The sequence below is a fragment of the Pelophylax lessonae genome (genome assembly GCF_965119305.1).
Source record: "Pelophylax lessonae genome assembly, chromosome: 10".
In the NCBI taxonomy this organism is placed as follows: Eukaryota; Metazoa; Chordata; class Amphibia; order Anura; family Ranidae; genus Pelophylax; species Pelophylax lessonae.
Genome location: NC_138777.1, coordinates 202,966,848 through 203,111,026, shown reverse-complemented (window position 1 = coordinate 203,111,026; position 144,179 = coordinate 202,966,848). Strand labels below are relative to the sequence as shown.

The following is a 144,179-nucleotide window of genomic DNA, read 5'->3' as shown; positions in this document are numbered from 1 at the left end:
TATGATGTGGTCTTAGGCCACTATCTGGCACATATTGCTATAGCATCCGTCTGACGTGCAACCTTTTTGGGGCTCAAAGGAGCTGGGCTGACATGCAGAATCTCAGGGTTGTGGATGAGCAGGTCTCGGAGGGATCGGCTTAGTGACGGACACAGGCAGATACAGCGGGATGTTTAGATAAATGAGTCTGAAAACAGGAAAAGTTTAAGAATAGAGGAGGCCAAGTAGAGGACAGGAAGGTCTCCCCTCCCCCACCGATTATTCCTGGGTCACAAGTTGACAGGAAATTGTATGGAATAATTTAGAGTGATATATTCCTGACTGCCGTCACTCCCCTATTTACATGTGTGTATCGCCAACACATTCTACAGCAACGTACAAAGACTGTTCATATGACTCGACTGTGTGGGAAGAAACAGAGATCTGGTGGGAAATGAGTAGAGGACCCCAGTGCTGCAAGGCTACAGTTCTAACCACTTTGCCAACATGCAGCCCTGCATTCTCCTTTCTGCTCCCCATTCACTAGTTTCTATGCTAGCTTTACTCTCCTCTGGTCCCTATAGTAACTCCCTACCCCCCTGTCCCTGCTCCTCCTTTTGCCCCTCTCTGGTCCCTGATCTCTCTGGTCTCAGCTTTCTGCTCCCCTCTTGCCCCAAACTGGTCCCTGCTTGCTCCCCTCAATCTCTCTAGTCCCTGCTCACTCCCCTCCCTTCTCTGGTCCTTGCTCCCCCTCTCAGGGTTCCTGCTTGCTTTCTGCTCCCCTCCTGCCCCTTTTGGGTCCCTGCTCTCTCCCCTTTCCTTCTCCAGTCTCTGCTTGCTCCCCTCTCTCTATGGCCCATGCTCCCCCCTTTGTACTTTACCCCCCTTTGTACCTCACCCTTTAGTCCCTGTTGTGCTTTTGTCCAGCTCTCTCTAATCCTGCATACTCTCTGTCCAGCTACTGGCGCTTCAATGAGGACAGCCGCTCGGTTGATCCAGGTTACCCCAAATCCATTAAAGTTTGGGCCGGTATCCCAGACACTCCGAAAGGCGCCTTCCTGAGCTCCGATACATGTGAGTATGGACGGGGCCCCTCCACAGGAGTTATGTATGGTGTCTGCTGTGTGGGGGTACTCTGAAATGGCACTTCACAATGCAATTATTTAAATTATAAATACTAGGTCCCCAAATGTTTTTTGTGTGGGGGGAGGGGGTTATAGAAGAGGACAGAACAAGGGAGAAGGTAAAGAGGGTGTATACTGGGATAAATACGGTGAAAGGCAGAAGAGGGTGTATAGAGGGAGCACAGAGTGCAGTTGGGTGTGGAGGGGTCGCGGAGTGCGGTTGGGTGTGGAGGGGTCGCGGTTGGGGGTGGAGGGGTCGCGGTTGGGGGTGGAGGGGTTGCGGAGCGCGGTTGGGTGTGGAGGGGTTGCGGAGCGCGGTTGGGTGTGGAGGGGTCGCGGAGCGTGGTTGGGTGTGGAGGGGTTGCGGAGCGCGGTAGGGTGTGGAGGGGTAGCGGAGCGCGGTTGGGTGTGGAGGGGTCGCGGAGTGCGGTAGGGTGTGGAGGGGTCGCGGTTGGGTGTGGAGGGGTCGCGGTTGGGTGTGGAGGGGTCGCGGAGTGCGGTAGGGTGTTGAGGGGTCGCGAACCGCGGTTGGGTGTGGAGGGGTTGCAAAGCGCGGTTGGGTGTGGAGGGGTCACGGAGCGCGGTTGGGTGTGGAGGGAGTGGAGAGCAAGGAGGTCTAATATAGAAGGAGTGGAGAGGGGTGGGCATGGAGGTCGGAGAGGAGTCTGCTCACACAGACCATAGCATTGTCCTTGTCCTCTGCAGACTCCATCATTAAGGATTCACTCTCCTTTCTATAAATGGCGAGGTCTGCTTGGTCATCTCCATCATTGTCGGGAGGACAGTGAAGGGGGATAGAAAAAGAGGATAGTGATGGAGGACAATGGGGGGGGGGGGGGTAGGAGAGCACTGAGGGGGATGGGATAGGAAGACAGGGGAGGAGGAGGGGTGGGCGGGCAATGGAATAGAAGGGCAGATGTTCTCCAGCAGTGGTTGAGCTCTTTCCAATGCCCTCTGCAGCTCTATTGAGTTAAAGAAGTTCTTCACCTCCAGTGTAATGAAGCGGAATAAGGGGTGAAGCTGAGCGGTGACGTCTGATTGGATAACGGAGCGTTTCTCTGTTTCAGCATACACCTACTTCTATAAAGGAGCAAAATACTGGAAGTTTGACAATCAGCGTCTGAAGACGGAGCCGGGGTACCCCAAGTCTATCCTGCGAGACTTCATGGGGTGTCAGGAGGAAGTGTACAAGGACCCGGAAACTGCCCCCCAGTGGCCTGACCTGGACCGACATCCATTTAACCCGGATGGTGAACCAGATGAGGTTGATGAGAACAGGGAGCCAGGGGGCGGGGAGGACACTGGACGAGACGTGGATGTCGTCGTCCACATTGACGAGTACACTCGTGCGGTCAGCGTTGCAATGGTAATTGTGCCGTTACTACTGCTGCTGTGCATCCTGGGACTTATCTATGTCATTGTGCAGATGCACAGGAAGGGCCCTCCCAAGGCACTGCGATACTGTAAGCGTTCCCTCCAGGAATGGGTATGACCCTCCCCCACTAACGTCCTTTATTTTCCTTTAACAAACTGTTTTTTGTGGTGCTAACCCAGGGAATTGTGGGAGCGGAGCGCCCCTCCTCCACTCCGAGGAAAGATATGAAGGAATATTGCATCCTCTGATACATAACAATGCCAAAACCTCTGACCTGCTTGTGCCCCATGTGGAAGCTGCGCCCCCTGCTAGCTGTTGTGAATGCTGCAGGGCCGTGGACGCCACCTTGTGGCAGCTCTGTGAATTGCACTTGATGGTGGAAGGTACACGAATTGCACTCTCTGCCCCGATTCTGCATCCTGAGCACTGTGAGGACAGAAAGAGAATGTTCCTAGAAATCTGCATTTTGCACTGAAAAAAAAACTCCTGAAGTGGCGCCTGGACAGACACCAGAAACACGATAACCTCAGCCACTAGGTTCTTGGGGAACAGAATTGGGTCCCCCCCAACCCTCCATAGTCAGTCCTCCTGGGTCCTTGGGGGATAAAGTAATGTCCGGTGACCCTCTATCCCACCCCCCTCTGAGGTCACTGCTGGGCATGTGACACCTGTTGAGCCATCCATGGTCAGTCCTGGGTCACTGGAGAATAGAAAGTGGGCCTTTGACCCCTGCCAAGCTCACTGAAATCATTGTTTGGTCACGGGTGAATAGAATGGGTTCCTTCAACCCTTGCTGAGCACTCCCAGGTCACAGGATAATAGAACCAGGTCCTGTAAACTCCTCTGAGCCCATCAAGGTCAGTGCTGGGCATGTGACCTCTGTTGAGCCATCCATGATTAGGCATGGATCAGTGGGAAATAGAATGGGGTCCTGTGACCCCCCCCACTGAGCTATCCAAAGACAAGGCTGGGTTCCTGGGGAATAGAATGCGGTCCTGTGACTTCTGCTAGTTCACTTGGAGATAGAAATGGGTTCTGTGCCTTCACCGAGCCCTAAGAGGTTAGGGCTGGATCTCTGGGGAATACAAGGGGGTCCTGTGATGAGCCCTACAAGGTCAGTGCTGGGCATTTGAGCCCTCTGAGGTTAGTACTGGATCACTAGGGGTTAGAATTGGGGTCTTCTGATCACTGTTGAGTCCTCCAAGGTTAAGGCCAGGTCCTTGGTGAATGAAATGGGGTCCTGTGATCACTACTTTTTGGTCAGTGCTGGTCACATGACCTCTGTTGAGTCCTCCAAGGCCAGGACTTCGTCTCTGGGGATACAATGTGGTCCTGCGACCCCCCCCCTGCTTAGCCATTTGAGTTCAGTGCTCGGGACACGTCCTCTGCTGAGTCCTTCGAGGCCAGGGCCGGATCCCCAGGGAATAGAATGTGGTCCCTAGACCCTTGCAAAGTGCTCAGAGGCCAGGGCTGGGTTCCTGAGGGATTGAATGTGGTCCTGTGACTCCAGTTGGCAAATGACCGCACTGAGGCCAAGGCCGTGTCCCTGGGGGATAGAATGTGGTCCTGTGATCCCCGCAAAGTCCTTTAAGGTCAGTGCTGGGCACATGACCCCCAGCTGAGTCCTCGGAGGCCAGGGTTGGGTCCCCGGGGGATAGAATATGGCCCTGTGATCCAGGCTAAGTCCTTTGATGTCAGTGCTGGGCACGTGACCCCCTTCTCTGTCCCCAGGAGATAGAATGTGGTCCTGTGATCCCGGCTAAGTCCTTTGAGGTCAGTGCTGGGCACAGGACCCCCGCTGAGCCCTCCGAAGCCAGGGCTGGTCCCCAGGGGATAAAATGTGGTCCTGTGATCCCGGCTAAGTCCTTTAAAGGTCAGTGCTGTGCACTGGACCCACGCTAAGCCCTCCAAGGCCAGAGCTGGCCCCCGGGGGATAGAATGTGGTCCTGGCTAAGTCCTTTGAGGTCAGTGCTGGGCACGGGACCCCCGCTGAGCCCTCCGAGGCCAGGGCTGGTCCCCAGGGGATGGAATGTGGTCCTGGCTAAGTCCTTTGAGGTCAGTGCTGGGCACAGGACCCCCGCTGAGCCCTCCGAGGCCAGAGCTGGTCCCCGGGGGATAGAATGTGGTCCTGGCTAAGTCCTTTGAGGTCAGTGCTGGGCACGGGACCCCCCCGCTGAGCCCTCGGAGGCTAGAGCTGGTCCCCGGGGGATAGAATGTGGTTCTGGCTAAGTCCTTTGAGGTCAGTGCTGGGCACAGGACCCCCGTTGAGCCCTCCGAGGTCAGTGCTGGTCCCCGGGGGATAGCATGGGGTCCTTTTGTCGTCTTCTGGTTTCTGTGGCAGGCTCCATTGTTCCTGTGGAGTTTTACTTTATTAGGAAGGGAAAAGGCCGATAATTTATAGAAATCTGAATGTCTCGGTCCTGTACGATTTTCTTCACGCGAATGTTTGTTTGTTTTGTTTTTTTTCTTTTATTTTTTAATTAAATAATTTTTTTTTTAACCGTGTTTTTATTTCCTGTGCCATCTGTCACATCCGCCTCAGACAGGAGAGCCAGGGCCAATGGAAGCTTTGAACTCTGATAATCTGGGGGCGGAGTCTTATTGCTGTGATTTTCCAGCAGTAGTTTGTCTCTCTACTCATTGTGGGAGGGGCGGAGACACAAACTACCATGAAGAAATAGACATTCACTGCCTCATTAAAGTCTTTGTCTAGGAATTGCATTGGATGTTTTCTTCCTTTTAAATTGCTGCAAGTACAGAATAACATCTGATGATCTCTCAGAAATCCGGTGATCTACTAACTTCCTGTAGTGAGCTGACAACACTCCACCTCCTGTTGTTGCATCCCAAGCAGTGGTGTCAGCCCTGCCCAGTTCTTCTATGTGGACTGCAGAAGCAGGGCCTAGACAAAGGGTGGGCAGGAGGGGGCGGCTGCCCTGGGCACTGTGAAAGCATTTGAGGTGTGGAGGCACCACATGGAGATTGGGGGGAGGGAATTTGTGTTGGGAAGGGGAATTCTGGGGGCCACATGAGTTAACAATAGTTCTAAGAGGGGACGTTTGGGGAGGTGTGCTGATTGGGGGGGGGGGGGGTATTTGTGTTGAGAAGAGGATTTGTGCTGGGGGGGGGATTTGTGCTGGGGGCAGTTATTTTTTCTGTGGGAGGGGGATTTGTACTAGCAGGAATGTTTGGGAATTTTTTTTGGGGGGGGGTTTGTGTTAGGAGGGGATTTTTTTTTTGGTGGGCGGGGATTGTGCTAGGATGGAGAATTGGGGGGAGGGGAGTTTGTGCTCGGAGGGTAATTTGAGGGGTGGGTGACTTTTGCTAGGAAGAGGGAATTTTTTTTGAGGGGGGGTAAGAATTGTGCTGGGAGCATATGCGAAATGAGAGTATTTGTACTGGGAGGTGGGATTACATCAGGGGGCGGATTTGTACTGGGAGGAGGGATTACATCAGGGGGCGGATTTGTACTGGGAGGATGGATTAAATCAGGGGTGGATTTGTACTGGGAGGTGGGATTACATCAGGGGACGGATTTGTACTGGGAGGAGGGATTACATCAGGGGGCGGATTTGTACTGGGAGGAGGGATTACATCAGGGGGCGGATTTGTACTGGGAGGTGGGATTACATCAGGGGGCGGATTTGTACTGGGAGGAGGGATTACATCAGAGGGCGGATTTGTACTTGGAGGAGGGATTACATCAGGGGGCGGATTTGTACTGGGAGGAGGGATTACATCAGGGGGCGGATTTGTACTGGGAGGTGGGATTACATCAGGGGGCGGATTTGTACTTGGAGGAGGGATTACATCAGGGGGCGGATTTGTACTTGGAGGAGGGATTACATCAGGGGGCGGAATTTTTTTGGGGGGGGGTTTGTGTTAGGAGGGGATTTTTTTTTTTTTTGGTGGGCGGGGATTGTGCTAGGATGGAGAATTGGGGGGAGGGGAGTTTGTGCTCGGAGGGTAATTTGAGGGGTGGGTGACTTTTGCTAGGAAGAGGGAATTTTTTTTGGGGGGGGGGGTAAGAATTGTGCTGGGAGCATATGCGAAATGAGAGTATTTGTACTGGGAGGTGGGATTACATCAGGGGGCGGATTTGTACTGGGAGGAGGGATTAAATCAGGGGGTGGATTTGTACTGGGAGGTGGGATTACATCAGGGGACGGATTTGTACTGGGAGGAGGGATTACATCAGGGGGCGGATTTGTACTTGGAGGAGGGATTACATCAGGGGGCGGAATTTTTTTTGGGGGGGGTTTGTGTTAGGAGGGGATTTTTTTTTTTTTTTGGTGGGCGGGGATTGTGCTAGGATGGAGAATTGGGGGGAGGGGAGTTTGTGCTCGGAGGGTAATTTGAGGGGTGGGTGACTTTTGCTAGGAAGAGGGAATTTTTTTTTGGGGGGGGGGGGTAAGAATTGTGCTGGGAGCATATGCGAAATGAGAGTATTTGTACTGGGAGGTGAGATTACATCAGGGGGCGGATTTGTACTGGGAGGAGGGATTAAATCAAGGGGTGGATTTGTACTGGGAGGTGGGATTACATCAGGGGACGGATTTGTACTGGGAGGAGGGATTACATCAGGGGGCGGATTTGTACTTGGAGGTGGGATTACATCAGGGGGCGGATTTGTACTGGGAGGAGGGATTACATCAGGGGGCGGAATTGTACTTGGAGGAGGGATTACATCAGGGGGCGGAATTATACTGGGGGGTGGGATTACATCAGGGGGCGGATTTGTACTGGGAGGTGGGATTACATCAGGGGGCGGATTTGTACTGGGAGGAGGGATTACATCAGGGGGCGGAATTGTACTTGGAGGAGGGATTACATCAGGGGGCGGAATTGTACTGGGGGGTGGGATTACATCAGGGGGCGGATTTGTACTTGGAGGTGGGATTACATCAGGGGGTGGATTTGTACTGGGAGGTGGGATTACATCAGGGGGCGGATTTCTACTGGGAGGTGGGATTACATCAGGGGGCGGATTTCTACTGGGAGGTGGGATTAAATCAGGGGGCAGATTTGTACTGGGAGGAGGGGAATTATTGTCTAGGGGGTAAGCATGCAGATTAGTGCACAGATTTTTATTTTATTTTTTTAGGGGGGGTGAGGATTTTTGCAGACACCTAATGCTCATATCTTGGGGGGGGGGGGGGGGGTAGTGTTGCATTTTGGCATGTTCACCCTGGACGCTAGGTGGCCTTGTCCCAGCATGTTGCAGAAGTTCCCCCTCTCTATAAGGTGGGGGCTGACAACGCTGCTGGGGAGTTTGTTGCCGCAGTATCAGCGTTGTCGGCTCATTAATACATTCCTGGTAGATCACCAGGTATTTGTACTTGCAGTGTTTTTAAAGGGATACACCTGGGGAACGTCCCTTTACTGTAGATATATAATTGACAACCTTCGCTGTGCAGCCCTTCCTGGGACCTTTGATGGGGTGAGGAGGGAGGAATCCCTATTGTGGGATTGCCACCACAGACCTAACCAGAGATTTCTCTCACCATACTTTCCCATCAAATCTGTCTCTGCGGTAGAAGAGGAGTTTGTGGGAGAGCGGAGGTTAATCTCACATCCTCTCTCACAATGACATAATTCATTTCCTCTTTCCATGGAGGGGGGGAGGGGAGAAGGGGCTCCCAGGATCCTCTGGGGTCTCTGCTGTGACCTTCACAATGGATTATGTGCAGCTCTGTGGATGGGACAATCTGAGGACTGGTCACCTTCCACCTCACTAGAGCTCATCAGCGGAGGCTGCATTATCATTTATAGTCAGAGAATGTCTGAAGAGCAACAATGTATCATCCAGAGAAGAATGAATATCCGAGATAATAAACCTCATCAACAAGAGGGGGATATTACATACCCAGCGTTATAAGAAGGGGGCATCGGATCTACTGAGTTATAACAAGGGGGGGAAAGGGATCTACTGAGTGTTATAAGAAGGGGGGAGGGATCTACTGAGTGTTATAACAAGGGGGAAGGGATCTACTGAGTGTTATAACAAGGGGAGGGGGTGGGATCTACTGAGTGTTATAATGGAGACGGGGAATATGGGGGGGGGGGTTGAATGTGACATGCTGAGCGTTATAACGAGAAGGGGATGGGACCTACCAAGCATTATAATGAGGGGGAGATGGTATGTATTGAGTGCTATAACAAGGCGGGTGGCATGTACTGATCATTATAACGGGGGGGGGGGGGGGATGGAGCAATATAAGGGGGAAGGGGACATGCTGAATGTTAACTCTAGGAGGGTGATAGTTTGTACTGAATGTTGTAATGGGGAGGGGATAGTACATACCGAGTGTTATAATGAGGAGGAGGATAGTACATACCGAGTGTTATGTGGGAGGGGGGGGATAGTACATACCAAGTATTATGTGGGAGGGGGGGATAGTACATATCGAGTGTTATAATAAAGGGGGGGGGGGATAGTACATACCGAGTGTTATAATGAGGGGGGGGGGGGATAGTACATACCGAGTGTTATAATGAGGGGGGTGGGGATAGTACATACTGAGTGTTATGAGGGAGGGGTGGGGGGATAGTACATACCAAGTGTTATGTGGGAGGGGGGGGGATAGTACATACCGAGTGTTATGAGGGAAGAGGGGGGATAGTACATACCGAGTGTTATAATGAGGGGGGATAGTACATACCGAGTGTTATAATGAGGGGGGGGGGATAGTACATACCGAGTGTTATAATGAGGAGGAGGGGGGATAGTACATACCGAGTGTTATAATGAGGGGGGGGGAGGGGGATAGTACATACCGAGTGTTATAATGAGGAGGAGGGGGGATAGTACATACCGAGTGTTATAATGAGGGGGGAGGGGGGATAGTACATACCGAGTGTTATAATGAGGGGGGGGGGGATAGTACATACCGAGTGTTATAATGAGGAGGAGGGGGGATAGTACATACCGAGTGTTATAATGAGGGGGGGGGAGGGGGATAGTACATACCGAGTGTTATAATGAGGAGGAGGGGGGATAGTACATACCGAGTGTTATAATGAGGGGGGGGGATATTACATACCGAGTGTTATAATGAGGGGGGGGGGGGATAGTACATACTGAGTGTTATAATGAGGAGGAGGAGGGGGGATAGTACATACCGAGTGTTATGAGGGGGGATAGTACATACCGAGTGTTATAATGAGGAGGAGGGGGGATAGTACATACCGAGTGTTATAATGAGGGGGGGGAATAGTACATACCGAGTGTTATAATGAGGGGGGGGGGATAGTACATACCGAGTGTTATGAGGGAAGAGGGGGGATAGTACATACCGAGTGTTATAATGAGGGGGGATAGTACATACCGAGTGTTATAATGAGGGGGGGGGGATAGTACATACCGAGTGTTATAATGAGGAGGAGGGGGGATAGTACATACCGAGTGTTATAATGAGGGGGGGGGAGGGGGATAGTACATACCGAGTGTTATAATGAGGAGGAGGGGGGATAGTACATACCGAGTGTTATAATGAGGGGGGAGGGGGGATAGTACATACCGAGTGTTATAATGAGGGGGGGGGGGATAGTACATACCGAGTGTTATAATGAGGAGGAGGGGGGATAGTACATACCGAGTGTTATAATGAGGGGGGGGGAGGGGGATAGTACATACCGAGTGTTATAATGAGGAGGAGGGGGGATAGTACATACCGAGTGTTATAATGAGGGGGGGGGATATTACATACCGAGTGTTATAATGAGGGGGGGGGGGATAGTACATACTGAGTGTTATAATGAGGAGGAGGAGGGGGGATAGTACATACCGAGTGTTATGAGGGGGGATAGTACATACCGAGTGTTATAATGAGGAGGAGGGGGGATAGTACATACCGAGTGTTATGAGGGGGGATAGTACATACCGAGTGTTATAATGAGGAGGAGGGGGGATAGTACATACCGAGTGTTATAATGAGGGGGGGGAATAGTACATACCGAGTGTTATAATGAGGGGGGGGGGGATAGTACATACCGAGTGTTATAGTGAGGGGGGGGAGATAGTTCATACTGAATGTTATAACGATGAGGGGTAGTACATATCGGGTCTTATAACCATTAGGGGGGGATAGTTCACACCAAGTGTCATAATGGGGGGGGGGGGGGAATAGTACATACAGAGCCATATGCCAAGTGGAGATAGTACATATTTAATGTTTTATAAAGGTGAGAATAGTAGATAGTGTTATAATGAGGAGGAATAGTTTATACTGACGGTTATAACAATGGGAGATAGTACATGCCAAGTGTTATAATAAGGGGTAATAGTATATACTGAGGGTAATATTACATAGCAAGCATTACAAGGGGGGGGACATACAGATTATTATAAGGAGGTACGGGGGATAGTACATACTGAGTATAATAACAAGGGGGTTGGTACTTTCCAAGTGTTATAACCCGGGGGAGGGGGGGGTGATAATGCATAGCCAGTGTTATCCATTTCATATTGTGCATATTGGAGAAATAGATATTTTATAAAAAAACATAATTCACACTATATTACCAAAAGTATTGGGACGCCTGCGAACTTTAATGGCATCCCAGTCTTAGTCCGTGGGGTTCAATATTGAGTTGGCCCACCCTTTGCAGCTATAACAGCTTCAACTCTTCTGGGAAGGCTGCCCACAAGGTTTAGGAGTGTCTATGGGAATGTTTGACCATTCTTCCAGAAGCGCATTTCTGAAGTCAGCCACTGAATTTGGATGAGAAGGCCTGGCTCACAGTCTCCACTCTAATTCATCCTATCAGGTTGAGGTCAGGACTCTGTGCAGGCCAGTGAAGTTCCTCCACCCCAAACTCGCTCATCCATGTCTTTATAGACCTTGCTTTGTGCACTGATCCAAATCATTTGGTGGAGGGGGGATTTATGGTGTGGGGTAGTTTTTCAGCAGTTGGGCTTGGCCTCTTAGTTCCAGTGAAGGGAACTCTTAAGGCGTCAGCATACCAAGACATTTTGGACAATTTCATGCTCCCAACGTTGTGGGAACAGTTTGGAGTTGGCCCCTTCCTGTTCCAACATGACTGCACAAAGCAAGATCCATAAAGACATGGATGAGTGAGTTTGGGGTGGAGGAACTTGTCTGGTCTGCACAGAGTATTGACCTCAACCCAATAGAACACCTTTGGGGTGAATTAGAGCAGAGACTGCGAGCCAGGCCTTCTCGCCCAACATCAGTGCGTGACCTCACAAATGCACTTCAGGAAGAATGGTCAAACATTCCCATAGACACTCCTAAAGCTTGTGGACGGCCTTCCCAGAAGAGTTGAAGCTGTTATAGCTGCAAAGGGTGGGCCAACTCAATGTTGAACCCTATGGACTAAGACTGGGATGCCATTAAAGTTCATGTGCGTGTAAAGGCAGGCGTCCCAATACTTTTGGTAATATAGTGTATCTTTCTATTTCCCCAATCTGATGGGGACAGGTAATAACAGAAATTGATCAAATCTGCTCTGGATAGATTTGATTGGATGTACGGAAGTGTGTGGATTGATCAGATCTGAATAGGTATTGATGATAATGGATTGATCAGATCTGTATGGATATTGATGATGGTAGATTGATTAGATCTGGATAAATATTGATGATGGATTTATCAAATCTGGATGAATATGGATCATTTATTGATTAGATCTGAAGGGATGATGATGGATTTATAAATTAATAAAATCTGGATGGATAATAATGATGATTAATTGATAGAATGATCAAATCTGAATAAATATTGATGATAGCTTGATCTGATCTGGATGGATGGATATTGATGATGATGATGATGGATTGATTAGATCTGGATAGATATTGAGGATGATGGATTGATCGGATATGGATGGATTTTGAAGACAATGGATTGTTAGATTGATCAAATCCAAATGAATATTGATTGATCAAATCCAAATGATACCTCACATGTGTGGTTTGAACAGTGATTTCATTTTCGGCGCGACTTCCATATATGTTTTCTTTCGTGCGCGAGCTAACGGCGACGGGGGCGGCTACATTTATTTATTTATTTTAACACAGGTTTTTTTTTTAAAAGAAAAATCTGATCACTTTTATTGCTGTCACAAGCAATGTTAACATCCCTTGTGACAGCAATATGCAGTGACAGGTACTCTTTATGGAGGGATCGAGGGTCTAAAAGACCATAGACCCCAGATATATTGATCATGTCTGGAGAAATATTGATAATGATAGATTGATCAGATCTGGATGAAAATTGATGATGGACTAATTGATCAAATTTGAATGAATATTGGGGATGAATTGATCAGATTCGGGGGATATTGATGATAAAGATGATGGATTGATAATCAAATTTGGAATGATATTGACGATAATGATGGATTGATAGGTCGATCAAATCTGAATGAATATTGATGATGGATTGATCAGTTTCAGAGGGGTATTGATGATGATGGATACTGATGATGATAGGTAGATTGAGTGATCAGATCTGGATGGGTATTGATGATGGATTGGTAGATTCATCAGCTCTGGATTCATCTATACATGGACAGGATGAGCTTATGTGATAAGCAGACCAGTCATCCCTCCCGCAGCAATGTCTTGTGTGACTAGTGGGGGAGGGGATGCTTTTTCCTTAATGAAATCAATTGAATGGCCAGTGACTCATTAACGAGATGGAGGAGAAGCTGAGACATGACATTGTGTACTGCGCCACAGCTGCAGGTAGATCTCCCCCTGTCTGAACACATATAACAGGAATCCTCAAACTACGGCCATCCAACTGTTGGGGAACCACACATACTATGAGGCATTGTAAAACTCTGACATTCACAGACATGACTAAGCATGATGGGAATTGTAGTTCCTGTACAACTGGAGGGCCATAGATTGAAGACCCCTGACACATTGTAGGGAATGCTTTGCATTCAATCTTTAGCATGTAGGTGTAAGAACTTTCTTTGTCTTCCCTATAAGGGCCAATCTTTTCACGCTACATGTGAGACCAGTGACCCATTGCCAGTCACACATCTTCCAATCTGATTGTAAAATCTCTTTTCGATCCACCAACAGCTGAGTAGATTGTACAATCAGATTGTATAGTTGTGTGTATTTTCCAATGAAGAATCTGTCTATCTTTTACAGGGATAGCAAAATCTCTTTGATGGTGCCCATGCACAGAATAATTTAATTTTATATCTGATTTGAAGGATTGATTGATCGATCAATAAGTCATACACCTAACAGTTAGATCCAGTGATCCACTTTTTCTAGGAACTGGTTTTCTATCCACAATCATTGGAATAATTTTGAAGAAATTGATCGATGACATGGTGGAGTGTCTTCCCATAAGCCTTAGATGTGATCACATTATCCAATTTGAGAAGAGTTGCTCCAACAAATCAGTGTGCATGGCCGCCATTATAGTGCCCCGGACAGAGGATCCAACCCCTCCCCCGAAATACACTATATTACCAAAAGTATTTTGGTGTCTGCCTTTTTACACACACACAAACTTTAATGGCATCCCAGTCTTAGTCAGTAGGGTTCAATATTGAGTTGGCCCACCCTTTGCAGCTATAACAGCTTCAACTCTTCTGGGAAGGCTGTCCACAAGGTTTAGGAGTGTCTATGGGAATGTTTGACCATTCTTCCAGAAATGAAATTGTCCAAAATATCTTGGTATGCTGACGCCTTAAAGGGGTTGTAGAGGCAGGAAGGCATTCTGTGCATTAAGATAAAAAGCCTTCTGTGTGTAGCAGCCTTCCCAGCACCCCTAATACCTACCTGTGCCCTCTCTCTATCCAGTGCTGTCAATGAGTCCCTCGGCCATCCGGGACTTTCCCTCCTGATTGGCTGAGATACAGCTGCTGCGCTATTGGCTCCTGTAGTTAATCAAAGTCAGTGAGCCAATCAGGAGCGAAGGGTGGGGCCGAACCGCAGCTCCATGTCTGAATGGACACAAGGAACTGCAGCTCGGCTGGGGTGCCCCCATAGCAAGCTACTTGCTGTGGGGGCACTCAATAGGAGGGAGGGACCCGAGAAGAGGATCCGGGCTGCTCTGTGCAAAACCAACTGCACAGAAGAGGTAAGTATAGTATGTTTGTTATTAAAAAATAAATAAAATAAAAGATACTTTACAATTACTGTAAGGGCTCTTTCACATGGTCCGCCTCCGTAGGCAGATCCGTGCTGCTCAGCGGGGATCGATCCGTGATCCCTGCTGAGCCGGCGGATGACAGCTCCGTCTCCGCTTGCAGTGCAGAGAGGGAGGTGTCACAGCCCCCGCTGCTCTCTATGGGGAATCGGATGAGAGCGGACCGCCTGTCCGCTCTCATCCGATCCCCAGGACAGATGGAAAATAGGGTTTCCATCCGTCCGCATTTCATGCACAGGATCGGATGTGGATGGCAGCGGGTGTCAGCGGACATGTCACCGCTGACATCCGCTGCTCCATAGGGCTGAATGGGGCATCTGATCAGCTCCGCCTAAAAAACTGACAGGCGGATCTGATTGGACTGCCCGTGTGAAAGAACCCTAAGAGTTCCCTTCACTGGAACTAAAGGGCCAAGCTCAACCCCTGAAAAACAACCCCACACCATAATCCCCCAAATGATTTGAACCAGTGCACAAAGCAAGGTCTATAAAGACATGGATGATCAAGTTTGGGTTGGAGGAACTTGACTGGCCTGCAAGTTTGGGGTGGAGGAACTTGACTGGCCTGCACAGAGTCCTGACCTCAACCTGATAGAACACCTTTCAGAAGAATTAGAGTGCAGACTGCGAGCCAGGCCTTCCCTCCCACATCAGTGCCTGACCTCACAAATCCTCATGTATTAAAGTGTAGTGTAACTGTAATAGTAATTAAAGTGTGTGTGTAAGGGCAGGTGCCCCAATACTTTTGGTAACATAGTGTACTTCAGTCTGATCAGTGGTGGTGCTGATGAGAGATTGATGGTAGTCCGCTTTAGTATCAGCTGCCCAAACCCCCCCCCCCCCCCCACAATGGACAGTTGGGGAGGTACAATAATAAACCGATCTGCAATGTTGCATCATAAAGAATACAGCAGAAGAAATGAGACTCCTGCTATATCACTCCCTTCTGTGTCACTTCAGCAGAGGAGCCCAGTACACAAAGAAGAGGGTTCATAAACTTGCTCTCAGTAGTACAGAACAGATTAATCATCAGCTCTGGTCTGGTGCTCCTTATCTATATACTCCCAGGTACTGAAGCCATTGAATGTGTATGACAGTCGAGGAATTAGTATTTCTAGGAATAAGCCTCAGTATTTATCTGTATATTTGCCTTATAGAATATACATATCAGTTGGTCTGTAATAACAGTGACTGGGTTTCTATTTTTCTGGTAACTCAGTGCATGGATGTGTACTGTGTCAGTAGCTCCATCTAGTGGTGAGGAGAGTGATGACAGCGCCTCTGTGGTCTATTGGAGTTAATCTCAGCTCAGAAATAGAAAACAAAAAATAAACTTGTGATGAACCAGAGCCAATCACACAAGACCTGCTGGGCAAGGGGTTTTTGGTACACAGAAGGAGATGCAGGATAACCATGTGATACAGCTAAGGGTACTCTGCAGGAGGGAGATGGGATGCATCAACATGGGCGGAGTCCAGGGGTAACAAGGTGAGACACCCTGAGGACCAGTGTATATAGATTTATAGACCATCCAGGATGAAGACAGTGGATTGGCCCTGGATGATATGCAGCACTTCATGGTGATTGGCTGTTCTGTGGGGGCAGGGAGAGGCATTACTCACAGGACCTCCTCTGCAGGGCGGGCCTTCTGCCATTCAATAAATTACCATTTCACTTTAAATCTCACTTCAGGCTTGCACAGTTGTACAGGCAGTTCAGTTCTACGATCATGGAGGCTCAGCATCACGTGGGAATTACCTAGGTTGGTCTGCATGCAAATACAGCCTACCTAGGAATGCCCAATCCAGTCAAAATGCCTTGATGGGTGGGTGGGTGTCAGTCTGGAGGAGTGGGCATTCCTAGGCAGGATGTATTTGCATGCAGACCAACCTAGGTAATGCCCCTATTAAGCTGAGCTTCCAACAGGCTGACCGCCACCGCTCAAGGAATTTTGATATTTGCATAACTCCTCCTAAGAGCCAGCCCACTGCTTGTATCAAGACTGAGGGCTCTTGAGAGGAGGATAGAGATAGGGTGAGGTAATGTTTTCAGGAAAATGCATACAGTACCATGCCTGCTTCCCACCAGCCATGATCTACCTACATTGCATGGAGAAGCACAGAGACCCAGTGATGACATCACATGTACTGAAATCAGAAAGGTTTTATTTAAACATTTCATTAGCAATGCTTGGGAACCAGGGAAGGTAAAATATAAGCCGATTAATCTTCAAAGGTTTGTGTAAGCTGCATGTCGCTGGTACACGGCTCTTCAGAAGACGGTGAGACGATGGCTTTCACACCGATCCTGACACGTTGGGTCCTCTTCGGGTCTCCTGGTGGTGGGCAGTCAACAGTAATGACACAGACGGTGGACTCCTCCTGATGGAGTGCGGTCCTCAGTAATGACGGTGGTGGTGCTCTCGAATTGATCATACAAGAAATGCAGGGCACCGAGCTTCGGGGGCGGGTCCATGACACCCTACACACCATATCCTGGTAATCATTCAATGTGGAAGTCTAAACATCTTATTGTGGAGAAGAATTACCGCAGAAGACAGAGCTAGAGATTCTCTCTCCCCCCGGGGTTTGACTTTAATAGAACCCTTCTAATAATTGCTATACACATCTGTGTGTTCACATAAACAATTGCTCTGAATGGCGGTTGCAGCCAAGCAGTCTAAGCTTTTAAGATAAAAAATATCACTGAGCTCCCCTTTCTTTGTGTGAGTTCTGTACACCACTGACTTCAGAAATCCTTCATTCATACAGGGTCCCTCCTGCCATCCGTATTGAGTATGCAGTACTGGGCTCAGCGGAGTCCTGCTCCCAGGTGTGGGCACAATCATACTAGCACAGACAGCTTACTGGGGCTCAAGCAGTGTCCCTCTCCCACCCAGGACAGGTAAAAAAAAAAAAAGAAGGCACCTGCTGGGGCTTCAGACTCCACCCAATCCCACACGGAAAAGGTATAATATGGGAAGGCACCCGCTGGGGCTTCAGACTCCACCCTCTGCCCAGGACAGGTATAGATGGATATGAAGAAACCTGCTGGGGCTCTAAGCATGTTAAAACTCCACCCTATCCCACCCAGCACAGGTATTTTTGGGAAGGCACCAGCTGGGGCTTCAGACTCCACCCTGTCCCATGCAGGACAGGTATGAATAGGAAGGTAGCTGCTGGGGCTTTAGACTCCAACCTCTGCCCTGGCCTTTCCCAGGACAGGTATAGATGGACAGAAAAAAACCTGCGGGGGCTCTAAAGCTGGATACACACTATCCAACTTTTGTGGTTCGATTTCCTTCAGATTTACCTTTTGTATGTAGTGCAAGGGCCTGCCAGATTGCGTACAAATTGAAAGTGTTTAGGTTTGACCTCATATTATATGGTTTTGGTAAATCTAAAGGAAAAAGTCTTCAGAAAATCTTATAGTGTGTATGGCCCATAAGAGTGTTCAAACTCCACCCTATCCTACCCTGACAAGGTATTTATGGGAAGGCATCTGCTGGGGCTTCAGAGAGGTGCCTTTCCAACCATACCTGTCTTGGGCATGGGGGAGAGGGAAGCCACAGTCTGGAGCCCAAGCAGGTGCCTTCCCAAACTATACCTGTCCTGGGCAGGGGGGCAGTCTGGAGCCCAAGCAGGTGCTGTTCCAACCACACCTGTCCTGGGCAGGTTATGGATGGGACACCACCCAGAGCAAGTATAGATAAAGGCATCTGCTTGGAGCTCCTGTGATATCCAGACTCTCCCCTCTGCCACCCTAGGGGGAATTTGGACAATTGATTATGTGCAGCTAATGTAAGATGATAGATTTTATGTCTCCTCTACTGGGCAGTTACATATAGAAACAGAAAACAGTAGCTCTCCTCTCATACTGGCTGAGGGGAGGAGTGCATTTTTTAAAAGCTTGTTCATCTCCATGTCACCACAACAGTAAAATCCTAATTGGAGAGGAGATGGTGAAGCTCGGGGGAGATTAGACATTTGGATCGGATAGCAGCCTACAATTTGCAGCCAGCAACAGATCCTGCAGTCTGGTTGTACAATCTTCTTAAAGGTCACATTACAACCAACTTTAGATTTACTAATAGAGACGTACCTGACCTACCCCATCAACCTGTATCCATTAGTGGTGATAGATTTAGAGGGGATTGTACAGAAAACCAAAGATGTGGCAAGTTTAAATTTCACTGCTATCCAATCCAGCAGGTTATGGTTGTACAGAACGGCTGGCACTTTAGATCACATTGGTGCAAAGTCTGTGTGTCTGGTTAGTAATCCCCCCCCTTACTCCCTGCTTGATTAATGTGTATTCTAGCTGTACAGTGAGGGTGAATACTTTTGCAGAGAAAACCAAAGTGGTTGTAAACATCAGATATTAAATATGAACAAAGCATATTCCTCTATAGCAGTGGTCCTCAACTCCGGTCCTCAGGGTCCACTAACAGGCCAGATTTTAAGTATTACCATGGGGAGATGTAGACTAAAGTACTGCAATCACTGAGCAGCAAATTATATCACCTGGGATGTATTTCGGTTATCTTGCAAACCTGGCCGGTTAGTGGGCCCTGTAGGCTAAGGTTGAGGACCACAGCTCTATAGTGTCTAGCCCCAGCCAATTGACAGCCTCAGTTCTGTTCCTGTGTGAAGGGGGATGTTTCTCTCCAATCAGCTTTCAGAGCTCTCCTTACTGAGTGCTGCAGAGTAACTTTAGCTCTCCACCCCCTTTTTTTTTTTTTTTTTTTTGACAGCTCAGGAAAGCTTTAAAAATTCAGCACTTTGAACAGATGTAGAGAAGACTGCAGATAAATAAAACATAGGTAAGATTTGTTTCATCTCTGTGTATCTCCTGAGGATAGTCCCTTCGCTGGGTATATGTAAGGGTTTACAACCACTGACTGACTCCTGTCATGACACATTGGATGAAGCAGACGTGGGGCGATTTCTTTTGACTGTCAGGGATGTGTGTGAAACTCTAGCAAACTTTTATTATTTTTATTGTGGAGGGGGAGGATTTGTGTCTGTGCCCCTGATGGGAAGATTCACCTTCTATTTGTCACCATTGTGTATATATTACTCTTCCCAGGACTGAATGTGATAGTAAACCCAAAGAACAGAGATAGAGAGGAAATCTGATAGGAACTGTTGGTATTTTCTCTCCCTTTCTGCTTAGTGCTGTGTCCTACTGCAGATATTTCTCATCACGTCCTGCTCCAGAAACACAAAAGGATGAGTAAAAATCAGAGGGCATAGACCCCAGACTCACCCACACCTGTGTGCACAACAAGCAACTGGACAATGCTTACTCACTTCAGACTGGTACATACTTGGCTTACACATACTCAGACCTGAAACCACTCAGTATACACACTCACAGCCTCCGAGCCAGGAACACTTGATATGTGCAAGGGATGCACACATACCAATATTGGAGCCAATACCAAGCAAATAGTGGTACTCACGCAGATGCTCCCGATACTGATACCTTGTGGTGCAATTTACATCAATAGAAAATGAATGGGCACAAATCGAACTGCAAAGAAGCGCATGCAATTTGAAATGGAATGTGGTGTAATTTCCTGTCTGAATCGCCCATGAGATTCCCCCCACTGCTTGTGCGTAGAAAGGGAAAAGCACCATCGAGTGGGCGGTTTATTAAAAATGTTAGAACTCACAGTACATACCTGGCCAAATGCAAAATCTTCATAAGTACCCCAGTCCCACCGATGATGGCAAATCACGGTTGCTGGAGGTGCTCACTAGGGTTGTCACCTCATCCCTTTAATCCAGGACATGTATTAATTACACAGGTTCTGAGGCTGATATAATGCACATCAGGCACCAAGTGAGTTTAATTACCACCTTAATCAGCCACAGAACCTGTGTAATTAATGTGTGTCCTGGTTTAAAGGGATGAGGTGGCAACCCTAGGGCTCACAGGCAATCCACTCCCACCCTATACCCACAGGGTCCCAGAACTTCTCCTCCAGCATTGGGAGCACCTCCAGCAGCCATGATTTGCTATCATCGGCAGGACTTGGGACACGAATGAAGATTTAGCATTTGGCCAGATATGTACTGTGAGTTCCAACATTTTTTACTAAACCGCCCAATAGATGGCGCTTTTTCCTTTATATACACACACACACACACACACAAGCAGTGGGGGAAATTGCATGCTAGTTGGACAGGAATGGCACCACATTTCTATTCAAATCGTCTGCAGTGCGATTTGCAATATTATTTTATTTTTGTTTGTAGTAATGCAAATAGTATCACAAAGTATCAGTACTCATCATCGGCAAGTACTTGGCTTAAAGTATAGGTACTTACTTGTACTCACTGATTATAAAAAAAAAAAAAAAAGCCGTATCAGTGCAACCCTAATACCTAATATGTGCCCACCCCCGTACCAGAGAACACTTGCACATACGCAAATGTAATCAGTAACTCCCACGAGCAACCAGGTAATGATTTAATTGCTGCAAGCACTTCACTATCTCACAGTGTAAATAATATTTATCAAAAATGCTGCGCAATAAATAGTGAACCAAGTCGGTGACTCAAAAATGATTCATAAAATAGAGAACCTCAAATATATATGTTCATAAACCCATAAATAAATAATTCAAAACAAACAAATAATTGTGTTTCTAGTGTAGATAGATTAACTTCCGTTTAAAAAAAATCAAGAATTATAAAAAATCAAGAATTAATAAAGTGCCAAATGTGAAGCTAAAAAAAAAAAAAAAATCACAAATTACATATGTGAGAAATATCCCAACAGTGCAAAAATAAATCCTGATCGAACTAGTGCAGGTCAAGTAGTAACCTCTATGAAGGTGCCAATAGTGCTGGATATATGCAAATAATCAATAATAATGAACATGTGCAAAGTCCATCTGTGCAAAAATGTTCTTGTTGAACCAGTGCAGAAATAAGTGTAGCTTCTTCCAAAAAGTGCCAATAGTGCTGAGTGTGTGCAGACAATAGAGTCACATATAGTGACAAGTGCTCCACGGTGACACAGTGATAGAACTTCACAGCAAACTGTGCACCCCCTTGTGAGTGGGCCTTAGGAAATGCAACTTGGCAATTAAGCTATAGTCAAAGGCTCGGTTCACACTATTGCGATGCGGGAAGGCTGCGAATTCGCAGCCTGTTCCCGCATCGCACACGCACCCCCGGCAGTTCACACTGCCATATGCGATCCGCTGGGAGTGTCAATGTAATCTTAACGACACCCCCAGTTTGATCGCATATCGCAGTGCGATTGTGCAGTTCGCACAGGATCGGATCGCACAAGTGTGAACCGCTGTGCGATCCGATCCTGATGCGGCAGCAAAAATGCCTCCTGTGCGTCTTTGCTGCGGGTGCGGTGCGAATTTAGCCATACAAACTGTATGGCTAAACTCGCACCGCACAGCTGATCGCATGTCATGTCGGAGCAGTGCGCTCCGACATCACATGCGAACCCGGCACACGCAGAAGTGTGAACAGGCTCAAACAGCCCTTAGTGGGATCTGTTTAGTCCTGGGAAAGGATCCTTCACAGGAAGCAGCTTTTTCCTTAAGCCATCAACTGTTTATCATATGAAAAGAAACTCAATAGTGCTGACATCCTTTTAAAATTGAGGAAATAAATGTAAAGCACTCACATTTAAAAAGGTGCTATAGTGCACCACTCTATCTGAAAATGTGTTGTGGGAGTGTGGTCCGCCACACCACCAGGATACATTTTCGGATTGGAGGCTGTTGATAAAGTGGTGCACTATAGCACCTTTTAAATGTGAGTGCTCTACATTTAGTTCCTCAATAAATTGATTTTAAAAGGATGTCAGCATTATTGAGTTTCTCCTTTTCATATGATAAACAGTTGATGGCTTATGGAAGGAGCTGCTTCCTGTGAAGGATCCTTTCCCAGGACTAAACAGATCCCACTAAGGGCTGTTTGACTATAGCTTAATTGCTAAGTCGCATTTCCTAAGGCCCATTGACAAGGGGGTGCACAGTTTGCTGTGACATTCTATCACTGTGTCACCTTGGAGCACTTGTCACTTTATGTGACTCTATTGTCTGCACACACTCAGCACTATTGGCACTTTTTGGAAGAAGCTACACTTATTTCTGCACTGGTTCAACAAGAACATTTTTGCACAGATGGACTTTGCACATGTTCATTATTAGTGATTATTTGTATATATCCAGCACTATTGGCACCTTCATAGAGGTTACTACTGGACCTGCACTATTTCGATCAGGATTTATTTTTGAACTGTTGGACATTTCTCACATATGTAATATTATTTGTGATTTTTTTTTCTTCGCTTCACATTTGGCACTTGATTAATTCTTGATATTTGAAACGAATCTATCTACACTATTTTGTTTAGCCTCTTTTAACACAATTATTTGTTTGTGTTTCAATTATTTATGGATATAGAGATTATATATACACATATATATTATACATACATACATACACACACACACACATATATACATACATACACACAGTAAACCCCCCTCCATTGCGGGGGTTACGTTCCGGACCCAGCTGCGAAAAGCAAAAATCCACGAAATAGAAAAACCCTATTAAAATGCATTGTAGGCATGTTTTTTTTACTGTCACTGTACGTGTAAAAGCATTTTAAAGGTCTTTAAACACACTTTTAAAACAATAGAAACTCATTTAAACACATAAAAGATACTGAGAGACATAGCAAGAGCTATGGAAAACACAAAAATATTTCATTTTTAATGATTTATATAGTAAAACAACATTACAAAAAAAACGCAATATACCGGGGAGGCAAAAACTGAACCGCGATGGAGCGGGGGTTTACTGTGTATATATATATATATATATATATATATATATTTATTTGATGTCCACTATTTTATGAATTGTTTGAGTCACTGACTTGGTTTACTATTTATTGCGCAGCATTTTTGATAAATACTTGCACATACGCAGCTTCAGTCCAGGGAACACTGTAAAACACTTTATAAATGCACACACACGCACACACACACCCCTGGAAAAAGAAGCACTGGGCCCTTAGAATGCACACATACACAGCTCCCATCTCTCCCATAACCTGTACAGCATACACACAGTGAAGGAGACGGACACGGAGATGCTGAACAGAGGTATTTATAGACTGGATTCCAAGTGGGTGGCAGAGCAGTCAGGCAAGGGCCAGTCTGTACCTCGCACCTCACCCTGCTGGGCACTGGAGGGGGATGAGAGACAATGGGTCCCACCGACCCACCTGAGAAACGGAGGAGAAAACACGGCCGAGACAGAACACGGCGCTCGTGTCATGTGTAACAGCGACAAGATCGTGAGCGGGGAACACAAAGCTGACCCCCCCCAAACGCACCGTACCAGGCCAGCCAGCCGAGCACGGGCATCTATACTGAAAACATCTAAGGAGGAGAGCTGGAAGCCCCACATAACACTGAATTCCGACAGTTCCACAGGAAGAGTCCGCCGGCACCGCACAATGTGCCCTCCATGAAATCCCTCTCATCCACCTGGAGGATTGTATTACGTAGCTTGCATTGCACAGGCAGCAGATCACCGCGGGGCCGCTCTCCGAGGTAGCTAAAGAACAAACACTGAACGTGTCACTGGAGGGGGGATGTCATGTGACATAGACAGGGGGGGTGACATATAGCTACAGTAAGCCCCTCGAACACAATGCCCCGTGTCTCCACATCCAAACCTCCAATCAGGGCCTCCGTGTCCCCCAAATCCCCTCCGCTCGCAGTGACACAGCCGCACTCAGAAAACACAAAATTAAGACTGGTAATGGCCCAGAGCTCGGAATCTTGGCATCATAACTTAAAACTTCCCTGGATATTGGTCATACAAAAAAAAAAGAAAGAGAAAAGCAACACTGGAGGGGATATTGCTGCTTGAAGAAAGGTGGGTGTACCCTGTAACAGCACAACTAGTAAGTGGACTACCCACCCAGGGAAAGGGCACCTACCTGGGCCCGTCATAGGCTCAGCTCACCCTGGTAAGACCTGACAACCCTACAAGGAACTCCGTCCAGAAGGCAGAGGGTTAAATCAAGGTACAGAGAAGCTTCCTGTCCTCGGATGGAGGAAGGGCAGGGGAAGGGCTGAGACTTGGGCCCCCATTGGGTTTACACATGGCTGTTTTGCTCTGGTTGGGGGGCTCAGACAGCCTGTCCATTGCAGTGTCTCAGTAAAGGAAAGGGTACTGGGATTCAGGAGCCGCTGGGATCGGTCACACACTGTCCGCATTCAATGTTCTGGAGCCCTCTCCCGGTACTGCTCACGGAAACAAGGTGGAAACAGCAGCGGCATCCTGGGGAGAAGAGAGGATGGTGAGTGATGAGGAACGAGCTCAACCCCACCCACCTGGCAATTTTCATTATAATAAATATATATCGATCTATACACACACACACACACCTTATGGGGGGAACACAGCGGAGAATGGGAGGCACAGCAGCACTGGATAGAGATTAGAAGCTACTGGAGTTAACTTTTCACATTAACACGCTGATGATTGTTTGCTTGACCACCCTGCATCCTAGCAACCAATCACCTGCTGGTTACCTTAAAAAGTTAACTCTGGCAGCTCTCACTCCTGCCTTCCATACAGTGCTGCTGTGCCTCTAACTCGCTTGTCCAGACATCTTCTGCATCCAGCTCTCCTGTGATAATAGTACCGGAGGTTGGTGAAACGAACTGGCATGACTGCTGCAGTCCAGATAGGACAGTATCTCGGTCCAGATCCGGACTGCAGTCTGCCATTTAGTGATGCCTGATACACAGTATCCCCTACCCACAGAACATGCCATCTCCAAGCAAAACTCTAAATGAGGAATCAACAGATCCTTACCCACTATGCCCAGTCCTCATCGAGCTGTTGACATGCTGCCAGGGAGCAGATTGGGGTCTGTCTGTGCCTGCTGCTCCTTTACTACTGGATCTGAGGAGGGAGAGAGGAGAGATAATCTACAATGAATATCTTTCATCCAGAAACCATAGTAAAAAAGAATCCCGAGCAGCTGAGACATTTATATTCAGGTAGTGCACACACACACAATCATCCAACCACTGTGGAATGTGACAGCGGAGATGCTGATTTCCAAGACTAGGATGGGGGGGTGGAAGCTGAGGAACCCCCCTTTTCTAGTTCCATCATTCCATCCTTGGTGTCAGAAGGTCTGGATGGTGATATACAGCTATTGGTGTAAATTATTTTCAGATATCGGGGGTAAAGATAAGACGGCATTGTGTGGTAGACAGTTTGTGTTGGAGGCGCCCACCCCCACTCAATGATTGTGGTTCTAGTGTGACATAGATGGCCTCTTTCAGGCTTGTACTCTGTACCCCAAATAAACATCCCTTTTTCCTACCCCCCTTTCTGCCTTGCAATCCTTTAAGTGGCTACATTCCTGGGGGAGGGGTGGGATGGCCTTCTCAATCACATGACCACTGATTAGCTAGTATAGGATTGGGAGCCCGTCGTGCCAGCATCTGATCATACCGAAAGCTTTATATGACAGCTTAGTCACTGGGCCTGGAGCTTGCAGTGAACACACTTCGGCACAGGAGCTTTGGCTATCTATGGACGCATATGTGCATTGGGTCATCGTTAAAGGCCCCCCCAGCTAACGCACATGCACGTTGCACAGGCAGCAAGAGGTTAAAGTGTAGGAAGACTGCCGTGTCTTGAACTGAAAACTTGTCCTATGTTGGGTTGTTTGTGGAGGTTACCTCATCTCCCCAATGTAGAGGTCTTTGTATTCCTCACTACACTGCACTTCATATACTGTGACACTTCCCGTGTGTTGAGAGTTTTGGATGTCCATCTTTTGTCTGGGATGGAAGGACACAGGGATGAGATATTAAAGATCCTGTTGAGATTTTCTGACCCTCCAGCTACATATGCGATGATGTATCACTCCATGGGGAGGAATGTATAAAAACTGAGCAGACAAAAAGATAGAGCCGCTTTGCTGTAATGCAATGATCTATGACATCAACTGAATTCGTATATTGGAGGGATCACAGAGGCAGCAGATATAACCTTGTGTGCAGCACAGGTAAAGATGGATCTGAATATGCACTTTCTAGATGGCATTACTGACATATCTGCACAGACCTCGTACACCCTAAACAGTCCAGAAACAGCACTGACAGATCAAGACACAAAACAAATACAACGGTTCATTCAGACACACAATCAGGGGAGAGATTCAGTGATATACTCATTGAAGCAAAGATAACACAGATTGTTGGGGTGACTCACAGAAATAGGGGTGCTCCATGGCTTCTCTGGCGGTCAGTCTTTGCTGATGGTCGTAGCGCAGTAATTTATCCAGAATGTCTAGAGCCTCCGCGCTCACCAGATGCCGGTTCTCGCTGTGCAGGAAATTCTCCCAACGTTTCCGCGAGTGTCTGGGGGGGGGGGGGAGCAGAGAGTGATTGAGGAAATGGAAAGGAAGCAGAGAGTGATTGAGGAAATAGTCACCGTGCTGGTGGCAGAACTGGAGATTCATACTTACTGTCCCAGGATATCATTAAAGTGGGGATCCAGCTCTATATGGTACTTCTTCAGGTAATTGTACAGGTCATCTGTGCCCAGGACCTTGGCAATACGGACCAGCTGCAGAAATATGAACAGAAGTCACAGCAAGACAGGGGAGGCCCTCTGGACAATGGAGGGAGTCTATTACAGAGGAGACACATCTAAACAATGGAAGTAACTTATCGTAGACAGAGGACGCCCATATGGTCAGAAGGAGCATATCAAAAGACACAGGAGGCCCCCCTGAACTATGAAGGCAGCCCATCGCAGATAGTAGAGGCTCATCTGAACCATAGAAGGAGCCTTTCTCAGTTAGAGGAGGCCAACCTGAACAGAAAGGAGCATATTGCAGACAGAGGGCTCTACCTAAATGACAGTGGGAACCTATTGCCCTCCAATCTAATCTCGGATTTGACCATGGGCAGCTCCATCACAAACTGACCGCCATATACATACTAAAAGATAGGCCCATATGGAGGTCTAGGTTATATATTGCCTCCTGGTCTTCCTGCCCTAGACTGACAGACACACTCCAGCCTGTGTGTGTGTGTGTGTGTGTGTGTCAACTCCCTAAAGGGTACACACAGTCTGGAGTGGGAAGGATGGATGTGTCTCCATTCCCATTGAGTACAAACAGGGTGGAGTAGGTCTCCCCATTCGTGGATGTGAACATGAAATCCGTCCCGACAGCCAGTGATAGATACGATGCACATGAACTTTAATGGCACCCCAGTCTCAGTTCGTAGGGTGCAATATTGAGCTGGCCCACCCTTTGCAGCTAAAACAGCTTCAAATCTACAGACTAAGACTGGCATTAACCACTTCCGCTCCGAAAGGTTTTACCCCCTTAATGACCAGGCCATTTTTTGCGATTCGGCACTGCGTTACTTTAGCTAACAATTGTGCGATCGTGCGATGCTGTACCCAAATACACTCCCGATGTACACAGGACGATCTCTTGACACACTGACTTATTATTATTATTATTCAGGATTTCTATAGCGCCAGCAGTTTACGCAGCTCTTTACAATGTTAAAAGGGAGACAATACAGTTACAATACAATAAAATACAAGAGGATTAAGAAGGCCCTGCTCAGAAGAGCTTACAATCTAATGGGATGGTGCAGGTGTTACAAGAGGTTGTAACAGTAGGGAATGAGCTGATAGAAGATTAGTTGGCGGTGTGATAGGCTTCCCCGAAGAGATGAGTTTTCAGGGATCGCCTGAAAGCAGCTAGAGTAGAAGATAGCCGTACAGGTTGCGGTAGAGCGTTCCAGAGGATGGGAGAGGCCCTAGAGAAATCCTGGAGACGAGCATGGGAGGAGGAGACAAGAGGTCTTGAGAGGAGCGGAGAGGACGGTTTGGGTGATATTTGGAGACAAGATTGGTGATGTAGCTCGGGGCAGAGTTGTGAATGGCTTTGTATGTTATGGTTAGTATTTTGAATTTAATTTGCTGGGCTGTGTAGGGATTGGCAGAGAGGGGAGGCAGACACTAAGCGGTTTGTAAGGTGGATAAGCCAGGAAGCAGCATTCATGATAGACTGAAGAGGGGATAGCCTTATGGAGCGGTAGGCCTATGAGAAGGGAGTTGCAGTAGTGGAGGCGAGAAATAACAAGGGAGTGAATGAGTAGCTTGGTGGTTTCGGTTGTTAAAAAGGGGCAAATTTTAGAGATGTTGCGGAGATGAAGTCTACAAGTTTTTGGCAAGGATTGGATTTGGGGCTGAAAGGACAGGTCAGAGTCTAGGATTACACCTTGAGGCGAGGGATTGATGGTTGCATAACTAGTTTTGATGGAAAAGTCATGGAGGGGGGCACGGGCGGGGGGAGGGGTAAATTACCAGCTCAGACCTATCAAGGTAGTTGCTCCCTGTGATTGTGCGTGCATCCTTGTGCTGACATCTGTTGACATGTTACAAAACTAGTCTCAAAACCTTTTGATAACACCTCGTCTATTTACACACACACATAGCAGCAGTGAGGTAGGCTTTATTCTGTACAGCCACATATACACCCACCGGCCACTGTATTATTAGGTGCACCGTGCTAGTACCGGGTTGGACCCCCCTTTGCCTTCAGAGCTGCCTTCGATCTTCATGGCATAGATTCAACAAGGTTTTGGAAACATTCTTCAGATTTTGCTCCATATTGACATGAGAGCATCACGCAGTTGCTGCAGATTTGTCGGCTGCACATGGATTGGGATGTGGTGAGTGTGGAGGCCATTGGAGTACAGTGACCTCATTGTCATGTTGAAGAAACCAGTGGTGAGATGATTGGAGCTTTGTGACATGGTGCATTACCCTGCTGGAAGGAGCCATCAGAAGATGGGGACACTGTAGTCATAAAGGGATGGACATGGTCAGCAACAATACTTAGGTAGGCCGTGGCGTGTAAACAATGCTCATTTGGTACTAAGAAATCCAAAGTGTGCCAAGAAAATATCCCCCACACCATTACACCACCAGCCTGAACCGCTGATACAAGGCAGGATAAATCCATGCTTTCATGTTGCTTACGCCAAATTCTGACCCTATCTGTATGTCGCAGCTGAAATCGAGACTCATCAGACCAGGTAATATTTTTCCAATCGTCTATTGTCCAATTTTGGTGAGCTTGTGCGAATTACAGCCTCAGTCTCCTGTTCTTAGCTGACAGGAGCGGCACCTGGTGTGATCTACTGCTACTGTAGGCCATCTGCTTCAAGGTTTGAAATGGAATTTTGCATACCTTGGTTGTAACTAATGGGTTTTTTGAGTTACTGGTGCCTATCATCTGGAACCAGTCTGCCCATTCTTCTCTGACAAGGCATTTTCGTCCGAATAACTGCAGCTCACTGGATATTTTCACTTTTTCGGATCATTCTCTGTAAACCCGAGAGATTGTTGTGCGTGAAGATCCCAGATCAGCAGTGTTTAAAATACTCAGACCAGCCCGTCTTGCACCAACAACCATGCAGCATTCAAAGTCACCTAAATCCCCTTTTTCCCTGCCTAAATGCATTGGGTTGCTGCCATGCGATTGGCCGATTAGCAATTTGTGTTACCAAGCAATTGAACAGGTGTACCTAATAAAGTGGCTGGTGAGTGTATGTTTTGTGCTAGAAGTGTGCTCAGGGATGTTTTACCAGCACTGTGATTGCATTGTCATCAACATCTTCTGCTCAGCCTGACAATTAGCAGCCAGTGGGGTGGGCACCCAATCACATGATCACTGTGCTAGCCAATCAAAGTAATCACATGATCAGGAAGCCTATTAAACACCTCCCCTGCATTTCTTTCTCCTTAGGGTCCTTTCACAGGGTCCGCCTCCGTAGGCAGACTCCGTGCTGCTCAGCAGGGGATCGATAAACTGATCCCCGCTGAACAGGCAGGTGACAGAGCCCTGCTGCTCTCTATGGGGAAACGGATGAGAACAGACCGCCTGTCCGCTCTAATCCGATCCGATATGGAAAATAGGGTTTCCATCTGTCCGGATTTCACGGACAGGATCGGATGCGGATGGCAGTGGATGTCAGCGGACATGTCACCGCTGACATCTGCTGCCCCATAGGGATGCATAGAGGATCCGATCAGATCCGCCTAAAAAACTGACAGGTGGATCTGATCAGATCGTTCGTGTGAAAGGACCCATAGAACATTTTGACACGCAGTAGCTCACCTGGTCATAGTTGTCCTGACCGTGGAAAAATGGCTCCTTGCGGAAGATCATGCTGGCTAACATACAACCGAGACTCCACATGTCCAGGCTGTAATCGTACATCTGGAAAGGAGTGAGAAGACAATCACTGCGAGCTCGGAAGAGGAGCAGTATGAGGGAAGGGTCATTTATAGACTGCTTACCTGATAATCCACCAACAACTCCGGCCCCTTGAAATATCGCGAGGCAACGCGCACATTGTACTCCTGTGCTGGGTGGTAAAACTCCGCCAATCCCCAATCTATCAACCGCAGCTGCAAAATAAAAAACAAATTTTGCACTGCACATGGTAAAAACAGAGAGACAATAAAATACCACGATGGAGGGAGAGGAGGGTACATTATGCAGGATGGAGGGAGAGAATGGGAGCAAAAACAAGGGTACAGTATACAGTGATGGAGAGAGGAGGATGGAAGAGAGGAGTGGAGATCATGAAGGAAGGGGTGAAGATTGAATTGTACATTATAATTATACAGTGATGGAGAGAGGAGGATGGATGAGGGTAATGGAGATCATGGAGAAAGGGGCAAAGACTGGGGGGTTCAATATATAGAAATGGAGGGAGAGGAGGATGGGGAAAGGAAGCGGAGATCAAGGAGGAAGTAGCAAAGATTGGAGGGTTCATTATACAGTGATGAAGGAAGGGGAGTGGAGATCATAGAGGAAAGCGTGAAGATTGGGGGGTTCATTATACATTGATGGGGGGAGAAGAGACATTATACAGCGATGGAGAACGGAGGAGGATGGGGGAGGGGAAATGAAGTAGGGGTCCATTATACAGTGATGAAGCAAGAGGATGGGAGCAAATAATTGAGGTACATTATACAGTGATGGAGGGGAGGGGAGAGGAGAGGAGGCTGGAGGAGGGGAGATCATGTAGGAGGAATTGTGATGACTGGAGGGTTCAATTTACAGTGATGAGATGAGGGGAGCAAAAATCAAGAAGGGAGGGGCGAAAAGTAATGGGGTTTATTATACAGTGATGAAGGGAGATGGAGAGGAGGATGGGAGTATGGGGAGAGGGGAAAGGCGTGAAGATGGAGGGTTCATTTTACAGCAATGGAGGAAAGGAGTGAATATCAGGGAGGAAGGGGTGAACATAGGGGTGTACAATATGAAGCAAAAGAAGGGGAGAAGGATGGGGGAGGGGGAACAGAGAAGGGAGGAAGAAGTGAAGATTGGAGAGAAGGGGGCTCAGACTACCTTCTTCTGCTGGTGATCAATCATGACGTTATGCGGTTTGACATCTCGGTGCATCACCCCCTGGCTGTGACAGTAATCCAGAGCCTGACAACAAAAACACAATGAACCAATTGCAAAAAATGATGGGCGCCACTCAGACTCTAGTCTAGTGGATCCTAATCCAAGTGCCAACAGCTGTGAGTGCCAGCTAGGCAAGGAGCTCGTCTCAGCTCCAGACATCTACACTATCTCACAAAAGTGAGTACACCCCTCACATATTATACCTTTTCATGTGACAACACTGAAGAAATGACATTGTGCTACAATGTAAAGTAGTGAGTGTACAGCTTGTATAACAGTGTAAATGTGCTGTCCCCTCAAATTAACTCAACACACAGCCATTAATGTCTAAACCGCTGGCAACAAAAGTGAGTACACCCCTAAGTCAAAATGTCAAGATTTTGTATGGCCACCATTATTTGCCAGCACTGCCTTAACCCTCTTGGGCATGGAGCTCACCAGAGCTTCACAGGTTGCCACTGAAGTCCTCTTCCACTCCTCCATGACATCGCGAAGCTGGTGGATATTAGAGACCTTGTGCTCCTCCATCTTTCGTTAGAGGATGCCCCACAGATGCTCAGTACGGTTTAGGTCTGGAGACATGCTTGGCCAGTCTATCACCTTTACCCTCAGCTTCTTTAGCAAGGCAGTGGTCGTCTTGGAGGTGTGTTTGGGGTCGTTATGTTGGAATACTGCCCTGCGGCACAGTCTCCAAAGGGAGGGGATCATGCTCTGCTTCAGTATGTCACAGTACATGTTGACATTCATGGTTCCCTCAATGAACTGTAGCTCCCCAGTGCCGGCAGCCCCAGACCATGACACTCCCACCACCATGCTTGACTGCAGGCAAGACACACTTGTCTTTGTACTCCTCACCTGGTTGCCACCACACACGCTTGAACCCGTCTGAACCAAATAAGTTTATCTTGGTCTCATCAGACCACAGGACATGGTTCCAGTAATCCATGTCCTTAGTCTGCTTGTCTTCAGCAAACTGTTTGCGGGCTTTCTTGTGCATCATCTTTAGAAGAGGTTTCCTTCTGGGACGACAGCCATGCAGACCAATTTGATGCAGTGTGCAGCGTATGGTCTGAGCACCGACAGGCTGACCCCCCCACCCCTTCAACCTCTGCAGCAATGCTGGCAGCACTAATACATCTATTTTCCAAAGATGACCTCTGGATATAACGCTGAGCATGTGCACTCAACTTCTTTGGTCGACCATGGCAAGGCCTGTTCCGAGTGGAACCTGTCCTGTTAAACCACTAGATGGTCTTGGCCACTGTGCTGCTGCTCCGTTTCTTGCCATGAGGTGCCATGTTGAACTTCCAGTGACCAGTATGAGAGAGTGAGAACGATAACACCAAATTTGACACACCTGCTCCCCATTCACACCTGAGACCTTGTAACACTAACGGGTCACATGACACCGAGCAGGGAAAATGGCTAATTGGGCCCAATTTGGACATTGTCACTTAGGGGTGTACTCACTTTTGGTGACAGCGGTTTCGACATTATTAGCTGTGTCTCGAGTTATTTTGAGGGGACAGCAAATTTACACTGTTATACAAGCTGTACTCTCACTACTTTACATTGTAGTAAAGTGTCATTTCTTCAGTGTTGTCACATGAAAAGATATAACAAAATATTTACAAAAATGTGAGGGGTGTACTCACTTTTGTGAGATACTGTATGTATAAGCGAAAAGTGTTCCACAAGCTGCACATCGATGCAGACCCTGTGTGAGGGAGTATACGACAGCCCCAGACTGGGCTCCAACCAGGCCACACACACCCCAACGTATTTCGCTCTGCCGCATAGCTTAATCATAGGAGCTGAGCGAAACATGCTGGGGGCGTGGCCTGGTTGGACCCTAGGTTGAGGCCGTCACATACTCATACAGGGTTTTGCAGCGATGTGCAGCTTGTGGAACACTTTTCCCTTAACCACTCTCCGACTGCAATATGTACAATTTTTTTTTTTGGCAGTCGGCTCTCTCTTGAAAGCGTTCAGAGCGGCTCATGAGCCACTGGACTGCTTTAACCTTCCTGGCGGTATGATTCTTTTGGATTTTAGGTGCTGAAAGCGGTACCATTATTTTGCATGTAATTCTTGTGAATGAGCAGCCCAAACCAACTGTATACATTATATATACACACACATATATTTACATAAAAAGTACAGTAAAACTGCAGGAAAGGGCACTGGGGGGCAATGTAATGTGATTTTATTTTGAATGGTATCAGTGCGTTTTACATTTGAATTTGCCGCCGGTTCCACCCCCCGGCGGACGTCACGTCGCCGGAAGCCGGGGCTCGCAGACGATCGGGAGAGAGCTCCGCCGCCGCATACCGCCCGCATTCATCGCTGGATCCCGGAGAAAAGGTAAGCAAAACCTCTTCCAGCATCCAGCGATCTTCCTAGCGAGTGTGGCTCGGGGTTACCGCTTTTGGCTCTAAAATCTAACCCCGAGTCACGCTCGGGAATACCGCTAGGAAGGTTAAAAAGCAGCAGGAGGGGACATCCCCCTCGGCCGGTGTTTTTTGGGCTTACCCAGTAAAAGTGCCCCCCATTCCTTCGTGCTTTTGCGCAGAAGTGAATGCATACGTAGGTTGCACACGCATAAATGTGTTCATACCACACGTGAGGTATCATCGCCAAGGTTAGAGTGAGAGTAATAATTTTTGCGCTAGCTCTCCTCTGTAACTCTAAACAGGTAACCTGTAAACATTTAAAACATCCCTATGGAGATTTTTTAAAGTACTGTAGTTTGCCACCATTCCATGAGCAAAGTAAGGTAATATTATGCCAAGACATTGGTAGCATGAGGAGGATAGCACTGTGGACAGTGATTAACAGTACAAATAATTGCCTAAAGTCTCTTTGGGTATTTGATGAGCAGCAAGCAGTCCAAGTTTATTACTCATGCTCTTAACCAGTGTACGACCGTCCACCGCAGATGTACTGCGGCAGGCAGCCGCTCCCAGGCAAATCGCCGTACATGTACGGCGCTCGCTCTCAGGAGTCTAGGGGGCTGGGGCTGGGGCTAGCGCGCGCCACTGGCAGTGCGCTCCCGCTCGTCAGCGGGGAAGCCGTTTCGTGTGTCAGGCGGCTCCGATTGCCATCTGACACCTGCGATTGTTCCCCACTGAGAGAGAAGAACGGTCAGCTGTTGTAAACACAGCCGACCGTCCTTCTCCCTGGGATGATTATAGAGCCCATGTGATCCTTCTATATAGGATCACGTCTCTATGGTAATTTCAGAAGCCACGCCCCCCCCCCACAGTTCAAATCACTCCCCTAGGCTCACATTTAACCCCTTGATCACCCACAGGGTTAACCCCTTCCCTGCCAATGGCATTATTACAGTAATATTTTTAGCACTTATTACTGTAGTAATGTCACTGGTACCCCCAAAATTGTCAAAAATGTCAGTTAGGGGTCTGATCTGTCTGCCGCAATGTCGCAGTCCCGCAAAAAAAAAAAAAAAAAAACAAACGCAGATCGCCATTACTAGTTTAAAAAAAAAAATAAATAAATAAAAATGACATAAATCTTTCCCGTAGTTAGAAGCGATAACTTTTGCGCAAACCAATCAAAATACGCTTATTGCGATTTTTTTACCAAAAATATGTAGCAGAAAACAAATTGGCCTAAAATGTTAAAAAAAATTTGATTTAATTGTTTTTTTTTTTGGGACTGTCATAGCAGAATGTGAAAAATTTTTTTTTTTTTTCAGAATGGTCGCTCTTTTTTTGTTTATAGCGCAAAAAATAAAAATGGCACAGGTGATCAAATACCACCAAAAGAAAGCTCTATTTGTTGGGGAAAAAAAAGAACGTAAATTAAGTTTGGGTACATCGTCGCACAACCGCGCAATTGTCCGTTAAAAAGTAACAGTGCCAAATCGCAAAATAGGGCCTGGTCAGGAAGGGGGTAAAATCTTCCGGGGCTGAAGTGGTTCAAGTGACAGCTTTGTGGTGAATTTATCATTACAGTGTATGGTTTCCCAAAAAAATTGCGTTTGAAAAACCAAGGCGCAAATACAGAGTAGAGCTGCACGATTCTGGCTAAAATGAGAATCACAATTTTTTTGCTTAGAATAAAGATCACGATTCTCGGCGCAACATCATCTTTTACATTATATAAAAAAACAAATTGGGCTAACTTGTATTTTTTCCCAAAAAAACTGCGTTTGAAAGACTTCTGCACAAATACCGTGTGACATAAAAGATTGCAATGATCGCCATTTTATTCTCTAGAGTCTCTGCTAAAAAAATATATATAATGTTTGGGGGTTCTAAGTAATTTTCTAGCAAAAAATACTTTAAGAGGTTAAACTGCTCTCCCTTACAGACGAAAGTTCATTCCTTTGATCTAAAGAACGAAAAGATACATTGTAAAGCATTTTGTTTATACTTATCTAGCAGCTTTAACAATGTTGATAAACATTTGCTGAAGACTTTTTTTACAGCTGTGAGTGAGCAGAAAACGGCTCAGTAAGAATCGAGGACATGCAGTTTAAGATCGTCAGGGGGGTGAATCGAGATCGCGATTTTTTAACGATTAATTGTGCAGCTCTAATACCGAGTAACAAAGAATTGCAACGATCGCCATTTTATTCCCTAGGGTATGTGCCAAAAAAAATAATATATATAATGTTTGGGGGTTATAAGCAATTTTCTGGCAAAAAATATTAATTTAAATTTTGTAAACAAAAAAGTGCCACCAGAAAAGGCCTGGTCTTTAACCACTTTAGCCCCGGAGGATTTTCCTGCTAAACGACCAGGGGGTATTTTGCGATTCGGCACTGCGTGACTTTAACGGACAATTGCGCGGTCGTGTGACGCTGTACCTAAACGAATTTGACGTCCTTTTTTTCCCCACAAGCAGAGCTTTCTTTTGGTGGTATTTGATCACCTGTGCGCTTTTTACTTTTTGCGCTATAAACAAAAAAAGAGCGTAAATTTTGCAAAGATAACAATATTTTTCAAATTTTTTTATATGAAATTCCCCAAAAAAAAAAATGTAAAAATCAAAATTTTTTAACATTTTCGGCCAATTTGTTTTATGCTACATGTTTGGAAAAAAAAAAAAAAAAAATCGCAAAAAGCGTATTTTGATTGATTTGCGCAAAAGTTATCGCGTTTACTAACAATGGGAAAGATTTTTGTAATTTTTGTCATTTTTTTTTTAACGCGTAATGGCGGCGATCTGCGATTTTTTTTGCGGTACTGCGACATTGGGGCGGACAGATCGGACCCTTGACTGACATTTTTGGGGTTACCAGTGACATTTCTACAGTAATCAGTGCTATATATATGCACTGTTACTGTAAAAATACACTGGTAGTGAAGGGGTTAACTTTATTTGGGAGGGAGGGGCTGTGTGTGTCCCTAGGGGCATGCTTTCTACTGTGATTGGCTGTGGCTTGAGGTGTAAGGACACTGATCAACGGATCTACATAGTAGATCCGTGTGATCACTGTCTTAACACCGAGGAGAATGACAGGCAGCTTGTTTACACAAGCCGCCTGACTTCGGGTCCGCCAGTCACACACGCGGGGGGGGGGGGGGGGGGGGCCCGTGACCGCGCGGTAGCGCGCCTCCGCGGGCGTGCGCTCGCTCCCCAGAGCCTCACAGGCTAGCGACGTAGACCTACGTCGCTCTGCCTGTGAGGGGCTGACTGCCGCAGTAAATATACTGTGAGCAGTCGGCAAGTGGTTAAGTGGTTAAACAAAAAAAAAAAAAAAAAAAAAAAAAACACAGAATTTAGCCAGGATTGGAGACAGGCCGGAGCATCGTTCACTATAAATCTTGACAGAGATCCTTCAGCTACACCATTACCCATCTGCCATGCCAGACCCCTGGTCACTATATATCTGAAGAAATTCCTCAGCTACTCCATCTCCTGTCTGCCATGCAGAACCCCCCCATTCAGCCTCTAAGAAAAGATGCCACCAATGTGGAGAAAACAGAGACGAGATTGCCAGACACTCACTTTTAGAAGCTCGTACATGTAGAATCGAATGTCGTAATCTGTCAGGATCTGATATAATTGCTGTAAAAAGAAAACATGTGTCAGAGGAGGAATTACCATCTATCTCTCCCAGCATGCCCTGTCCTCTACCTCTGGCATTCAAAGTCATGCACACACATAAGCCCTGCCTCTTATTCTTTAACATCCCAAAATAACTGAGAATCTCACAGCACACTCTGTGCCCCACCCAGGCCGAACATACAGACACTCCGCTTCCATCTCACCACAATAAATCAACATGGCTTACCTTAAAATCCGTGTTATTGATGTACTCGAACACCAGGGCTGGAGTCTTGGACTGGAAATACAAATTATGTCATTAAAGGAGCACTCTACTGTCTGTAAACAGGACAGATAATATAATTTAATCTACACACAGACCCCTCACTGCCATATCTGACGATGATATCATGCCTAGTGTTAAGTCTTCCTATCAGTTCTCAAGTAAAGTCATCTAAGGCACCAGGCACACTAGCCATAATGTGCAACTTGTGGGCCTAGTTTGGCAACCCTCCGCAATGATAGGCCCTCTTGCTCTATTTTCTTTGGATCCTGCTTCGGGCCTGGCATCGTCTTTCTTAGCCCACAGTTGATGTAACACCTGTGCATGCACCCACCCACCATGAAAACCTATCAAATAGCACCTTTCACAGAGGAGTTCAGTTATTCAGGAAAACATCAGAGTTCTCATTAGGCTGGACGGCATTTCTGCCCCCCTGGTGGTAGGAAGAAATGCTGCAGTACACATTGTTGCCCTCTAGAGCAGTGGTCCTCAACCCTGGCCTACAGGGCCCACTAACAGGCCAGATTTTCAAGATAACTGAAATACATCCTAGGTGATATCATTTGCTGCTCAGTGATTGCAGTACTCTAGTCTGCATCTCCCCAAGGTAATACCTAAAATCTGGCCTGTTAGTGGGCCCTGTAGGCCAGGGTTGAGGACCACTGCTCTAGAGGACCATGGAGATTCTCTCCTACAACTGCCCTATTCAGCTGTCTCATGTTTCCTATGTGCCAGTGTCTGTAAACTTCCAACTGGTGTGGACCGTCAGGCTTTTTTGACTATGTATACTTACAGCCTGAACACCCAACTGTGTATAAGGGCTTGTTCTGATGTGCGGAATCCCCTGCCACCGCTCCCTCTGAAAAGCAATCTGCAGTGGACTGGCGGTGAGGAGGCAACGTTGCCTTCTCACCATCTTTTAGTTTTAAAAAGGCAGAACCAATAAGCTGCAAGGTTACGATGTGGCCCCATACACTTTGATTTATAAAAACTGGAGCAACTGTGCAAACCTCCAACCAACTTCTATCTTCAACTTGTATGGTTAAGCTTTGAAAATGAAAGATATAAGCTGATTGGCTGCCATACAGCTTCAGTTTTGATAAATTCTTCCCAATGAATTTACAATTACACCATAGCCTATGGGCACACTGGACTGACACAATACTATGTATATAGATCGTTGAGGATGGTACAAATCATTAGGACTTGTTCAGGTAAGTGATCACCATCAACAAAAGGTGGAATTCCTCCTCATCCCAAACAGACAGCAGACATCTTCCTACTAATGTGGCTCTGATTGGACTGTGAGGGGAAATGCATGCTATAGTGACAGCATAACTGCCATTAACTGTAATGGGCGTGTATATACTATGTATATGGATCATTGAGGATGGTACAAATCGTTAGGACTAGTTCAGGTAAGTGAACACAGTCCACAAAGGTGGAATTCCTCTTCATCCCAAACAGACAGCGGACATCTTCCTACTAATGTTGCTCTGATTGGACTGTGAGGGGAAATGCATGCTATGGTGACAGCATAACTGCCATTAACTGTAATGGATGTGTATTATAGATCATTGAGGATGATACAAATCATTAGCACTAGTTCAGGTAAGTGAACACAGTCCACAAAGGTGGAATTCCTCTTCATCCCAAACAGACAGCAGACATCTTCCTACTGCTGCAGCTCTGATTAGACTGAGGAGAAATGCGTGCTTTGGTGACGACATAACTGCTACTTACTAATGGGAGTGTCTACATGGGAGAGGTGCTAATGTAATGACTAAGCTGTCATTAACCATTAGGGTTCACCCCTTAGCAGTTTTACTGCTACAAGGCGGCATCTCTTTGCCAGGTCACATATGTATACACACATACATGTGATCCAGCCCCCTCCCGGTAGAGGGTGCGCATGCACGACGCTACCGGCTCACTTCCGCTGTGGTCGTATACAGCAGGAGCTCAGCCACGGGTACCGCAGACTCATTAACCGTCGATCATTCAGCAGAGAGGCACAAGGCAAATCACCGATCTGACAGGAGGGAAGGCCATACATTTTATTTGGGAACAGCGTCACATGACCGCAGAATTGTCAGTTAAGGTAACGCAGTGTTGTATCCCAATAAATGGCCTGGTCACGAAGGGGGGTAAATTCTTCCGGGAGTCAAGTGGTTAAAGTGGAACTAAAGGGAAGAATACTCACCTATGCTCCAATAGCCATAAAATCCCTTGACAACATCCTCTACCCAGCTTTTTCTAAGCTGGTAGTCTTCAGCTGTCTTTATTGGCTGGTGTGCAATGACATCATTACTGCACATGCTCATCCTGGCACACAGGTATTGTGCAGTCACCCTGGCCTACAGGTCCTGTGACAAAAAGTGAACTGAGTTGCACATGCACTGTTCAGTGTAAATTCTAAAGAGGACTGCAAATAGGCAAGTACGTTATTTTTATTGCAGGAAACATAGGTCTACATAGCACCATACATAGCACGTCTCTTCTGCAATAAAGGGCAAGCCTGTTCACAATTTTTTATTTTTAGCCTTTAGCTCCAAAGTTCCAATTTAACTGTAATGCTGATGTTTTGGAATATAAAGCACTATAAGGGACTTATAACTCAAGCCACGCACCCCCCACCCCCTAATTTCCCTTCCTACTCACCACAGGGTCCTTTATGGTGTCCAGCAGTCGGATGATGTTGGTTCCTCCTCTCAAATTCTCCAAAATTTTCACTTCTCGCTTTATTTTCTTCTTCTTCACCGGCTGCAAAAGATATTCCGGTTACACGCACAGGTCATGTGACACGGCAGGTCATGGATATAATCACATGCAGGGGTCTGCTGGAACGGGGTCCCCCATAACTTCATACTAGTCCAAGATGAATTGTGAACTGTGTCCCCTCATTAAGTGGATGAGATAGACAGGGACCTGTTCCTGTGGTATCAGCAAACTGTTGTAGGATAATAGCTCTTTGAATTGTTATTGAAAGCCCACACCCTTTGGTAGCCAACCATGCCTAAGGATCATGAGCGTATCTGGAGGCAGTTTAAGGGTAAATATTAATTCCCAGATTACCTTCATTCAGCTCATAGAATGTGTACAGTTTAGGGGTCCAATCACACAAGGTGCGATAGGACTGCATTGGGCGACAATCTTAGCCCAGTCCCACGAAGTCCTACCACAAGACTGCAGGCTCTAGAGTGCAGGATGCTGTGGTGTTTTAAGAAAAAAAAAAAAACACAACAGAATTTGACGCTATCACCAGGGGTCTAAAATAAGGTATGTAATGAAAACGGATTTTTTTTTAATAATGTCACTGTCAGGATGATGGGGGGGGGGGGAGGCAAAATATAAGCAGAATAAGCTTTAGCTTTAATTCTTCCGCTGTCACCAGCAGCATGTCAGAGGACTTACACCAAATCTGTATAGATCCAAAATTGGTGGTTTTGGTGCACTTTGGTTTTTAATCCCTTAATTAGATTAGGATACATCAAATACCTATAAGCCCCTTCACTTCCTGCAGTACACTACAGATCTCCTGTCAGCCTTCCGTCCCGCCCGCCTGTCTCCGGGTTCTAAAGGAGGTGGGGGGGGGGGGGTTCCTTGTGCAATGTAGTATTATAGGAGAGGGGATCAGTCAGTAAGAGGTGAATATCAAGCAGTAAGCAGATGGATGATGAAAGTGTGGGAGGTGACAACAACAGGCCACTCCCCTTCCACACACTGGGGTCATTCACCAACCTTCAGTATCTTCACCACCACACGCTCATTGTTGGTGATGTTTATCGCCTCAAACACCTCGCTGTACTTTCCACGGCCCAACTTCCTCACCAGCTGATAATCTTCCTGATTCCTGTGAACAATACAGAGGTCGGTGTCAGTGCTGAGAGTACCAGAGGGGACAATACAGAGGTCGGTGTCAGTGCTGAGAGTACCAGAGGGGACAATACAGAGAGCATTGTCAGTGCTTGCTGAGAGCACCAGAAGGGACAATACAGAGCGGGGTCAGTGCTAAAAGTACTAGAGTAAACAATAAAAAGCGGGGTCAGTGCGGAGAGTACTAGAGGGGACAATACAGAGAGCAGGGTCAGTGTTGAGAGCACCAGAATAGACAATACCAAGAGCAGAGACAGTACTGAGAATACCAGAGGAGACAATACAGAGAGCAGGGTCAGTGCTGAGTACTAGGACAAAACGGGGGGGGGGGTCAGTGCTGAAAGTACTAGAAGGTACAATACAGAGAGCGGTGTCAGTGTTGAGAGCACCAGAATAGACAATACTGAGAGCAGAGACAGTACCAAAGGGGACAATACAGAGAGCAGGGTCAGTACTGAGAGTACCAGAGGGGACAATACAGAGAGCAGGTTCAGTGCTGAGTACTAGAAGGGACAAAACAGAGAGGGGGGTCAGTGCTGAGAGTAGCAGAGGGGACAATACAGAGAGTGGGTCAGTGCTTGCTGAGAGTACCAGCGGGGACAATACAGAGAGCGGGATCAGTGCTAACAGTACTAGAGGGAACAATAAAAAGTGGGGTCAGTGCTGAGAGTACTAGAGGGGACAATACAGAGAGCAGGGTCAGTGTTGAGAGCACCAGAACAGACAATACCGAGAGCAGAGACAGTACTGAGAGTACCAGAGGGGACAATACAGAGAGCAGGTCAGTGCTTGCTGAGAGTACCGGAGGGGACAATACAGAGAGCGGGGTCAGTGCTTGCTGAGAGTACCGGAGGGGACAATACAGAGAGCTGGGTCAGTGCTTGCTGAGAGTACCGGAGGGGACAATACAGAGAGCTGGGTCAGTGCTTGCTGAGAGTACCGGAGGGGACAATACAGAGAGCGGGGTCAGTGCTTGCTGAGAGTACCGGAGGGGACAATACAGAGAGTGGGTCCGTTTTTGCTGAGAGTATCAAAGGAGGACAATACAGAGAGCGGGGTCAGTGTTGAGAGCACCAGAATAGACAATACCAAGAGCAGAGACAGAACAGAGTACTAGAGGGGACAATACAGAGAGCAGGATCAGTGCTGAGAGTTCTAGAAGAAAAAATTCAGAGAGCGGTGTCAGACCTGAGAGTACTAGAAGGGACAATACAGAGAGCAGGGTCAGTGCTGAGCGTACTAGAAGGGACAATACAGAGAGCAGGGGTCAGTGCTGAGCGTACCGGAAAGGGACATTACAGAGAGTGGGGGTCAGTGCTGAGATACTAGAGGGCAAAATACAGAGAGCTGGGTCAATGCTGAGTGTACCAGAGGGGACAATACAGAGACTGGGATCAGTACTGAGAGTACTAGAAGGGACAATACAGAGAGCAGAGTCGGTGCTGAGAGCACCAAAAGGGAAAATACAGGGAGCCACTGTTATGGAGTGAGGGACAGTACAGAAGGGGAGCCATTGTTGGGGACAGTACAGAGGGGGAGTTGGGGCCATTGTTGAGGGCCAGTGGATAATAAAGAGGGGGAGCCATTGTTGAGGGCCAGTGGATAATAAAGAGAGGGGCCATTGTTGGGGGCCAGGGGACAGTACAGCGGGGGGAGCCACCGTTGGGGCCAGGGGACAGTACAGCGGGGGGAGCAACCGTTGGGGCCAGGGGACAGTACAGCGGGGGGAGCCACCGTTGGGGCCAGGGGACAGTACAGCGGGGGGAGCCATTGTTGGGAGGCAGGGGACAGTACAAAGGGGGGGGGGGGGGAAGTGATTGTTGGGGGGCAGGGGACAGTAAAAAGGGGGGACCACTGTTGAGGACAGTCAGGGGAGAAGGGGAGTCATCGTCAGGGAAGCAGGGGACAGTACAGAAGCAGAGTCATCAGGGGGGCAGGGGACAGTACAGAAGGGGAGTCGTCAGGAGGGCAGGGGACAGTACAGAAGAGGCGTTGTCGACAGGGGACAGTACAGAAGAGGAGTCATCGTCAGGGGGCAGGGGACAGTACAGAAGGGGAGTCGTTGGCAGGGGACAGTAGAGAAGGGGAGTCGTCGTCGGGGGCAGAGGACAGTACAGAAGGGGAGTCGTCGTCGGGGGGCGGTACAGAAGCAGTAGTCGACAGGGGGCAGTACAGAGGAAGGAGTAGTCGTCGGAGGGGCAGGGGACAGTACAGAAGGAGGAGTAGCGGGGGGGGGGGGGGGCAGGGGGCAGTACAGAAGGAGCAGTCGACAGGGGGCAGTACAGAAGGAGCAGTAGTCATCGGGGGGGTAGTAAAGAAGGAGGAGTAGTCGTGGGGGGGGGCAGTAAAGAAGGAGGAGTAGTCGTGGGGGGGGGGGCAGTACAGAAGGAGGAGTAGTCCTGGGGGGGGGGCAGTACAGAAGGAGGAGTCGTCGGGGGGGGCAGTACAGAAGGAGGAGTCGTAGGGGGGGGGGCAAGGGACAGTACAGGAGTAGTCGTCGGGGGGGCAGGGGACAGAAAAGAAGGAGTAGTCATCGTCTGGGGCGCAGGGGACAGTACAGAAGGAGTAGTCATCATCGGGGGTGCAGGGGACAGTACAGAAGGAGTAGTCATCGTCGGGGGGGCAAGGGACAGCACAGAAGGGGAGTTGTCATTGGGGGGGAGCATCGGACAGTACAGAAGGGGAGCCGTCGACAGTACAGAAGGAGTAGTCGACAGGGGGCAGTACAGAGGAAGGAGTAGTCGTCGGGGGGGGCAGTACAGAGGAAGGAGTAGTCGTCGGGGGGGCAGTACAGAGGAAGGAGTAGTCGTCGGGGGGCAGTACAGAAGGAGTAGTCGACAGGGGGGCAGTACAGAAGGAGTAGTCGACAGGGGGGCAGTACAGAAGGAGTAGTCGACAGGGGGGCAGTACAGAAGGAGTAGTCGACAGGGGGGCAGTACGGAAGGAGTAGTCGACAGGGGGGCAGTACGGAAGGAGTAGTCGACAGGGGGGCAGTACGGAAGGAGTAGTCGACAGGGGGGCAGTACGGAAGGAGTAGTCGACAGGGGGGCAGTACGGAAGGAGTAGTCGACAGGGGGGCAGTACGGAAGGAGTAGTCGACAGGGGGGCAGTACGGAAGGAGTAGTCGACAGGGGGGCAGTACGGAAGGAGTAGTCGACAGGGGGGCAGTACGGAAGGAGTAGTCGACAGGGGGGCAGTACGGAAGGAGTAGTCGACAGGGGGGCAGTACGGAAGGAGTAGTCGACAGGGGGGCAGTACGGAAGGAGTAGTCGACAGGGGGGCAGTACGGAAGGAGTAGTCGACAGGGGGGCAGTACGGAAGGAGTAGTCGACAGGGGGGCAGTACGGAAGGAGTAGTCGACAGGGGGGCAGTACGGAAGGAGTAGTCGACAGGGGGGCAGTACGGAAGGAGTAGTCGACAGGGGGGCAGTACGGAAGGAGTAGTCGACAGGGGGGCAGTACGGAAGGAGTAGTCGACAGGGGGGCAGTACGGAAGGAGTAGTCGACAGGGGGGCAGTACGGAAGGAGTAGTCGACAGGGGGGCAGTACGGAAGGAGTAGTCGACAGGGGGGCAGTACGGAAGGAGTAGTCGACAGGGGGGCAGTACGGAAGGAGTAGTCGACAGGGGGGCAGTACGGAAGGAGTAGTCGACAGGGGGGCAGTACGGAAGGAGTAGTCGACAGGGGGGCAGTACGGAAGGAGTAGTCGACAGGGGGGCAGTACGGAAGGAGTAGTCGACAGGGGGGCAGTACGGAAGGAGTAGTCGTCGGGGGGCAGTACGGAAGGAGTAGTCGACAGGGGGGCAGTACAGAAGGAGTAGTCGACAGGGGGGCAGTACAGAAGGAGTAGTCGACAGGGGGGCAGTACAGAAGGAGTAGTCGACAGGGGGGCAGTACGGAAGGAGTAGTCGACAGGGGGGCAGTACGGAAGGAGTAGTCGACAGGGGGGCAGTACGGAAGGAGTAGTCGACAGGGGGGCAGTACGGAAGGAGTAGTCGACAGGGGGGCAGTACGGAAGGAGTAGTCGACAGGGGGGCAGTACGGAAGGAGTAGTCGACAGGGGGGCAGTACGGAAGGAGTAGTCGACAGGGGGGCAGTACGGAAGGAGTAGTCGACAGGGGGGCAGTACGGAAGGAGTAGTCGACAGGGGGGCAGTACGGAAGGAGTAGTCGACAGGGGGGCAGTACGGAAGGAGTAGTCGACAGGGGGGCAGTACGGAAGGAGTAGTCGACAGGGGGGCAGTACGGAAGGAGTAGTCGACAGGGGGGCAGTACGGAAGGAGTAGTCGACAGGGGGGCAGTACGGAAGGAGTAGTCGACAGGGGGGCAGTACGGAAGGAGTAGTCGACAGGGGGGCAGTACGGAAGGAGTAGTCGACAGGGGGGCAGTACGGAAGGAGTAGTCGACAGGGGGGCAGTACGGAAGGAGTAGTCGACAGGGGGGCAGTACGGAAGGAGTAGTCGACAGGGGGGCAGTACGGAAGGAGTAGTCGACAGGGGGGCAGTACGGAAGGAGTAGTCGACAGGGGGGCAGTACGGAAGGAGTAGTCGACAGGGGGGCAGTACGGAAGGAGTAGTCGACAGGGGGGCAGTACGGAAGGAGTAGTCGACAGGGGGGCAGTACGGAAGGAGTAGTCGACAGGGGGGCAGTACGGAAGGAGTAGTCGACAGGGGGGCAGTACGGAAGGAGTAGTCGACAGGGGGGCAGTACGGAAGGAGTAGTCGACAGGGGGGCAGTACGGAAGGAGTAGTCGACAGGGGGGCAGTACGGAAGGAGTAGTCGACAGGGGGGCAGTACAGAAGGAGTAGTCGACAGGGGGGCAGTACAGAAGGAGTAGTCGACAGGGGGGCAGTACAGAAGGAGTAGTCGACAGGGGGGCAGTACAGAAGGAGTAGTCGACAGGGGGGCAGTACAGAAGGAGTAGTCGACAGGGGGGCAGTACAGAAGGAGTAGTCGACAGGGGGGCAGTACAGAAGGAGTAGTCGACAGGGGGGCAGTACAGAAGGAGTAGTCGACAGGGGGGCAGTACAGAAGGAGTAGTCGACAGGGGGGCAGTACAGAAGGAGTAGTCGACAGGGGGGCAGTACAGAAGGAGTAGTCGACAGGGGGGCAGTACAGAAGGAGTAGTCGACAGGGGGGCAGTACAGAAGGAGTAGTCGACAGGGGGGCAGTCGACAGGGGGGCAGTACAGAAGGAGTAGTCGACAGGGGGGCAGTACAGAAGGAGTAGTCGACAGGGGGGCAGTACAGAAGGAGTAGTCGACAGGGGGGCAGTACAGAAGGAGTAGTCGACAGGGGGGCAGTACAGAAGGAGTAGTCGACAGGGGGGCAGTACAGAAGGAGTAGTCGACAGGGGGGCAGTACAGAAGGAGTAGTCGACAGGGGGGCAGTACAGAAGGAGTAGTCGACAGGGGGGCAGTACAGAAGGAGTAGTCGACAGGGGGGCAGTACAGAAGGAGTAGTCGACAGGGGGGCAGTACGGAAGGAGTAGTCGACAGGGGGGCAGTACGGAAGGAGTAGTCGACAGGGGGGCAGTACGGAAGGAGTAGTCGACAGGGGGGCAGTACGGAAGGAGTAGTCGACAGGGGGGCAGTACGGAAGGAGTAGTCGACAGGGGGGCAGTACGGAAGGAGTAGTCGACAGGGGGGCAGTACGGAAGGAGTAGTCGACAGGGGGGCAGTACGGAAGGAGTAGTCGACAGGGGGGCAGTACGGAAGGAGTAGTCGACAGGGGGGCAGTACGGAAGGAGTAGTCGACAGGGGGGCAGTACGGAAGGAGTAGTCGACAGGGGGGCAGTACGGAAGGAGTAGTCGACAGGGGGGCAGTACGGAAGGAGTAGTCGACAGGGGGGCAGTACGGAAGGAGTAGTCGACAGGGGGGCAGTACGGAAGGAGTAGTCGACAGGGGGGCAGTACGGAAGGAGTAGTCGACAGGGGGGCAGTACGGAAGGAGTAGTCGACAGGGGGGCAGTACAGAAGGAGTAGTCGACAGGGGGGCAGTACAGAAGGAGTAATCGACAGGGGGGCAGTACAGAAGGAGTAGTCGACAGGGGGGCAGTACAGAAGGAGTAGTCGACAGGGGGGCAGTACAGAAGGAGTAGTCGACAGGGGGGCAGTACAGAAGGAGTAGTCGACAGGGGGGCAGTACAGAAGGAGTAGTCGACAGGGGGGCAGTACAGAAGGAGTAGTCGACAGGGGGGCAGTACAGAAGGAGTAGTCGACAGGGGGGCAGTACAGAAGGAGTAGTCGACAGGGGGGCAGTACAGAAGGAGTAGTCGACAGGGGGGCAGTACAGAAGGAGTAGTCGACAGGGGGGCAGTACAGAAGGAGTAGTCGACAGGGGGGCAGTACAGAAGGAGTAGTCGACAGGGGGGCAGTACAGAAGGAGTAGTCGACAGGGGGGCAGTACAGAAGGAGTAGTCGACAGGGGGGCAGTACAGAAGGAGTAGTCGACAGGGGGGCAGTACAGAAGGAGTAGTCGACAGGGGGGCAGTACAGAAGGAGTAGTCGACAGGGGGGCAGTACAGAAGGAGTAGTCGACAGGGGGGCAGTACAGAAGGAGTAGTCGACAGGGGGGCAGTACAGAAGGAGTAGTCGACAGGGGGGCAGTACAGAAGGAGTAGTCGACAGGGGGGCAGTACAGAAGGAGTAGTCGACAGGGGGGCAGTACAGAAGGAGTAGTCGACAGGGGGGCAGTACAGAAGGAGTAGTCGACAGGGGGGCAGTACAGAAGGAGTAGTCGACAGGGGGGCAGTACAGAAGGAGTAGTCGACAGGGGGGCAGTACAGAAGGAGTAGTCGTCGGAGGGCAGGGGAAATTACAGAAGAAGGAGTAGTTTGTCGGAGGGGCAGGGGACAGTACAGAAGGAGTAGTCGTCGTCGGGGGGGCAGGGGACAGTACAGAAGGAGTAGTCGTCGTCGGGGGGGGGGGCAGGGGACAGTACAGACGGTGTAGTCGTCGGGGGGGCAGGGGACAGTACAGAAGGTTAGTCGTCGGGGGGGGGGGGGCAGGGGACAGTACAGAAGGAGTAGTTGTCGTCGGGGGGCAGAGGACAGTACAGAAGGAGTAGTCATCGTCGGGGGGCAGGGAGCAGTACAGTAGAAAGAGTCATCGTCGGGGGGGGGGGCAGAGGACAGTACAGAAGAAGGAATCATTGTCGGGGGGCAGGGGACAGTACAGAAGAAGGAATCATTGTCGGGGGGCAGGGGACAGTACAGAAGGGGAGTCGTCATCGGGGGACAGTACAGAAGAAGGAATCATCGTCGGGGGGGCAGCGGACAGTACAGAAGGGGAGCCGTCGACAGTACAGAAGGAGTAGTCGTCGGGGGGCAGTACAGAGGAAGGAGTAGTCGTCGGGGGGCAGTACAGAGGAAGGAGTAGTCGTCGGGGGGCAGTACAGAGGAAGGAGTAGTCGTCGGGGGGCAGGGGACAGTACAGAAGTAGTTGGAGGGCAGGGGACAGTACAGAAGTAGTTGTCGGAGGGCAGGGGACAGTACAGAAGTAGTCGGAGGGGCAAGGAACAGTGCAGAAGAAGTAGTCGGAGGGGGGGGCAGGGAACAGTACAGAAGGAGTAGTCGGAGGGGGGGGCAGGGAACAGTACAGAAGGAGTAGTCAGGGGACAGTACAGAAAGAGTAGTCGTCGGGGGGCAGGGGACAGTACAGAAAGAGTAGTCGTCATCAGGGGGCAGGGGACAGTACAGAAGGGGAGTCATTGTCGGGGGGGGGCAGGGGACAGTACAGAAGGAGAAGTTGACAGGGGGCAGTACAGAGGAAGGAGTAGTCGTCAGGGAGGCAGAGTTGTCGGGGGACAGTACAGAAGGAGTAGTCGTCGGGGGGGCAGTACAGAAGGAGTAGTCGACAGGGGGGCAGTACAGAAGGAGTAGTCGACAGGGGGGCAGTACAGAAGGAGTAGTCGACAGGGGGGCAGTACAGAAGGAGTAGTCGACAGGGGGGCAGTACAGAAGGAGTAGTCGACAGGGGGGCAGTACAGAAGGAGTAGTCGACAGGGGGGCAGTACAGAAGGAGTAGTCGTCGGAGGGCAGGGGAAATTACAGAAGAAGGAGTAGTCGTCGGAGGGCAGGGGACAGTACAGAAGAAGGAGTAGTCGTCGGAGGGCAGGGGACAGTACAGAAGGAGTAGTCGTCGGAGGGGCAGGGGACAGTACAGAAGGAGTAGTCGTCGGGGGGCAGTAGACAGTATAGAAGGAGTAGTCGTCGGGGGGCAGGGGATAGTACAGAAGTAGTCGTCGGGGGGGGGGGGGCAGGGGACAGTACAGAAGGAGTAGTCGTCGTTGGGGGGGCAGGGGACAGTACAGAAGGAGTAGTCGTAGTCGGGGGGGCAGGGGACAGTACAGAAGGAGTAGTCGTCGTCGGGGTGGGGGGGTGCAGGGGACAGTACAGACGGTGTAGTCGTCGGGGGGGCAGGGGACAGTACAGAAGGTTAGTCGTCGGGGGGGGGGGCAGGGGAGAGTACAGAAGGAGTAGTCGTCGTCGGGGGGCGGGGGACAGTACAGAAGAAGGAATCATTGTCGGGGGGCAGGGGACAGTACAGAAGGGGAGTCGTCATCGGGGGACAGTACAGAAGGAGTAGTTGTCGTTGGAGGGCAGGGGACAGTACAGAAGGGGAGCCTTTGTTGGGGGTGGCAGGGGACAGTACAGAAGGAGTAGTCGTCGGGGGGGGGGGGTTAGTACAGAAGGAGTAGTTGACAGGGGCAGTACAGAGGAAGGAGCAGTCGACAGGGGGCAGTACAGTAGGAGCAGTCGACAGGGGGCAGTACAGTAGGAGCAGTCGACAGGGGGCAGTACAGAAGAAGGCGTAGTCATCGGGGGGGGGGCAGGGGACAGTACAGAAGGAGTAGTCGTCGGAGGGGCAGGGGACAGTACAGAAGGAATAGTCATCGTCGGGGGGCAGGGGACAGTACAGAAGGGGAGTCGTCGTGGTAGGGCAGGGGACAGTACAGAAGGGGAGCCTTCATTGGGGGTGGCAGGGGACAGTACAGAAGGGGAGTCGTTGGGAGGGCAGGGGACAGTACAGAAGGGGAGTCGTCGTTGGGGGGGCAGGGGACAGTACAGAAGGGGAGTTGTCGTCGGGGGGGGGCAGGGGACAGTACAGAAGGGGAGTCGTCATTGGGGGGCCAGTACAGAAGGAGTCGTCATTGGGGGGGGCAGGGGACAGTACAGAAGAGTCGTCGTCGTTGGGGGGGGGCAGGGGACAGTACAGAAGAGTCGTCGTCGTTGGGGGGGGCAGGGGACAGTACAGAAGAGTCGTCGTCGGGGGGGGGGCAGGGGACATTACAGAAGAGGAGTCATCGTTGGGGGGGGGGGGCAGGGGACAGTACAGAAGAGGAGTCATCGTTGGGGGGGGCAGGGGACAGTACAGAAGGAGTAGTCGTCGGGGGGGGGGGGGGGGGTTAGTACAGAAGGAGTAGTTGACAGGGGCAGTACAGAGGAAGGAGAAGTTGTCGGGGGGCAGTACAGTAGGAGCAGTCGACAGGGGGCAGTACAGTAGGAGCAGTCGACAGGGGGCAGTACAGTAGGAGCAGTCGACAGGGGGCAGTACAGAAGAAGGCGTAGTCATCGGGGGGGGGGCAGGGGACAGTACAGAAGGAGTAGTCATCGTCGGGGGGCAGGGGACAGTACAGAAGGGGAGTCGTCGTGGGAGGGCAGGGGACAGTACAGAAGGGGAGCCTTCATTGGGGGTGGCAGGGGACAGTACAGAAGGGGAGTCGTTGGGAGGGCAGGGGACAGTACAGAAGGGGAGTCGTCGTTGGGGCAGGGGACAGTACAGAAGGGGAGTTGTCGTCGGGGGGGGGCAGGGGACAGTACAGAAGGGGAGTCGTCATTGGGGGGCCAGTACAGAAGGAGTCGTCATTGGGGGGGGGCAGGGGACAGTACAGAAGAGTCGTCGTCGTTGGGGGGGGGGGGGGGCAGGGGACAGCACAGAAGAGTCGTCGTCGTTGGGGGGGGGGCAGGGGACAGTACAGAAGAGTCGTCGTCGTTGGGGGGGGGCAGGGGACAGTACAGAAGAGGAGTCATCGTTGCGGGGGGGGCAGGGGACAGTACAGAAGAGGAGTCATCGTTGGGGGGGGGCAGGGGACAGTACAGAAGAGGAGTCATCGTTGGGGGGGGGGGGCAGGGGACAGTACAGAAGGAGTAGTTGTCGGGGGGGGGGGCAGTACAGAAGGAGTAGTCGACAGGGGGCAGTACAGAGGAAGGAGAAGTTGTCGGGGGGCAGTACAGTAGGAGCAGTCGACAGGGGGCAGTACAGTAAGGAGCAGTCGACAGGGGGCAGTACAGTAAGGAGCAGTCGACAGGGGGCAGTACAGTAAGGAGCAGTCGACAGGGGGCAGTACAGTAAGGAGCAGTCGACAGGGGGCAGTGCAGAAGGAGTAGTCATCGGGGGGGGGCAGGGGACAGTACAGAAGGAGTAGTCGGAGGGGCAGGGGACAGTACAGAAGGAGTAGTCGGGGGGCAGGGGACAGTACAGAAGGAGTAGTCATCGTCGGGGGGCAGGGGACAGTACAGAAGGGGAGCCTTTGTTGGGGGTGGCAGGGGGGTGTACAGAAGGGGAGTCATCTTTGGGGGGCAGGGGACAGTACAGAAGGAGTCGTTGGGGAGGCAGGGGACAGTACAGAAGGGGAGTTGTCTTTGGGGGGCAGGGGACAGTACAGGAGTCGTCGTCGTTGGGGGGGCAGGGGACAGTACAGGAGGAGTCGTCGTTGGGGGGGCAGGGGACAGTACAGGAGGAGTCGTCGTTGGGGGGGCAGGGGACAGTACAGAAGGAGTCGTCGTTGGGGGGGCAGGGGACAGTACAGAAGGAGTAGAGGTCGGGGGGCAGGGGACGGTACAGAAGGGGAGCCGTCGACGGGGGGCAGGGAACAGTACAGAAGGAGCCCTCGTTGGGGAGGCAGGGAACAGTACAGAAGGGGAGCCTTCGTTGGGGAGGCAGGGAACAGTACAGAAGGGGAGCCTTCGTTGGGGGTGGCAGGGGACAGTACAGAAGGAGTCGTCGTTGGGGGGGCAGGGGACAGTACAGAAGGGGAGTTGTCTTTGGGGGGCAGTACAGGAGGAGTTGTCATTGGGGAGGCAGGGGACAGTACAGAAGGGTAGTCGTCTTTGGGGGGCAGGGGACAGTACAGGAGGGGAGTCGTCTTTGGGGGGGGGGGAGGGGACAGCACAGAGTGAGGTCAGTTTTGGGGTGAGGGGATGACGGAACGGTATAGAGGGGGGGTGTCATTGTCAAAGGGGGGGACAATACTGGAGTAAGTGGGGGGGATATTATACATACAAAGCACTGACTCCTCCCCCTCCCCCGAATCATGTCTGCCATCCATGGAAGGAGAACTGTCTGTGATGTGTGGATGGGCCAATCAGATTTCTGCTCTACAGAAATAGTGAGGGGAATGGTGGGCAGTTGCCATGGGTAACAGATCAAAAACAAACGTCTCCAGGTTACAGAAAATTCCCCAAACATTAGACACGCCCCCATCCCCCAATTACCCCTCATAGACCCCCCTCTCCCCTTCACCCCCTTATACATCACAGACCCGACCCCCCTCCCCCACATATCCCGGTCAGTCACCCCCAGGCGGGCTGGTGCGCCTCGTAGTCCCAATAGTCTCGGCTCCTCTGGCTGTTGACATCGGCATAGACCCGGGCTCTGCTCCCGGCCTGCGGGCCCGGCATGACGGCTGGAGGGGCGGAGCACAAGGCCCGCCGGCCGCCTCTCAGCAGCAGCTGCAGGAAGAGAGGGGGAGAGGCGGCAACCAGCGCAGCCAGCCCGGCGACACCGACACCGACTTCCGGGAGCCGCGCTGAGGAGGCGGTAACGCACAGCGACCCCGCCGGCCGGGAGGAAACCCTGCAAACCCTATACACGGAAAAGAAATCACTGTATATCTCACAGCGCCACTGCTGGCCGGGAGGAAGAACTGCAACCCCATATAACACATAACAGAAATCAATGTACATCGCCCAGCGCCCCTGCCGGCCTGGAGGATGAACTGCAACCTATATCACAAAAAATCACTGATTGCCTCTAGTGGCTAGGAGGAGGAAGTGCACCCCTCCTACATTACTATAGTGCGTTGCCTGGGTGATGGCGCGGCGTGGTGACGTCACGTGTTGCCGGGGTAATCATGGCGGATCAAGACGCGGAGAGTGTGCGGACCGAGTCTCAGGGCGGAGAAGAGCCGTATGTGACTGAGTTCAGCAGGGAACAACTGCTGGAGGTGACCCGGCTTGTTAGGTGAGCCCGGATTTGTGGTGGGGAGGGGCAGGGTTGTCACTTCATCCCTTTAAACTGGGACACATATTAATTACACAGGTTCTGAGGCTGATATAATGCACATCAGGCACCAAATGAGTTTAATTACCGCCTTAATCAGCCACAGAACCTGTGTAACTAATGTGTGTCCTGGTTTAAAAGGATGAGGTGACAACTCTAGTGACAGGTCCTCTTTAAAGTGACAGGAGCGGCCATAGCTGGAGGTGACCCTACATTGATGTTATCATGGGGGAGGGGAGGTATTATATCAGTATAACATGTGATTAATAGGGGAGGAGAGAGGACACAACCCCGCCCACTGCTTGGCATATTGATATGGGCGGGGCCAGACCAGTTAGCTGCATCTTGGGGTGAAAGGTCCCAGTAGTGCTGGTAGCATAGTTGCCAACATTTAAAAAAAAAAAAAATTCCAGGGACACTTTGCAGCACAGCTATCAATTACCACACCCACTTCCCCCGAAGCTCCGCCCACTCTGCATAATTAATCACCGCCTACTTATCAGATTACAGAGTCTACTCAATATAGAGAGAATTACAGAAAATTAAAAAGGGAATTTCAAACTTAAAGCGGAGTTCCGGCCACAGAATCGTTTTTTTTTTTTAAATACCTCCTAAACAGTGACCCACCGACCTTTATTTTATCAGCTACTCCGGTTTTTTACAGTTAAATAAACAGTTAGGCAATCATAAAATCTTACTTTATATAATCTTTGCAGAACGCCTCCATCTTTGTCCGGGTTACCGGAGTCCGCAGTGGGGAAATGTCTGCTCTGCTTCCTGCTTCTAGAGGGAGGAGGCCGGTGAATCCAGCGCGAAATCTCGCGCATGCTCAGTACTATGCGATCGGCATAGTATGTGTTTCCGCCTAACATTGCGTCATTTCCTGTTTGGAAATGACGTGATGAGAGGAGCGGCCGGCCGCCTACGTCACTGCCCATTGCATCCTGGGAGCAACAAGAAAGAGCTCCCAGGATGCATTGCGGGACAGGAAGTGACGGTGCGGGCCGTGGCCAAGGAAGGAGGAAGTGGAAGTAAAGGTGAGTGTATTACAGGGAGTGCAGAATTATTAGGCAAATGAGTATTTTGACCACATCATCCTCTTTATGCATGTTGTCTTATGCCCCATACACACGTGCAGATTATCTGCAGACTTACCAAAACCATATAATATGAGGTCAAACCTAAACACTTTCAATTTGTATGCAATCTGGCAGGCCCTTGCACTACATAGAAAAGGTAAGTCTGCAGACAAAAGTCTGCAGATAATCTGCACGTGTGTATGGGGCATTACTCCAAGCTGTATAGGCTGGAAAGCCTACTACCAATTAAGCATATTAGGCGATGTGCATCTCTGTAATGAGAAGGGGTGTGGTCTAATGACATCAACACCCTATATCAGGTGTGCATAATTATTAGGCAACTTCCTTTCCTTGGGCAAAATGGGTCAAAAGAAGGACTTGACAGGCTCAGAAAAGTCAAAAATAGTGCGATATCTTGCAGAGGGATGCAGCACTCTTAAAATTGCAAAGCTTCTGAAGCGTGATCATCGAACAATCAAGCATTTCATTCAAAATAGTCAACAGGGTCGCAAGAAGCGTGTGGAAAAACCAAGGCGCAAAATAACAGCCCATGAACTGAGAAAAGTCAAGCGTGCAGCTGCCAAGATGCCACTTGCCACCAGTTTGGCCATATTTCAGAGCTGCAACATCACTGGAGTGCCCAAAAGCACAAGGTGTGCAATACTCAGAGACATGGCCAAGGTAAGAAAGGCTGAAAGACGACCACCACTGAATAAGACACACAAGCTGAAACGTCAAGACTGGGCCAAGAAATATCTCAAGACTGATTTTTCAAAGGTTTTATGGACTGATGAAATGAGAGTGAGTCTTGATGGGCCAGATGGATGGGCCCGTGGCTGGATTGGTAAAGGGCAGAGAGCTCCAGTCCGACTCAGACGCCAGCAAGGTGGAGGTGGAGTACTGGTTTGGGCTGGTATCATCAAAGATGAGCTTGTGGGGCCTTTTCGGGTTGAGGATGGAGTCAAGTTCAACTCCCAGTCCTACTGCCAGTTTCTGGAAGACACCTTCTTCAAGCAGTGGTACAGGAAGAAGTCTGCATCCTTCAAGAAAAACATGATTTTCATGCAGGACAATGCTCCATCACACGCGTCCAAGTACTCCACAGCGTGGCTGGCAAGAAAGGGTATAAAAGAAGAAAAGCTAATGACATGGCCTCCTTGTTCACCTGATCTGAACCCCATTGAGAACCTGTGGTCCATCATCAAATGTGAGATTTACAAGGAGGGAAAACAGTACACCGCTCTGAACAGTGTCTGGGAGGCTGTGGTTGCTGCTGCACGCAATGTTGATGGTGAACAGATCAAAACACTGACAGAATCCATGGATGGCAGGCTTTTGAGTGTCCTTGCAAAGAAAGGTGGCTATATTGGTCACTGATTTGTTTTTGTTTTGTTTTTGAATGTCAGAAATGTATATTTGTGAATGTTGAGATGTTATATTGGTTTCACTGGTAAAATAAATAATTGAAATGGGTATACTGTATATTTGATTTTTGTTAAGTTGCCTAATAATTATGCACAGTAATAGTCACCTGCACACACAGATATCCCCCTAAAATAGCTAAAACTAAAAACTACTTCCAAAAATAGCCAGCTTTGATATTAATGAGTATTTTGGGTTCATTGAGAACATGGTTGTGTAACGCTCCTGCGTTTTACGTATGATGTGGATTTTCAGCTGCAGAAATATTCCACTTCAGTAGTCATGTAGAGAAACGCTGAGACACCAATCCCAACTCCCAATGACTCATCGTGTGGAGGATCTCAATTCAGCAAGTAAATACACACACTCAATAAGATGTTTCCTAGAGTGACTTATGTATATAGTAACACAGTGATGATAGGCTGAAGAGACAGGTTGGGTAGAGATGGTAGATGACAGACACTTGAAAGGAAATGTTCTTGAAAGTAAGATAGTAGCAGATGGGATGCAAATAGGTTTAGCAATCATGTATGGTAGCATATGACAGAGTAGCAGGTGGACATACAAGAGAGATCAACCCAGTGCAAGAACAGGTGGTAGTAGGCTCAAGAGCTAGCAATCTTAGATAATGCAGATGTAGTAATAGTCCTTAGTATGCAGAGCTAGATAGTGTAAGCTTTAGTATAAAGGTTATAGAGGTTTCCCCTGTGGGGTACTTATCACTAGTAGCAATGTAGCAGAGGAGAGGTTCGGCAAGAGCGGATGATCCGGTAGCGGGATACAGGGATCAGCGCAGCGTGGTTCCGACAGCGAGGTATGCTTGCAAGCATGAGAGCTTCAAGACAGGTTAGCATCAAGGCACAAAGCAGTTTGAACGAACACATGTGAGTGAGAGCCGGCGATCTAAATAGCCATCCAGTCCGGCGCTCAGTGATGACAGCATCAGTCTTAAAGGTGTATGCGCACCTTACCAAAAGAGAATGGTGGGGCGCATACACTTATGAAAGAGTAATTAGGGTACCCAAAGGTACCAGAACATTACAGGTTGTTGTTCAAAAATAAAATTAATCCTCTAAAATACTCATTTGCCTAATAATTCTGCTCTCCCTGTATCTTCTGAAATAAGGTAAGTAAAAAAAAAAAAAAAAAAAAAAGCCAGGAATATCCAATTCTATTACAGGTGACAATAAGGAAGCGGATGCCATAAAATATAGAGTAAAGATTTTGTGGCCGGAACTCCGCTTTAAGGCCACAGTGGCAGAGTTGGAATAATTCTCCCATTCAGCTGCACTACTTCTGCATAACATTTATGGGCAGCCCGATTAACAGGCGCTTCCAAGGACAATATAAATTACCTGGGACAGGCTCCTATTTCCAGGGACTGTCCCAGGAAAAAAGGGACAGTTGGCAAGTATGTGGTAGTGACATCATTATTGGGGGGGGGGCATCTGTGCCCGATCATTACACCAGGCCAGCTAATCATTTCCTTCCTGGACTTCTCTCCAACCATTGTAGAGGGCCCACCCCCTAGGCTCTGTCTATCGCGGCTCTCCTCCAATCATTGCAGTCTCTGACTCCTGGTAGCTGTGAATTTGAGCTCCACCCCTGCAGTTCCCATCTGCTGTCTTCTTCTATATATAAAGATCTATGGGGGAGATTTCCTAAAAACTTGTGAACTCTGAATCTGGTGTAGCTGTGGATGGTAGCCAATCAGCTTCTAATCTCAGCTTGTTCACTAAAGCTTTGGCAATAAAACCTGGAAGCTGATTGGTTACTATGCCGAAGTGAGCCTGATTTTTGCACTCTCCAGTTTTAGTAAGTAAACCCCTATGCGTCAGGAACCCATCTGGTCATCATTAAAGTGATCTTGTGTTTTTTTTTTTTTTTTTAATAACAAACATGTTATACTTCCCTCCTCTGTGCAGTTGGTTTTGTACAGAACAGCCCGGATCCCTCTTTGGCTGCTCCTGACCCCCTCCCTTATATATATATATATAGGGCTTGACAAATTTTCCTGAAATCTAGGAGCCAGCTAAAAAAGTTAGGAGCCAGTTTTTTTTTTTTTTAAACTAACAGCCAAGCTTTATTTAATAAAATGGATACTAAATTTACACATAAATACGACTAGAACCCCACTCTCCTCTATAGCACAATTGGATGAAAACAGACTGTCTGTCTCTTTCCATCCGATGCCATCTGATCCGATCCACGGGATGGATAGAAAATAGAACCACCATCCGTCTGCTTTTGGCGGACAGGATCAGATGGCGGCAGATTACTGCTCCATAGAGGAGAATGAAGGGTCCGATCAGGTCTGCCTGAAAAACTGACAGGCGGACCTGATCAGACAGCCCGTGTGAAAGGGGCCTTCGGCTGTGGCATGGCTATGAGGAAAAAAAAAAAAAAGATTATATATATATATATATATATATATATATATATATTATTATTTATATATATATATATTATTATTTTTTTTTTTTTTAATAATAATAATTGGAAAAAAATATATATATTTTTTTTTTTTAATAAAAAGAAAATATTATTTAGTTTTTACATTTCAAAAATAAATTAAATTAATAATAAATAACCACACTCCCTGTCAAAGGTAACTAACTGGACAGGGAGATGGCATTGTGAACAAACAGGCAGTGGAAACAGTAATTACAACAGTCATTACTCCCGGCCACCACAAGAAGACGCCAGTTCCCCATTGGAAGCCTCTCATCTCAAGTAGGCCGAAAAGCCGGGGCCTCAATTTTCGGACGGCCCGGAAGTCCGTGCGCGGAAGTCCGTGCAAAAATGACAGGACACCTTCTGCAGGGCACCCCAGGCGCCAGGTCGCTAATTCTAGTCGCAAATGCGACCTGGCGCCCGGGTTTTGTCAAGGCCTGATGTATACACACACATATATAAATATATTTTATATATATATATATATATATATATATATATATATATATATATATATATATATATATACATACATACTTTAACTTATTTATAGTTATTTATTATATTATAATTTATGCTTTTGTGTTTCAAACTTTATCATACCCGAGATGTTATAAAGAAGAACACACAGTAAAAAAAAAAAATCCTATGTAAATAGTTGGTTTGGGCTGCTCATCATTAAGAATTACATGCAAAATAATGGTACTGCTTTCAGCACCCAAAATCTGAAACAATCATACCGCCAGGGAAGTTAAAGGAGAATTATACAAAAAAAAAATATTAGTTAAACCCACAAGTGCTTCTTTTTACCACTACTATTCCTTTTAAACTGGCTTATGACATTTACAAATGAAGCAACTTACAAACTGTATGAAAGGTTTAGCATGGGGAAACACTGAAAGATAAAAAGGGCATGTTATACACAACTATTTAGTTCAGTCCAAAATGAGGGACAAATGAGGATGACTTTGTTCCAAAGAGGGACATTGTTCCAAATCAGGGACAGTCCCTAAAAATCAGGAACAGTTGGGAGCTATGGAAAAGGTTCTATTGATTGGATGTCAAGTTCATTTAGCCTCCTCTGGCCAACCAACATTTTAGTCTGTGAAGATTACTAGATGGGCCCATAGATTCTCGGGCCCCTTGAGGTCAGCTTTCACTCTCAGTAGAAGAATTTCTCTCAACAAATGAAAAGTTCACCCTAAAGCCTCGTACACACGCAACGATTATCGGCCGACCGATCGGCCGTCTTTTGTCCAGTGTTGTTGTGTTGGTTGAAATGTGCTCTAGACTGCACACAAATTTTCTCGGCCAACAACAACCAACTTCAGAAGTGATGTCATGTGCTGGTTTACTTTCCGTGTGTTTTTTCTTCTCTGAGCATGCCCAGTCTTGCTCATCTGATTTTTGTCTGCTGAAATCTGTACTGACTGACGGAAAATCGGCCGTTCTGTTGACGGCCAACAAAAGTTTTATAGCCTGCACACCAGATTTTGTTCGACCGAAAAGTCGCAGTCGGTTGTCGAAAGCATCATACTAACAAGCCGACAATCGGCCGATCGGACGTTGGCCGAAAATTCACAGCCAACAATCGTTGCGTGTGTACGAGGCTTAAAAATCAAGAACTGGTCCTTCCCAAATTCTAAGGTTTTTCTTGTCTTCATCCTGCTGGTGCCTCTCGCTTTTCCAGGAGGGGATGGGAATCAGGATCTTTCATTATCTGGATGAAGAATGTCCATTGGTCATACAGGTCTGGAGCTCCGGAGACTTCCTTCCTCCAGCTTGACCAACCAGTCATGTCTTCATCTCGCACAGAACCAAGTCCACCTGGAAGATCCATTATGGGACCATATCAAGGTACACAGCGGAAGGTTCCACTAATCAGGTGCCGAGTTTATTTAGCCTCCTCTGACAATCCAACGCCTCCGTTTGTGAACATTATTAGAGTGGCCCCCTGGATTCTTGGGCCCCTTGAGATCGGCTTTCACTCTCAGTGGAAGATTTCCTCTGTTCAACAAATGATAGTTCACCTTCATAATCAACAACATGTCCTTCCTTGGTTCTTGGGCTCTTCTTGTCTTCATTCTTGAGATATCTCCAGGTTGTTTTCCTTTAAAATAATAATGGTGTCCTTCCAAGTCCATCTCAGCCGCTACTTAATTCATTGCCTCCAGGACATTCATGGTGATCCTCCTGAGGTCAAACAGGACTTTGTCTCCCATGGAAGAGTCTGCACACCCTACCAGAAGTTTGGCTACATTTTGGCCTGCAGCATCCTCGATGTGTCCAGGGACAAACTGCAGAGTTATCTCCTGGGACCTAATGCACCTTCATGGCCACCACCAATGTGTGTCCTGCAGAGTTCTCATGTTTAGTATTTTCCTGTACATAGAAATGTAGAGATGTTTGCGATAGAAGCCATAAGTAATGATATGGACAGTGGCAAAAAATATCAGAGGCTTTGTACAAGAGAGGTGTTATAGGATCTTTACCCTGGGGTTCTTAACCCCAAGGGTTTGAATGAAGAGATAAACCTTCACTCTGGGGTGTGACTATGTCACATCAGGGTTTGGGTACTTCGTCCCACAACGTTTTGTGCGGTCCGTTCTACAGTGGTCATATGGTGGACTGCATGCGACCAGTGCATTTGCTATATTAGCCCTATCGACCTTGCATCACTCCAATATCCATGCGCCCACAGTAGATACAGTGTGAAGTTATATGCCTATGGAACATAGACATTCCCAGAATCCCATTAGGTTTTGTGTGTCATCTGTATGGCCATGAACACATGCGCGAATGAACGTTTGGGTGACACCGCGCATGTTCAGTGACACACGGGTGGGTGAACATCATCCTGTATCCAAGGGTGGGCATCTAGGGACAACCCTGCAGAAACAACTAGATCCATTGCGGTACTTCAGTCTATAAGTGATAGGCAATAGGTGAGCTAATATTGATGAACATTGGGCCAATTGAGGAAATATGTACAACCTAGAGCTATGACTCAGCCTGGTCCCATATTGTACTATTTTTGTTGGTGTATTCCCTCATATTTAGGGCCTTACTAGTTGGGGAGCACAACGCTTTGCCTGTTACACTAAGCCCCCTCCGGTCCTGGACTGTGGGGAGTTTGGTGAACCATGCCAACATTCCTCCGCCTGTGTGTGTGGTGGGCTCGGGCGGCCATCTGGGACGCTCTGAGATGCCCGTTGGCCTTTGGGGCCGTCACTCTTGATGTGAGGCGTCTTTGGATGGAACCGGAAATGACGCCGCGGTGCACCCAGGAGGTGACATGTGGGGCAATGGAACGCAGGGCCGTCCATCCTTCCGGGTGTACGAGCCAGGCTTGCGTTCCAAGCCTGCATGATGTGGGGCGCTGATGGCTGCATACGCAGACCAACTGAGCATTCCTCCTCTTGGGGGGAATGGAGCATCAACCTCTACAGTCCATGATTGAAAAAGGTGGGAGTATATGGTAATCTGTGTATTCATGTATCTAGAATACATTGTGGGGATATGGGCACACATTGCCATTTTACATTCCAGTTTATGTGCATAAATTCCCATAGCCAAATTTAAGGCTTTGCATGAATCTGGGGTATTATGGTTGTCTGCTGATTCAGTCAATGATTTTCAATATCATTCTTTTTATGTCTGTTTAGATTTTTAGTTTTCTAGTGTCCTTTTTTTTTTTTTTTTTTTTTTTATTATTTATTTTTATCTATTATTTTTTTATCATTTTATCTTTGTTGCTACTACCATCATCATTTGCAATTGTTTTATGGCCGTTTTTTACATAAATAGATGACAGATTGCACTGTGGGTTCCCCTATTGCGTGGGTACAATAAACCTTCAGCACACAAACCCCATCCCAGTGACCCACACTCCTGACCTTTGCTCCCTGTGGGGCGGGGCAGAGCACTGTGGGTGGTGCAGATCGGCTATATAACACTTTGGGAATTGGTGATGGGTCAGTAATACTTTTGGCTCTGAAGAAGAAGGTTTTCCCTCGAAACACGTCAGCCAGGCATATGCGGGCGTCATCACGTCATCCAGCACCATAGGAGTATCCTGGCAGTCCTGGAGTTGATAGGTCCCAATTTCTTACATGCATGCAAATATCATGTGTTTGTGAGTACAATGTATGCTACCTCTTTGGATTTTGATTAACTTTTTAAGTGGTAATGCACGAGGTTGGTGCGCCCTTCTCTTGTTGTTGTTTTTCAGTGTATTTGGATAGCCTTGGTCCTGAGGGGGCAGCAAGACCGTAGGTGGTGTTTACAAAGACCATTAAGACCACTCACCTTCTCGCATACCACTTGAGCGCAGGAGAGATACTGTTTTGGAATATTCTCCAGTACTGCCTGACCTTCATGGCAGCACCAAACTCCCTGATGATAATGTCCAGAGGTAGTACAAGGAGATCCTTCACTATGGACTGGTCCTCTGGGATTTAAGGGATATAGGCAAACATAAGCAGCTATGGGGACAAAGAAGGGAAGCAGAATTAAGGGAAGAATTATTAAAATTTCAGTTTTCCATTTCAGCCTGTAACAATGCTTTTCCAAAATTGTCACATGCATTGACTTATCTGACTGTTGTAACCATTGTGCCTCTTCCAGCGATGCCTTGTCTACACTCAAAGCTGAAACAGAGATGTTCGAGAAGTTCTACAAGCGGCTGGACCCCAAGGACCTGTCACCGGTGGCGGTCTCCGAGGTCGGAGTATCCACCTTAGACTTTAACCAGGTCAGATGTGAGCACACATGGAGGTTTGGAGATGCTATGGGTCTTCAAACTTTCAAAACAAAGGGACAGTTTAGTGTCCTTTAGACTTTAGAGGGACCGGACTGTGACCACTGGATATTGAAAATGTCCTGGCCTCGTTGGTGTCAGTGAGAGGAATAGCGCCCCATCTTTGGTGTCAATGGGAGAAATAGTGCCCCATCTTTGGTGTTTGTGGGAGGAATAGTGCCCCATAATTGATGTCAGTGGGAGGAATAGTGCCCCATCGTTGGTGTCAGTCGGAGGAATAGTGTCCCATCTTTGTCGTCAGTGGGATAATAGTGCCCCATCTTTGTTGTCAGTGGGATAATAGTGCCCCATCTTTGTCCTCAGTGGGATAATAGTGCCCCATCTTTGCCATCAGTGGGATAATAGTGTCCCATCTTTGTCGTCAGTGGGATAATAGTGTCCCATCTTTGTCGTCAGTGGGATAATAGTGCCCCATCTTTGTCGTCAGTGGGATAATAGTGCCCCATCTTTGTCGTCAGTGGGATAATAGTGCCCCATCTTTGCCGTCAGTGGGATAATAGTGCCCCATTGTTGGCATCAGTGGGAGGAATAGTGCTCCATCGTTGGCATCAATGGGAGGAATCGTGTCCCATTGTTGGTGTCAGAGGGAGGAATATTGACCCATCATTGGTGTCAGTGGGAGGAAAGGTACCCTCAAAAGTGTCATCAATGAATAAAGCTTTGGAATTGTGGAGATCCTTGTTGTGCAAGTAACAAACATTTCATTCTCAGTGCCTCATGGGCCAGATAAAAGCCAGCAGAGGGTCACATTCTGTCACATTGAAACCCTTGGTCTAGAATAACTGATATATACAATATCCAGCCTTTACTCACTATTGTCCTTACTAAATACATTCAGTAGGCAAAAACTAAGAACATCCAATCAGAATTTACTTTACTGAAGTCAGTTCAGTACAGGATGAGTCCTGATAGTTCACTATGGGGACTGACCGATGCATTGTTAATGCCTCTATATGTTACTATAGATGTACTGTATGTAGGCTCAACATCCTTACCTGCCCTCTACAGAACAAGCACATATACAGGAAACACCGGGCGTAGTGCCCTCCTCATAGGAGCTAGAGGCCTAGACAAATCAATGCAATTTGAAGGGAGGACTTAGGGAAGAGCAGCTACTGGTCCTCATTTAATTTCCTCTGTTAGATGCGAAGCCGCCGCAGGTCAAAGTCTCGTAGTACGATCTCTGAGCGTTTGCTGAGTCTGAGTGTTGATCAAAAGCTGGAGCTGGTGACACGGGAAATGGAAGATTCCAAAGAGGAGGCACAGCAGGACGCCGAGAACACAGATCGGATCCTGCAGAGTTTCAAGGTGCGTCCTCTCGTGTTTGTCCATTTTCCTGTCTTCTATAAAGATTTTTATCATGTGAAGAGCTTCTCTATTCAGCTGTCAGACTCTCTCATGTTTAGTCCAGAAATGATCTCTTTCCTCCCTTATTAGGCCACAATGGAGGAAGCTGAGATTCGCAGTACGGAAATTAGGAAAGCCATGTACGAGTTTGAGCGAGACATCGGTAAGGCAGCTATAAGCAGGAAAAAAGGTGGAGGAGTTACCCCGGAAAAGGTTCTCCGTTACGTGGAGGAGAAGACGAAGGCAAGGGTAAGTCTCCCAGCTGGGGCTGGCGTAACTGGACCATGTTGTCCTCAATACTGATCTCCAGAAGTACTGGACATCTACATGGGGGGAAAAGATGAGGGTGAGGATAAGGTTTCCATGTGTATGATATTGTATCATGGTGGTGAACATGGCCGTGTTGTCCTCAGTACTAATCTCCTGAAGTACTGGACATCTACATGGAGGAAAAGACGAAGGCGAAGATAAGTCTTCCATGTGTATGATATTGTATGATGGTGGGGGTATTACAGCCCGGGCTACAGGAACCTCGTCCTTTTGTCTTCAAAACTGATTTTTAGAAGTACAGGCCATCTTCATGGAGGAAAAAATGAGGGCAAGCGTAACGCTTCCATGTGTACAACGCTGTATGATGGTGGGTGTATCACAGCTGGGGCTGGAGGAACATGGCCATGTTGTTCACAATACTGATTTCCAGAAGTACTGGACATCTACATGGATGAAAACACGAGGGCAAGGGTAAGTCTTCCATGTGTATGATTTTGCATCATGGTGGTGGTATCACAGCCAGAGCTAAAGAAATGTGGCCAATGGCCATGTTGTCTTCAATGCTGAGATCCAGAGGTACAAGACATCTACATGTAATAAAAGAAAAGGGTGAGGGTAAGTCTCCTATATGTACCATATTGTTTCATGGTGGGTGTATCACAGCTGGGGCAGAAGGGATGTGGCCATGTTGTCGTCAATGCTGATCTCAAGAAGTACAAGACATCTACATGGAGGAAAAGATGAAGGACAGGGTGAGTCTTCTGTGTGTACAATAACCTAGAATGGTGGGGTATCACACCTGGGGCTGGAAGAACATGGTAACCTTGTCCTCAGTACTAATCTTCAGAATATTTGGACATCTATATGGAGGAAAATATGAGGGCAAGGGTAAAGCTGTGTATACACCAGGAGATTTTTTTTTCGATTCCTGCACCTCCTCCTTCTTTCAGAGTATACTGATAAGCACTGCAGTGGCTGATCAAATGCTCCTTTTCTATCAGAACCATTTGACAGAAGCTGGTCTAAAGATCGGCTGCTGTTGAACAGAGAGGGGTGCATGTGGATCAAAATTTGTCCAGTGCCTGCTGAATCAGCCAAATTTCAATACATAAAAAAAGGGGAAAATTAACCGCGCTAAGCAAATGATATATGAAGCAGCAGCTTAAAGTGTGACATACACCCAAAAATAATAGTAAAAAACAAGCCGCGCTACTCAGTAATAAAGTGCTGTGCCCACACAATAACAAATATAATGAAAATCAAAAAAGTCCTTAAGTCTCTGAAAAAACTCCAAAGGAAATAAATAAAGTGTTCATAAGGTCCACTGGGTATGAGTGAACATCAACTAGTGGTACAAACTGCTTACCAAAGTGCCTCAAAAATTGTGCCCAATGCAGGGGTTTGAACACCAAGGATCTCCGGACGGATATCCTACAACCAGATCAGATTCCACTGTGTTTCAGGTCTTGTACCATAAGATGACTCAGCAGGCATTTAGACCACGCACATAGAAAAGAAAATGGTATAGGATCCCATAGCGTAAAACTGATATATGATAAACTTAATATATAATAGACGAGGAATATGTTCCCCTAAACCGTGAAAGTTAAGTGAAAAATTTTTTTCAGGTGTAATAACAACACCGAAAGTGCAGTGACCACCACCAAGTGTGCAATCTGCTTACCAGATAGATATATTCAAATCGCCAATAAAGTGTATAAGGACACCCAATTTTCACTGAAGGGCAATACCACCACCGATAGTACTATCTGCTTACCAGACAGAAAATACATTTTGGCCAATGAAGAGAGATGAAGAGTGATATAGATGGATACCACACTCCACACAGAAGCGGTGACCGTCACCCCAATCCACAAACTGCTTACCAGATGGATAATAAGGTAACGCCGAATGTAGGAATCAATCCACCAAGTTACATGTACTCCAAGGTTCCAACTCAAATTCCTCCAAATGAAGTAGAAATTGTATTTCACAGTGGAGGCATCAGTCACAGGGTCACATAAATAAAAATAAAATGCCCCATAGTGTAAAACTGTATACTTTAATAAAAAACAAAAGGAAAGCAACTTACAAACATCAAGTAAAGAACGCTCGGATCAGAATAATGGCAAGCCGCCGGCCAGTCGGCTCTTCCGCCCGTCCTCCGTCTCACTCTGGTGACGTCAACACGCCGCGACCGACGTACGTTTCGTCAGAAATGACGTTTCAATACATGTATACCCAGCTTTAGTTTCCCGTGTGTACAAAAATGAATCATGGTGGAAGAATCAAAGCCCGGGCTGGAGGAACATGGACATGTTCTCTCCAATGCTGAGCATAGCCACTCGAGTTATGGTGTGAGCATTGCAGTTTTCTGCTTAGTAATGTTCTTAAGCTTCTTTCTCATCTATGGGAGCACATGGAGAGCCAGGATTTTAGCAGAGTGTGGCCTTATAGGTTCCTATTCTTCTTCTTTCTTTGACAGGACAGCTTGGTAGACAAGTTACGACTGAAGAATGCTGCTTTGAAGATCCAGAAAAAGAAGCTGCAGATGCAACTGAAGCAGGTAAGACATGGGGACACTTTGTAGGGGGAGATGATATCCATCTCATTCCCTTCCTTTGAGTATGATACCCCCAGCACATATTATATTGAAACTGATATGCTGGCGGGTTCCTTAGTGGGGGTGTTTCTGGGGAATCTATTTTCTCCACAGCTGTCATGTTTGGCTCTGAAAAAATTGAAAAACGGGAGAAAATTTACAAAGCAGATATACATATATTGCTGGCGGCATCTCTTACATTAAGGTTTGTGTAGAAGACATATCAGACCCACCATCCAGTCCTTTACAATTCTGTCGGGTGACATTAAAGCTCTGTAAACCTCTTTCAGCCCATAATGACCTGAAGGCAGTCTGATCGAGTTCTGCGGATTAAACAGTCATCTGTTCTACAGCAAAAGACCCTAAGGTTTCCGTCATCCCGTCTATAACTGTATAATCACCGGGAGGTGCTTGCCTTATTGTTGAGAATAAACATGTGCAGAGCGGAAAAATGTGTTTAGTTTAGGATAGATTCATTATATTACTAATTTCTTTTCGTTGATTCCTTTTGGAATTCATTTAGTTTTGTTTATTAATTTTATAACGAATTCCAAACTTTTGGAACGTTTCAAATCCAGATCAGTCACAGAATTTATCGACCGTTTTGAATATTGTGTAAAGAATAGCTGGTTGTTAAGGAGCAGGCCATAAGGCCGGTCGCCGCATCCTTAACAACCAAGGACTCATCAGCTGTCAGTGGGATTCCCTGCTGACAGTTGAAACATAGACAAAAGAACGCTGGCAATGAAAAATGCAGAAAACAACAGCATGCCCCCCCCCCCCCCCTAATCTATATCAGGCCCTTATCGGAGCATGCAGCCCGGTACGCCAGGAAAAGGGGGGGCGAACGAGTGCCCCCTCCTGAACCATACCAGGCCACATGCCCTTAACACAGGGTGGGTGCTTTGTCCCCATGTTGATGGGGTCAAGGCTCTTTTCCCCACAACCCTGGCCTGGTGGTTGTAGGGGGTGACTTATCGTAATCTGAAAGCCCCCAGATCCAAGCCCCCCCCCCCCCCATGTGAATGAGTACATAGTACCCCTACATATTCACCAAAAAAATGTAAAAAGTAAATGAAAACCCAACAGTTTTTGACAAGTCCTTTATTAAAAAACAAAAAATAAATGTCCCCTGAAGTAGTTCCAACCTCAATAACAATGCCCGCTGCTACCGCCAACTTGAGGGAAAAAAAAAAAAAGGTCTGCACCCGACGAAGGCTTCCGCCGTCTGACAGCTCCGAAATATCTAAGGGGCAGGGTCACCCAATGACCCACCCCCCCACCCCTTGTGACGTCATCGACTGGGGCATGCAGAGTGGATGACCTCACAAGAGGCGGGGGTCACCCAATTACCTCATCGGGTTGCCTCCACCCCTTGGTTAAGGACTGTCAGGCGGCAGAGCTGTCAAACAGCGGGAGCCTTCGCCTGGTGCAGAACTTTTTTTTTTTTTTTCCTGGTCTGCAGTAGCGACGGGCATAATAATTGACGTTGGATTTACTTCAGGGAACATTTATTTTTTTGTAAGGACTTGTCAAAAAAGTTTTTATTTTTATTTACTTTTCACACTTTTTTGGTGAATGGGTAGGGCTATGTACCCCATACTCATTCACATGGGGGGGGGGGGGGCGGGATCTGAGGGCCCCTTGGTAAAGGGGACTTCCAGATTCCAATAAGTACTTCCCACAACCACAGGGCCAGGGTTGAGGGGAAGAGGCCCTTGTTCCCAACAACATGGGGACAAGGTGCACCCCCCATGCTGAGGGCGTGTGGCCTGATAAGCTTCAGGGAAGGGGGGACGCTAACTTGTCCCCCTCTTTCCTGGCCTGCCAGCCTGCATGCTCGGATATGGGTCTGATATGGATTTTGGGGGGGACCCCACGCCATTTAAAAAAAAAAACTTGGCATCGGATTCTCCTTAAAATTATGCCAGACCCAGAGGGCCTGGTATGGATTGCAGGGGGACCCCATGTTGTTTTTTTTTCTGCATTTTTCATTGCCAACATTCTTTTGTTTACATATATCTGTCAGCGGGAAAGCACTCTGACAGCTAATAAGTCATCGGTTGTTAAGGACGCAGCGGCCAGCCTGCTCCTTAACAACCAGCTATTCTTCACACAGAATTCAAATCGTTCGATCACTTTTCGACCAATCTGAATTTCAATGAAATTAGTTACTATTTCATTCGGAGAGTCGTATGCACCTGAATCTCAGAATAACCAAAAATTTGTCTGAATTGCACATGTCTAGTCGAAAAGAACTGTCAGTTATTGCCCCTGGGGCCAATCAGAATCTACAAATAAATCTGATCTTGCACAGTTGTACATGCTCCGCTCCTAGATTGAAATTAGTTCACTGCACACTGTGCACAATTCTCACAATGTGCATTAGAAGCTTCAGCAAGTCAGACAGAGCCCGCCGCATTTTCTGGCTGGAGGACAGTAAGCATCATCTAGGCCAGGGGTCTCCAAACTTTCTAAACAAAGGGCCAGTTTGCTTCAGGCTTTAGTCATCAGTGCTCTATCATTGGTTTTAATGGGAGGAATAATGCCTCCTTGTTGATATCATTGAGAAGATTATTGCCCCATTGATGGTATCAGCAGGGGGAATGGTGTTCTTTGTCTTGCCTGCATGGAGCCAGTGAATTTTATCTTCCATGTACATGCAAGAGCCAGGCTTACAGACTATATGTCACCAGGCAGTATGTGATCCTGGTGACTTTGGAGTCCGTTCACTGTAAATGTTCCAAGTCTTGTTGCTCACAGCTTATTAGATCTGCCAACACCTTGTGTTACAATGCAGAATCAGCCCTGAAATTGTACATCCTCTCTTTCAGAAGGAGGAGATGGGTGAAGTTCTGAATGAGGTGGATTTCCAGCAGCTGAAGATAGAAAATGCCCAATTTCTGGAGAGAATCGATGAGCGGAATCAGGATCTTCTCCGGTTGAAGCTGACTGCAGGAGAGACATTACAGGTTCTCAACTCCTACAAAGTGAGTGAGTGCTCAGAGGAGATCCTGGGAAGTCACGTGATGAGATGGGTCTCTGATGGTCTTGTGTTTCCTGCCAATATGTAAAGATCCAGAAAGAAGTCCTACATGTCACATGTGAGGTCTGTTCATTTCCATATTGGCTTTTCCTTTTACAGAAGAAGCTTCACCACACCACAGCAGAGTCCACTTATCTAAGTAAAGAGATCTCTGTCAGGAATGACATGCTGCAACGGATCGAACAGGAAACACAGCAAGTGGAGCAGGTACATCAAGGGAGAGTGTGAGAGTTCCCGTCGCCATTGTGGGTAGTGAAAAGTGTTCGGCTGCCATGATTTGAAGGGATTGTTCAGGGTCATGGTGAATTAAAGGGACAGCTGTTGGTCTTCAAAGACTTTAGTTGCGGAACGGTAAAGTGGTTGTAAACCTAAGACATGAAATATAAACAAAGCATATCCCGCTATAATGTGTACTTGTCCCAATTAAGAGCACTAAGTGTCATTTCTGTCTGCCCATTTCTTTCTCTGCTATCAGCATGAATCACTTTCTGACAAGTTTTCCTGACACAAAGAGAAAAATGGTGACAAGGGAGGGACCTCCAGCAGATTGACAACCTCAGTTCAGTCCCTGTGAGCTGCGTGAAGGGGGTCTGTTTTTCCTTCCAATCAGCTCTCAAAGCTCCCCTCGCTAAGCTCTGCAGAGTGTGACTTCAGCTCCCCGCTCCCTTTTTTTTTTTAAAGTCTCATGCAAGCTTATAAATTCAGCACTTTGAATAGATGTAGAGAAGACTGCAGATGGACAGGTACAACTTATGTAGGAGGATCTGTTTAATCTCTGTGTATCACCTGAGGATAGTCCCTTCACTGAGTTTATGTAAGGGTTTACAACCACTTTAAGGTGCTAGAAGCTCTCATATCTGCAGGAATGGGCCATTGACATAAGGGATTAGAGGGTCAGCAGTTGGTCTTCAGAGACTGCAGCTGAAGAATGTTCTGGGTTGGGTTGAAGGAGTATTCATATCTACAGGAATGGACGGGTGTCATAGTGGATTAGAGGGACAGCATTTGGTCTTCAGAGAGGCTTCAGTTGATGGAATGTTCTGGGTTTGGTTATAGAAGTTCTCATATATGCGGGAACAAGCCGGTGTCATAGTGGATTAGAGGAGCAGCAGTTAGCCATTGGAGAGACCTCAATGGAGGAATGTTTTGGGTTGGGTTATAAAAATTCTCCACTAGGCAGGAATGGGCTGGTGCCATAGCGGATTAGAGGGGCAGCAGTTGGCCATCGGGGAGACTTCAGCTGAGGAATGTACTGCTTTGGGTTGCAGAAGTTCTCCTCTATACAGTAACAAACCGGTATCATGGCAGATTAGAGGGGCAGTATTTGGTCATCCGAGAGGCTTCAGTTGAAGTAAGGTTCTGGGGTGGGTTATAAAGGTTTTCCTCTATGAAGACGCAGAATGGTGTCACAGTAGATTAGTGGGGCGACAGTTGGTCATCAGGGAGACTTCACTGTCCTGGGTTGGGTTACAGATGTTCTCCTCTAGGCTCTATGAGAGTACAGGCTGTTGTCAACATTGATTTCTTGGTCACCAGGGAGACTTCAATTGAGGAATGGTTTGGGGTTATAAATGTTCTCCACTATACAGAAATGGGCCTATGATACAGTAGATAATAGGGGCAGCAGATGGTCATCATAGAAACTTCAGTTGAGGAATATTCTGGGTTGGATTTTAGAAGTTTTCACATCTACAGGATCGGCTGTGGCACGGTGGATTAGAGGGACAGCTGTTGGTCAGTTGGTCATCAGTGTCTTGCTTACCCCTAACACAGGTGGTCAGACACTATAGCTAGCTTCTGTGTTCTTCATCTATAACAGCCCCCTTTCCCATAAGGCAAGCAGACCTACCTGTACTCGGTTGCCTCCAGGCCTTATACACAATGCTATAGTAGTGCCTGGCCACCATGCTGGGGCAGGCGTGAACCGAGCAAAGCAAACGAGTACTTGCGGTTGGCAGACAGGTAGAGTAGTTCAATGGCAGTCCAGGTACAAGGCAGGCACGCTACAGAAAAGTCTGGGTTAATCCGTAGTCAAATGGCAGGCAAAGTTTAGAGAATAGTCGATATCCGATCCAAGATCATAAATAGGGAAATCCAAACAGCAGAGCAGACAGACAGAGAGCTTGCACGTATTACACATGCTATCACATGCATGAGACTGAAGGCTTGGCTGGCTTAAATCAGGTTTGGGCTCCACCCAGAGACTGGTCACTTGAATAACCTTGCAGGAGGACAGACAAAGATGCGTCAAAGCCAAAACCAGGATGCTAGAATGAGACAAGTGGCAGTCAAAGAAAAGCGTTTACACACTCCTGACATTTAGGGACTTCAGTTGAGGAATGTTCTGGGTTGGGTTATAAAAGTTTCCCTCTGTGCAGAAAAAGGCCAGTATCACAGTGGATTAGAGGGTCAGAAGTTGGTTGTCAGAGAGGCTTCAGTTGAAGGAAGGTTCTGGAGTTATAAATGTTCTCCTCTATGAAAGAATGGGCTGATGTCACAGTGGATTAAAGTGTCAGCAGTGGGTCATCAGAGAGATTAAGTCGAGGAATGTGTGGGGGTTATAGAGGTTTTCATTTCTGCACACCTGTCTGCAGGAGCGGGCCAAGGCTGAAAGTCTGAATAAGAAGCTTAGGAAACAGCTGAGTGACTATCGTGTCCCGGATGTCCTGAACTACGTCCATGAGAAGATGGAACAGGAGGAGCTTGAGAAAAGTATCCGAGCTTGGCAGAGGAAGGTGGAGATTGCTGAGGTAATTGAGTATGGTGAATAGAAACCTACCTGTGACAGGTAACTCACCAAGACCTGTATGAGTGATATAATAAGTTTCATATGTCATGCTGGTGTGTAAGGCCTGAACCTGAGCGCACACACTATTTCAGATAACAAGTACTAAACATGTCTGTGTCTGATATTTCAGCTCTCTCTGAAGACGCAGCGCCGGTCCTGGGAGCAGCTGAAGGCAGCCAATGTGATGTAGAGTCGTTTCTGGCCTGGCTGGGGACATGCCGCCTAGTGTTGACCTATGGGCCAACTGAGGACAAGTTATGATCCAAATAAATGCTTTGTCACCCTATGAGTATCCTGTGTGTTCTTCTATAATTATCACTGCTGAGTGTGTCAAGTATTGTGACCAATATACAGAAAAAAAAGTTTTTCATGTAACAAAGTGAGCTTACAGCAGGAGAGACACTGCACACTGTCTTAAGCCCCGTACACACGATAAGAAATTCGGCCGGGAAATTTCGTCCGACGACCGATCTGACGATTTTCGGCTTGTTAGTACGGTGCTTTCGACAGCCGACTCCGACTTTTCAGCTGACAAAATCCTGATGTGCAGGCATTAAAATTTTTGTCCTCCGTCAACACACGTCCGATTTTTGTATCATTAGCACAGATTTCGACGGGGAAAAATCTTATGAGCAAGACTAGGCATGCTCAGAGATGAAAAAACACATAGAAAGCAATCCAACACATAACATCACTTCTGAAATAGAATTCTGTCGTACGGGAAAATTCGTGTGCAGTCTAGGCACATTCCAACCAACAGACACGCACTCTGGACAAAAGACGGACAACCGGTCGGTAGAAATTTGTTGCGTGTGTACGAGGCTATAGTATTTCTCTGAGTTGGTGGAGCAGTGCTTGGGCAAGGTCCTTGCCACCTAAGGGAAAAAGGCCCCCACCCTCATGTGCTGTAAACTTCTTCAACTGTATAGGTTGCCGGTCCTGCCCTTCTTGTGCCCCTTCCCCTTCCAACCCTGTCCTGGAGGTATCATCAAGTAAGCTGATGGAGGTGAAACCATCCTGGAAAATTCTATTGGTGATTTATGGTGTAAAAGACAATGGGATTGATGTACTAAAGAGTGCAAAATCAGGTGCAGCTGTGAATGGTAGCCAATCAGCTTGTACCTTCAGCTTGTTCAATTAGGGCTCTTTCACACAGGATGTCCGTCGGACAGACTCTGTTTTTCTCAGCGGGGGATTGATCCGCCGATCCCCCGCTGAGCAGGAGAATGACCGCTGTTCTCCGCACTGTGTGCGGAGACACAGCTGTCAGAGCCCCATACATCTCTATGGGGGAATCGGATGGAAACGGACCGTCGGTCTGTTCTCATCCGATCCGATCCGCTAGACGGATGGAAAATAGGGTTTCCATCCGTCCAGATTTGACGGATCGGGTGTCAGTGGACATGTCTCCGCTGACATCCGATGCCCCATAGAGATGCATAGGGGGAATGTTCAGATCCGCCAAAAAAACGGACAGGCGGATCTGAACGGTCCGCCTGTGTGAAAGGGGCCTTAAGCTTTGACAATAAAACCTGAAAGCTAATTGGTTTCTGTGCACAATTGCACCAGATTTTGCACTTTCCAGTTTCAGTAAATCAACCCAAATGTGTCTAGTAGTTGGTGACATCCTTCTGGACTTTTTCTGTAATGTTGTATAAATATCTTCTCCAAGCCACATCTTCAGTTCTAATGAGGGTGTTTTCACACTAACACTTTTGGTGTGCACCCGGGTTCGATTGACGTCAGAATTCGGTTCTTTTTGATGATGTGAACACCGTCTTTGAACTCGGGTGCGCACCCGCGAACCGTACCCGAGTCTACTTAAAAAGTGTGGTCTGGGGTACGGTTCATGTGAACTCCATTATGGTTCGCTTCTGATGAGAACGCAATCGTACCAAAGCAAGCAATTCTATCCATTTTGGCACCTTCTCGTTTACAGTGGTTGCCAAGCAACATGAGTACGCGCCGGCTGTAGCTTGAGTACAAGTGTACCACGTGGTACAAGTGTACCACGGTTCGGATACAAAAATCAAATGTGAACACAGTCCATCCAGCAATTGAACTCTGGTTCGGACCAGGCAATCGCACCAAGTGTGAAAACACCCTGAGTGTCAAGAACATACCCCAACATTAATACCCACACAGTTACCATCGATATTTTCCTCCAATCACCATGGAATGTGTCAAGGCAGATGTTGATTTCCAAGAACAGGGTGGAAGCTGTGCACATTGAGGAACTCCCCTGTTCTAGTTCCAACATCCAATCCTTGGTGTTATGAAGTCTGCATGGGTGGTAATCCTTCTAGTCACAGAGTTGAAGGTGTAAAGAGTTGTCAGGTCTCTGGGATGGAGGTGGTAAAACAGCATTATATGTGAAGACAGATGGTGTTGGAGGCCCCCACCCCTGTTCAATGATGGTGGTGTACTGTTCAATAGGGATGATCGAACGGTTCGGGTCGACCGTCGGTTCGACCAGAACATTGGCTGTTCGAGGTTTGGCCGAATTCCAAACTTTTTGCTGAAAAAGTTCGGAATTCGGCAACCAGAACCGACCAAAATGCAATGGGACAGGAAATGGGCTTTAAAAGCCTGTGATTGGACCAGAACCATCAGTAAAAGCCAATTGAGGGGGCAGGAGAATGCTAGGAATGTAATTGGAGTGACTAGGGGGTCCAGAGGCCAATCATTAGTGAATACGCCCCCCAGTATATAAGATAGCCCCTGCCAAATTCCTAGCATTGTAATACAGGGACGTGGAAGAGAGTGGAAGCAGTTCTGTTACTTCTGCTTCAAAGTGTCCTTTAGCAATTATTAGTGTGAGGAAAGGGATATCTAGTGTAGTTAGGGTACTATTTTCCACTATAGTTAGATTTAATAATCTAGTTTCTGTAGGGAAAGTGTTAAGTGTAAGGGGACCGTAGTGTAGTGTAGGGTAGGGTTAACTGACTCTGACTGCTAGGGCAGGGTGACAAAACCCTTCCATGTCAGGGTGACCGCCATAGAGAAAAGATCGTTTCTCTTAGGTCACTTATAGAACAGCGATATTGCTTCGCCCCTGTCACCCTGCTTTTTGCTGCAGGCGTTTATAGGGCTTTTTTGAGGACATGTTTGGAGTCAGGCATGACATCTGAACTTCTGTGTAGGAGTATATACACACACACACATGTATGTATATATACACATATATAGGTGTGAAAGTAGCAGAAACCTATGCTTGCGCTAATGAAATAATTAACACCCATATGGCTTCTCTGCTATAACACCTATATGTGTGTATGTGTATAAATACATATAAGTGTGTGTGTATATATACCCCTATACAGAATTTTAGATGTTTTGCCTGCCTCCAAAGACCCCAAAAAAATGCCCCAAAAAAATGCCTGCTGCAAAAACACACCTGGGCATTTTTTTGGGCATTTTTTGGGCGTCTTTGGAGGCAGGCATAACATCTGTACTTCTGTGTAGAGGTATATATATATATATATATATATACACACACACACATGTATGTATATATACACATACATAGGTGTGAAAGTAGCAGAAACCTATGCTTGTGCTAATTATATAATTAACACCCATATGGCTTCTCTGCTATAACACCTATATGTGTGTATGTGTATAAATACATATAAGTGTGTGTGTATATATACCCCTATACAGAAGTTCAGATGTTTTGCCTGCCTCCAAAGACCCACAAAAAATGCCCAAAAAAAAAACACCTGCAACAACACACCTGGGTATTTTTTTTTGGCACAGGCATTTTTTTGGGCATTTTTTGTGGGTCTTTGGAGGCAGGCAAAACATCTGAAATTCTGTATAGGGGTGTATATATACACACACACTTATATGTATTTATACATATACACATATATAGGTGTGATAGGAGCGGAGTTCGGTTGTTCTGGTTGAACCGAACTTTTGAAAAGTTCGATCATCCCTACTGTTCAACCCAGTGTGATGCAGATGACCTCTTTCACACTTCTTGTAAACCAGTTCTCCTCTCTATCCTTGGAGGAATGTCTGTTTCTGCTAAGTCCTGACCTGTAGGATATGTCCTACGTTGGCCCATTCATTTGTGGAGAGGTTGTCTTGACCCTGCAATGGACAGGTCTTTGTATTCCTCACCACCCTGCACTGCATATACCAAGTCACTGACCTTGTGTTTGGGTGTTGGGTTTTTGGGATGTACAGTGTTTGGTGTATCTTCCTGACATTAGAACTGAGGAATATTAGAATCATCTTCAACATTACAGAACAAGTCCAGTTGAATGTGACTAACTACTACTAGATCTACCATGACTGATATACACTATATTGTCAAAAAATATTGGGACGCCTGCCTTTACATGCAAATTTAATGGCATCCCAGTCTTAGTCCATAGGGTTCAATATTGAGTTGGCCCACCCTTTGCAGCTATAACAGCTTCAACTCTTCTGGGAAGGCTGTCCACAAGGTTTAGGAGTGTGTCTAGGGGAATGTTTGACCATTCTTCTAGAAGCGCATTTGTGAGGTCAAGCACTGATGTTGGACGAGAAGGCCTGGCTCACAGTCTTTGCTCTAATTCATCCCAAATGTGTTCTATCGGGCTGAGGTCAGGACTCTGTGCAGGCCAGTCAAGTTCCTCCACCCCACTTGCTCATTCATGTCTTCATGGATCTAGCTTTGTGCAGGAAATCCTGACACATGACCCTGCATTTGACAGTCCATAATAATATTAATAGAAGGAGATCCTAACCCATCACCTACAGCATACTAAATACATCAAACAAAAACCACATCGCTCAGAACAGTGGAAACATCAGGTGAATGGAAACGTCCATCAGGTGCACAGGCTGTGATGATCTCTCCAAACACCATGGGATACAATATCAAGCAAAAGAACAGCTGGCAACTCTGTAAATCTTCCAATTCTTTATTGTCACGCCTCAGTGAGTAAAAAGACACGGTTGCTTACGCGTTTGGGCGATGAACCTTGTTTACAGCACACACAACTTATGAAGGCTCATCGCCGAAACGCGTAAACCACCTTGTCTTTTCACTCACTGAGGCGTGACAATAAAGAATTGGAAGATTTAGAGTTTCCGGCTGTCCTTTTGCTTGATACTAAATACAATAGATACTGAATACAATAATAATAATAGAGGGAGACAAGAATGATAACAATAATAATATTAGAAGCAGATAATAATAGTGATGATAATAATAGAAGGACATAATAATAGTGATGATAATAATTATAGAATGATATAAAATTAGTGATGATGATAATAATAATAATAGAAGGAGATGACACACAACATTCTTCACGATCACACACACACAGTCACACTCTATGGTGCACACACGTACAGCGGCGGTTGTAGTAGCAGCGCAGCGTCCAACAGGTGGCGCCCGCTAGCTGCCTCTCTGCAACAAGCCCTACCTTTGGCTGTAACTGAGAGTATGTTCCGCCACCTGACTGTGGCTGAGAGGGAGGCCCCGCCCCGGTCTCCATGGAGACGCGAAAGGCGGGAGATTCGCCCGACCGCTCAGTCGTGCGATGTGGGAGTCGTACCGTGCGGTGGAGGCCGGGTTGGGCCGGGAGGAGAATTTTCTGTCCCTGGAAGATGTTCTCATGTCTCAGGAGAAGCTGCCGTGCCGGCTGGAGAGCGGCCTGGCCCGCCTGGGCTTTCTCGACAAAGGAGGGGACACGGAGCATATCCCTGAGGTCAGACACCCCGATATTACCTCACACACAGGGGACCCCGCCATTGTCTGTACTCTAACATTGACTGCTTGTCACCCCCCCACTGTGTGTCCCCTCCCGTCATCTGTCACCCCACAGTGCCCCCCCCCGTCATCTCCCCCCCCCAATCTGTTCCCCCTCTCATCTCCTCCCCACTGTCTCTCTCCCCCCCCTCCTCCCGCTGTCCGTCTCTCTCCCCCTCCTGCAGTTCCGTCTCTCCCCCCTCCTCCCGCCGTCCGTCTCTCTCCCCCCTCCTCCCGCCGTCCGTCTCTCTCCCCCCTCCTCCCGCCGTCCGTCTCTCTCCCCCCCCTCCTCCCGCCATCCGTCTCCCCCTCCTCCCTTCGTCCGTCTCCCCCTCCTCCCTTCGTCCGTCTCCCCCTCCTCCCTTCGTCCGTCTCCCCCCTCCTCCTCCCGTCTCCCCCTCCCCCCTCCTCCCTCCTCCCTCCTCCTCCCGTCTCCCCCTCCTCCTCCCGTCGTCCGTCTCCCCCCGTCGTCTGTCTCCCCCTCCCCCCTCCTCCTCCCGTCGTCTGTCTCCCCCTCCCCCCTCCTCCTCCCGTCGTCTGTCTCCCCCTCCCCCCTCCTCCTCCCGTCCGTCTCTCCCCCCCCCCTCCTCCTCCCGTCGTCCGTCTCTTACCCCCCTCCTCCTCCCGTCGTCCGTCTCTTTCCCCCCTCCTCCTCCCGTCGTCCGTCTTTCCCCCCCCCTCCTCCTCCCGTCGTCCGTCTCTTCCCCCCCTCCTCCTCCCGTCGTCCGTCTCTTCCCCCCCTCCTGCAGTTCCGTCTCTCCCCCCCCTCCCGCCGTCCGTCTCTCTCCCCCCTCCTCCCGCCGTCCGTCTCTCTCCCCCCTCCTCCCGCCGTCCGTCTCTCCCCCCCTCCTCCCGCCGTCCGTCTCTCTCCCCCCCCCCCCCCTCCTCCCGCCGTCCGCCCCCCCCCCCTCCCTTCGTCCGTCTCCCCCTCCTCCCTTCGTCCGTCTCCCCCTCCTCCCTTCGTCCGTCTCCCCCTCCTCCCTTCGTCCGTCTCCCCCTCCTCCCTTCGTCCGTCTCCCCCCTCCTCCTCCCGTCTCCCCCTCCCCCCTCCTCCCTCCTCCCTCCTCCTCCCGTCTCCCCCTCCTCCTCCCGTCGTCCGTCTCCCCCCGTCGTCTGTCTCCCCCTCCCCCCTCCTCCTCCCGTCGTCTGTCTCCCCCTCCCCCCTCCTCCTCCCGTCGTCTGTCTCCCCCTCCCCCCTCCTCCTCCCGTCGTCTGTCTCCCCCTCCCCCCTCCTCCTCCCGTCGTCTGTCTCCCCCTCCCCCCTCCTCCTCCCGTCGTCTGTCTCCCCCTCCCCCCTCCTCCTCCCGTCCGTCTCTCCCCCCCCCTCCTCCTCCCGTCGTCCGTCTCTTACCCCCCTCCTCCTCCCGTCGTCCGTCTCTTTCCCCCCCTCCTCCTCCCGTCGTCCGTCTTTCCCCCCCCTCCTCCTCCCGTCGTCCATCTCTTCCCCCCCCTCCTCCTCCCGTCGTCCGTCTCTTCCCCCCCTCCTCCTCCCGTCGTCCGTCTCCCCCCTCCTCCCGTCGTCCGTCTCTCCCCCCCCCTCCTCCTCCCGTCGTCCGTCTCTCCCCCCCCCCCCCTCCTCCTCCCGTCGTCCGTCTCTCCCCCCCCCCCTCCTCCTCCCCCGTCGTCCGTCTCTTCCCTCCTCCTCCTTCCTCCCCTCCTTCTTTCTTCTTTCTTCCTCTTTCGTCCCCCCTCCTCCTCCCGTCGTCCGTCTCTTCCCCCCTCCCCCTCCTCCTCCTCCCGTCGTCCGTCTCCCCCCCTCCTGCTGCCGTCTCTTCTCTCCCCCCCCCACCCCCCTGTCATCCGTAACCCCCCCCCTCCCTCCTACCGTCGTTCCTCCGTCTCTCGTCGTCTGCCCCCCCCCCCACTGTGTGCGCCCCCTCCGTTCGTCCGTCCCTCTCCTGTTGTCTGTCAACCCCATGTCCCCCCCTCCGACCGTTGTCTACTAAAATAATTGTATTTCCATATTCTGTGTACTGTGGTCAGATAAAGTGAATGCAGGAGCCAGAGCTTAGTTGGCTTTGGCAATACAATTTGGAAGCAGATTGGTTTCTATGCAGAAGTGACCAGTCACTGGTGATTGGTTACATTGTGTCCATGTCCCCCAGTCACTGGTGATTGGTTACATTGTGTCCATGTCCCCCAGTCACTGGTGATTGGTTACATTGTGTCCATGTCCCCCAGTCACTGGTGATTGGTTACATTGTGTCCATGTCCCCCAGTCACTGGTGATTGGTTACATTGTGTCCATGTCCCCCAGTCACTGGTGATTGGTTACATTGTGTCCATGTCCCCCAGTCACTGGTGATTGGTTACATTGTGTCCATGTCCCCCAGTCACTGGTGATTGGTTACATTGTGTCCATGTCCCCCAGTCACTGGTGATTGGTTACATTGTGTCCATGTCCCCCAGTCACTGGTGATTGGTTACATTGTGTCCATGTCCCCCAGTCACTGGTGATTGGTTACATTGTGTCCATGTCCCCCAGTCACTGGTGATTGGTTACATTGTGTCCATGTCCCCCAGTCACTGGTGATTGGTTACATTGTGTCCATGTCCCCCAGTCACTGGTGATTGGTTACATTGTGTCCATGTCCCCCAGTCACTGGTGATTGGTTACATTGTGTCCATGTCCCCCAGTCACTGGTGATTGGTTACATTGTGTCCATGTCCCCCAGTCACTGGTGATTGGTTACATTGTGTCCATGTTTCCTAGTCACTGGTGATTGGTTACATTGTGTCCATGTTTCCTAGTCAGAGAAATGCTCTCACTGATGATTGGTTACATTGTATCTATGTTCTAGAACATGCCATCTTTTTCTCCCATCCCAGGGCAGTAAAATGGAGCTCCCCCTGTGGCTGGTGAAGGGACTGTATGACAACAAGCGGCGAATCATCTCTGTGGAATTGCCAAAGATCTACCGAGAGGGCTGGCGCACGGTGTTCAGTGCCGATGCCAATGTGGTGGACCTCCACAAGATGGGGCCACATTACTACAGCTTCGGCTCACAGCTCCTCAACTTCGATAGTCCGGAGAACACAGAGATAGCACAGACACTGCTACAGGTAATGTCACCACTCCTGCTGATAATCACTGTCCACACTACAACTCGGAGGAAGAACATTGGTCAGGTGTGATTGTATCCGGTGTACACACTGCACCCACAGAGAGGATAACCAGTCCACACGGCACCCACAGAGAGGATAACCAGTCAGGTGTACACACAGCACCCACAGAGAGGATAACCAGTCAGGTGTACACACAGCACCCACAGAGAGGATAACCAGTTGGGTGTACACACGGGACCCAAAGAGAGGATAACCAGTCAGGTGTACACACGGCACCCACACAGAGGATAACCAGGGAGGTGTACACACGGCACCCACAGAGAGGATAACAAGTCAGGTTTATAAACGGCACCCACAGAGAGGATAACCAGTTGGGTGTACACACGGCACCCACAGAGAGGATAACCAGTTGGGTGTACACACGGCACCCACAGAGAGGATAACCAGTTGGGTGTACACACGGCACCCACAGAGAGGATAACCAGTCGGGGGTGTACACACGGCACATAGGGACAGGAATACAGATGTCCTGCACTGTGACCCAGGGAGAGGATAGCCGGTCACCTTCTGCAACCCAGAAAGATCATAACCAGGGATTGGATATCTAATCAAGTGTACCACACTACAACCCTTGGAGAGGATAGCCATTTAGCTGTACCATGCTGTGACCCAGAGTCAAGCTATCCATCTAGCAACCAAGGGAGATGATCAGGAGTAGTGGCCTGAAGACCAGATAACCAGGTAGTACCACACTGTGCCCCAGACTGAGCGAGTAACTGCTAAGCAACCCAGAGAGAGGACAATCAGCCAGATGTACTGCACTGTTTCTCAGATACAAGATACCTGGTTTGGTGTAGTGTACTGCAGTCCATATACAGCAGGGATATGCAAACTGTGGCCCTCCAGATGTTGCAGAACTACAAGTCCCATGAGGCATACCAAGACTCTGACAGCCACAAGCAGGACACGCAGAGGCATGATGGGACTTGTAGTTTTAGAAACAGCTGGAAGGCCACAGTTTGCATATCCCTGCTATACAGGATAATAAAGGGGATACGACACATTGGATTTATGTGAGAAGGCAGCAAATGACCAAAGAGGGAAGAATTGCAGGGAATTGATTGATGGGGAGCACAAATAGTCAATTGTCTTAACCACTTCCATACCGGGCCTATTCTGGCACTCCTGTCCTACATGTAAAAATCATCTTTTTTTTTTTGTTAGAAAATTACACTGAACCCCCAAACATTATATATGTTTTTTAACAGAGACCCTAGAGAATAAATGGAGGTTGTTGCAACTTTTTATGTCACATGGTATTTGCGCAGCAATTTTTTAAACGTGTTTTTTTATTTTTTTTTTATTTTGGGGGGGGGGGGGGGTCGTCAACCGTTTCATGAATTAAAAAAAAAAAAACACTAAAGTTATCCCAAACTTTTTATTTTTTTTTTAATGTGAAAGATGATGTTGTGCTGAATAAACAGATACCTAACATGTCATGCTCTAAAATTGGGCACACTCGTGGAATGGCGCCAAACTCCGGTACCTAAAATTTTTTACAGGTTACCAGTTTAGAGTTACAGAGGAGATCTTATTAGAATTATTGCTCTCGCTCTAATGTTTGCGGTGATGCCTCAAATGTGTGGTTTGAACACCGTTTACATATGCGGGCACAAGATATGTATGCGCTCACTTCTGCATGCAGAAACGGGACGCAAAAAAAATTGTTTATTATGTATTTTACTTTTTTTTTTATTTTGACACTTTCCCTTTGCATTTGTTTTTGATCACTTTTATTCCTATTACAAGGAAGGTAATTATCCCTTGTAATAGGAATAGGGCATGACAGGTCCTCTTTTTTGAGAGATGTGGGGGTCTAGAAGTCCCCACATCTCTCCTCTAGGCTGGAAAGTCTGCGATCCAAAAAAAAAAACCTATCTCAGGCTCTCCAGCCGAATACACAGCAGTGTTTACAACTGCTGGGGCCAGACATGATGTCATAACGTCGCGCCTGGCCTCAGGGTCATAGAGATGACCAGGGACCATCTGGTCCTCAGTCAGCTCTATGATAATCTTGCGCCGCCGGCAGATTCCTTCTCTGGCTCGCTGATCGCACAGGTGAGCTGGCAGGAGCATCGGGGGGGGGGGGGGGGGGAGGATGTCCCTTCCTGCCGCCTGTAAAAACAATTAAGTAGCTAAACAGCCGCTATGATTGTTTTTACGTGACAGGGAATCTTCGGCTGAAAAATGAAGATGGCTGCAGGCATCATTCAGATTTAACAACTTAAACTCCAGGACGTCATATGTTGTCCACCTAAGTAGTGATTAAAGTGAGCCTTTACTGTTTGGGGACACTATAATGTTTGAGTATGTGCCATCTACTTGTACCCTGGCACCCCCAGTACATTAAAGGACAACATCAAAAGAAGGGAGCACTGACCTCGTGCATTACCACTAAAGAGGTTTATTAAAATCCGAAGACAACATACATTATACTCACAAACCAGTGATGATAGCACACATAAAACGCAATGGAACCGGTCGTCTTTAAAATAATCAGGGAACACCTGTACTGGTGTCTGCAAATGTCAGGCTGGGCTGACGCGTTTTGAGGGCGAACCCTCTTCCTCACTTATCCTTTGTTGCATACCACCCAAGCGCAGAAGAATTTTCGTTTGTTGACCCCCAGTACATTGTCAGTCACTGTAATGTCTGCAGCCCTCTGGGTATTTGCATACTAGGAATGTCAGGACCTGATTGGACGGAAGGAGGTATGGATCCTGATGGTGGCTGCCTTTGCTGGTCTCCATCCTTGATCAGACAGTCCCAGAATCCCCCTCCACCTATTCTGCACTGGCACTTTGTGTGCTAGAATTCAGTATAAGATATTGAAAGGCAGGCGAGCTGAAAATGTGAGTTAATGTCTCCCTCTTTTCAGACTTTCATCGGGCGCTTCCGCCGCATCATGGACTCCTCCCAGAATGCCTACAATGAGGACACCTCCGGCCTGGTGGCCAGACTGGATGAACTGGAACGCATGTTGTTTCGGGCTGGACAAAAGGGCCTCAACACTTTTCAAAACTGGGAAAGGGGGCAGGCAGCTCAGATCACGGCCTCCAGCCTGGTGCAGAGTTACAAGAAGAGAAAGTTCCATGAGACGGATACATGACGCCTCTCCTGAGCCTGCACTACCTATTCATCATCAATGTCTTATATAAGTAATGAGTGGTGAAGGACAAGATTCTCTTAATGAACCACTTTAAGTGCAAAGTCAATTGCTGCAAGGGTTTCTGATCTGCGTTTTTCTATTTCTTGATTGTACATAAATAAATTATAAACTCTAAAAAGCAGGACCAGGGTTGTATGGTCTATATGTTTTATACCACTTTTGTTTTCCCTCCTCTCCTAATTTGATACTCTAAAGACAGTGGTGGTCAACCTTACAGAAAAGTCAGACTGTGGGTATGCCACAAGAGATGGTCAAAGACTGCAAACATGCTATAGGCATTGCTGGAGACTGAAAGAAATATTATATAGTAGAATCCAGAGGAAAATCTTTATGAATATTTCCTTTAGGCCTGGTTCACACTGGTGTGACAATCGCTCCAACTTTAAGAGTACATGTAGCATGACATGTAAAAAATCCAATGATTCCCTATGAGAGCCATCTTAACTGATCTGACTTGTGACATGCGACTTATGCTCAGAGGCACTGTTAGCAATGCAAAATGTATTGAATAAGAAAAACTGCGTGGGGTGTCTACCCCCCCCCCCATTCTAAACCCGACCCTAAGGGGGGGTTGGTATAGGGTTCCCCCTAAAATCTATACTACACCCAAAGGGTTGTATAGATTTGGAGAGAACCCCCCCATGCTGTTTTTCTCTTCCTCAAATACAGATCAAAATTGAATCCCGTTCATTAACCTCTTTGCACCTAAGCCTTTTTCTGACATTTGTTGCTTACAAATTAAAATAACTATTTTTTGCTAGAAAATTACTTGGAATCAACCAAACATTATATATACAGTGCCTTGCGAAAATATTTGGCTCCCTTGAACTTTGCGACCTTTTGCCACATTTCAGGCTTCAAACATAAAGATATAAAACTGTAATTTTTTGTGAAGAATCAACAACAAGTGGGACACAATCATGAAGTGGAATGAAATTTATTGGATATTTCAAACTTTGTTAAATAAAAAACTGAAAAATTGGCCGTGCAAAATTATTCAGCCCCTTTACTTTCAGTGCAGCAAACTCTCTCCAGAAGTTCAGTGAGGATCTCTGAATGATCCAATGTTGACCTAAATGACTAATGATGATAAATAGAATCCACCTGTGTGTAATCAAGTCTCCGTATAAATGCACCTGCACTGTGATAGTCTCAGAGGTCAGTTTAAACCGCAGAGAGCATCATGAAGAACAAGGAACACACCAGGCAGGTCTGAGATACTGTTGTGGAGAAGTTTAAAGCTGGATTTGGATACAAAAAGATTTCCCAAGCTTTAAACATCCCAAGGAGCACTGTGCAAGCGATTAATATTGAAATGGAAGGAGTATCAGACCACTGCAAATCTACGAAGACCTGACCGTCCCTCTAAACTTTCAGCTCATACAAGGAGAAGACTGATCAGAGATGCAGCCAAGAGGCCCATGATCACTCTGGATGAACTGCAGAGATCTACAGCTGAGGAGGGAGACTCTGTCCATAGGACAACAATCAGTCGTATACTGCACAAATCTGGCCTTTATGGAAGAGTGGCAAGAAGAAAGCCATTTCTTAAGGATATCCATAAAAAGTGTCGTTTAAAGTTTGCCACAAGCCACCTGGGAGACACACCAAACATGTGGAAGAAGGTGCTCTGGTCAGATGAAACCAAAATCGAACTTTTTGGCAACAATGCAAAATGTTATGTTTGGCGTAAAAGCAACACAGCTCATCACCCTGAACACACCATCCCCACTGTCAAACATGGTGGTGGCAGCATCATGGTTTCTGCTTTTCTTCATCAGGGACAGGGAAGATGGTTAAAATTGATGGGAAGATGGATGGAGCCAAATACAGGACCATTCTGGAAGAAAACCTGATGGAGTCTGCAAAAGACCTGAGACTGGGACGGAGATTTGTCTTCCAACAAGACAATGATCAAAAACATAAAGCAAAATCTACAATGGAATGGTTCACAAATAAACATATCCAGGTGTTAGAATGGCCAACTCAAAGTCCAGACCTAAATCCAATCGAGAATCTGTGAAAAGAACTGAAAACTGCTGTTCACAAACGCTCTCCATCCAACCTCACTGAGCTCAAGCTGTTTTGCAAGGAGGAATGGGCAAAAAATTCACTCTCTCAATGTGCAAAACTGATAGAGACATACCCCAAGCGACTTACAGCTGTAATCGCAGCAATAGGTGGCGCTACAAAGTATTAACTTAAGGGGGCTGAATAATTTTGCACGCCCAATTATTCAGTTTTTTATTTGTTAAAAAAGTTTGAAATATCCAATAAATTTCATTCCACTTCATGATTGTGTCCCACTTGTTGATTCTTCACAAAAAATTACAGTTTTATATCTTTATGTTTGAAGCCTGAAATGTGGCAAAAGGTCGCAAAGTTCAAGGGGGCCGAATACTTTTGCAAGGCACTGTATTTTTTAAAAAGATATAAAATGGCGATCATTGCAATATTTTATGTCACACGGTATTTGCACAGCGGTCTTTCAAGTGCAATTTCTTGGGAAGAAATAATCTCATAATTTTTGATCACTTTTATTGCTGTCACAAGGAAAGTAAACATCCCTTGTGACAGTAATAGGCAGTGTCAGGTGCTCTTTATAGAGGGATCTGCTATCTAAAAGACCCCCAAACCGCTCCTCTGCACTTAAAAGCATTCAAAACGCCAAGTTTGGCTGTTTTGAATACTTTCATTTTTTTTTTTTTTTAATCTGGCGCCTTTAAGGCTCCAGTACCTGGAAGTGATGTCATGACATCGCTTCTGGGTTTTTACATCGGAGACTCGATCGGAGCCCGAATTCGGCTTTGTTCGGGACTTCAACCTGCCGGCGGACGTGCTGGCTGGTGGCTCAGGTCTCCCGATGGAATGGGAAAGGCGGTGGGAGGAGGGGGGTGTCCTCTCCTGCTCCTTGTAATGACAGCTGAGCGTCTGCTCAGCCGCATCGGTTGTCAGTCCAAGAAAGCCAACCGTCGGCTTTAACCACTTAAGCCCCGGAAGATTTTACCCCCTTCCTGACCAGGGGGTATTTTGCGATTCGGCACTGCGTGACTTTAACGGACAATTGCGCGGTCGTGCGACGCTGTACCTAAACGAATTTGGCGTCCTTTTTTTCCCACAAACAGAGCTTTCTTTTGGTGGTATTTGATCACCTGTGCGATTTTTTTTGATCATGCGCTATAAACAAAAAAAGAGCGTCAATTTTGCAAAAATAGCAATATTTTTCACATTTTTTTTTATATGAAATTCCCCCAAAAAAATGTAAAAATCTAAATTTTTTAACATTTTCGGCCAATTTGTTTTATGCTACATATGTTTGGTAAAAAAAATTGCAAAAAGCGTATTTTGATTGGTTTGCGCAAAAGTTATCGCGTTTACTAACAAAGGGAAAGATTTTTGTCATTTTTGTTTTTTTTTTTTTTTTTAACGCGTAATGGTGGCGATCTGCGTTTTTTTTTTTTTGCGGTACTGCGTCATTGCGGCGGACAGATCGGACCCTTGACTGACATTTTTTACACTTTTGGGGTTACCAGTGACATTTCTACAGTAATCAGTGCTATACATATGCACTGTTACTGTAAAAATACACTGGTAGTGAAGGGGTTAACTTTATTTGAGAGGGAGGGGCTGTGTGTGTCCCTAGGGGCGTGCTTTCTACTGTGATTGGCTGTGGCTTCAGATGTATGAAGAGTGATCGACGGTTCTACATAGTAGAACCGTATGATCATCCTTCATACACCGGGGAGAATGACAGGCAGCTTGTTTACACAAGCCGCCTGACTTTCTCCCTCTCCCCCGCCGATCGCAGAGTGACCGGCGGACATCGGGTCCGCCGGTCACACGTGCGGGGGGGGGTTCGTGACCGCGCGGGAGCTCCCTAGACCCTCACAGGCTAGCGACGTAGACCTACGTCGCTTTGCCTGTGAGGGGCTGACTGCCGACGTAGATCTGCGTTAGGCAGTCGGCAAGTGGTTAAACAATGGTAACGGGTTGATTCCTTTAGCTGCAGGCATCACCCCGGTACAACCCCTTAAAGCCAGGGACGCATATTTGCATTCTGGAGGCACAAAGGGGTTTTGAATTTGCATGGAAGTCTGATCGATGTCAGACCAAAGTTGGATAGGAAGTCACACGACTTTCGTGTCGGAGCAATGTGAACCTGGCCCTAATGTCCCTGAGTAAGCACCTAGGCGAAGAATGCAACAATTACTGCTTGGTGGGGTCAGAGGATTGCACAGCAAGTACCAAAGGGCCACACGTTGCCCTCTAAGAGTAGTAAATACCATTATATCTGATTGTTGTAGAAATATACAGTATCTTATACCCAACCCATGCGTTACACTAAAAACATTTTTTTTTTACAATTTATACTAAAATTATTGCTGGGAAATTATTATAATGATAGGACATCCATCCACTCAGTTGTAGGTTGTATATTATACAGTATAATATGTAGTCTGTCCACACGTCCTTCATGCAGCGGTCTGTCTGTGTCCTTTTACTGCTTATGATGCTAACTGTCTCTAAATCAGAGGGTTCCCAACACTGCCAAAGACCACCACAATTGCCTCTACCCATTGCCCTGGAAAAGGGGTTGTACAAGTGCAAAAGTCTACTCTTCCCACAATGTAAGGACAGCTGCAATTTTTTTATTTATTTATTCTTTTTGAAAGGATGAAGAAGGATTTGCTTGCTCAGGGAAACATTCTTCCTATTTGTGAATCCATTCCAGGAAAACTGATAAAGGGAACCAGTCAGAACAGAAATATAAGACACCATTGTTGAAGGCACAGGCTCCAAAGCTGTCATCTTTTCCTGTCGGTGACCAGGGATAAGCAAATTAGGTGATCCAAGTAAGAATCTTACCAGATGATTGAACGATCAGGATGACAGCTCTGTCCATAATAACAGCCCTTATGCCCCATACACACGTGCAGATTATCTGCAGACTTTTGTCTGCAGACTTACCAAAACCATATAATATGAGGTCAAACCTAAACACTTTCAATGTGTATGCAATCCGGCAGGCCCTTGCACTACATAGAAAAGGTAAGTCTGCAGATAATCTGCACGTGTGTATGGGGCATTAGGGTACATTCACATCGGCGATTTATCTTCTGAAGCTCTGGCTAGGTGTGGCCACTGGCCCCGGCAATGCAGGTAATCGCTGGCTGTGCTGACAGCCGTGCAAACCTGTGGCTGTTGGCGACCTGTCAAAGTGAACAGGGCCAGCGGCCAAAGCATAAATCAGAAGATTCCTGCTGCTACAATTCCATTGTGACCGGGAATATTGGCATAAAGGACAACTGTACAATGGGCTCACTCGCCTCTCATGTGAATAATAAGAGTAGTGGGCCCTAGGTGCATCTTCTCTTGGGTAAATCTGTTTATAGGGAGCTCTCTGCTTTGCTGAGTTTAGGCCTCCTGATTATTGGGTTAGAATCGATAGGCCAAGTGCCAGAAAATTATTTAGGTCCAACAATAATCTTTTTAATTGTGTGACCTGAAACATAGGTATAGAACACAGAAAGATGAGCAGCAGCATTGTGGGTATTTCACAGGATATTCTGAGACTGCTATAAAGGAATGAATAATGAGACCCCACCTAGCCAATCTTTTCAGTGAGGACACTGGGGGTTCAGCTCCATAGTTCATCATTTAGTCCCTTTCTGAATGTCCATAGAGCAGCTATGTTGTGTGCTGGGGCCCTGATCTAGAGAGACCATACACAATGCCCCATTATAATGAATGCTGCCTCTACCTGTTTCACATGATTGCTGTCTATTACTGGTGGTCTAGCTGGGAGACTGCAGGGAGCTGGCTGTGTCTCCTGTACATCCTACATATATAATGTATGTACCAAGCACATTAACAGAGATATATAAAGCGCTGCTTTCCTGCACTGCTGGGGCCTGCAGCCAATATCTGAAATGTGCAGAGCTGCAGGATGTGATTGATGGCATTCTGCCCCTCTTCCTGGAAGGCACAAGCTTGTACATTTAGCTGCAGCCTATATAGAGAGAAAAATTACTGGGAGCAGATACAGAGAAGAGATAGCCTGAGCTCAGTATGTGAAATAACACTTTATGGGTAGAGGAAAAACATACTGGGAGTGGGGTGTGTAGGGGATATGGAGAGCCTAGTATGAGCTCAGTATGTGAAATAACACTTAATGGGTAGAGGAAACATACTGGGAGTGGGGTGTGCAGGGGATATGGAGAGTCTAGCCTGAGCTCAGTATGAGAAATAACACATTATAGATAGGGAAGTACTGTGAGTGGGGTGTATGGGGATATGGTGAGCATAGGCTAAGCCAGTGTTTCTCAGCTCTGGTCCTCAGGGCATACTAACAGGCCAAATTTTAAGTATTACCTTGTGGAGATGCAGACTAGAATACTGCAGTCACTGAGCAGCAAATTATATCACCTGTGATTTATTTCAGTTTGCAAACCTGGTCTGTTAGTGTGCCCTGAGGACCGGAGTTGAGAAACACTAGCCTAAGCTCAATATATGAAATAACACGTCATACAATATGTAAAGAAGTACTGGGAATGGGTTGTATGGGGGATATGGAGAGCAAAGCCTTAGCTCAGTATGTGAAATAACACATTACAGCGGCGAACATAATTATTTGATCCCCTGCGGATTTTGTAAGTTTGCCCCCTTATAAAGAAATGAAGGGTCTATAATTTCTCTCATAGGTGTATAAATCCAGAAAAAATACACACTACAAATGTTATAAACTGAGTTGCAGTTCAGTGAGTAAAATAAGTATTTGATCTCCTTCCAATCAACACTAATTCTGGCTCCCACAGACTGGTTACAGTATGTGCTCATGTGGTACACAGATTAGTCCTGACAATTAAGCAGGTGCTCCTAACGACAACTCGTAAAGTGTATAAAAGACACCTGTCCACAGAATCGCTTTCTTCCATTCAAACCTCACCATCATGGGCAAGACCAAAGAGCTGTTAAAGTATGTCAGGGACAAGATTGTACACCTGCACAAGGCTGGAATAGGCTACAAAACCATCAGCAAGAAGCTTGGTGAAAAGGAGACAACCGTTGGAGTTATTCACAAATGGAAGAAACTCAAAATAACCATCAATTGCCCATGGTTTGGAGTTCCATGCAAGATTTCGTCTCATGCGGTAAGCCTGATCATGAGAAAAGTGAGGGATCAGCCCAGAACTACACAGGAGGAGCTTCTGAATGATCTCAAGGCAGTTGGGACCACAGTCACCAAACAAACCATTGGTAAGACATGGACTAAAATCCTGCAGCGCCCCCAAGGTCCCCCTCCTCAAGAAGGCACATGTACAGGCCCATCTGAAGTTTACCAATGAACATCTAAATGATTTAGAGAATGATTGGGAGAAAGCGCTGTGGTCAGATGACGTCCATCAAGGGACACGCACATGACGTCCTTCAAGGGACAGCAGCTGTGAGCATGTGCAGGGGGTGAGGTGGAAGCCGAATGCAGCATGGACTAGTGGATGGTCGGATGCCGGTGCTAAGTGGATGTGAGTGAAGGGGAAAGTCACGGAACAGGAGATGTTCTAATGCATGAGGTGGTGAGCAATTCCTCCAGTTTTACCTTCCCTAGATTCAATTCTTGTCTGGCTTAACTGTGTTCAGGACTCTACCCACTCTGACTGCACCTAACAGCACCTTGACCACTGTGTTCCCACCACATCTATAGGAGCCTTTGTTCCATTCTCCTGACGTAAGACTTTAAAGGAATTGCTTGTTAGCATACTTTTTAATCGGAAGCTCAGTGATTTCATGACCAGCAGTGGCTACCTAGGAATCCCCCATACTTACCTGCGATTCCAACCGACACACAGCCATACTTAAATCACTGTAATTTAAGAGATTTGGACCAGTACAATATATGACCTTTTCACTCAGAGATGAATTTTAGCATTGCTAGATATCTCAGATGAGGAATGGTGCTACACACCCATTGCAGGAATATTTCTGCTTGAGTCCCCAACTCTGTAGAGAGTGACTGTGTGTATGAAGGGGTGTGTGCACAGCTGCATATTGTCTTTATTTTAATCTAGGTGTGGTGAAGGCTAACGTACTGCTGCTTTTTTTATTTAGTGTGCAATTTTTCATTAAAGCTGTTGTTACTTTAACCGAAGTGTTCAACAAATGTGACTTTCTTGGTGGACAGTAGTCCTTCTTTCCTTATACTGTGGTCAGATGAGACCAAAATTGAGCTCTTTGACATTAACTCGACTCGCCACGTTTGGAGGAAAAAAAATGTTTACAAGAACACCATCCCTACAGTCAAGCACGGAGGTGGAAATATTTTGCTTTGGGGCTGTTTCTCTGCTAAAAGTACAGGCCGACTTTGCCGCATTAAGGGGCCAATGGATGGGGCCATGTATTGTAAAATCTTGGATGAGAACTTTTTTCCCTCAGCCAGAACACTAAAGATGGGTCGTGGATGGGTCTTCCAGCATGGCAATGACCTAAAACATATCACCAAGGCAACAAAGGAGTGGCTCAAGAAGAAGCACATTAGGGCATGGAATGGCCTAGCCAGTCTCCAGACCTTAATCCTATAGCAAATTTATAGAGGGAGCTGAAACCTCAAGTTGCAAAGAGACAGCCAAAAAACCTTAAAGAGGAGTTCCATTCCTCCTCATAAAAAATGAAAAGTCAGCAGCTACAAATACTGTAGCTGCTGACTTTTACTATTAGGACTTACCTGTCCCAACTGCACATGTGTGAAGCGTGCCTTGTAATTGGCCAGGCATCGGAGGAAGGAGGAGGGGGGCTAAACTTCCAAGGGACGGCGCCGCAGTGCCGTCTCCTGGAAGTGGGGAAGGGTACCTGTCAAAAACAGGTACCTGATCTCCCCCCCCTCCCTCTGAAAGGTGCCAAATGTAGCACCGGAAGGGGGGAGGAAGCGAGAAAGCATATAAGTGGAAGTTCCACTTTTGGGTGCAACTCCGCTTTAAGGATTTAGAGAAGATCTGTAAAGAAGAGTGGACCAAAATCCCACCTGAGATATGTTTGCACCTGGTAACCAACTACAACAAACGTCTTACCTCTTGCCAACAAGGGTTTCTCCACCAAGTACTAAGTCATGCTTTGCTTGGGGATCAAATACTTTTTTACTGACTGAACTGCAACTCAATTTATAGCATTTGTATCGTGTGTTTTTTTTTTCTAGAGTTTTGTTTAATATTCTGTCTCTATCATTTAAAATACACAGATTGATGACAATTACAGACCCTTCATTTCTTAGTAAGTGGGCAAGTTTACAAAACCTACAGGGGATCAAATCATTTTTTTCCTGTAGGTAGGGCAGAAGTACTGGGAGTGGGGTGTATGGGGGATATGGAGAGCATAGCCTGAGCTCAGTATGTGAAATAACACATCATAGGTAGGGGAGAAGTACTGGGATTGGAGTGTATGGGGAATATGATGAGCACAACTAGAGCTCATAATATGAAATAACACATCATATGTAAAGAAGTATTTGGAACAGGGTATATGGAGAGCATAACCTCAGCATGGGAAATAACACATCATAGGTAGAGGAGAAGTACTGGGAGTGGGGTGTATGGGGGATATGGTGAACAGAGCCTGAACTCAGTATATGAAATAACACATCATAGGTAGGAGAAGTACTGGGAGCGGGATGTGCGCATGTAGATTTATCACTTTATTTTAGTGACTGCCTATGCCACTGAGCACTGGGCCCTGATCCTCACTTTAAAGTGCTCTTTCCATAACAGAGGATAGTGTAATCCCCAGGATAAGGAAAGCACAGTCCCCTCCTGCCAGGAATCCTCTGCAGCTAGGGGGAAGTGACAACAATAACACATAAAGTTGGCCCTCAGGCCTCTCAACCACCCAGGTACTCTGGTGAACCCCGACTGGGCGCTGTGTGGTCCTGTCCAGATGGTTCTGAGTAGGAACAGTATCACAGGTACAGAAAGTTGTCAGGTTAAGCCCATCAAGCCTTGGTCCTATGTCCCCAGCCTGCATCTCTGTGGAACTCTGGGTATCACATAAGCACAACCCTGTAACGCAGGATTCTGGAACAGCAGAATACTGGAACAACAGCACAGTCCCTGGAAAACTAGCACTTCTCACAGCTGCACGTGCCTCTCTTTCCTCTGGTCCCGATAGTCCACAGTTCTCAATACTGCAGCAAGTGGTCCAATGTTGTGGCAGTCAATGAGAGACCTCTCCCTGCTCCCCCTCCCTGCAGTTGCCCATCAAGCAGAGCTGGAGAGACAAGCAGTGGAGCAACAGTCTGTCAGGCAACTCAAAAGGGCCACAAAACCAAGAGACATCACATATGAAAACCCAAAACATATTTTGTTTTGTTTTGGAAGGAGTATGGAAGGGTTAGAACCCCAGTCATGTTTGTCTTGCTGTCTGTGTCCTCCCTGGCAAAATTCACCCTCTCTATTTGTCCTGATGTCACCATTGTCAATGAGACAGATGGCAGAGGACAATCCTCTCACCAGAACAGGCATAGAGAGGGAATTGTCCAATGTAGACACCTGTTCTAATGATAACTAAGAGGGGATTTCCCTTAATTTGGAAAGACTTTTTCTTACTCCTTGTTGTGTCTCCAGGACAGGAAATGAAGGGAAATCTCCCCAATGGAACACAGAAGGGAAAAAAAACTGATGGGGTTTGGCCCATTTTTTCCAAAATGGAAAAAAAAAGAGCACAAAGGGTAAAGGTCTCAATAAAAGCTGCACTTGGAGAGATAACTATTATGGTAAAAGATAAAACTGAATAGAATGAACCTAATTGTATGATGAGAATTCCTGCTTGCTGAAAGATTGAGTAAGCCACTGATCACATATTGTATAATAGGATCCATTAGCAACTGACCCTGTTCTGGGGTCCCCTCAGCTGCCCGCCTTGTACTAGGGTCCCCTCAGCTGACCCCCCATTTTGGTGCCTCCTCTGACGTCTGTCCTCTCTGCTTTCTGCCCTATTTTCCAGTACCTTCTGCTGTCCAATATCTTCCTGGGTCCCCTTGACTTCCCCCAATGTTCTAGGATCCCCCTCTGCTGTCCACCTTGTTCTTGAGCCCTCTCTTTTTCTGCCCTGTTCTGGGGTCCCCTCTGCTGTTTATCCTGTTAGGGGTCCCTCTGCTGTCTGCTCGCTCTGGGGTTTCCTCCGCTGTCCACCCTGTTCTAGGATTTTCTCCGCTGTCCACCATGTTCTGGGACTTCCTCTGTTGTCAACCATGTTCTGGGCTCCTCCATACTGTCCACCCTGTTCTGGGCTCCCTTCTACTGTCCCCCTTGTTAAGGTGTCCCCTCTACTGTCCATCTTGTTCTGGAGTTTCCCCCGCTGTCCACCCGGTTCTGGGGTTCCTCTGCTGTCTGCCCTGCTCTGGGCTCCTCTCTACTCTCCACCGTGTTCTGGGGTTCCCTCTACTGTCCACCCTATTAAGGGGTCCCCTCTACTGTCCACCTTGTTTTGGGGTTTACTCTTCTGTTCACCCTGTTCTGGGGTTCCCTCTACTGTCCACCCTATTAAGGGGTCCCCTCTACTGTCCACCTTGTTCTGGGGTTCACTCTTCTGTTCACCCTGTTCTGCCCCCCCCCCCCACCCTTTATTGTCCACCTTGTTCTGGGCCCCCTCTACTTGTTCTGGAGTTTCCTTTGGCGGCAACACCCTATTTTGGCTCTGCTGTCTACCCTGTTTATGAATCCCCTTTGTCAGCCCTGTTCTTGAGTCCCCTCTACTGTCCATCCTGTTAAGGGGTCCCCTCTGCTGCCCACCCAGTTCTGGCCCCCTCTGCTGTCTAGCCTGTTCTTGAGTCCCCTCTGCTGTCCTCCCTGTTCTTGAGTCCCCCCTGTTGTCCATCCTGTTCTTGAGTCCCCCCTGTTGTCCATCCTGTTTTTGAGTCCTCTCTGCTGTCTGCCTAGTTCTTAAGTCCCCTCTACTTTGCACCCTATTAAGGGGTTTCCTGTGGGATATGGGAACGGATTGCTGTAGTTGTGTGAATTTATTCTTGCTGTCTTATGACTCTTCATATTCAGATCTGGTGTGTAGGTGTTGATGGCTCGTCAGCGTCCTCCTGACATTATGCAGACTTTATCTGCTCTTCACATATTTTCTCTGAGCTAATTGTCACTGAGCCAAAAAAAAATCCAGACCAATGTGTCATCATTATTCTTAGCTGACTCTGTTCAGTGTGAAATACAAACTGTCAGTATTGCCTCACAGCAAATTGAAGTTTTAGGCCTGCTTTGAATGGGGTTGTATATAGTGTATCACTGACACATCCCATTTCACTGCACACTAGTGGGGACTCTGTGACTTCATAAAATTTATTAGAGACACATTATATTATACAGTAGACAGTTTGTCATTATGCACCTCTAGTGTGACCACATCTACTGCTGGTCCAGATCCTTTTTTTCCCGTGTATGAGGCCTGCACAGCCAGAAATATCAGCAGGATACAGATCTGATGTCTGGCCGTATACATGCAGACCCCTCCCTGCCATTACTGAGAAAGCAGATCAATAAATCCACAAATCATCAAAGAGATTAATACAGCCACACACACCCTGCCATCACTGAACAATTAGGATCATACAAATTAAGGAAAATTCTCAATCAGATTGCAACTTGAGCAGGAAGTGTACATGCAGTGCCCGTTTCCGAGGGTGGGTTACATAATAAAAGAGGAGGAAGGAGGCTGCCTGTGGTTGGTTATCTTTGGGTGCTCTGTGATTACCATTTTATAAGCTAGTGATTTAAACATCCCTGGTAAACAAAGCTATTCTATGGTTGCAATATTGTAACTTTGTAGTAAGTCTTGCACAGTGTACTTGGCACCAGGGACAGCTCTCCCACACAGTGGCCTTTGCCCCAGGGACAGCGCTTTTGCACAAGTGTACTTGGCCCCAGGGGCAGCGCTTCTGCACAGTGTACTTGGCCCCAGGGACAGTGCTTCTGCACAGTGTACTTGGCCCCAGGGACAGCGCTTCTGCACAGTGTACTTGGCCCCAGGGACAGCGCTTCTGCACAGTGTACTTGGCCCCAGGGACAGCGCTTCTGCACAGTGTACTTGGCCCCAGGGACAGCGCTTCTGCACAGTGTACTTGGCCCCAGGGATAGCGCTTCTGCACAGTGTACTTGGCCCCAGGGACAGTGCTTCTGCACAGTGTACTTGGCCCCAGGGACAGCGCTTTTGCACAGTGTAAGCTAGTGATTTAAACGTCCCTGGTAAACAAAGCTATTCTATGGTTGCAATATTGTAACTTTGTAGCAAGTCTTGCACAGTGTACTAGGCACCAGGGACAACTCTCCCACACCGTGGCCTTTGCCCCAGGGACAGCGCTTCTGCACAGTGTACTTGGCCCCAGGGATAGCGCTTCTGCACAGTGTACTTGGCTCTAGGGATAGCGCTTCTGCACAGTGTACTTGGCCCCAGGGACAGTGCTTCTGCACAGTGTACTTGGCCCCAGGGACAGTGCTTCTGCACAGTGTACTTGGCCCCAGGGACAGTGCTTCTGCACAGTGTATTTGGCCCCAGGGACAGTGCTTCTGCACAGTGTACTTGGCCCCAGGGACAGTGCTTTTGCACAGTGTACTTGGCCCCAGGGACAGTGCTTCTGCACAGTGTACTTGGCCCCAGGGACAGTGCTTCTGCACAGTGTACTTGGCCCCAGGGACAGCACTCCTGCATTGTGTACTTAGCCCCAAGGACAGTGCTTCTGCACTGTGTACTCAGCCCCAAGGACAGCGATCATACACAGCGTACTCAAAGCTAAAAACCTCGCTCCGGAATTGTGAACTCGGCCTTAGGAACAGTGCTCCTGCACAACATACTCGACTCTGAGGACTATGCCCCTGCACAGTGTACTCTGCCCCTGAGACAGTGTTCCTACACAGTGTACTTAGCTCAAGGGACACCGGGCCCCAAGAACAATACTGTGCACTGCATACTCTGGCCCAGGAACAGCGCTCCTGCATAGCAATCGCTTCTGCACAGTGTGACAACTAAGGTCCTGAAATTCTGTCTCAGAAAACACCAAGGTATGGGGTGCCACTGGTGTACTCCTAGGTTCAATGTTATTAGTGTTGTACCCCAAGGATCAGTGTTATTAGTGATGTACCCCAAGGTTCAGTTATTAGTGGTGTACCCCAAGGTTCAGTGTTATTATTGGGGCACTCCAAGGTTCAGTATTATTACTGGGCCATTCCGAGGTTCAGTGTTAGTGACATACCCCCAAGGATCAATACTGTTAGTGGTGTAGCACAAGGCTCAGTGTTATTAGGGGGGTACCCCAAGGTTTAGGTTTATTAGTAGTGTACTCTGAGGTAAAGTGTTATTACCAGTGTTCAATCATTTTTCCCAATTTTCTGTGTTATGAGTGGTGTCCCCAAAAGTACAGTGCTATTTGTGGTGTACCCCAAAATTCAGTGTTGCTAGTGGAGTTCCCCAAGGTATAGTGTTAGTTGTGGTGTACCCCAAGGGTCAGTGTTATTAGTGGGGTACCCCAAAGTTCTGTGTTATTAATGGTGTACCGCAAGGTATAGTGTTATTGGTGGTGTACCCTAAGGTTCATTGTTATTAGTGGTATACCTCAAGGTATAGTGTCATTATTGGTGTACCCTAAGGTTCAATGTCATAGGTGGTGTCCTCTAAGGTTCAAAGTAATTAATGGTATACCCCAAATTTCAGTGTTATTAGTGGGCTTCCCACGGTTCTGTGTTATTAGTGGGGTACCTCAAGGTTCAGTGTTATTATTGGTATACCTTAGGGTCAGTGTTGTTAGTGAGAGTACCCCAGGATGTAGTGTTATTAGTGGGGTACCCTAGGATTCAGTGGTATACCCCAAGGTTCAATGGTGTACCCCCAAGGTTCAATGGTATTAAAGGTTTAACCTAGGTTTAGTGTTGTTTTGGTGTCCCCCAAGGTTCAGTGTTGTTAGTGGGGTATCCCAAGGTCCAATGTTATTAGTGGGGCATCCCAGGGTTTAGTGTTATTATTGGTATACCTTAGGGTCAGTGTTGTTAGTGAGAGTACCCCAGGATGTAGTGTTATTAGTGGGGTACCCTAGGATTCAGTGGTATACCCCAAGGTTCAATGGTGTACCCCCAAGGTTCAATGGTATTAAAGGTTTACCCAAGGTTTAGTGTTGTTTTGGTGTCCCCCAAGGTTCAGTGTTGTTAGTGGGGTATCCCAAGGTCCAATGTTATTAGTGGGGCATCCCAGGGTTCAGTGTTATTAGTGATGTACCCCAAGGTATAACATTATTTGTGATGTGCCCTAAGGTTCAATGTTGTTAGTGTGGTATCCCAAGGTTCCATGTTAAGGGGGTACCCCAAGGTCCAGTGCTGTTAGTCGGATATCCCAAGGTTCAATGTTATTAGTGGTGTATCCCAAGGTATAACATTATTTTCGGTGTACCGCAAAGTTCAATGTTATTAGTGGGGTACCCCAAGGTTCAGGGTTATTAGTGGTTTACCCCAAGGTATATTATTATTCATGGTGTACCCCAAGATTCAGTACCATTTCAGTGTATGCCAATAACACAAAGCAATGTGGTGAAATAAAGCGCCTATCAGATGTCTCTGCCTTTCAAATTTTAATATGATTTAAATGCCTACAGCCTCCAGGAAAGAAGGGAAGTGAAACTGAAAGATGTCAAGGTTCAGGAGGGCAGTAATTTTAGTGTGAAGGTAAGATCAAGAACACGAGGACATAACCTACAACTAGCAGAAGGAAAGTTAAAAATGAACCTTGGATAGTACTATTTTACTGAAGGAGTAGTTCTCACTTGGAACAGATTTACAGCAGAGGTAGGGTATCAGTCAACAGTTAGTGAAATTAAACATGCTTAGGACAAACTTAGATCTAGTATACTCAGATAGAAAAGGTTAAATGAATTTAAAACAAATAAACAAAAACCCATAGGGCTCTTTCACACGGGCGGTCCGTGTGAGAGCTCCGCTGCGGTCCTTTTCTCCACGGAGCGGATGACATTTCTGTCATCCGCTCCGTGTGTCCGCATATCATCCCATCCGTTTGCAGATGATATGCGGACCTAATGTAAGTCTATGGGGATTGCGGATGTCAGCGGATGACACCGCTGACATCCGATTTTCCTTCCTTTCCGTTTTTTGAACGGAACAAAAATAGGGTTCTGTTCCGTTCCAAAAAACGGAACAGAACTGACAGGAAGAAAATCGGATGTCAGCGGATGGTATTCCGCTGACATCCGCAATGCCATTCACTTACATTATGTCCGCAAATCATCCGCAAACGGATGGGCCCGTGTGAAAGAGCCCATAATGTTAAAAGAAAAATTGCAGACTGGATTGAGCATTTTGTCTTTTCTGCCACCACTCCTCTATGTTGTTGCAATTTCAATGTGTCCAAATAATTTTTTAAAATAAAGAAAAAGGTTACAGTGTACACATTGTTGATGTTACAATGTGTATTTTTAGAAGCTATTGGTGAGGTCCCCAGTTTTCTCAAACTCTGATATTCTGTCATGTAAAATACTCGCCATTTTCTCATGAATCATAATCTATGAAAGCTTGGTTTTACCTAACACTAGATTGATGTTGATCGATCTGGGTTTTCTGGTACATCAGAGACTTCAAGTCAGTGATGGAGAAGGATTTGGGTGTTTTCGTAGATGTAGATCATATCAGTGAAGGAGAAGGATCTGGGTGTTCTGGTAGATCACAGACTTGAAGTCAATGATGGTAAAGGATCTGGGTGTTCTGGTAGATCACAGACTTAGGCCCCATTCACACTAGTGCGACTTGTCCCGCGATTTTGAACCGCAAAATCGCATGACAAGTCGTTTTCCATTATTTTCAATGAGCCCCATTCATATCAGTGCGTTTTGAAGTCGCACCGACTTCAAAAGTAGTTCCTGCACTACTTTGCCACGATTTTAATGTGTTTCGAGGCATATAGCCTTGCCATTGCTTTCAAAATCGCGTCAAAATCGCGTCAAAATCGCTGCAAAAATCGCGTCGCGAAATCGCGGCAAAATCTTGGTAAAATTGCGTCGCAATAGTGTGAAAGGGGCCTTAAAGTCAATGATGGTAAAGGATCTGGGTGTTTTGGTAGATCACAGACTTGAAGTCAATGGTGGAGAAGGATCTGGGTGTTCTGGTAGATCACAGACTTGAAGTCAATGGTGGAGAAGGATCTGGGTGTTCTGGTAGATCAAAGACTTGAAATCAATGATGGAGAAGGATCTGGGTGTTCTGGTAGATCACAGACTTGAAGTCAATGATGGTAAAGGATCTGGGTGTTCTGGTAGATCACAGACTTGAAGTCAATGATGGAGAAGGATCTGGGTGTTCTGGTAGATCACAGACTTGAAGTCAATGATGGAGAAGGATCTGGGTGTTCTGGTAGATCACAGACTTGAAGTCAATGATGGAGAAGGATCTGGGTGTTCTGGTAGATCAAAGACTTGAAGTCAATGATGGTAAAGGATCTGGGTGTTCTGGTAGATCACAGACTTGAAGTCAATGATGGAGAAGGATCTGGGTGTTCTGGTAGATCACAGACTTGAAGTCAATGATGGTAAAGGATCTGGGTGTTCTGGTAGATCACAGACTTGACGTCAATGATGGAAAAGGATCTGGGTGTTCTGGTAGATCAAAGACTTGAAGTCAATGATGGTAAAGGATCTGGGTGTTCTGGTAGATCACAGACTTTAAGTCAATGATGGAGAAGGATCTGGGTGTTCTGGTAGATCACAGACTTGAAGTCAATGATGGTAAAGGATCTGGGTGTTCTGGTAGATCACAGACTTGACATCAATGATGGAAAAGGATCTGGGTGTTTTGGTAGATCACAGGTTGGATCTGTGCATTCAGGTAGATTGTACACTTGGAGTCATTGATGAGTCAGGATCTGGGTAAACCATAGACTTGGAGTTAAAGATGGAGATGAATATGGGCAGTGCTTTAAGTGGCCCAAAAGAGGTGCCAGTACTCTATTATAACCTATAAATGTTTTCGCCCCCCCCCCCACCCCACATCAGGGTACCCACAGAGCACCCCCCCCCCCCTGGCCTGGGCTGGGACTCTGGAGCAGGGGGACTCACTGGTGGTGACTGGTGGTACAAATTGAGCGTACTGGTACGCTAAGGCGCACGGAGAGGTGGCGGTTTGCTCAAGAGCCATATTTGGAAGTGGCGGTACTGAGTACCAGTGCCGGCCCACTTAAAGCACTGAATATGGGTGATCTGGTAGTTCACAGACTTGGAGTCAATGATGGGGAAGGATCTGTTTTTTTTTTTTTTGGTAGGACCATAGACTTGAAGCCCATGATGGAGAAGGATAAGGGTGTTCTGGCAGATCATAGAATTGAAGTCAATGATGGGGAAGGATCTGGGTTTTCTGGTAGAGAATAGATTTGGAGTCAATGCCTGGGAAGGATCTGGGTGTTCTCATACATCATTGACTTGGAGTCAATGATTGGGCAGGATCTAGGTGTTAATAGTAGATACAAATCTGGGTGTTCTGGTAGATCGTAGACTTGGAGTCAATGAGAAGGTGGGATCTGGGTAAACCATAGACTTGTAGTTAACAATACAGAAGGATATGGGTGTCCTGGTAGATTATAGACTGGGAGTCAATGATGGGAAAGGATCTGGGTTTTCTGGTAGACCATCGACTTGAAGTCAATAATGGAAAAGGATCTGGGAATTCTGGCAGACCATAGACTTGGAGTCAAATAATGTGGAAGAGTCCGGTTGTTCTGGTAGATCATAGACTTGGAGTCAATGATGGGGAAGGATCTCGGTAGACGAAAGACTTGGAGTTAAAGATGGAGAAGAATAAGGGTGTTGTGGTAGATCATAGACTTGGAGACAATGACACCCTGAATACCAGCAAGGGATACATGACACAGTGGGGAGAGAAGTTGCACCCTGAATGATGCCAGGGAGGGGTGAGTAGCACAGTGGGGAGGGGAAGGTTATACAGTGGGAAGAGATGAGTGGCACAGTGGGGAGGGAAGCTCCACCCTAAATGATGCCATGGAGGGGCAGGTTCTACAGTGGGGAGGGGGTGAGTGGCACAGTGGAGAGGGAAGCTCCACCCTGAATAATGCCAGGGAGGGGTGAGTAGCACAGTGGGGAGGAGTAGGTTGCACAGTGAGGAGGGGTGGGTGGCACAATTGAGAAGAATTGGTTGCAGAATGAGTGATCCTGAGTGATGTCAAGGAGGGGTGAGTGGCACAGTGAGGAGGGAGGCTCCAGCCTGAATGCCAAGGGGGGGGTGGGTGGAACTATGGGATGGATGGCTCCACACTGAATAATGCAAGAGAGGGAAGGAAGAGCAGAATGGCACAAAGGGAAAGGAGGCTCCCCCCTGAATTATGCCAGGGAGGGGTGAGTGACACACTGGGGAAGGAGGCTCCTCCCTGAATGATGCCAGGGAGACATGAGTTACACAGTTGGGTGGGAGGGTCCATCCTGAATGATGCCAGGGAGGGGTGAGTGGCATAGTGGGGAAGGAAGCTTCACAATGATTAATACTATGAAGGGGTGAGTGGCATAGTGGGGAGGGGAGTGGGGCAGATGCCAGTGTAGCAGTAAATTTTGTATGCACTTTCTATGCCTCTGATTCAGAACCTTGCAATCAAGTGATGAAGACATAGTGAGAGAAAGAGCCAAGCAGGAGATAATTAACACCACAACTGCTGGGCAGATTCACCCATAGAGGAGAGCAAATATGAGTCAAGCAGCCACACACATCAATTAACCCCACAGGTGCCGGGGAGAAAGTCGAGCAGCCGCACACAATTATCTTGCATTTGCAGGATAACTTTACTATGTAATGTCACATGGAGACAGAGGGATGTTTTATTCGATCGTCTCCCCCTCTAGCATCCTCCAAACCCCCCTACTGTATGATTGTATCTGCGTTCACTCCAGCTGGTAGTTGTTGGGGGTTGCAACTGATTGTCTGACCTTCTGAGATTTAGGTTTTTTTTTGGGGGAGGGTTGCCACCACATCCCTTTAACCCAGGACACATATTAATTACACAGGTTCTGTGTCTGATTAAGATGGTAATAAAACTCACTTAGTGCCTTATCCTCAGAACCTGTGTAATTAATGTGTGTCCTGGTTTAAAGGGATGAGGTGGCAATCCTAGGTGGGGGTCTATCATTCTGGGATGTCAGTTCTCTGTGGGGGGTGGGGGGGGGGGTGGTGTCATTCTGAAGTTTCAGCAGTTGAGGGTGGATGGGCATCAGTTAGGGGTGTCAGTCGCTGGGGGTGCAAGGGAGGGGTGTCAGTCTGATCAATCGGTAGTTGGGGGTGGGTGGGTGTCAGTGGTAGAAGGTGGGTAAGCAGGTATTAATCTGGAGTGCCAGTGATTGGCTGTGAGGGGTGTCAGTGGTAGGAGGTGGCAGGTGTCAGCAGTATGAGGTAAGCAGGTGTCAATAGTTGGGGGAGTTTCAATTGGTGGTGTCAGTGGATGGGATAGGGGGGTGTCAGTCTGGGGTGTCAGTGGTGGGGGGTAGGTAAGTGGGTTTTAGTCTAGGGTGTCAGCCATTGGCAATGTTAGTGGTTGGAGGTATGCTAGTGTCAGTCTGGGGTTTCAGTGGGTGGGGGGTGTGAGTGGTTGGGGGTAGGTAAGTGAGTTTTAGTCTGGGGTGTCAGTGGTTGGGGGTGGGTGGGGGGTGTCAGTTGTGGGGGGTAGGTAAGTGGGTTTTAGTCTGGGGTGTCAGCCGTTGGCAATGTTAGTGGTTGGAGGTAGGCTAGTGTCAGTCTGGGGTTTCAGTGGATGGGGGGTGTGAGTGGTTGAGGTAGGTAAGTGGGTTTTAGTCTGGGTTGTCAGTGGTTGGGGATGGGTGGGGGGTGTCAGTTGTGGGGGGTAGGTAAGTGGGTTTTAGTCTGGGGTGTCAGCCGTTGGCAATGTTAATGGTTGGAGGTAGGCTAGTGTCAGTCTGGGGTTTCAGTGGTTGGGAGTAGGTGGTTGTCATTCTGGGGTGTCAGTGGTGTAGGCTAGTGTCAGTCTGGGAAGTTAGTGGTTGGGGGTAGGCAGGTGTCAGTGGTTGGGGGTAGTCGGTTGTCATTCTTGGGTGTAAGTGGTTGGAAGTAGGCAGGTGTCAGTCTGGGGTGTCAGTGGTTGGGAGTAGGCGGATGTCATTCTGGGGTGTCAGTGGTGTAGGCAGGTGTCAGTCTGGGAAGTATGTGGCAGGGTGGTAGACAGGTGTCAGTCTGGGGTATCAGTGGTTGGGAGTCGGTGGGTGTCAGTTGTTGGGGGTAGTCGGTTTTGGGTGTAAGTGGTTGGAAGTAGGCAGGTGTCAGTCTGAGGTGTCAATGATTAGGGTTAGGTTGGCGTCAGTGTTTGGTTGTAGCTGGGTGTCAGGTATTGGGGGTAGGCACGTGTCAGTGATTGGTTGTAGCTGGGTGTCAGGTATTGGGGATAGGCAGGTGTGAACTTGGAATGCCAGTGGTTGGGGGTGGGAGGGTGTTAGTCTGGGGTGTCAGTGGATGGGGGTAAACTGGTTTCATATAAAAATTCCACCCCATCACATCGATAAACGTATGCTGCATTATTAGGCAATGTGGTAAACACCGCTGTAACAAGCAATATAGAGTGAATAGGCCCATCCAGGAAGCTCCACCTGCTGAAAATCAATGAAAATACCCACTAATGCTGAGATAAACAAACACACACAAAGTTTGTAAAATATTTCATCTAACTATACAAAGTATGCCGAAGAGTTAAGAAATTCACCAACTTCCAACTACTGACACCATCCTACCAGAGACTGAGATCTGCCTACCACCAATCACTGACACCCCAGACTGACATCTACCTACCCCCAACCACTGACACCCAACTACCTTCTACCACTGACACGTCAGACTGATGCCTGTCAACCCCCCCCCCCCCCACTGCCAACCACTGACCCCCGGCCTACCCACTACCTACCACTGACCCCCAGACTGACACCCCCCCCACTGCCAACCACTGACCCCCCGCCTACCCACTCTCTACCACTGACCCCCAGACTGACACCCCCCACTGCCAATCACTGACACCCACCTACCCACTCCCTACCACTGACCCCCAGATTGACACTCTCAACTGCCAATCACTGACACCCACCTACCCACTCCTTACCACCGACACCCCAGATTGACACTTGCCCATCCAGTCACAACTACTGACACCCCAGATTGACTTCTGCCAACTTCCCCAAAACCTCAGCCACTGCCACCCATATCCTGTCCCACTGACACCCCAGATTGACTTCTGCCAACCCCCCCTTCCCCAGAACCTCAGCCACTGACACCCATATCCTGTCGCACTGACAGCCCATACTGATAGACACCCCAATCCTGTCCCACTGACACCCCAGACTGATAGACACCCCAATCCTGTCCCACTAACGCCCCATACTGATAGACACCCCAATCCTGTCCCACTGACACCCCATACTGATAGACACCCCAATCCTGTCCCACTGACACCCCATACTGATAGACACCCCAATCCTGTCCCACTGACACTCCAGACTGATAGACACCCCAATCCTGTCCCACTAACACCCCATACTGATAGACACCCCAATCCTGTCCCACTGACACCCCATACTGATAAACACCCCTATCCTGTCCCACTGACACCCCATACTGATAGACACCCCTATTCTTTCCCACTGACACCCCATACTGATAGACACCCCAATCCTGTCCCACTGACACCCCATACTGATAGACACCCCAATCCTGTCCCACTGACACCCCATACTGATAGACACCCCAATCCTGTCCCACTGACACTCCAGACTGATAGACACCCCAATCCTGTCCCACTGACACCCCATACTGATAAACACCCCTATCCTGTCCCACTGACACCCCATACTGATAGACACCCCTATTCTTTCCCACTGACACCCCATACTGATAGACACCCCTATTCTTTCCCACTGACACCCCATACTGATAGACACCCCAATCCTGTCCCACTGACACTCCAGACTGATAGACACCCCAATCCTGTCCCACTAACACCCCATACTGATAGACACCCCAATCCTGTCCCACTGACACCCCATACTGATAAACACCCCTATCCTGTCCCACTGACACCCCATACTGATAGACACCCCTATTCTTTCCCACTGACACCCCATACTGATAGACACCCCAATCCTGTCCCACTGACACCCCATACTGATAGACACCCCAATCCTGTCCCACTGACACCCCATACTGATAGACACCCCAATCCTGTCCCACTGACACTCCAGACTGATAGACACCCCAATCCTGTCCCACTGACACCCCAGACTGATAAACACCCCTATCCTGTCCCACTGACACCCCATACTGATAGACACCCCTATTCTTTCCCACTGACACCCCATACTGATAGACACCCCTATTCTTTCCCACTGACACCCCATACTGATAGACACCCCAATCCTGTCCCACTGACACCCCATACTGATAGACACCCCAATCCTGTCCCACTGACACCCCATACTGATAGACACCCCAATCCTGTCCCACTGACACCCCATACTGATAAACACCCCTATCCTGTCCCACTGACACCCCATACTGATAGACACCCCTATTCTTTCCCACTGACACCCCATACTGATAGACACCCCTATTCTTTCCCACTGACACCCCATACTGATAGACACCCCAATCCTGTCCCACTGACACTCCAGACTGATAGACACCCCAATCCTGTCCCACTAACACCCCATACTGATAGACACCCCAATCCTGTCCCACTGACACCCCATACTGATAAACACCCCTATCCTGTCCCACTGACACCCCATACTGATAGACACCCCTATTCTTTCCCACTGACACCCCATACTGATAGACACCCCAATCCTGTCCCACTGACACCCCATACTGATAGACACCCCAATCCTGTCCCACTGACACCCCATACTGATAGACACCCCAATCCTGTCCCACTGACACTCCAGACTGATAGACACCCCAATCCTGTCCCACTGACACCCCAGACTGATAAACACCCCTATCCTGTCCCACTGACACCCCATACTGATAGACACCCCTATTCTTTCCCACTGACACCCCATACTGATAGACACCCCTATTCTTTCCCACTGACACCCCATACTGATAGACACCCCAATCCTGTCCCACTGACACCCCATACTGATAGACACCCCAATCCTGTCCCACTGACACCCCATACTGATAGACACCCCAATCCTGTCCCACTGACACCCCATACTGATAAACACCCCTATCCTGTCCCACTGACACCCCATACTGATAGACACCCCTATTCTTTCCCACTGACACCCCATACTGATAGACACCCCTATTCTTTCCCACTGACACCCCATACTGATAGACACCCCAATCCTGTCCCACTGACACTCCAGACTGATAGACACCCCAATCCTGTCCCACTAACACCCCATACTGATAGACACCCCAATCCTGTCCCACTGACACCCCATACTGATAAACACCCCTATCCTGTCCCACTGACACCCCATACTGATAGACACCCCTATTCTTTCCCACTGACACCCCATACTGATAGACACCCCAATCCTGTCCCACTGACACCCCATACTGATAGACACCCCAATCCTGTCCCACTGACACCCCATACTGATAGACACCCCAATCCTGTCCCACTGACACTCCAGACTGATAGACACCCCAATCCTGTCCCACTGACACCCCAGACTGATAAACACCCCTATCCTGTCCCACTGACACCCCATACTGATAGACACCCCTATTCTTTCCCACTGACACCCCATACTGATAGACACCCCTATTCTTTCCCACTGACACCCCATACTGATAGACACCCCAATCCTGTCCCACTGACACCCCATACTGATAGACACCCCAATCCTGTCCCACTGACACCCCATACTGATAGACACCCCAATCCTGTCCCACTGACACCCCATACTGACACTTTAATCTCAGAATGTCAGACAATGAATTGCACCATCTCCCCTCCCCCTCCCGCAGGTACTAACATCTGGAATGATCGGAGATCTGATCATACAATGGAGGGGTCGGATGGGACACGTGAAGTGTCGCTTTAGTCATCGCCCGCGGGTCACATAGTAAAGTTAGGCAGCGGCTGTGGCATTGTGTGCACATGCTCGGCTCCCTCCCCGGCACTTGTGGGGTTAATTGGTTTGCGCTGTCCCTTCCCCCACTACGTCACCATCAGTGATTGCGATCGTTGCGAGGGTCAGAAGCGGCGCATGCGGAGGCGGCAGAGCAGCACGGGAGGTGCAGAATATTTCCCGGGATACAATAATAATACTGCTACACCGGGCGGACAGGGCGGCTCCCGCACACAACTGACAGCCGGCTCCGCCCACCTCTGCACAGTGACGCAGCACTGATCAGCTGGCAGACGCGGCTCTGTGCCCGGAGACGGTGAGTGCTCTGCATTGTGCCATGAGACTGCTGCGGCACAAGATCCAGCTGTGGGCAGGTACCGGCGGGGGGGGGCACTGCCAATACTGGGCATCACGGGGGAATAAGGGGGCACTGCCAATACTGGGCATCACGGGGGAATAAGGGGGCACTGCCAGTAATGGGCATCACTGGGGGAAATGAGGGGGGACTGCCAATAATGGGCATCACGGGGGAAATGAGGGGGGTGAGGGCACTGCCAGTAATGGGCATCATGGGGGAATAAGGGGGCACTGCCAATAATGGGCATCACTGGGGGAAATGAGGGGGGACTGCCAATAATGGGCATCACGGGGGAAATGAGGGGGGTGAGGGCACTGCCAGTAATGGGCATCACTGAGGGGCACTGCTAATACTGGACATCACTAGGGGCAATGAAAGGGGAGGGGCACTGCCAGTAATGGGCATCATGGGGGAATAAGGGGGCACTGCCAATAATGGGCATCACTGGGGGAAATGAGGGGGGACTGCCAATAATGGGCATCACGGGGGAAATGAGGGGGGTGAGGGCACTGCCAGTAATGGGCATCACTGAGGGGCACTGCTAATACTGGACATCACTAGGGGCAATGAAAGGGGAGGGGCACTGCCAGTAATGGGCATCACCAAGGGGGAATGGGCACTGCCAATACCGGCTATCATTGGGTGCAATAGGAGGGGAGGGGGGGCATTGCCAATAATGGGCATTACTGGGGGGGAGGGGGCACTGCCAATACCGGCATCACTGGGGGCAATGAGGGGGGGCACTGCCAATAATGAGCAATCACTGAGGGGAGGGGACACTGCCAATACCTGCATCACTGGGGCAATGAAGGGGGGCACTGCCAATAATGAGCAATCACTGAGGGGAGGGGGCACTGCCAATACCGGGCATAACTGGGGGCAATGAGGGGGGAGGGGACACTGCCAATAATGGGCATCACTGGGGGCAATGAGGGGGGAGGGGGCACTGTCAAAAATGGGCATCACTGAGGAGCACTGCCAATAATGGGCATAACTGGCAGGTACCAGCAGGGGGGGCACTGACAATACTGGGCATCACTGGTGGCAATAAGGGGGCACTGCCAATGATGGGCATTACTGGGGGGAGGGGGCACTGCCAATACTGGGCATCACTGAGGTCAATGAGGGGGTCACTGCCAATAATGGGCATCACTGAGGGGAGTGGGAACTGCCAATACTGGGCATCACTGGGGGCAATGAGGGGGGAGGGGACACTGCCAATAATGGGCATCACCGTGGGGGAGCGGCTCTGCCAATACCGGGAATTATTGGGTGCAATGAGAGGGGCACTGCCAATAATGGGCATCACTGGGGGGAGGTCGCACTGCCAATACTGGGCATCACTGGGTGAAATGAGGGGGGCACTGCCAATACCGGCTTTATTGATGGGAGGGGGCACTGCCAATGCCAAGCATCACTGAGGGGGGCACTGCCAATAATGGGCATCACTGAGAGGGAGGGGGCACTGCCAGTAATGGGCATTACTGAGGGGGGCACTGCCATGTGGGGCATCACTGGGGGCATGGAGGGAGGGAGAGAGCACGGTCAATACTGGGCATAACTGGGGGCACTGAGGTGGGGAGAGAGCACTGCCATAGGGGGCATAACTGGGGGCAATGAGGTGGAGGGGCACTGCCAATTCTGGACATCACTGGGAGCACTGTGGGGGAGGGAGCACTGCCAATACTGGGCATTACGGGGGGCAATGAGGGGGGAGAGGGCACTGCCGTGGATGGGTAATAAGGGTGGAGGGAAGCACTGCCATGGGGGCATTACTGGGGGTACTGCCAGTCTGTGTTCGATTTATAGGATCTGTATAAATTGCATACCATCAATGGAAGGCACCACCAATCTTTGTGTCAAGTATGATCTCCGTATACACTGTGTGCCAGGCTTGGTCTCTATCTGGGCTTTGTATACTATGTGCCAGGCTTTGTCATTATCTGGGTTCTGTAGTGTGCCAGGCTTAGTCTCTATCTGGGTTCTGTATATACTGTGTGCCAGGCTTGTTCTCTATCTGGGCTTTGTATACACCATGTGCCAGGCTTGTTCTCTATCTGGGCTTTGTAGGCACCATGTGCCAGGCTTGTTCTCTATCTGGGCTTTGTATGCACCGTGTGCCAGGCTTGTTCTCTTTCTGGGCTTTGTATGCACCGTGTGCCAGGCTTTTTCTCTACCTGGGCTTTGTATGCACCGTGTGCCAGGCTTGTTCTCTACCTGGGCTTTGTATGCACAGTGTGCCAGGCTTGTTCTCTATCTGGGCTTTGTATGTACCGTGTGCCAGGCTTGTTCTCTATCTGGGCTTTGTATGCACTGTGTGCCAGGCTTGTTCACTATCTGGGCTTTGTATGCACCGTGTGCCCGCCTTGTTCTCTATCTGGGCTTTGTATGCACCGTGTGCAAGGCTTGTTCTCTATGTGGGCTTTGTATGCACCATGTGCCAGGCTTGTTCCCTATCTGGGCTTTGTATACACCGTTTGCCAGTCTTGTTCTCTATCTGGGCTTTAAATACACTGTGTGCCAGGCTTGCTCTCTATCTGGGCTTTGTATACACCAACTGCCAGGCTTGTTCTCTATTTGAGCTTTGTATACAGCATGTGCCAGGCTTGTTCTCTATCTGGGCTTTGTATACACTGTGTGCCAGGCTTGTTCTCTATCTGGGCTTTGTATACACTGTGTGCCAGTTTTGTATATACTGAGTGCCAGACTTGGTCTTTATCTGTGTTTTGTATATACTATGTGACAGGCTTGGTCTCTATCTGGGTTCTGTATACACTGTGTGCCAGGCTTGGTCTCTATCTGGGCTCTGCATACACCATGTGCCAGACTTGGTCTCAATCTGGGCTCTGTATACACTGTGTGCCAGGCTTGGATTCTATGTGGGCTCTGTTTACATTGTGCCAGGATTGGTCTTTGTTTGAGTGTTGGCACACCCCTGACCAACAAGGTCTGTGGTCTGTGAAGAGACTGAGAGGGCCATTTGGAGGGCTGAAAGGAAGACGAGAAATACACTATATTGTCAAAAGTATTGGGACGCCTGCCTTTATACGCACATGAACTTTAATGGCATCCCAGTCTTAGTAGGGTATACAATTGGGTTGGCCCATCCTTTGCAGCTATAACAGCTTCAACTCTTCTGGGAAGGCTGTCCACAAGGTTTAGGAGTGTGTCTATGGGAATGTTTGACCGTTCTTCCAGAAGCACATTAGTGAGGTCAGGCACTGATGTGGACAAGAAGGCCTGGCTCGCAGTCTCTGTTCTAATTTATCCCAAAGGTGTTCTATTGGGTTAAGGTGAGAACTCTGTGCAGGCCAGTCAAGTTCCTCCACCCCAAACTCGCTCATCCATGTCTTTATGGACCTTGCTTTGAGCACTGGTCAAAATCATTTAGTGGGATGCCATTAAAGTTCATGTGCGTGTAAAGGCAGGAGTCCCAATACTTTTGACAATATAGTATATGCATATAGGTAGAAGGTGGAGGAACTTTGCCACTCTGTCCTTCGCTTAGCAGGTCTGTGGCCTGGTTCAGGATGGCCTCTGTGCTTAAAGCGGAGTTCCACCCAAAAGTTTTGACAGGTACCCGCTCCCACTTCCGCTCGGAGCGCCGCGGCACCCTTAGCGGAAGTTCTCCTCTCCCCCTCCCTCCCTGCAATCTTCTGGGACATGTCAGAGGTCCCAGAAAATTGCCGGCCAATCACGACGCGTAGCGCAACTCGCGCATGCGCAGTGCATACCCGGCTGTGAACCTGACAACTGTCACACCCGGGTGCCCACACCAGTGATGCCGGCGCCGCAGAGCAGAGAGGGAGAAGAGCGAGACTTCGGGCGGCAGCATCGCTGGACCGTTGGACAGGTGAGTGTGTGAGGCTGGAACTCCGCTTTAAAGCAGAACGAAACCCTCCTGTCCTTTTCAGCCAAGCAAGCTGCCATCTTAGCTTCTGTTTGATGTACAACCGCCATGGTGCTGCTCATGTGATCAGTTATTACACAAGCTATTTGAGGTTTGACAGTTTGGTTGAGAGCACAAGCAAATGTGACAGTTTGCGTTCCCGGCATGTCGGGAATGTAAATGTTTTTTGAAACTGTTAAATCAATGGTTTACTTCCACTTTGGATTGAGAAGCACGCTATGAGGGCTGACTGGTAACATCTGGAGAAGATGGCAGGTTGCAATCGTGCGTAAGGGCTCTTTCACACGGTCCGCCTCCGTAGGCGGATCCGTGCTGCTCAGCGGGGATCGATCCGCGATCCCCGCTGAGCCGGCGGATGACAGCTCCGTCTCCGCTTGCAGTGCGGAGAGGGAGGTGTCACAGCCCCTGCTGCTCTCTGTGGGGAATCGGATGAGAGCGGACCGCCTGTCCGCTCTCATCCGATCCCCAGGACGGATGGAAAATAGGGTTTCCATCCGTCTGGATTTCACGGGCAGGATCGGATGCGGATGGCAGCGGGTGTCAGTGGCCGCTGGTGCCGTTCCTTCAGAGTCCCGTGCCGTGACTATTGGCTCCCGGGCGCGTGCGCAGGAGTGACGTCACCGCGGCTCCGGCCAATCAGATGGCCGGATGCCGCCATCCCAGAGGACGGGCGACTGGACATGTCGCCCGTCCATAGAGGTAAATGGACTGCGCGGCGGGGGCTCGTTCTAAGGTAAGTATTTCATAATGAGCTAGTATGCGACGCATACCAGCTCATTATGTGTTTCTCTTTCAGGTCGGAAAAAAAAAAAAAAAATGTTTGTATGGGTTTACAACCTCTTTAAATAGTTGGTAAGGCTTAAGATAGACACCAATCCATCCAGTTCAACCTGAGTGTGTGTATGTGTATATCGCTACCATTTTCAATATCCCTGTACATTACTCTTGCTAAGAAACACATCTAAGAGCCGGTTCACATATATGTGATGACAGACATCGCATGTGATTCATAGCGCACTGCTCTGCATATCACATGCGATGTCTGTGCAATGCAAATTCAGCCATACAGATTGTATGGCTCAATTCCCATCGCATTGAGACACAACTCACACAGGACCCTTTTTTTGGAACCAGAATCAGATTGCATGGGTGTTCACACCTATGCGATCCGATCCATGTTCAAACTCACAGTTCGCACTACGATATGTGAACTGATCTGGGGGTGTCGTTAACTTTGTATTGACACCCCCAGCGATTCGCATATGGCAGTGTGAACTTGCCTGCGAGTTGAATGCCATGTGGGAACCCGCAGTGGATTTGCAGGGTTCCCGCATTGCATATGTGTGAACCGAGACTAAATGTTTTTTGAATTTATCCATACTTCCTGCTGACACCACCAACTGTGGAAGGGAGTTTCACACATCCTTACTGCTCTAACAGTAAAGAACCCCTCACACAGTTTAAAAATCGAAGCACTTTTCATGCAACTTCATTGTGTGGCCAAGTATCTGCTTTAGAGACAATAGGTTAACTAGTTTTCTCCCAGTGCTGGAGTTCCTATTTTAAAAATGACATTCTGCCATAGTCCTGTGTGCAGAGATGAGATAATGGGTGGGCTACCATCTATTCCTCTTCATTAGTCGTCAAAGAAATGTATCTGGAATATAACATTGACTGCAACCACAAACTCCGATCCATCACATTTCTATGGAGACTTTCATTGCTCCTGGCTGTGTCAGGTTATGTTCAGCAGATTCAGTACTTGCAAGGAGACTCTGGACTGAAGCGCAGCAGGGGCTGGGGGTGGGGCAGTGCAGCCTGCAGCGGCCCCAATCAATGCAGCGGCCCAGCCGGCAATGCGAGCAGGGGGCGTGTGACGTGACGCGTCGAAGCCTTTCGCGCACGTCGACGAATTTTCGTAGTCGACTAGTCGTTGCAGCCCTATTGCTATCATATTTCCTCCTAAAGTGGTAGCAAACTGCATTTTTTTTATTTTTACCTACAGGTAAGCTTATAATACAGCTTATTTGTAGGTTAAATGAATATCTCCTAATTGTGCACCGTTCAAGAGATATTCTAGTGAGCAGCAGCCGGTGACATCAGCGGCGCATGCGCTCTGAATGAACGTGCTGTTCCTTCAGAGCTCTGTGCCGGCCGTGACTCCGGCGAACGTTCAGGAGTGACGTCATCGCGGCTTAGCCATTCAAGCTGCTGCAGTCCACGAACCCGAAATGGAAGACATGGTAAAGATGGAAGCCTCTACAGCGGTGGCAACATGCTGCTGGAGGGCTTCTTTGCAAGGTAAGCCTTTCATAAGTATGCTATGCATACTAGCGCATTATGCCTTTTTTTTTTTTCCTCTTTTAACCACTACAGCCCTGGAAGGAAAATGTATGTAATTTTTCCCTGCAAATAGAGCTTTCTTTTGGTGGTATTTGATTACCTCTGCAGTTTTTTTATTTTTTTTTTTGCACTATAAACAAAAAAAATACCAACAATTTTGAAAAAAAAAAATCAATAATTTTTTTAGTTTCTGCTATAAAACCTATCCAATAAAAAATTTAAAATAATCTAATTTCTGTAATAATTTAGGCCAGTATGTATTCTGCCACATATTTTTGGTAAAAAATCCCAATAAAAATATGGTTTGCGCAAAAGTTATAGCCTCTACAAACTATGGGATATTTTTATTTGTTATTTTTTACTAGTAATAACGGTGATCAGCGACTTATAGCCAGACTACAATATTGCAGGGGACAGTCGGTGATCACTGAGTGATCAGTGCTAAAATATATGCACTGTCACTGTACTAATGATACTGGCTGGGAAGGGGTTAACAGGGGCGATCAAAAGGTTAAATGTGTGCCTGAGAATGCGGTCACCACTGGCTCCCTCCCGCCTGAAATGCTGCAAGCAGATATGAGTATTACAAATGAAATGAACTGCATTTTTGGTTTGTGGTGCTCAGATGAAGTGTAGTTCAACTTTAAGGTAAAAAACGTTTAGGCTTTAGAACCACTTGAATGCATTCTAATAGCTTGGCAATGCTTGCTATTGCTGGGTCTGTGATCTACTAGATCCTTTCCATCCTCAATTCCCCCAGGGGTTCTCCCCCTAGTGAACTGCATGTATATTTTTAGCTTTCAAGTGTATTACATTTTTCTACATTTAAACCTCATCTATTTGACTAGATTATTTATTTTAATCTATTTATTTTAATCTTTATATCCTTTATGAACAAGTTAAAAACTGGTCCCAGGACAGACCCCCGGGGTACCCTACTCATAACTCTAGACCATTCAGAAAATATGCCATTATTCACAACCCTCTGGATGCGCTTTTGTAACCAGTTTTCTATCTAGGTACATATGATCTCATCAATGCCAAAAGACCTTAATTTGTAAATGTACACTACATCCACCAGCCTTCCTCTAAAATTACAACTTACCTCCTCTTAGAATGTTGAAAGGTTGGCTTAGCATGAATGACCTTTCATAAATCCAGGGTGGTTACTATTAATGATACTGTTTTCATCAGCAAATTCTTGGATATGGTGCCTTATCATTCCTTTCAAAGTTTACATACTATTGATGTTAGGCTGACTAGTTTCCAGGTGTACTGTATATCCTGGCCCTTTTTGAATATTGGCACCACATTTGCTTTCACCAATCAGCTAGTACCATTCCAGTTAGTAAGCTATCCTTAAAAATGAGGAACAATGCGCTGGCCATACAATTGCTAAATTCTTTGAGAACTCTCAGGTGTAATCCATCCAGTCCTGGTGATTTATTGACAGGTAAAGTAGAACTATAGGCAAAACTTTTTTTTGTTTATGTTTTGGATGTAGCGGGGGGGGGGGGGGCGTTATAACCCTTGTCAGGTTTCTTTTAACCATCTGTGTCCAATTGTGAGATTTCCCTTCAATTCCTGTCACATAGCCAAAACAGGAAGTGGGAGGAAATCCCTGCCAGTTAAGCCAATTCCTTGAGGTCTCCCAGGTCACCAGAACTAGTGTCCTCAATGGGAGATTTCCCCTCTATTATTTTTCTGGTGACAACCAAAATTTGGGTTTTTTTTTTTTTTTACTTTCATATTCAATGATTATGGTAAACGGGACAAATAGAGAGGGTGAATCTCCTAATGGGAGCGCAGACAGCAATAAAAACTGACACGCATTCTAATCCCTTCTTACTTTATCCAAAACTAAACAAAATAGTTTTGCTTTTAGTGATACTTTAAGTTTTTCTGTTATTTTTTTAATCCAAAGATCCTTTATTAATAATGTAAAGATGTAAAGAAATACAAAAAACATTGCATTTCTAATGTAGTGTATATAAAGATAGTTCTTAAGAAGGTAGGAATAGTGACATCCTCTTGTTACATTCCTGAGTGCTACATTACACAAACCATTGAAAACATTGTAATAAGCAGGTCACTTAGGCTGCATTCACACTTGAGCGTAGCGTTTTTTACAGCGATTTTACCGCGATTTTACCGCGATTTTTTTCAGGCGTTTTTCATTGACATCTATCAAAAACGCTGGTAATCAGCCCAAAAAGAAGCTCATGTAATTTTTTCAGCTACAGGCGTTTTGCAAAACGCTCAGATGTGAACAGGGGCCATTTAAATGAATGGGGTTTTACTTGTTGGGCGTTTTGGAAGCGTTTCTTTTGAGCGTTTTTGGAGCTGAAAACGCCCAGGTGTGAATGGAGCCTTAGGCTTCTTTCACAAGGCCGCTCCGCTGCTTTAGTCCGCTGCGGGACTTTTTTTTTTTTTTTTTCATCCGCTTTGTGTCATCCGCTCCGTGTGCCCGCATATCATCCCATCCGTTTGCGGATGATATGCGGACATAATGTAAGTATATGGCATTGCGGATGTCAGCGGATGACACCGCTGACATCCGATTTTCCTTCCTTTCCGTTTTTTACACGGATTAAAAAATAGAGTTCTGTTCCATTCCAAAAAACGGAACAGAACTGAAAGGAGGAAAATCGGATGTCAGCGGATGGTATTCCGCTGACATCCGCAGTGCCATTCACTTACATTAAAGTCCGCAATCATCCGCAAAAAAATAGGATGATTTGCGGACACACGGAGCCGCCGTGTGAAAGGACCCTTATACATCAAGAAAATGAGACCGCTAGTAGGTTATAACCATATTTCTGCAGTTTGAAAAAATTGTAACCATAAAATACACTTGGACATAATTCCTTACACTTGCAACAATCTGTCCATCACTAACGGAGGCAGCCTTGGAATGTCTAACCAGTGGCCTTTTTTTAGGACCATTTTTCTTGATAATAATCTTTTTTACTTTAGTGTATAGCCACTCGGGTTTAACATTTTTTCATTTATGTTTGTTGCCTATAGGAATATACTGACAAACGCCATTGTCCCATACAATGCACTCCCACATTTCTTCAGCGGTTTTTAGTTGCAAGAATTTGATCCCATTTAGTATCATGTAGTTTGAAGCACAGCTTAGAAAAGTTCTTTTGAAATGTAATGTTCTTGTCCTACCTAAGTGTCTTCCTTTCATATTGTTTATGGCAAACATATTTACTCTGTGATTACTGTTACCTAAATTAGAACTTATTTCCACATCTAAAATCAGTTTTATTTGTAGTTAGAAAATCCAGCAGAGCATTATTTTGATTGTCTACCACTTGACTCTTGAATTTGTGCTGCAATACTTTAAAGAAACTATAAGCCTTGGTTGAGTGAACAATTCCTCCTGCCCAATCAAAATTAAGATAGTTGAAGTTTCCCATGATTCAATAGCGATTAGTTAATAATTTGTTTAGGATATTCACCAGGCATTACAGTTTTGTGTACCTTGAGTTATGGTGTTCTTTTAAATTGCTTTACTGCTGTCTGTATTATTGGGATTTGTATTGCAAGCCATCTTTCCTATTATAGGTACCCAGTGACACAGGAACATGCCATGTTTAACGGGGGGGGGGGGGGTCTTGGTGGGTGTAGTGCCCTTTAGTTGTTGCCCCTCCTTCGGGGATGTAGTGAGTGGAGTTTTGCCCCTTTTTATACCAGCTCTGGGTGGGCCCTGGTGGAGTTCAGGGTATGGGAACAGGACACTCCCTGACCAACAACATGTAGGTCTTTGTCCTATGGAGGGACTGAGGGGGGCATTTTCAGGACCGATCCTCCAGGAAGATGAGAAATGGGCACATAGGGAGAAGGTGGAGGAACTTTGCCACCCCTGTCCTTTGCTTAGCATGTCTACAACTTAGGCTGGCCATACACTATACAATTTTCTTGTTCAACTTTCCTTTAGATTTACCAAAACCATGTAATATAGGGTCAAACCTAAACACTTTCAATTTGTATGCAGTCAGGCAGGCCCTTGCACTACATAGTTTAAGGTAAATCTAAAGGAAATTGAATAAGAAAATTGTATAGTGTATGGCCAGCCTTAGTTCAGGATGGCCTTGGGGCCTAAATTGAGGAACATCCTAAGTGTGGAACACTGTGTGCCAGGCCTGGTCTCTGTCTGAGATTTCTATATACTAGAGCTGCAGGATTCTGGACAAAATGAGAATCAAAATTTTTTTCTTTTTTTGCTTAGAATAAAGATCATGATTCTGAATAACTTTATTTTAAAGATTTACAACCCGTGAACATTAGGTTATCAAAGGAGATGGCAATAAAATAAGACATAATACTCTGCTTCAATCAAACAAGATGGCAATAAAATAAGACATGATACTCTTTGCTTCAATTACATTTAAAGAAATGTAATGAAAAAGAATGTAATGTGTAAAGAAATAAAAAAAATTACCATTAAGTTTTATATTAGGGTTTTTTTTTTTTTTTAGTACTCGCTGATACCAATTACCGATACCTACCGCAACTTTTTTGTTTACACTTCAGCTATTAGCAATGGTACAAAGCATTGAAAAATTATTTTACAAATGAAATTAAATATATATTTTTTAATTTTGCAAATTTTTTCAATGTGAAACATGTAAATATATGTTAAAGGTGACAAAATATGAATAAACAATGCAAACGAAAAAAAAAAGTTTTAATTATTAATAGTTTATAATATAGAAGTTGTTAAAAAAAAAAATTAGCAGAAATATATTAAATGGAGAAGCAGAATAAGGAGTAATAAGGCTGATTAGAATAAATTAACGGTTAATAAGGGATTACACAGAGGAACAACCTAATAAAAACTTATTTTTTTACTTGACAAGATTGCTTTAAACTAACTTCATTTGCAGACCATAGTTCATCCCTTTTGATCTGTAAATGAATAAACAGGACAGGTAAGAAGATACAATGTTTCTTTTTATCTGTCTCTTTCAGCGCTGAGCAATGTTGTTGGTGGTTTTTTTTTTTTACAGCTGTGAGCAGGGGAACTGCTCTACAATTTTTATATGAATCGTGGCAATGGTGGATTAGGATCATGTGGGGGGATTGATTCGAGATCGCAATCTTTTCACGATTAAACGTGCAGCTCTACTATACACTGTACCAGGCTTGGTCTCTGTCTGGACTCTGTACAGTGCCAGGCTTGGTATTTATCTTTACTCTGTATATACTGTGTGCCAGGCTTGGTCTCTATCTAGGTTCTGTATGCACTGTGAGCCAGGCTTGATCTCAATCTGGGTTCTGTATACACCATGTGCCAGGTGTGTTCTCTATCTGAGCTCTGTATACACTATGTGCCAGGGTTGGTCTCTATTTGGGGTCTGTATACACTGTGCCTGGCTTTATTTCTATCTTGGTTCTGTATATACTGTGTGCCAGGCATGGTCCTTGTCTGAGCTCTATATACACTGTGCTAGACTTGGTCTTTAACTGGGTCCTCTATATACTGTGCCAAGCTTGGTCCCTATCTGGGCTTTGTATACAATATGTGCCAGGCTTGGTCTCTATCTGGGTTCTGTATATACTGTGCCTTTTTTTTGGGGGGGGGGGGGCTCTGTATACACTATGGCAGGCTTGGTACCTATCTGGGTTCTGTATACACTGTGCGCCAGGCGTGGTCCCTGTCTGAGCTCTGTGTACACCGTGCTAGGCTTGGTCTTTATCTGGGTCCTCTAATCACTGTGCCAAGCTTGGTCTCTATCTGGGCTTCGTATGCAATGTGTGTCTGGCGTTGTCTCTATCTGGTCTCTGCATATACTGTGCCAGGCTTGGTGTTTATCTGGGCTCTGTATACACTATGGCATGCTTGGTGTCTACCTGGGTTCTATCTATACTATGTGCCAGGCTTGGTCTCTATATGGGCTCTGTATACACTGTTTGAGCTTTTCTAAATCTGGAGCACTCCGAATCTGGTGCAGCTCTGCATGTTAGCCAATCAGCTTCTAACTCCAGCTTGTTCAGTTAAGCTTTGAGAATAAAACCTGGAAGCTGATTGGTTTCTATGCAGAGCTGCACAAGAATTTCCATGCTCCAATTTTAGTAAATCTCCTCCACTGTGTGCCAGGCTTGGTTTCTATCTGGGTTCTGTATACACTGTGCCAAGCTTGGTCTCTATCTGGACTCTGTATACACTGTGTGCCAGTCTTGGTCTCTATCTGGGCTCTGTATACACTGTGTGCCAGTCTTGGTCTATATCTGGGCTCTGTATACACTTTGTGCCATTCTTGGTCTATATCTGGGCTCTGTTTACACTGTGTGCCAGTCTTGGTCTATATCTGGGCTCTGTATACACTGTGTGCCAGTCTTGGTCTCTATCTGGGCTCTGTATACACTGTGTGCCAGTCTTGGTCTCTATCTGGGCTCTGTATACACTGTGTGCCAGTCTTGGTCTATATCTGGGCTCTGTTTACACTGTGTGCCAGTCTTGGTCTATATCTGGGCTCTGTATACACTTTGTGCCAGGCTTGGTCTCTATCTGGGCTCTGTTTACACCGTGTGCCAGTCTTGGTCTCTATCTGGGCTCTATTTACACTGTGTTCCAGTCTTGGTCTCTATCTGGGCTCTGTATGCACTGTGTGCCAGTCTTGGTCTATATCTGGGCTCTGTTTACACTGTGTTCCAGTCTTGGTCTCTATCTGGGCTCTGTATACACTGTGTGCCAGTCTTGGTCTATATCTGGGCTCTGTTTACACTGTGTGCCAGTCTTGGTCTATATCTGGGCTCTGTATACACTTTGTGCCAGGCTTGGTCTCTATCTGGGCTCTGTTTACACTGTGTGCCAGTCTTGGTCTATATCTGGGCTCTGTTTACACTGTGTGCCAGTCTTGGTCTATATCTGGGCTCTGTATACACTGTGTGCCAGTCTTGGTCTATATCTGGGCTCTGTTTACACTGTGTTCCAGTCTTGGTCTCTATCTGGGCTCTGTATACACTGTGTGAAATCTCTCTAGTAAATGTATACTGCATAATTAATATGTGACCTCCTCAATGCTTTCTTAATACACAATTCCTCCCTTTTTTGGGTTTGTGATGAAAGTAATGAATGCCATTTATGCTCTCCCTCACTGTATCTTATTGAAGGGATTATATAGATTCCTGTTATTGCCCCCCCCCCCCCCATTGCAATTGTTCTATTTATATTGTTAAAGTGGTAGGAAACTGCATCCATAGTATGCATCACTTACTAGCACATTATGACAGACTTACCTGAAAACGAAGCCCTCCAGTGGCACGCTGTCACACTGAAGGTCTTCTTTCCAGGTTCGCAGGCTATCTGATTGGCTGAGCCAGCGATGATGTCACTCTTGTGCGCTGTCTACGGCACAGGTATGCCGTTCCTTCAGAGTCCATGCCCTGGTGAGGTCACCAGCTGTATCTAAAGTAAATATCTCCTAAACCGTACATGTTTAGGAGTTATTTACAGTACCTAAAGGTAAGCCTTATTATAGACTTTAGGAAATAGTAAAATGTTAATATGATATTACCTCCTGTATGCTAGATATTGTAATGCTAAGCATACAGAGCAGGAGGGCTATTTAATTTTTTCTGAAGCCGGTGGTGGCACTAGGATGATTTCATGTGAAGGATAGTCAGCAATGTAGGATGGAAGGTGCACGTGTTGGGAAGTAAGGTGTATTGTGTTAGACTGAGGAGGGTCTGTGGTAGTGTCAGTGGTGTAGGACATGACCGTCCACAAGGGGGGCAAGTTGAATCTCAACTTCCCCTTTAAAGTGGTTGTAAAGCCGCTTTATACCATCCTGTCAGGTTTGTTTAATAATCCTGTTTGCCCATGCCCCTGTGTCTGTGTTTTTAAAAAAATAAGCCGTTCTTTACTAGTTTTTAGAGCACTGATCGCTGCTCACGTGACCCGCTGCCCCTCTCCTCTCCCAGTCTGACAGCTGCCTACAGCGAGCGGGGCCGAGGATTTCCCGCTGACGGGCGGGGGGTTTGTAGGAGGAGGTGGAGAAGAGAGGCTATGGGTCACGTGAGCAGTGATTGGCGCTCTAAAAACTGGTAAAGAATGGCTTATTTTTATAAAACACATACACAGGGGAACACAGATTATTAAACAGACTGTAGACAGATTATATGAAACTACAGCAGTAGGAGGAGGGGAGGGGCACTGACACAGGAGCAGGGAAGGAGGGGGAGAGAGGATAGAGGTGGAAAGGAGGGCTGCGGATGATGGAGGCACATAGACTGACCACGGTGTCAGGGCTCAGCAGCCATGGTATACCGTGGTCAGTTTACAGAGGGGAGGACATAGCCAGGCAGGATTAGCCAGGTATTTTAGGTGATAGAAGGAGCCACATTACACAGCACAAGCACTGTGCTGTATAACATGCTTTAAGAGAACAGGAACATTATTTATTATATATATATATATATATATATATATATATATATATATATATATATATATATATATATATATATATATATATATATTTATTTATTTTTTTTAGGTTAACAAACGCTTTAAAAATAAATTCTGCCATTTCCCCTATAAAAATAAATACTCACGAGTCGCGGCTCGCGCAGTGACTGATGTCATCTTCATTACATTGTTGAAAAGGGGCTCAGCATGGGTGGCTATAAAATGATGCCCCCCCCCCCCCCCGAAAAAAGTTCTGCGGACTCCCATGGTGTAGGGCAGGACTCTTGCTCTGAGAATTGTGTTGAGAAGAGCCGATATTACAGGACAGAGATAGTTGAGTTTAAGAATGGTGGAGAATGATCAGTGGCTATAGAGTAGAGGATGCAAGGTGTTACCTAGTAGAAAGTAGTTGGTGTAGGGTAGTGATAGCTGACTTTAGATTGGAATCAGGTTGAAGAGTGTCTATGATGTATGGCAGAGACGGCTCTGTGTCAGCATGGAAAAGGATAGGCGGTGCATGTAGATGTTGCCCATAATGAGGATGTTGTCAGAGAAGGAAGGTCATTGGTGTAGGGCAGAGGTTGCTGGGTGTGAGGAAAGGTTCATGTGGAGGAGAGTTGGTATTTAAAGTAGAACTATGGGCAAAACTTTTTTTGTTTTTTTCATTTTGGATAAATTAGGGGGGGTTATAATCCCTGTCAGTTTATTTTTTAATATCTGTGTCCCATTGGGGAGATTTCCCTTCACTTTCTGTCCCATAGCCAAAACGGGACGTGAGAGGAAATCCCTGCAAATTAACCACTTCAATACAGGGCACTTTCACCCCATTCCTGCCCAGGCCAATTTTCAGCTTTTGGCGCTGTTGCATTTTGAATGACCATTGCGCGGTCATGCAACACTGTACCTACACCAAATTTATGTAATTTTCCCCCCACAAATAGAGCTTTCTTTTGGTGGTATTTGATCACCGCAAGTTTTTTTCTTTTTTGCTAAACAAATAAAAAAAGACCGAAAAGTTTGAAAAAAAAAAAGTTTTTTTGTTTATGTTATACAATTTTGTAAATAAATACGTGTTTTCCTGCACTGATGAGGCGGCGCTGACAGGCACTGATGGGGTGGCACTGATAGGCGGCACTGATAGGCGGGACTGATGGGCACTGATAGGTAGCACTGATATACAGCATTGGTAGGCACTGGTAGGCGGCACTGATAGGCGGCATTGATCGGCACTGATAGGCGACACTGATGGGCACTGATAGGTGGCACTGATGGGCACTGGTAGGCGGCACTGATGGGCACTGATAGGCTGCACTGATCGGCACTGACGGGCGGCACTGATGGGCACTGATAGGCGGCACTGATAGATGGCAATGATGGGCACTGGTGGGCAGCACTGATGGGGAGGGCACTGGCGGGCAGCACTGATGGGGAGGGCACTGGGGAGCTCCCTGAGCCCTGATTGCCATCCCTGGTGGCCATAGTGGGCATCCCTGGGGTCATGGGTGGGCATCCCTGGGGTCTCATGGGTGGGCATCCCTGGTGGTTCTAGTGGCACCCCCCCCCCCCCGAGGGTCTGCACTGGTAATCAATGATCTGATTACCAGTGCAGACCCCCCCCCCTGTCAGGAGAGCCGCAGATCGTCTCTCCTTTACTCTTGCCTGTCAGGCACGTACGGAGGAAAGCCGATTCAACGGCTCTTCCTGTGTACTATGGTCACATGGTAAAGAAAGAGCCTATGTCAGTAGGCTCTTTAACGAGATCTGAGATGTGGTGTGTCAGTGTGACACGCCGCATCACCGATCGCCGCTCTGCGCATTATCCTGCCGCCGTCATATGACGTCCGGTCAGGATGATGCAACCACTTTCCCGCCGTCAATCGCCTATAGGGCGGGCGGGAAGAGGTTAAGGGAATCCCTTTGGGTCCCTCAGATCACCAGAACTAGTGTCCTCCATTGGAAGATTTCCTTCTATTACTTTTCTGGGGAAGAGAGAAAATTTGGGATTTTCTTTTACTTCCACTTTTGATAATAGTAAATGGGACAAATAGGGTTAATCTCCCTAATAAGGACACAGAAAGCAAAAAAAAAACCAAAAAAAAACAGGTGTTCTAATCCCTCTACCCTCTATCCAAGACTAAAAAAAAAAAAAAGTTTTGCCTTCAGTTGTACTTTAAGGTATGAGGGGTTTGGGGGTGAACACAACCAGGTAGCAAAAGGTTGCTTTGGTGGAAAAGAGGTTGTATGGTGCCAGGTGAGGGTGTAGAGAAAATATGGTCCATTGGGAGGCTACTGTAAGGTTATAGAGCACTGATTGCTAGGTATGAATATGAACTATGGTTCAGTTAGGATGGTCAGTGAGATGGTGCAGATTTGATTGGGTGTTTAGACTGTGTAAAATATAGGAGATTGGGTGTTGCAGGGAAGAGGTGGCCAGGTGTGGTGAAAGGAGGTCAGCTCTGTAGGCTAGAGATGACTGAATATATCAGCTTGATGAAGGACAGAAGGAATCTGAGGGAAGATGTGAGGATGATGTAAGCTGAGGGAGGATCAGTTGGGGAAGGTAGACACGGTTGAGTGTAAGGATGGCATGGGGCAGGGGTGGCCTGATGTAAAGATGATTTCAGGAGAAGGTTTAGTAGTGCAGGGATAAGGATATGGTGATAATTGGTGAGAATGGTTTGAGGTTGTATAGGTAGTTGGTGTCAGTGGTGTATTTTGGTTTTGTGCTGCCCTAGGCAAGACTAAAATTAGGCCACCCCCCCCCCCCTCCTATGTAAATTTGTCCCACTCCTTTTTTAACGGATGTGACTCCATCCATAATTGAAGGACTACAAGTCCCAGCATGAATGAGAGGGGGTAGGGGAGAGAGAGAGGGGGGATGATAGAGAGAGAGGGGAAGAGAGAGGCAGGGATGAAAGAGAGGGGGGTGAGAGAGAGGGGGGGAATCAAAGAGTGAGAGAGGGAGGGGGTGAGAGAGGGGGGGATGAGAGAGAGAGGGGGTGAGAGAGAGAGGGGGGATGAGAGAGGGGATGAGAGAGAGAGAGAGGGGGATGACAGAGAGAGAGAGGGGGAGATGAGAGAGAGGGGGAGATGAGAGAGAGGGGGGGGGATGAGAGAGAGAGAGGGGATGAGAGAGAGAGAGAGAGGGGATGAGAGAGAGAGAGAGAGGGGATGAGAGAGAGAGAGAGGGGGATGACAGAGAGAGAGAGGGGGGATGGGGGAGAGAGAGAGGGGGGATGACAGAGAGAGAGGGGGGGTGAGGGAGAGAGAGAGGGGGATAAGAGAAAGGAGGGGTGAGAGAGAGGGGGTGAGTGAGAGGGGGGGAGAGAGGGTGTGAGTGAGAGAGGGGGGGAGAGAGGGGGTGAGTGAGAGAGGGGGGGGGGAGAGAGGTGGCTATAGCAACAAGTGGCAAATAGAGTCTCAGGTGGAGGGGGGGCAGCTTTTTTGCTGTCCCCTTGCAAAGTGCCACCCTGGGCCTTGTTGGCCTAGGCCAAAATACAGCACTGGTTGGTGTAGAGCAGAGAGGCTGGGTGTGAAGATGGCATTTAGGAGGAGAATGGTTAGTAGGCGGATGGTTGCAAGCCTAGTTTTAGGTAAAACAATGTCTCTGGTGTAGAGCAGAGGTAGCCAGCTGTGGGGTCATGGTCGGATTGAGGAGGTTTGGTGTTCTAGGCAGAGAAGGTTCAGTGTGATGATTGCATAAGCTGTAGGAAGGATCCTGGAGTGTGGCAGATGTGACCAAATGTGCACATAGTGCAGTGATGGCGAACCTTGGTACCCCAGATGTTTTGGAACTACATTTCCCATGATGCTCAACTACACTGCAGAATGCATGAGCATCATGGGAAACGTAGTTTCAAAACATCTGGGGTGCCAAGGTTCGCCATCACTGACATAGTGTGTGATGCTATGGTTCAGTGATACTGGGCAGACACCACTGGGAGTAAACTTGGTGTCAGGTGATAGATGGTCAATGATGTAGAGTAGAAGAATAGTAGAAGATCCTTTCTATGAAAATGGTGTCAGGTGGTGGATGGTCAGTACCATAAATTAGAGGTCAAGAGTAGAAGATACTTTTTTTTTTTTTTTTTTTTAACTTTGTTTATTGAAAATATGCACATTACACCTGGACAAGGGTACATACATTAGACAGAATGTCAATCGTACAAAAGGGAAAAACAACCACATTAATTGAGGCTGATGACAGCAGTACATATAGGACTTCACAGAAAATGTTATTCTAGCATGCTATAAAAGGGGAAACAGGACCCTCGGGACCAAATCTAGTGCAATATTTCTAAAAAAATTTATATTCCTGAGATGTGAGGAACACATGTAAAAAAAAAAAAAAAAAACGGACATAAAACTATAAAACCTCCCCGAAAAAACCTCCTGCATAAGTAAGCCTCAAACAGGTGCAACTTTAGGTAGACTATAGCATTACCCAGTAACTCGTATGGTTCCAAAAATTAGTACAGTTGTCACGAAATTTTCTCTGTCCATGTAAACCAAAATTTAATTATCAGAACTATCCTAAACAGGGTTAGAGATCAGAGCGAACATAGAATCGCTCGTGTCTTGAGTGTCTAGCCATGGACCCCTTATCTTAGTGAACTTTCTAGGGCATTCCCTCGCAGTTATATGTAAGGATGGTGTCGGGTGGTGGATGATCAGTGTTGTAGAATAGATGTATAGACCAGAAAATACTATATGGGAGGATGGAATCAGGTGGTGGATGGTCAGTGCTGTAGAGTAGAGGTATAGTGAAGAAGATACTATATGGGAAGATGGTGTTAAGTGGTGTATGGTCACTGCTGTTGAGTAGAGGTATAGACTAGAAAATACTATATGGGAGGATGGTGTCAGGTGGTGGATGGTCAGTGCTTTAGAATAGAGGTATAGGCCAGAAAATACTATATGGGAGGATGGTGTCAGGTGGTGGATGGTCAGTGCTGTAGAGTTAAGGTATAGACTAGAAGATACTATATGGGAAGATGGTGTTAGGTGGTGAATGGTCAGTGCTGTAGAGTAGAGGTGTTGACTAGAAGATACCATATGGGAGGATGGTGTCAGGTGGTGGATGGTCAGTGCTTTAGAATAGAGGTATAGGCCAGAAAATACTATATGGGAGGATGGTGTCAGGTAGTGGATGGTCAGTGCTGTAGAGTAGAGGTATAGTGTAGAAGATACTATATGGGACGAGGGTTGTATCGGAACAGGGCACCCCTGAGCGGGTACCTCCGTTGACAGATGCTCCTAGTGCTTCCCGAGGGCTCCAAGCACTCCACCAGACACCGTAACCACTGTAGAGCCCACGAACCGCCGCAGCTTAGTTGGGGTCTCGCCGTCTCCTACCCACCCTGGACCTACGACAAGGCTCCAGGTTCCTGTGGGTGAACCTCTCTTTCCCCAGAGAGTGCAGCAGAACAAGCTCTTACACAAGCTCTTGCAAGAGCTTAGTGATTATCTAAGGGAGTATGGAAGACCATAGCAATCCCTTGTAGCATATTCCCCCAATAAGAGACAGGACTCTAGATTGAGGGTGAAGTAACCCTCAATGCAGGCTGCGGGGAGACCTACCGTATTGTTGCTGCCAGGGGTCTATTGTTGCTGGGGGGGAGTGTATTTTGTCACGTGTAATCTATTGTGGCTGGGTTGCGGTCTATTGTTGCTGGCTGCTGGAGGGTCTGCTGATTCTGGCTGAGAGGGCTCTGTTTTTGCTAGTGGGGATATTTTGTTGCATGTGGTCCATTCTTGTTGGGGGATCTATTGTTGCTGGCTGCAGGGGATCTATTTTACTGCTTATTTTTTTATCAATAACAAATTCTATACAAATTACCTAATACCACAAATGTTACTTGGTTTTGTATGCTCTAAAAGGGGTAGAACTGGTAGGTGGGTAGGGAGGTGGAGCCAAGGAACGGTGCTTGGAGGTGGGTAGGGGTGGAACCCAGGAATGGCGTTTATAGGGGGCGGAGACAAGGGGTGACTCAGAAAGGGGGAGTTCCTGCACCTATTTTCTAAGGAAAAAAAGCCCTGCTTATAACAAATCTTCAAATTCTCATAACTGTGTCCAATTATGATTGATGGGCCAAAAAGTATTGGTTCCCCTTGTTGTAGTGCTTTTTTATTGAAACCAAATCTCAGTGCTTTACACCTCACAGAACCAAAAACCGGCATAAAAAGTTCCAAATATTATTCGCTCCCCTATCTATTACCACGTATCTATCATGTTTGATGTCCAATATCTTCTCTCTGAGCCACTGGGATTTTACAGAAATGTGTTTTTTGTATTGTGTACTGCATTAAATGGAAGTTCTGAGTCATTTCGAACATTTTGAGGATTAAAAGACATCTCTCTCAGATAATTGAGATATAGACGAAGAGTCTATTGTGTCCAGTAAAAAAAAATTGGCTATTTGGAATGCAGCTGCATAGACTGGTGTCTAAATAATCCCTCTCTGGGATGAAATATGGACTAAATATTTGGCATTTCCTTTACACTGTATTGTTATCGTGTTTCTTAACAGAACAATTTACACTATATTGTCAAAAGTATTGGGACGCCTGCCTTTAAAGACACATGAACTTTAATGGCATCCCAGTCTTAGTCCGTAGGGTTCAATATTGAGTTGGCCCACCTTTTGCAGCTTTAACAGCTTCAACTCTTCTGGGAAGGCTGTCCACAAGGTTTAGGAGTGTCTATGGGAATGTTTGATCATTCTTCCCAAAGCACAGTTTTCAGGTTAGGCACTGATGTGGATGAGAAGGCCTGGCTCACAGTCTCCGCTCTAATTAATCTTAAAAGTGTTCTATTGGGTTAGGACTCTGTGCAGGCCAGTCAAGTTCCTCCACTCCAAACTCACTCATCCATGGCTTTATGGACCTTGCTTTGTGCACTGGTGTGCAGTCATGTTTGAACAGGAAGAGGCTCACAGATTCTGCTTAATTCATTCCAAAGGCGTTCTATAGGGTTGAGGTCAGGACAAGTCAAGTTCATCCACCCCAAACTCGCTCTTTCGTGTCTTTATGGACCTTGCTTTGTTCACTGGTGCACAGTCATGTTGGAACAGGAAGGAGCCGTCCCCAAGCTGTTTCTACAAAGTTGGGAGCATTGTCCAAAATGTCTTGGTATGCTGATGCCTTAAGAATTCCCTTCACTGGAACTAAGGGGCCAAGCCCTACCCCTGACAAACAACCCCACATCATAACCCCCCCTCCACCAAATGATTGGGACCAGTGCACAAAGCAAGGTCCATAAAGAGCTAGTTTAGGGTGGTGGAACTTGACTGGTCTGCACAGAATCCTGACCTCAACCCAATAGAACACCTTTGGGATAAATTAGAGCGGAGACTGGGAGCCAGGCCTTCTCATCCACATCAGTGCCTAACCTCACAAATGCACTTCTGGAACAATGGTCAAACATTCCCATAGACACACTCCTAAACCTTGTGGGCAGCTTTCCCAGAAGAGTTGAAGCTGTTATAGCTGCAAAGGGTGGGCCAAATTTAATGTTGGACCCTACGGACTAGGACTGGGATGCCATTAAAGTTCATGTGTGTGTAAAGGCATGCGTCCCAATATGGATGGATTAGGACTGTGACAGTAAAAATGTTTGACAGTAATCGACAATATGATCCAGACCTCCTGCTGTATTATGTCATTGGTAAAGGCCTGAGGTGGTTTGGTGTGACAATGGTATCACCTGTCAATAAGATTGGTGCTGCAGGGTGGAGGTTGCCAGGTGTGAAAATAGTGTAAGGTGGTAGAAGATCTGAATAGATGAGGTGGAGGAGGTGTAGCTAAGAGAGGCTAGGTGTGAAGATGGAGTTTGAGGAGGAGGTGTTGGTTGTGCAGGGCAATAAGGTAAATGTGGTGGAGTATGAGGAAAGTTTCAGGTAGAGGAGATTTTATGGTATAGGGCGGAGGTCTCCAAACTGCGGCCCATGGGCCAGATGTGGCCCTTTGCTTGCCTTTATACAGCCCTTGGGGCACTATTCCTCCCACTGGCACTAACAATGGGGCATAATTCCGGCCACTGATACCAAAAATAGGGCACTATGCCTCAGCTGACACTAACAATGGGGCATTATTTTCCCCACTGACACCAATGATGGGTCACTATTCCTCCCACTGATACCAATGATGGGTCAATATTCCTCCCACTGACACCAATGATGGGTCACTATTCCTCCCACTGACACCAATGATGGGTCACTATTCCTCCCACTGACACCAATGATGGGTCACTATTCCTCCCACTGACACCAATGATGGGTCACTATTCCTCCCACTGACACCAATGATGGGTCACTATTCCTCCCACTGACACCAATGATGGGTCACTATTCCTCCCACAATGACACCAATGATGGGTCACTATTCCTCCCACAATGACACCAATGATGGGTCACTATTCCTCCCACAATGATACCAATGATGGGTCACTATTCCTCCCACAATGACACCAATAATGAGTCACTATTCCTCCCACTGACACCAATGATGGGGCACTATTCCTCCCACTGACACCAATGATGGGGCACTATTCCTCCCACTGACACCAATGATGGGGCAGTATTCCTTACCAATATACCAGCAATGGGGCAATATCTTCCCCTCTCATACCAATGATGGGGCGCTATTCCTACCACTGACCCCAACAATGAGGCACTATTGTTCCCACTGACACCAACAGGGCATTATTCCTTCCCATGATGCCAACAATGGGGAAATATTCCCTCCCCGCCAATACCAACTATGGGGCATTGCTTACTCCCATTGATGCCAGGGCATTTTCTACTCACCCTGGACACAGGGTCCCTTAAAGTCTGAAGTAAATTGGCCTTTTGTGTACAAAGTTTGGAGACTCCTGATATAGGCAAAGTTAGCCTTGTGTGAGGATGGTGTCATGAGGAGAGTCCGAAAGAGATTGTGAAGTGTGAGTAAGGTTTGAGGTAGTAGATCAATGGGGTAGAATAGATGGGCTGGGTGTGAATCCCAAAGAGGAGGGCTGTTGGTTCAAGACAGAAGCAGTTGGATGTTCTTATAGTGTCAGGTGGAAGGTTACTGGTATAGGATGGGTCTGGGTGTGAAGGTAGTGTTAGGTGGAGGAGGCAGGGCCATCTTACCGAATGGGCACGCTGGGCAGTTGCCCAGGGGCCCCACTTGCTCGGGGGGCCTCACCTGCCCAGCGAATCAGCCCCAGCCAAGCATTAGTCCCGATTCCCGTGTGCATCCCGCCGCCGAACCTAGCAGGTAGCAAGCGCCTGGTGGCCCTGCGCTGCTGTCAGGCTACTTGGGGTGTGGAAGGGGAGCGCACAACTGCAGGAATTCCTGTCCGCCTCCACGGGAACAGGCACACACACAGGACAGTCGAGTCCGACTCCCGTCCGTGTGTGTGATCACTGGACCCAGCCGCTGAACTTGGAAGCTGTCATTAGACTGGCACTGCTGTACCAATAAAAATTACCTTATCGATAATTTGCATTTTTATTCTCATGGGTGATTGTGTAGGCGGGGCCCTAGTGCGCTGCATTGCCCGGGGCCCTTTAATGCTCTTAAGATGGCACTGGGAGGAGGGTTGTGTTGCAGAGTAGAGGTGAGAGATTTTGGCAGGTTATGACTGTTTGAAGAGAATCAGTGATATAGGACAGATTGGATGTGTATAAAGATGATGTCATGTGGTGGATGGTCAGTGCTTTAGAGTAGAGGTATAGAGTAGAAGATACTATACATGAAGAGAGTGTCAGGTTGAGGAGGGCAGCGTTTCAGGGCAGAGGTGGCAGGGTCTGAAGATTGTCAAGTGGAGAACGGCAATGTTATAAGGCACAGGTGGCTTGGTGGTGTCAGCTGTCAGGAAGGTAGGTGCTGCCGGCGGAGGTAGCCAGGAGTGAAGATTTTCAGGTGAGAAGAGCTGGTGGTAAAGAGCAGAGGGGGTTGATTGTAAGAATGGTATGATGTAGTAGATGGTTGGTGGTGTAAAGAAGAGGGGCTGTGTGTGAAGATGAAGAATAGTTGGAGGTCTAGGGCAGAAGTGGACGGGTGTGAGGATGGTGTGAGGTCCAGAGGAGATGTTAATGTAGGCTAGAGATCGCGGGTGTAAGAATAGCATCAGGTGGAGAAGGGTTGGTGATTCAGGGCAGAGGTGGTGGGATGTGATTATGGCAATATGAGACTGTGGTTTAGGGCAGAGGTGGCTAGTTTAGGAGAGGGGAATTAGTGGTGTAGGTTTAGGTTGTGATCAGCGGTGTAGGGCAGAGGTGGGTGTGAGGATGGTGTCCGGTGGAGGAGGATCAGTGGTGTAGGGCAGAGGTGGGTGTGAGGAACGTGTCATATTGAGGGAGGTCTGGAATGGGGGGCAGAGGTGGGTGTGAGGATGGTGTCCGGTGGAGGAGGATCAGTGGTGTAGGGCAGAGGTGGGTGTGAGGATGGTGTCCGGTGGAGGAGGATCAGTGGTGTAGGGCAGAGGTGGGTGTGAGGATGGTGTCAGGTGGAGGAGGATCAGTGGTGTAGGACAGAGGTGGGTGTGAGGACGGTGTCAGGTGGAGGAGGGTCATGGTGTAGGACAGAGGTAGGGGTGAGGACAGTATCGGGTGGAGAGAGTTGGTGGTGTAGAACAGAGTTTTATGTGGGGATGATGTCAGGTGAAGGAGGATCAGTGGTGTAAGGCAGAGTTGGATATGAAGACAACAAGGTAGGGCGAAGGTGAAGGTGGGTCGATAGTGTAGGGCAAAGGTGGGTGTAAGGATGGTGTCAGGTGGAGGAGGGTCGGTAGTGCTGAGCCGAAGTGGGTGTGAAGGTGTCCGGCCTAGGAGGGTCTGTTGTGCTGAGCAGAGATTGGTGTGAGGATGGTGTCAGGTGGAGGAGGGTTGGTGGCGTAGAGCAGTGATGGAGTCAGGTGGAGGTGGGTAATGGTCTAGGAAGGAGGTGGATGTGAGGATGGTGTAAGGTGGAGGAGAGTTGTGGTGTAGGACAGGGGTGGGTATGAGGATGGTGTCAGGTGGAGGAGGGCCAGTGGTGTGGAGCAGAGGTGGGTGTGAGGATGGTGTCAGGTGGAGGAGGGTCGGTGGTGTAGAGCAGAGGTGGTTGTGAGGATGGTGTCAGGTGGAGGAGGGCCAGTGGTGTGGAGCAGAGGTGGGTGTGAGGATGGTGTCAGGTGGAGGAGGGTCGGTGGTGTAGAGCAGAGGTGGGTGTGAGGATGGTGTCAGGTGGAGGAGGGTCGGTGGTGTAGAGCAGAGGTGGTTGTGAGGATGGTGTCAGGTGGAGGAGAGTCGGTGGTGCTGAGCAGAGGTGGGTGTGAGGAAGGTGTCAGGTGGAGGAGGGTTGGTGGTGTAGAGCAGAGGTGAGTATGAGGATGGAGTCAGGTGGAGGAGGGTCGGTGGTGTAGAGCAGAGGTGGGTATGAGGAAGGTGTCAGGTGGAGGAGGGTCGTGGTGTAGAGCAGAGGTTGGTGTAAGGATGGTGTCAGGTGGAGGAGAGTCGGTGGTGCTGAGCAGAGGTGGGTGTGAGGAAGGTGTCAGGTGGAGGAGGGTTGGTAGTGTAGAGCAGAGGTGGGTATGAAGATGGTGTCAGGTGGAGGAGGGTCGTGGTGTAGAGCAGAGGTGGGTGTAAGGATGGTGTCAGGTGGAGGAGGGTCACTGGTGTGGAGCAGAGGTGGGTGTGAGGATGGTGTCAGCTGGAGGAAGGTCGGTGGTGTAGAGCTGAGGTGGATGTAACGATGGTGTCAGGTGGAGGAGAGTCGGTAGTGTAGAGCAGAGGTTGGTGTGAGGATGGTGTTAGGTGTAGGAGGGTCACTGGTGTGGAGCAGAGGTGGGTGTGAGGATGGAGTCAGGTGGAGGCGGGTCGGTGGTGTAGAGCAGAGGTGGATGTAACGATGGTGTCAGGTGGAGGAGAGTCGGTAGTGTAGAGCAGAGGTTGGTGTGAGGATGGTGTTAGGTGTAGGAGGGTCACTGGTGTGGAGCAGAGGTGGGTGTGAGGATGGAGTCAGGTGGAGGAGGGTCAACGGTATAAAGCAGAGGTTGGTGTAAGGATGGTGTCAGGTGTAGGAGGGTGGGAGTAAGAATGGAGTCAGGTGGAGGAGGGTTGGTGATGTAGAGCAGAGGTGGGGGTAAGGATGGTGTCAGGTGGAGGAGGATCGGTAGTGTAAAGCAGCGGTGGGTGTGAGGATGGTGTCAGGTGGAGGAGGGTCGGTGGTGTAGAGCAGAGGTAGGTGTGAGGATGGAGTCAGGTGGAGGAGGGTGGGAGTAAGAATGGTGTCAGGTGGAGGGGGGTCGGTGGTGTAGAGCAGAGGTGGGTATGAGGATGGTGTCAGGTGGAGGGGGGTCGGTGGTGTAGAGCAGAGGTGGGTGTGAGGATGGTGTCAGGTGGAGGCGGGTCGGTGGTGTAGAGCAGAGGTGGGTGTGAGGATGGAGTCAGGTGGCGGAGGGTCAACGGTATAGAGCAGAGGTTGGTGTAAGGATGGTGTCAGGTGTAGGAGGGTGGGAGTAAGAATGGAGTCAGGTGGAGGGGGTCAGTGATGTAGAGCAGAGGTGGGGGTAAGGATGGTGTCAGGTGGAGGAGGATCGGTAGTGTAAAGCAGCGGTGGGTGTGAGGATGGTGTCAGGTGGAGGAGGGTCGGTGGTGTAGAGCAGAGGTAGGTGTGAGGATGGAGTCAGGTGGAGGAGGGTGGGAGTAAGAATGGAGTCAGGTGGAGGGGGGTCGGTGGTGTAGAGCAGAGGTGGGTGTGAGGATGGTGTCAGGTGGAGGAGGGTCGTGGTGTAGAGCAGGGGTGGGTATGAGGATGGTGTCAGGTGGAGGAGGGTCGGTGGTGTAGAGCAGAGGTAGGTGTGAGGATGGAGTCAGGTGGAGGAGGGTGGGAGTAAGAATGGAGTGAGGTGGTGTAGAGCAGAGGTGGGTATGAGGATGGTGTCAGGTGGAGGGGGGTCGGTGGTATAGAGCAGAGGTAGGTGTGAGGATGGAGTCAGGTGGAGGAGGGTGGGAGTAAGAATGGTGTCAGGTGGAGGGGGGTCGGTGGTGTAGAGCAGAGGTGGGTATGAGGATGGTGTCAGGTGGAGGGGGGTCGGTGGTGTAGAGCAGAGGTGGGTGTGAGGATGGTGTCAGGTGGAGGCGGGTCGGTGGTGTAGAGCAGAGGTGGGTGTGAGGATGGAGTCAGGTGGCGGAGGGTCAACGGTATAGAGCAGAGGTTGGTGTAAGGATGGTGTCAGGTGTAGGAGGGTGGGAGTAAGAATGGAGTCAGGTGGAGGGGGTCAGTGATGTAGAGCAGAGGTGGGGGTAAGGATGGTGTCAGGTGGAGGAGGATCGGTAGTGTAAAGCAGCGGTGGGTGTGAGGATGGTGTCAGGTGGAGGAGGGTCGGTGGTGTAGAGCAGAGGTAGGTGTGAGGATGGAGTCAGGTGGAGGAGGGTGGGAGTAAGAATGGAGTCAGGTGGAGGGGGGTCGGTGGTGTAGAGCAGAGGTGGGTGTGAGGATGGTGTCAGGTGGAGGAGGGTCGTGGTGTAGAGCAGGGGTGGGTATGAGGATGGTGTCAGGTGGAGGAGGGTCGGTGGTGTAGAGCAGAGGTAGGTGTGAGGATGGAGTCAGGTGGAGGAGGGTGGGAGTAAGAATGGAGTGAGGTGGAGGGGGGTCGGTGGTGTAGAGCAGAGGTGGGTATGAGGATGGTGTCAGGTGGAGGGGGGTCGGTGGTATAGAGCAGAGGTGGGTGTGAGGATGGTGTCAAGTGGAGGAGGGTCGGTGGTGTAGAGCAGGGGTGGGTATGAGGATGGTGTCAGGTGGAGGAGGGTCGGTATATGTGTAGAGCAAAGGTGGGTGTGAGGATGGAGTCAGGTGGAGGAGGGTCGGTGGTGTAGGGCACAGGTGGGTATGAGGATGGTGTCAGGTGGAGGGGGGTCGGTGGTGTAAAGCAGAGGTGGGTGTGAGGATGGAGTCAGGTGGAGGAGGGTCGGTGGTGTAGAGCAGGGGTGGGTATGAGGATGGTGTCAGGTGGAGGAGGGTCGGTGGTGTAGAGCAGAGGTGGATGTGAGGATGGTGTCAGGTGGAGGAGGGTCGTGGTGTAGAGCAGGGGTGGGTATGAGGATGGTGTCAGGTGGAGGAGGGTCGTGGTGTAGAGCAGGGGTGGGTATGAGGATGGTGTCAGGTGGAGGAGGGTCGGTGGTGTAGAGCAGAGGTGGATGTGAGGATGGTGTCAGGTGGAGGCGGGTCGGTGGTGTAGAGCAGAGGTGGGTGTGAGGATGGTGTCAGGTGGAGGAGGGTCAACGGTATAGAGCAGAGGTTGGTGTAAGGATGGTGTCAGGTGTAGGAGGGTGGGAGTAAGAATGGAGTCAGGTGGAGGAGGGTCGGTGGTGTAGAGCAGAGGTGGGGGTAAGGATGGTGTCAGGTGGAGGAGGATCGGTAGTGTAAAGCAGCGGTGGGTGTGAGGATGGAGTCAGGTGGAGGAGGGTCGGTGGTGTAGGGCACAGGTGGGTGTGAGGTTTGTGCCCGGTAGGGGGAGGGTGGATCTGGCAGTGAGAGGGATGGGTGTAGTCTGTTGGCAGAGAGCGAGGATTGAGTCAGGGCTCTGCATGCAGATGCTAGAAGATGTTTTCCTCCCTGATGTCTCTGTGGCATGGGGAGGAGAGAGGTGAGTGTCCATCCGGAGCACAGAACCCGTCACAATCGCAGCTGCTGCAGCATGAGATAGGATTACTGCAGCTGCTGGAAGTTCAGAGATGGCAACTTTCGCACTCCATGCAGAATGGGAGGCTGGAAATGTAGCACTGAGGGAAGCTGGGGGATCATTTAGAGGTTGTAGAAGAGGGATGGAAGATTGGAATGGGGAGGCTGGGGTAAATAGTGGGGGGAAATGTCAAAATGAGGGATTTTCAGGGCAGGCAAGCAGAGGACAGGTGGGGAGACGGAGGAGCTGGAGGTGTCAGTGATATGATATGTATATCTTTAGGAGGTGGAGGGTGCTGAATATTTGGAGGGTGTTGGGGTGGGGGCTTTACTGAGGCTTACCATGAAGGTATATTGGTGGGAGAGAGATAAATAGAGGAGGGGATGGTAGGGTGGGGGAGGGCTGTTTAGAAGAAAGGGGGGGGGGAAGGGGTATATATATATATATATATATATATATATAGAAAGATATACAGGGAATGAGGGCTATATTGAGGTGGGGGTGAGCATTATTGAGGGGCTATATAAAGGAGGGGTAAATATTGAAGAGGGTTGGATGAAGATACATTGAGGGATTAGGGGTATCATTTGGGGATAATGGGGAGAGGGATTTATTGAGGGAATATATAAAGGAGGTGGATGAAGTGTATATTGGGGAGAGGGGTATATACAGGAGGAGAGATGAATGATATATTAAGGGGTGTATTGAAGGGAATATTAAGAAATTAAAGATATATACAAAAGGGAGAGAGGAGGGGGTCTATTCAGGGATAAAAGATACATTGGGGGATGAGGGGTACATAAGAGGAAGAAGGTAAGGTGTATATTGGGAAACGAGGGGTATATAGAGGAGTGGGTGAGGGGTAAATTGTGAAGAGGATAAAGGGTATATGAGGAAGGTGGGGTATATAGAGGAGGGCTGAGGGGAATATTAGAGATGAGGGGTATATAGAGAGGGCTGGGATGTGTATAAAGGGGATGTGGGGTATATAGAGGGGTATTTAGAGGGAGAGGGTATATAGAGATGAGTATATAGAAGGGGGCTGGGGGTTCTATAGAGATGAGAGGTATATAGAAGGGGACTGAGGTGTATATAGAGATTAGGTTTATATACAGATAAGGGATATATAGAGGGTTATATTGAGGTTTCTCAGGAGAATATTCAGCAGCTGGAAGTTCACAGTTTCCAATCAGAAACTACGTAACTGATCGCACCTCACTGTGACACCAGGGTGAGTCAGCAAACATCGGAGACCGACTGTCTCTAACCAAGAGACCTCATCAGTGCCCTGACTGTCTCTATCCTATACAGCTTATCAATACCTTGATTGTCTCTATCCAAGACCTCTCCTCAATATCCTGACTGTCTATACTAAGGCCTCTTATCAATACCCTGACTGTCTTTATCAAAGACATCTCATCAATACCCTGACTATTCTATACTGAGACGCTCATCAATAGCCTGACTGTTCTATACTGAGACACCTCATCAATACCCTGACTGTTCTATACTGAGACACCTCATCAGTACCCTGACTGTCTATACTGAGACACCTCATCAATACCCTGACTGTTCTATACTGAGACACCTCATCAGTACCCTGACTGTCTATACTGAGACACCTCATCAGTACCCTGACTGTCTATACTGAGACACCTCATCAATACCCTGACTGTTCTATACTGAGACACCTCATCAATACCCTGACTGTTCTATACTGAGACACCTCATCAATACCCTGACTGTTCTATACTGAGACACCTCATCAATACCCTGACCGTCTCTCTCTGAGACACCTCATCAATATCCTGACTGTCTCTAAACTAAGACCCCTACTCAATACTCCGACTGTCTATACTGAGACACCTCATCAGTACCCTGACAGTCTCTATCTGAGACACCTCATCAATACCCTGACTGTCTCTCTCTGAGACACCTCATCAATATCCTGACTGTCTCTAAACTAAGACTGCTACTCAATACTCCGACTCTCTATACTGAGACACCTCATCAGTACCCTGACTGTCTACACCAAGATACCTCATCAGTACCCCGACTGTCTCTGTATGAGACCCCTGATCAACATCCCGACTGTCTATACTGAGATCCCTCATCAATACCCCCACTGTCTATACCGATACACCTAATCAATACCCTTAGTGTTTCTATCTGAGACCCCTCATCATAATCCTGACTGTCTATTCTAAAAACTCTCAATACCCCACTGTCTAAAGCGAGACATCTCATCATTATCCTGGCTGTCTCTATCCAAGACCCCTCATCAATACCCTCGACTGTCAATACTGAGACCCCTCATTTAATACCCTGACTGTCAATACTGAGACCTCTCATCAATACATCGACTGTCTACACCGAGACCCCTCATCACTAGCCCGACTGTCATTACCAAGATACCACATCAGTGCCCTGACTGTCTACACCAAAACACCTCATCAATATTCTGACTGTATAAACCAAGACACCTCAATACCCTGACCTTCTGTACTGAGACTTCTCATCAATATCCTGGCTGTCTATACCGAGAAACCTCAATACCCTGACTGTCTGTACTGTGACTTCTCATCAATATCCTGGCTGTCTATACCAAGAAAGCTCAATACCCTGACTGTCTGTACTGTGACTTCTCATCAATATCCTTGCTGTCTACACCGAGACCCTTTATCAGTACTCTGATTTTCTATACCGACTTTTTTTTAATATCCCATATTGTCTGCAGGTTGAGTAGTGGGGCAGATATTGTCTGCAGGTTGAGTAGTGGGGCAGATATTGTCTGAAGGTTGAGTAGTGGGGCAGATATTGTCTGCAGGTTGAGTATTGGGGCAGATATTGTCTGCAGGTTGAGTAGTGGGGCAGATATTGTCTGCAGGTTGAG

At 48.1% G+C, this 144,179-nt stretch overlaps 5 protein-coding genes across 6 annotated transcripts in view; 4 read left to right on the top strand and 1 right to left on the bottom strand.

Moving 5' to 3' along the window:
• The window catches only part of MMP15 (matrix metallopeptidase 15), a 17,803-nt gene extending 14,769 nt beyond the window's left edge, over nt 1-3,034 (top strand). Inside the window, exons 9-10 of the mRNA XM_082270148.1 lie at nt 938-1,053; nt 2,171-3,034. Of these exons, the coding sequence (XP_082126274.1) occupies nt 938-1,053; nt 2,171-2,595 (541 nt within the window). The 3' untranslated portion in view covers nt 2,596-3,034. The remainder of the gene's footprint in view (nt 1-937; nt 1,054-2,170) is intronic.
• Nucleotides 3,035-23,762: 20,728 nt separating this feature from the next.
• On the bottom strand, nt 23,763-54,199 carry CSNK2A2 (casein kinase 2 alpha 2). Its single transcript, XM_082270328.1, has 12 exons — nt 53,914-54,199; nt 42,204-42,315; nt 41,124-41,225; nt 38,427-38,477; nt 38,141-38,200; nt 32,102-32,185; nt 31,042-31,152; nt 30,860-30,961; nt 27,176-27,276; nt 26,920-27,068; nt 25,504-25,593; nt 23,763-24,963 (listed from the first exon to the last, which is right to left on the bottom strand). The coding sequence occupies exons 1-11, from the start codon at nt 54,015-54,017 to the stop codon at nt 25,520-25,522; spliced, it is 1,050 nt and encodes a 349-aa protein (XP_082126454.1). The 5' UTR covers nt 54,018-54,199; the 3' UTR covers nt 23,763-24,963; nt 25,504-25,519.
• Nucleotides 54,200-54,439: 240 nt separating this feature from the next.
• Nucleotides 54,440-74,734, top strand: CFAP263 (cilia and flagella associated protein 263). Its single transcript, XM_082271104.1, has 9 exons — nt 54,440-54,579; nt 64,200-64,326; nt 65,536-65,700; nt 65,830-65,988; nt 68,495-68,575; nt 71,446-71,601; nt 71,757-71,864; nt 74,252-74,407; nt 74,576-74,734. Exons 1-9 carry the CDS (start codon nt 54,470-54,472, stop codon nt 74,633-74,635), a joined length of 1,122 nt encoding a protein of 373 aa, XP_082127230.1. The 5' UTR covers nt 54,440-54,469; the 3' UTR covers nt 74,636-74,734.
• Nucleotides 74,735-79,925: 5,191 nt separating this feature from the next.
• GINS3 (GINS complex subunit 3) lies at nt 79,926-86,610 on the top strand. The gene is made up of 3 exons (XM_082270897.1): nt 79,926-80,156; nt 83,027-83,260; nt 86,202-86,610. The coding sequence occupies exons 1-3, from the start codon at nt 79,989-79,991 to the stop codon at nt 86,430-86,432; spliced, it is 633 nt and encodes a 210-aa protein (XP_082127023.1). The 5' UTR covers nt 79,926-79,988; the 3' UTR covers nt 86,433-86,610.
• A 25,191-nt stretch (nt 86,611-111,801) lies between these two features.
• Nucleotides 111,802-144,179, top strand: part of NDRG4 (NDRG family member 4) — a 65,412-nt gene continuing 33,034 nt past the window's right edge. For both annotated transcript variants that reach the window (XM_082269911.1, XM_082269910.1), the window contains exon 1: nt 111,802-111,974. In XM_082269911.1, coding sequence (XP_082126037.1) covers nt 111,938-111,974 — 37 coding nt within the window. In that variant the 5' untranslated portion in view covers nt 111,802-111,937. The remainder of the gene's footprint in view (nt 111,975-144,179) is intronic.

Excerpts from the sequence above, each read along its gene's own strand:
- CSNK2A2 (XM_082270328.1), bottom strand. The coding sequence starts at position 54,017 with ATGCCGGGCCCGCAGGCCGGGAGCAGAGCCCGGGTCTATGCCGATGTC. Across the intron at positions 42,316-53,913 it reads GCGCACCAGCCCGCCTGGGG|GAATCAGGAAGATTATCAGC; the intron begins GTGACTGACCGG and ends TATTGTTCACAG. Across the intron at positions 30,962-31,041 it reads AGTTGTTGGTGGATTATCAG|ATGTACGATTACAGCCTGGA; the intron begins GTAAGCAGTCTA and ends ACTCCTTTCCAG.
- CFAP263 (XM_082271104.1), top strand. The coding sequence starts at position 54,470 with ATGGCGGATCAAGACGCGGAGAGTGTGCGGACCGAGTCTCAGGGCGGA. Across the intron at positions 71,602-71,756 it reads AGGTTCTCAACTCCTACAAA|AAGAAGCTTCACCACACCAC; the intron begins GTGAGTGAGTGC and ends TTCCTTTTACAG. Across the intron at positions 71,865-74,251 it reads AAACACAGCAAGTGGAGCAG|GAGCGGGCCAAGGCTGAAAG; the intron begins GTACATCAAGGG and ends ACCTGTCTGCAG.
- GINS3 (XM_082270897.1), top strand. The coding sequence starts at position 79,989 with ATGTGGGAGTCGTACCGTGCGGTGGAGGCCGGGTTGGGCCGGGAGGAG. Across the intron at positions 80,157-83,026 it reads ACACGGAGCATATCCCTGAG|GGCAGTAAAATGGAGCTCCC; the intron begins GTCAGACACCCC and ends CTCCCATCCCAG. Across the intron at positions 83,261-86,201 it reads TAGCACAGACACTGCTACAG|ACTTTCATCGGGCGCTTCCG; the intron begins GTAATGTCACCA and ends CCCTCTTTTCAG.